Source organism: Chiroxiphia lanceolata, chromosome 1, assembly GCF_009829145.1.
Source record: "Chiroxiphia lanceolata isolate bChiLan1 chromosome 1, bChiLan1.pri, whole genome shotgun sequence".
NCBI lineage: Eukaryota > Metazoa > Chordata > Aves > Passeriformes > Pipridae > Chiroxiphia > Chiroxiphia lanceolata.
Window position 1 is genome coordinate 38,475,104 of NC_045637.1, and position 144,179 is coordinate 38,619,282.

The 144,179-nt window shown below is 36.7% G+C and overlaps 2 long non-coding RNA genes across 3 annotated transcripts; both read left to right on the forward strand.

Annotated features, from left to right (window-relative positions):
- The first annotated feature begins 259 nt into the window (after positions 1 to 259).
- On the forward strand, positions 260 to 72,667 carry LOC116785348. 2 transcript variants are annotated; one of them, XR_004356491.1, is made up of 6 exons: positions 260 to 508; positions 56,687 to 56,910; positions 57,500 to 57,575; positions 60,801 to 60,934; positions 68,948 to 69,082; positions 72,459 to 72,667. It is a non-coding gene; the product is annotated as an uncharacterized LOC116785348 (long non-coding RNA). The 2 variants fall into 2 exon arrangements; XR_004356493.1 differs by lacking the exon at positions 57,500 to 57,575.
- Positions 72,668 to 90,895: 18,228 nt separating this feature from the next.
- On the forward strand, positions 90,896 to 97,773 carry LOC116792772. The gene is made up of 2 exons (XR_004359262.1): positions 90,896 to 91,009; positions 96,500 to 97,773. It is a non-coding gene; the product is annotated as an uncharacterized LOC116792772 (long non-coding RNA).
- The last annotated feature ends 46,406 nt before the right edge of the window (positions 97,774 to 144,179 follow it).

Sequence of the window (144,179 nt, forward strand, 5' to 3'; positions counted from 1 at the left end):
TGAGGCTTGTACTGAACTAAGTGGATTTATGGTGATATTCTCTATAGGGTGGAGGTGGGACTGGAAGAAAGAGCTCATCTCTGGAAGGTTACAAAGAGTTACAGAGGTCGTATGGGCAGGCTCAGCTGTTCTCAGACTATTGAGGAAAATTTTAATCTATTTCCCTCCTTTCCGCTTTGGCAATTGAAAAAGAGTATAAAATTCAAGTTTTGTGTTAGGTTTTAACAGGGTTTTTTCCCCACTTCTTTCCTAGTTTTTAGTATAAAAATAATTGACTTCATGAAGTTGGTCTGTTTAATTTTTTAACTTATCTTGAATGTCTCCACTCCATACAAGATGCTCTGGAGGAAGGTGGAAAACCCTTTGCAACTGCCATCTAAACATCAGGTTTCCCACAGAGGCTTGCCTGCAAGTGTAACAAGTTCTTTCTTTTTGCCTGAATAATTGGGTGACTGCCCAGAAAGAAAAAGAATGAACCCTCCAGCTCCTGTCGGATCTTCCTGAAAATGTAAGTTTCTGTACCAGACTGAAAGTAAAGGTTTCTGCATAAAACATTAATATACCAAAAATGTTACTACCTATAATGGACTGCATATCTGCACATCAAAGTCCTACTTTTTCCCTCCAAAAAGGTCATACCACACTGATCACATTTTGTGCTTTCTCAAGAAATCAGGATTGATCTGTTAGCTTTAGAGAAACTTTGGGAGATACTGGATAAATGATAAATACATAGTCAAAAAGAATCCACTGAAATGTTTGTGAACCATTTTTCAACCACCCCATAACAAATTTAAGATTGAAACTGAAAACCCAAGATGGAACTATTACTGTTTCTCAGGAAGAAAGCAGAAGGAAATACAAGCTACATGCTCCCACAAGGTCAGATTTCTTTAACTAAATTTCCCCAAGGATCCTAGGAGCACCCCCAGTAGAAGAAGGGAGATGACTGGTAGAAAGGATGAGACACCTCTGCCTACAGAGCTACAGAGCAGTCTGGTTCAACAGTGACAAATCTTGGCTTGGTACTAAGTGACAGTGTAAAGGACAGGAACACTGCGGGCCATATGGCAAACATTTTTATTTGGTAATGGGTGTTTATACATTTCATACTGCCTCTCTGGAGACATGACTAAAAAGATGGGATGACAGGTCCCAAAAGAATAGAAGTTCGTATTTCTGACTCATCATTCACCCTACCTCTTTATTAAGAATGTGATCTTACTCAACACAAGTATACAAAATACAGGAGATGCAATAAATAATCGGCTAAATCAATGAATTTACATTAATGGCTACAAGCATGGATACAGATCACTACTTTGAGGACTGAAAAAGTGTATGTATTTTAAAAGGTTCTCTTCCATGAGCATTCAGATGATGTGATATTTGATCCTGTATGTTTTTTTTAAATTTAGAATGGCTTCCCTCATCTTTTTTAATATGTTTATCTCTGCTACGTAACTAATATTAGCGAAGCAGATGATGCATAATTTATACAAAGAATGATCTCCATTCAGCACTTAGAGAAGCAAGAAAGTTACAGGCAATCACCAGCTTCACTTTTTGATAGGCCACGCAACGAGCATCTGTGCATTAACCCAGATTCTGTAGGTGTGTTGCTTCCAAAGCAAAGGAAATGACTAAAAAGGCAACCCCATGGACCTTTGTCTCTGGATTATCTTTTGTAGCCCTTTCTCTCCCATCATTTAGTGTTTCAGTATGATTGTCTGAAACCGGATGGATCTGAGCTGCCGAAACCACCAGTGAGCTTACATGAAGAACAAATAGTTGTACTGTCTTCCTCAGCCTACACACTGACTCATTAATATATTTTTTGAAGTTCTGGCAGCTCTGTCAAGAAGTCTGTGAAGGAATCTTCAAAAAGGAAACTTTGCACTGAGAGAATGTGCAAAGCAAGTATGTGTTTGGCAGAGTGGCAGAAACTATAGAACAGTTTCTTGTCAATTGCTCAGATAGCATAATCCAATTCAGGAAACAATACTGGACTAGAATACTATAAAATAAAAAGCAAAATAATTTCTGGGTGGAAAACAGTAATTTTGGCATCAATAACAGCTTCATAAACATAACATGTTCTGTGTATGTCTTGCGTTAGAGTGAAAGAGCAAAGACTAAGCTATGAAACATGCATGAAGTAGACAAGATTTTTGTATTGTACTTACAGTGTTTTGTTGCATTGATTTTGATGGAATATATAGGCTTCAAAGTTGTTAACAGGACCAATACTAAATAATCAAATAAGGTTCAAATTTTAATTAGAGAGGACTTGACTTCTTTAGTTTCATGACGTAAAATTACGATTACAACAATTTTAGGCAAGTTAAATATTATACAAAAGAAGGAACAAGAGGCAAAGAATTTGTAATATAGCAGAGTAATTAAGCCTTGTAATAACACTCCTTATTCCTATTCCTTTCAAAAGCAGAGAATATTTGAAGAAAAAATCCTTTGACTGACAGGATTTCAGATGGCTTATAGGAAAGAGAAATATATTCAAGTTTATCTACTTTATTCATGTTAGTGTCCTGAAGGTAGAGTGGAAATAATAAATGCAAAATTTGTAGGAAAAAATAACCAATACTGTAAAGAAAATATCATCTTCTGGCTCTCAGTTTAACTTTTCGGTCTGACCTCCTGAAAATATAATCAAAATAGCAGAATAGCATAGGTTCTTGCTCACTGCTCTTATACCTAGCAAATTCCATAACTTTGTGAGGTTATTTAAAGACCTCATTATTACTATGTCTTTGTATTCATAGATTAATGCTTGCTACCAACGTGCAATAGATCACTAAGTCAAACTTAGGCTAAAGAGTAGCCAAAACCCCCTACAACTGAGAACCAGTTATGTGTTGTAGAGGTTCTTCACAACTAAAGTCACCAAAAAAGGTGACTACTCTCTGAATTGTTCTCTGTATTTCAGTATGGACAGACTTACTGCATAAAATGGTATGACAGAGGCCTGAAGATGCCATAGTGGAGTTTAGCATCTATGAGAAGGATGCTAAAATTCACTTCTTACCTTACCTCTTCCATAGTCATTATTGACAAATCAAAAGGCAATGAATAAAGTACCCTACTCTCTATTTTTCCCATTAATTACAATTGATTTCTGATATAAAAATTTTTGTCTATACGTTTGTATTCTTAGTCTTTTTTGTTTGCCACATATAATTTCAGTACAGTCCTTGGACTGTAGAACTGCTTCAGAAACATTTATGTTTGATTTGCTTAACTCCTTGTTTTTATCTTTAACCTCTCATGGTTTTTGTAAACATTTTTATGTACCACAGGGTTTTGTGTTTTCTTTGCTTTAGACAGTATGTGTTAGATTCTATGTTCTAACCATCCATCCTTTTGGATCAGCATGATTTTCCTTGAAGTTGTTCATTATATGTGTCTATACAGCTTGTTTTAAACAAGATGGGATGCATGTAATTTACATAATCAACTCAGTGTACTAATTGGAGGAGCCACTATTTTCAATATCCTAGAAAAACAATACCAGTCTAAAATAAGAATATTGAAAGGACCTACTTCTCTAATTAGTAGACAAGGGGTTTATCTTCCATTTTATTCAAAATGTTACTGGGTCTAAGTGTTTTGCCACACCAAAGATTAGCGACATTTTGATCTAGGAAGGTCAAAAATAAGATGCCTCAACTAGTATTGCACAGAAGTTGCCCTTTATGCTTTACAAAGTAAACAAGACACCACACATAATTCCCCCCTCAAAGAGTAATATCATACACAGTTTATATATGAAGCTGCAGAATATAGTCCTAAAAAACCAATCCATATATGAATATTTTTGGTGAAGTTATTTAGAAGAAATAGTTAAAAAATAGCATTTTCAGAGTTCTGTGATAATGCGTAGAAGACATAAGCAATGGTGAAGTTACCATTTCTCTTGTTCCAGGCACCTATATACAAATACATTTTGGAAAATCTTCCAATATTAATTACTTTGTCAGAAAATTTTGACCATTAATTCTTGCTAATCTTTATCTCTGTACAAAGAAATTCGTGCTCACTGCTTCCTCCTCCAGAAGACACATACCATACTATAATTAGGCCACTGCAACATTATTACTACTTTTTTTTAAATCAGGCTTTTAAAAACATTTCTTACAAGACATTTTATCTAGACATCAAACAATTTTTTTAGTTATTTTCTGCTTCCTCACCAAGATTTTCAGTGTTCTTCAAAACTTATGGACAGCACAACTCTACTCAGAATTCCACTATAAATTTCACTAAAGTCGTGTGTAAGGAAAGCAACACCACAGTTTTAGTCATTAGTCCCCAAATTATGTACTGAGAAACACATAATTTGTTCTTCATATTTCAGATAGAATTCAAATGATGAATAAATCAGCTGAAAAACAGAGACCTTGCATAGTACTGGTTTTGACTGTATTACACTACACCTTTGCAATTTACCAAGCCATGCAATTTACTGTGCCTCCTTGCCTTTACTGGTATTTAGTATTCTGGTCAATCTATGGTCTGAGAAGAAAATTTATTGTTTATTTCTGGATAACTTAGGGAATATGAGTAGAACTGAGTTAGTCTAGAAAAAAAGGGGATATATATTGTTCATAGATGTCCTCAGACTGTGGTCAGCTCTACAGAAAATAATACATTGAGATGTCATAGAATCATAGGATAGTTTGTGTTGGAAGAAATATTAAAGATCATCTAATATCAACCCCCCTGCCATGGGCAGGGATGCCACCCACTACATAAGGTTGCCCAAGGCCCTACCCAACCTGACCTTGAACACTTCCAGGGATGGGGCATCCACAGCTTCTCAGGGCAACCTGTTCCAGTTCTTCACCACTCTCTGACTAATGAAGTTCTTCCTAACATCTATTCTAAACCTTCTCTCTTGCAGTTTAAAGACTTGCATTTTGTCCTATAACTGTCAACCTGTACAAAAAGTCCCTCTCCATCCTTTTTAAAAGCCCCATTAAGGTATTAAAAAGCTGCAATGAGGTCTCCCCAAAAATATCTCTTCTCCATGCTGAATAATTCCAGCTCTCTTAGCCTGTCTTTGTAGGGGAGGTGTTCAAGCCCTGTGATCATCTTTGCAGCCCTCCTCTGGATCTACTTGAACAGGTCCATGTCTTTCTTTTGCTGAGGACCCCAGATCTGGACCCAGCACTCCAGGTGGGGTCTCACGAGGACAGACCAGAGGGGTAGAAACCTCCCTCAACCTGCTGGCCACTCCTTTTTTGACACAGCCCAAGATACAGTTGGCTTTCTGGGCTGTGGGCACACACTGTTGGCTCATGTCCTGCTCTTCATGCACGAGAACACCCAAAACCTTACCTTTGGGTCTGCTCTCAGTGACTTCTCCCAGTCTGTACTCATGTCTGGGATTATCTCAGATGTCACTTTATGGTCATCTGTAAGCAGTAAGAAGAAAGATTGTTGTAGTCATTTGAGTGTCTTACTAAACTTCCTTCCCTTAACAAATAAAAATAGGGGTTTTACCTTATTAGCTCAGATAAAATGCTTGATGTGGGATAGACCTAGAGACTGTTGCTGGGATACAATGCTTTTCACCTTGAAGTCACCAGTTTTAACTTTTGTTCCAATGCATAAGAGCAGTTTTCCTCTGTTGTGAGTTTGCGTTTCACTTCCAGGCCAGCAAAAATGTGGTTTTCTGCACTCAACAAAGTGTTTATGCTTCTCTTCTAAGCAGACTGCATGGGGCCGTGATCAGAACCTCCCTGGGAGACCCCAACCTCATTGCATGGTGGGACAGGACGAATGGGTGTGTGTGTGGGGTGAGCTCCACGTCTACAGTGATACCTGTTACAATTTGCCCTTTCAGGGTAGAGTACAATGCAAAAGTTTTTCTGGTTTTAATTCAACCCCTCCTCTGCCTCCTCCCTGAATCTTATCTGGACTGGAAGGAGGTAGAGGAGGTAAATGCTTCTTGTCTGCTGAAACAGCCTCATACCTCTCCCCTTCTACCATGTTGCACTTTTTTTTTTATGACTATGATACAAAGACATGAGACAGACAATTTTTCTCTGCAAGGCTTTCTGTTTAATTAAAGGCCTATTGTGCCTGAGCTAACTCTGGTTTTGAGGAGGGTTCTGTTTAAAATCAGGGTAATAGGTTATTACAATTCTAGAGAAGAACATTTGCTGAGAAATATTTTGCCCTGGTTAAATTTTTGTGGAATACCACAAAATACAAAATAGATCCCTTAATCTCAGTGGATATCTTGAAAACTTATTACTAAAATATATATATAAATATGTAAGTACTATTCATTTTTTGAATGTTGGCATGTTGTAAAATTCTGTTTTCTTTTCATTTCATGCTGTTGTAAATAAACTGAATCTGTACAGTAGGTTTTTGTCAGACTCTCTGAAAGACAATTTTATTTTATAGCACATCCTAGACTGACAGCCAGAAACTGTTCTGCACCACCTCAGTATAAACAAAATTAGCTTTTCACAATATTTTTGCAGATGTTAAAGGTCATTAATAGAATGAAACCAGATGACTAAAGCAATACATTTGGAATGATTGGGTTTTATTTTTCTCCCTAGCTTAAAGACACAGAGTCCTCTTTTCTTGACTACTTGGCTACATTTCAAATGTTCTTTTTTTTTTTTTTTTTTGCTATTTAATGGTTTCCAAAATCATAAAAGTGAAAGTACTGGGATATGTATTTCTTGGCTTATGTAACCTCACTTGTGTGAAAGATTTGGGATTTTTTACAGAGACCAATATAATATTAACTCTTCAAACTACACATTCCTGGAACAATAGTCCAACCTCTACATCTTGGTCAAGGTCGCACTTTTGCAATGATCAAAAGAAAGATGACTAGCAGATGAAGAAAAATCATCTTCAGAATTCAACTATATTATGGAATAAAAGGAAAACTCCCCTTAGAAATGTAGTTCTGTGGATTTTGGAGTGCATTGTTTAAGTGAGGGACAATGTTAGTAACAACTGAAAACTAAGCTTTGTCTTTCCTATAGAACGGCTATGTCAGAGTGTGATTATTCTTTTGTGGCTTATCTAGATGATAATGAAGAGCCTTATTTGCCTTCTAACTTTAAAATTCTGCTGCTACATATGCAATACTGTACTCATTAGTTTAAACTATATTAAACTATATATATGCTTCTGAAATGAAAGATAAATAACAAATAATTGCTTGTCAAGCAATAAAAGTATCTTAAACACTTCTAAAGACATATAGTTTGTTGATTCCTTCCAAAAACTTTTAATATAAATAAAAATCACAAATCAGGTCCATCCTGAAAGCTGAGATAAGAATTCATGTATGTCTAGTTTGGAGTACCTTTAAAAGAGGTATGAAAAGAGAGAAGTGAGGTTGCTCATTCTATACAGGACTGGATTTTATTAGGACACAGGGAAAATTAAAAGGCGAGAAGGTAATGAGAAGGAGTGATGGAGTGTGTTTTAGTGGGAAAATGAAAAGGAGAAAAGTTGATAAGGTAGAGGGATCATTTCAAGGCCCTATCATCCAGCAGAGGGAAGTGGGAGAAGTTGTTCTGTGGTAAGGATAACTTAGGAAGTCTTTCCTTACCTTAATAAAACAAAGAAAATCCGTTCTTATGCAGAGTGTAGACTACAACTGAGAGAAAGAGAGATCAGTGGTTTCTTATCTTGATTAATTCAGACTCTGAACAAAGACTTCAACTCTATAGTCAGGCAATGAGATAAAATAGAGAGTTTTGGGATATTGGAGGGAAGATGTGAGGCTTGAAACTAATCATGAAAGAAATATCAAGCATAAAACTATTTGTGAAACAGGATGAGCGGCAAGATCATAAATGTATTTGAAATAGAAAAGGGAAAAGGCAGGTTAAGTTTTGGTGAAACAAGGCAAGGAGTTTCATTTTAATATGGACTGTTTAAGGTAGTGTTGGGATATTCAAGTTCAAAGCCTGGGGAGAGAGGCAAAGAGGCTCCAGTGAATGACTAGAGACGTGATTTGACAAAGAGAGATAAAGCAGTAACTTGTCAGCAGAGGACTACAGAAATGGTAGTTGAGTCTTGTTACTCCTTAGGTTAGAAAGGGGCACTACAGAGGAGAAAAGACCAAGAACAAAAAACTTTGGAGAAGCTTTGAAACCTTGTCTTCTCTAAATTAAGGTAGTTGAATGTACAAGAGGTAAAGGCATAAGCTGATAAGAATAGCCTAGTGAAACAGCAAAAGAAACAAAGAAAAGAAAAAGCTGTGAAAATGCTTCATTCAGTTTCTCAAGAATAAATTGAACAATGTGCCATTTGCCTGTCTATAAATAAGTAAATAAATAAACAGATAAAATAAAATCTTTCTCCATGACTTATCACTTGAATGTTGGCAAATAGGGCGTAGAAGGTTCTGGTACCTTGAAATATCATGGCACGGCAATTTTCCTATGCTGTTTATTGCCAAATAGTTGCTCTGAATTTTGTGGCACATACCAGCACCATCCTGATGCTGCATAGTTTTGCTAAGAAATTATTGAAAATTATCTTTTTGTTTCTTTTTGTATTGCTTTATTTTTCTTAGAATCTATTAGGACAATTGTGAAAAACTTTTGTCTGAAGAGATTTGACAAACAGCCGGGCTGCAACAAGGATGAATAACTGAGGTGGGTAGGGGGAAATCTTTAAAGGTTAATGCTAAATACATGCAGGAGTTTTATGAGATAGACCTTTAAATACCATTGCTCTTTAAACAATTATGGGATAGGTGTACTTCCTACAGCAAGCATATAATGAAATAAAGTTAATGGATTAAACCAGTGGGTAACATTCTCCATCACGTTAGAGATAGGTATGGCAGGACCCAACAGCTTGTCTTGCTCTCTTCAAAGAGTATATGGGAATCTGGGTGCACTGTAAATGCAATCATACCACCACTGTTTTATGGGGAAAAAATGATGTGATCAGTTCCTATTCTAGCCAAACAAATTTAGATGGATGAAAACCTCAACCAAGAGCAGATAATTTTCATAAGAGTCTACAAATTTCTGAGGGTAGGATTAGAAGAAAGCCCCCTTTCCCTTTCCCTTCCCTTTCCCTTCCTTTTCCCTTCCCTTCCCTTCCCCGTGGAAAATTATTTTACTTTAGCAAGAATACTATGACATGTCCTTTGGTCTACTGGAGTATTTGCATATGCAGATATCTGTGAGCCACACTTTGCTGGTAACAGTCTTAATCCTTCGAATTATCAGAACACTCATAAACTACAGCTCTTATCGCAAAAATCAACTGATGAATTTGTCAAGCCTCTCAGTTTATATTTTCATGCTGATTCTGCAGATGAGCTCAGTGCTGCATTCTGGTGTCTGGTGCCAAAGGTTATGTACTAGAACACTTTTTGTCCTAACTTATCTGGACCACTAAACAACAGCCTGTCAATGTAAAGTGCCCTGTGAGCAGAAAGTCTACTGCATGTAGAACTAAAGATGAACAACAAGTTTAACTAAATAAACCTGGCTATTATAGCTGTTTTTTCTTTACTTAGAATTACCAAAGTGATTCACACTTTTTTTTTTAAAGAACATAAAACTAATCTATCAGCTCCAAGAGGCATTGGCTAAACCTTTCCATTGTGGTTTCCTTTAGAAAGTCCTATTTCAATTAAATATTCATATATTTACAGTAGATTTTCACTCAGTTCTAAATAGCAGGTATCTGTGATAACTGTGTTAACCTTTGGTAAATGTTGACCTGTTAAGTATCTTCTTCAGCTGCCTAACAATAATTTATGTTATGATATAAAAGTAATTTAATTCTGTTGAAAAGGAAGCAATTTAGATATTATTCTTTATGTGTGTGAATGGGATTCCTATAATCAATTATGTAATCAAGTAAATGTATTTAGAAACCATTAAAGTTAGACAGGTTCCATTTAAAATTCCAATTTTAAACAACCCCAAAAATTACGATTTTCTTGTATATTTATATATATATTTATACAATGTATGTACACATGGAGTTTCTTTTCACATTTAGGGTTATTTAGCTACCAAATTAATTCAACACTATGAGCTCACGCTGCAAAACGCCATGGAAATGGAGTATTTACATATGCTAATGACTTTCAATTAAGAAACATGCAAATAACTGTGAGAAAGCAAAATTAAAACGCTGTGCTAATAACCTGACAATTACAAGGAAAACTATATTATGTGAGACTACAAACATAATTGCACAAGGTCTATCTGACTACAAGGGTAGCTAATACAAATTGTGCACCAAATTGTAACTTACTACAGTCCCTGACAGACTTCTTGCTGTAGGACTAAGGCCTGTTATAGTGCACAGTGAAGTGCTGGGATACCACATGAGGGTCAGGGACAGAGGTAGGATAAGAATCAGGTCAGAAAATTTATCATTATGATGAGCTTTCACAGCTCCCTCTTTGGTATAAGAAAGAAGTGGAACTGCAGTTGGTTTTTGAGCTGTTAAACTAAGATAAGCTAAGCAGCTGCTTGGTGGCTTGTGGTGATTAAGGATTTTCCCTTTCACATAAAAAAAACCCCAAACAGATTTCCTTCAACCAGAAAATCATAATTTCAAAACTTGTTTTTTAGTCAAATTTTGATGGACTATGGAAATTTAAAATATTTCAGTAGAAAGTCATCCTGGAAAATGAAATTCTGTTTTGAAAATTCAGAATGTTTCCTTTAACAAGGTAGAAGTCTGTTTCAAAATTACCACAACATTATAACACTTTGTGGGTCCATAATATATTACTATCACTATAGATGGTTATAATTTGATTACTTAGCTATAAAATTTATGTTATATAGAGTGAGGAATTCATTCTTACCTCTCACAAAAGAAAACTTTCTGTCCTGTTGTAACAAAAAAGCAAACCCTTTAGAAGAGAAAAAACCACAACATAAAACCTAGTGCCTTATCTTACGTGACAAGAACTTGGTTGTTGGCTGCATGTAATTCAGGGAGACAAAGTCTGTTTCAGCACACACATTTCAAAGAATGATTGTAGTGACTTTTCCTGTCTCACAGACCCAATAATCTTTATGAGCTATAACTTTGTCCCACAAACACTGAGTTAAGGACATCTCTGCAGAAATAGTTACAAACTCTTCTAAGATTCTGTGAAGGCTACAGCACACTGATTCAACTACATGTGTACACATATTTGACAGCATACATCATTGGCTGTGTATTTCTTGTACTCCAGAGATTAAAGCAACTTTGCTGCTCACTGTAGTGGTGAAGCAATGCAGGAAGACAAAGAACTGATTTTCTCCTACGTCTTCTGTTATTTTGATCTGGTTTTTACAGTCTTGTTCACAGTGTTGTTAAATCTGTCAATCTTTATAAGCATTTAAGACTCAATTGCTTCAGTGGGTAAAACTCATCTTTGTATTTGTATCACCAAGATCAAACCCTGCATTATATTTTACCAGTTAGAAAATAATTTTTAACCTTAAAGTAAATGCAGGTCATTTAAAAACTCTCCTTAATGGTAATACTAATGATACAGAAACAGAACAGAATTTGATTTTACATATCGCTCTTCAGACTTCAGACACTTCAAATGTATTTTCATTTGGTAATGATTATGACGTTGATGGCAGATGCCTCAGTCTCTGTACCACCTTGCATGTTAACATCTTTCTTCAGAGAGGGGACGTTGGTTCCCACTGGCTTTTAAGCTTGGCAAGTCACATATTACACAGCAGTTTAGGCATTTTTGAACAAGTTTAGGTAGATAACAGAGTCAGAGTTCGTGCCTATCAAATGATCCTTAACACCTCTGTGATTTCTATACAAGATGTAAAAAAGGCCAGAGGAATAGAGGTAACACTGTAAGACTCCACTGCACTATAATCACACTACTACAGAGATGATGTGCCCTTAGTATGAGTACTTACAACCCTACCATCTTCTCTGACAAATGAAAAAAATAAAAGTCAATAACAGTTTATGTCACTACCTCTGTCTGGTCAAAAAGCTTTTGGCATTGCTTGAAGTTGTGGTCATTGAAAACAAATCTGTCCTGAGTTAGTGGTGGTCTTCAAAAGGTTCAGAGTTCTGGTTTGATTCATTTAGGCTTATCCAAAGCTTATCCAATCCTCCACTCCATAAAACTGAGCTAGAAATAATACAAGAGTATGATTTCTGATGAGATTTAAGGTATTTCTTTTTCTGGTCGAACTGACTGCAAACCAGCCCCTTGCACTGGATTGCTATGCTTTTATTCCATTTAGGACAAAGGAAATATTTCACATGAGTGAGTAATGTTAACTATCCAAGCAGCTACTATGAATCCATCAGGAAACACAAGTAATGTCCCGTGAATCAGATCAAAACCTTTCCCATACTACCTGGTAACATTAAACTAGTCTTAATCCACATAAATAAGCTGTTAGCTGTCATATGGCAAGCAGGGTTAGGCATGTATATACCTGACCATTTGATAGAATTTGTATAAGAAAGGCACTTGATCTCTTTGGAAATTTTGGAAGGTCTTCATCCAAAGTCCTCTGAATTCAGTGGAAGCCCTTCTAGAGACAAACAGTATCGCTACCGGATGAGCTCTGTCTAAACATTCTGCTTTTGTCAGCAGCTCATACTGTAATGTAGGATCACTGATTTTTTTCCTTTTTTATTTTAACCCAAGAGTGAATCAGTTTCTAAAAGAAAAATGTTGACTTTTTTTTTTTTTTAAGCTAAAGGGGTGTTTCTATTATATATTAGATATGGGTCACCCACTAAAAGGCTTAGCTGATCTTTGTGCAGTTATCATTATGTTTATTCCCTTTAGGTGTTTTCTTTCATTTTTTTTTCTCTTTTCCTTTCTACACCATATAAATATTTATTGTATCCCATTCCCAATTATTTCTGTAATTTTTCCTTTTCTCTTGTTTTGTCTTTTTGATTTTTTTCAGTCTTAAGCAGAATGTGATGGCTGCAAAGTGTGAGATTGTTTCAAACTCACTGTGTTCCATCCCATTTGGACTTCAGCAACCTTGTTCAGCCCTTCTGTTGATTTGGCAGTCTCCTATTGTTGGTTACCCAGTGGAAGACAGTAAAATTGCACATCTGAACAACCCCTCATCACATACCTTTTGACCGCCTTACAAGTTGGAAGAACAAGCAACACAAGCAACTGAAACTAGAATGCTTAAGCACAGTGTTGTAAAAGTTCTTCTTACACCGCATTTTTAACAAAAAATGAAATGCTATTTCCAAGTCTCCACTACTGACACACAACTGAGTAGAAAATATAGAATCCAAATGAAGGTACTGTAATCCAGTGTTTAACCTTCTCCTTCCATGTAGTGGCTTACTGATGAGGGAAAGTAGATGAGCTTGGTGTTTGACAGGTAGACAGGGAAGAAAATTCATGAACCAAAGGATTTGTGCTCTGTATTACTACATGTGTGATTAGACTCATCTGAGGAAAGGTCTGTAGTCATAGTCTCCTGGTGCCAACTGTACTTCCTAGAGTGCACAGACATTTGATTTCAACACATGAGATATAGAAGACAAACCTCTAAGAGAAGATGTAGCAGATAGTATCACTGAATGTAGCAATTTCACAAGATGATGAGTCCAAGTAAATGTATAACCAGGCATCATACATATGCAAGGTTATTGAAGAACACTGGACACATTTATTCATTCTGATGTTTTAATTTATTTTCTTAATCTGTTTTTTTTGTATTCTCATAATTCTTTTTTTCCCCCCACCCACTTAAAAGGAAGCTGAATGAAAGGATGGTGATGCGTGGGAAGAGAGTCAGGCCTGGCAGATTGTGTTCAGCATCCTCCACATTCCCTTATTAGTTTAGTCAGATACATTAGTTCACATTATGAGAAACGGATGAGAAACTGCTAAAACATACATTATGAGAAACATTAGGAGAAGCTGTTAAGCATACATCTAAATAATGTTAAACCAACAGCAACTCCAGCTGAGGGCCAGCTGACTCACTAAGCTCTGTAAATCTAAGCTTTGCAGCACTTGCACAGTATGTGTATTCCCACTAACCATCAGACAGGTTGAGTTGTAATGCTGAGTAATCATTGCATAAACCCTGTGTGGGAGAGATGAAGAAGGGCAACAAATTGAGGCAGCAGAACTCCAGCAAAAGGAATTGATGACAGCATCCACAGTGCCTACGTTATACCTGTTCCTCATCACAATATACAAATTTCAGCTACTCTAGACACTTTGTTGGGTGAATTCCACATGCTTTTCTTTTCCTTGAATTTTCTTCTCGTGTTGCAGAAAGGCTATTTTAAGTTCTGCGCAAGACAATGAGCTAAAATATGTCAAATCTAATGAAGTACTAGGGAAATAAAAAAGGGTGTTTCACAGGATTATCCACAGAAAATCATCACAGAAAATCAGGCTTGGTAGAACCTGTAAAATAAATGCTTATGGTTGCATGACTCACCTTTGTTTTGAGCTGACCTGTGGAAGGCATTAGTAGGACTGCTATGATACTCAGCTCTGCTAATGTTTTGACTACTTCAGTTAGCCTGGCTTGATGATCAGATCTCAGTAGAATGGAAAATGCAGTGTCTGTGTGAGATGAGGTCAGTCCATGTCATCTAGAATGATTTTTCCATGAAAGTCTTTTCTTACACTTGGATTCAGCACCTCAAGCGTTGTCAACCCTTTGAGCATCTTTAGGTAATAAATTTTGCAAACCTTTCAAGTAGGATGGCTCAGATTTTTGTGCAATACTGCAAAAACAAGACAAGTTGCTCCTCTTCACACAACATATTCATGCCAACGTTTGATTTCTAGGAAAATTCCATATTTTGTAAGACAGACTTATACACATTTTGCTTTTGGTATTGCGCAGAAATTCATCTGTGATACATTTTAACTGTGTTTGGTTTGTTGTTTTGTTTCGGTTTAAATTTTATTTTAATGATAACTTGTCTTTTTTAGATACTTTGGAAATGTAAATAATTGTATGACAAGCACTGCCAATAAGGAACCAAAATGCTGTGTAAGATACTACCTTTCCCTTGTAAAGCACGAATAAATATACATATGACAAATGTATAGCCTCTGGTAGCAAATGTTGGGTTTTTAATAATTACTAAAGAGAGAGAAATCATTCCTAATAAATAATGCATACTATGCACTAAACAAGTCCCCTAGCAGGATGGCAATAATTTTGAGTGTACATGTTGTTTGTGAAATCAGGTTTCTTCCTCTTCCAAAGCAACCAAAATTAGAAAGCAATGGGGGTTCACCATTCTCCTGGTTTTGGCACCCTCTTTGTTCAGGCTTCCATTCTGTAGTTTGGTTCCATTAGTATACTGGTTTCACAGGTTTGAACTACGTACAACACACTGTGCTCCAAAATGGAAGTTTTTTTAAAGTCTGAGTTTTTGTAGCATAAAAGGAGTTTGGTTGTACAATGGTTTTTAGTCAGGGAGTGCTCTCAATAAGGTTTTCCCATCATGCTCAGATTTCTTAACTTCTTAGGCATCCCATCATGAATGGATGAAGTTCATAATTTTTGCTATCTTCACTGAGATTCATGAACATAGTATGAGCTGTGATTTGCTGCTGTGTGTCTAAAACATATTGTGCACCAAATTACGGGTTCCTGCTGACTGTTTTGCTATTACATTTTTTTGAAATTCAGCCAGGCTAATATAGAAGGTGGAAGTAGACTGCTACTTTTGCCCCACAAGTTTTTCCTTCGTATTTTAAATGAGTTTTGCTCTGACCGTGCCTGAACCTCTTCTGCATTGATTTTTCATTAGCCCTCTTGCTAATAAGAAAACACTGACACAAATGCAATTAAAACAATTTTGGAATTTGTACATGCAAATATTTGCACCAAATTTGATTGTGTGTAATAGGGAAGCAGACAATGACACATGATTTATTTAATAAGTGATGACTAGCTAACATTGACAAAATAGAAGTTATTAAACAGAGAATGATTACAAAAGACTTTTTGTGTTTGATCTGCTGTTAAACAAAATGTAGTTAAAAATGTGGTTAATTTTAAGCAACAAATGTAGTTGATTGAGAAAAAACCTTTTACTTGCTTACGGATACCACACAGACAGATGTGGAGGTTAAGCAGGTTAGATAAATAATTCATTGTGAAATATTTGCTCAGCAACAATACAGCTTCACTTTTTTCTGTTGTTGTTACCTTTAACACTGCCTCCTTTTTTCCATTCTCAGTTCTTCTAGAGAGACAAAATTGATAGCTACATAGGAGGAGTATCTGACAGCTTAATGAACAATTATTAGTGTATGTGGCATATTTTCCAACAGTTTTTCATGAAGAGATGGGTGGTATAATCCACTGCAGTGTTTAAGTGGAGCTTCTTTTGTCAGCACCTGCTATTAGAGAGCGTAACACTCAGTGGGACGAGAGTGTTTGCATCTCTTTTTAGGGAATTTGCAGTTGTAGGTGGCTGGAAGCAAGCTGCTGCACAAGGGGGACTTTCTGTCCCAGGATATACAGACAAAACACACACTGTTTGGGGGAACTAAGCATTGGCTATGCTGTGGACAGATTTTTTTAAGTTAAATAGTGTCTCAGCAAATTACATCTCTATTTGTTTAAAACCAAGAGAAAGTAATGATTGTGGAATTGTACAAGACTTACAAAATAACTAATACCACATATGAGAGTCTTAGAGTTCATCATAGTAATGTGAGCCTGTTCTCTGCCTATGAATAGTCAAAGCATCAGAGTAAAGTGGAAATTCTTCTCATTTACCGAGCCACAGTTGGTAAGGGTTTCGTGTTCAGTGCTGGGAAGCATATCTCTATTTTTTCTGTCTGCTCAGCTTGTTAAAAAGATCTTGCTGGATAATTGTGAATGTTATTATCCAAATTGTAAACTAAAAGGGTAGAGACTGCTTATCCTTGTATAGTCCCATCTATTTACCTCTCTACTGAGTAGCCTGATTTGCAATATTGTCCTGGTTTGAGTGGCACTAATGTAAGTTCTATGCTCTCAGGTTTGAGCCTGTTAGCCTTCAAAATTGCTATGGAGTCACATTTATCTTGGTCAAGCTAGTTTTTTGATTGCTACTAAGACCTTCAAAACAACACAAAATCAATATTCTACATAGCTATGTGTAAGGTACATGTGAAACTCCTATAATAAACTCTTCATTTAAGGCAAAGACAACATCTCTGGAATGTTAAAATCTATGGGGTTTTTAGCTTACATTAGAGTCCTCTGTTATTACTCAGAAGGTCCTTAATAGAGCAAAGATCAAAAGACAAAGGCATGCACCTGCCTCCAAAGGTGTACCTAAATTAACTCTAGTATGTTGGAATATCAGAACCATGCTCGATTCTGCGGATAGCGGACGTCCTGAGCGTTGTTCTGCCCTAATCGCCCATGAACTGGCTCGTCTTAACATCGACATTGCTGCTCTCAGTGAAGTTCACCTTCATGAGGAAGGCAGCCTCAGAGAACATGGTGCTGGTTACACACTCTTTTGGTCAGGTAAGTCCAGAAACGAAAAGCGTATCTCTGGAGTCAGCTTCGTGATCAAAAACTCTATTGTTCCAAAACTCGAAAATCTGCCAACAGGTCACTCTGACCGCATTATCTCCCTACGCCTTCCACTACACAACAAGCAGCACGTTGTCCTCTTTAGTATATATGCCCCAACTCTCCAAGCTGACCCTGCCTAAAAAGATAAATTTTACACTGACCTGCACCGCCTTACCCAAAAGGTGCCTGCAGAGGATAAGATCATTATCCTTGGTGATTTCAACACCAGAGTAGGTAAGAATTTTTGAAGCCTGGAAAGGAATATTAGGCAAGCATGGTGTTGGAAACTGCAACGATAATGGTTGACTTCCGGTAGAATTCTGTGTGGAGCAACAGCTCACCATCACTAATACCATCTTTCAGCAGAAAGATAGTCTGAAGACAACCTGGATGCACCCCAGATCTAAGCATTGGCATCTCATTGATTATGTCTTGGTGCGACGGAGGGATGTCCGTGATGTCCACCATACCCACGTGATGCCCAGTGCAGAATGCCAGACAGACCATCGGCTTGTGCGCTGCAAACTCAACTTCAATCTTAAATTCAAACCTAAAAGGGGGAGTATCCCAAGGAGGAGACTCCAAGTTAACAATCTCCAATCAACCACAGTGAGAGACAAATTCCAGGCAAACCTTCAAACTAGGCTCAAAAACCATTCCATAGATTCTAGGGATTCCTCTCTCGAAACAATTTGGCACCATATTAAAAACAGCATCCTGCAATCCTCTGAAGAATCCTTAGGGTTCTCCTTCAAGAAGAACAAGGACTGGTTTGATGAAAACAATCAAGAAATCCAGGAATTGTTGAGGAAGAAGAGAACCGCCCACCAAGCACACCTTGCACTGCCATCCTGTCACACAAGAAAAACAGCCTTTCGTCTTGCATGCAGCAAGCTCCAACAGAAACTCCGTGACATCCAGAACAAGTGGTGGATCAATCTAGCTGAAAAAACTCAATTATGCGCAGATTCGGGAGATCACAAAGGATTCTATGAGGCCCTGAAAACAGTATATGGGCCTACATACCAAGTCAAAGCCCTCTACTCAGCGCTGATGGTCAAACCCTTCTAACAGATAAAACCACCATTCTGAATCGATGGTCTGAATACCTTCAGACTCTTTTCGGTACCAACTGTGTAGTCCAAGATTCAGCAATTCAGTCCATCACACAACAACCGGTGAAGTACGAATTGGATACTTCCCCCACTTTAGGAGAAACCCTCAAGGCCATGCAGCAGGTGAAAATTGGCAAGGCAGCGGGGGTTGATGGAATTCCACCCGAAGTCTGGAAACATGGGGGCCTTCCACTCCATGCTAAATTTCACGAGTTTGTGGTGCACTGTTGGGAACTAGGCGAACTACCATCAGACCTTCATGATGCAGTCATCATCACTTTGTATAAGAAGAAAGGAATTAAATCAGATTACTCAAATTACCATGGTATTACTGCTCTCCATTGTTGGCAAAATCCTGGTAAAGAATACTCTTGAACAGACTAATACCTGCTATTGCAGAAGGAATTCTACGTGAAAGTCAGTGTGGTTTCAGAGCCAACAGGAGCACCAGAGACATGGTATTTGTCCTCAGACAACTGCAAGAGAAGTGTAGTGAACAGAACAAAGGTCTCTATGTAACCTTTGTCGACCTCACGAAGGCTTTCAATACTGTGAGCAGGAAAGTTCTCTGGCAGATTTTGGAACGTTTAGGTTGTCTCCCCAAGTTCCTTAAAATGATCATCTCACTCCACGAGGATCAGCACAGCCAAGTCAGATATGGCAATGCACTTTCTGAGCCCTTTCTAATAAAGAATGCTGTGATACAAGGCTGCGTTCTTGCTCCAACCCTATTCACAGTCTTTTTCAGCATGATGCTCCAAAGGGCCAAAGCAGATCTCGATGATCAGGACGGTATCTACATTCGATACCGTACTGATGGAAGCCTTTTCAACCTAAGGCGACTGAAGGCCCACACCAAGACCTTAAACCATCTTGTCCGGGAGCTGCTTTATGCTGATGACGCCGCCCTCATTGCCCATACAGAAGCAGTTCTGTAGCATTTAACATCCTGCTTTGCAGACGCTGCTGAGCTCTTTGGGCTGGAAGTCAGCTTAAAGAAGACAGAAATTCTCTATCAACCCGCACCTCAGGAAATCTTCCATCATCCCCATATCACCATTGGCCAATCAGAGCTTAAATCACTCCAGCAGTTTAATTACCTAGGTAGCCTCATCTCCTCAGATGGTAAAATTGATGGGGAGATATACAACAGGTTAGCAAAGGCATAGAGTGCTTTTGGAAAACTCCATAAAAGAGTATGGTGTAATAAACAATTGAAGAAAAGTACCAAGATCAGTGTTTACAGAGCCATAGTGTTGTCTACTCTCTTATATGGTTCCGAATCATGAGTCGTCTACCGCCACCACCTGCATCTCCTAGAACGCTTCCATCAAGGCTGCCTCTGCACAATCCTAAACATCCACTGGTCAGATTATGTGACCAATACATCTGTTCTAGAGCAAGCAGCAGTCACAAGTATAGAGGCCATGTTGCTGAGAACACAGCTGCGTTGGGCAGGGCACGTCTCCAGGATGAAGGACCACCGCCTCCCTAAGATCTTGCTTTATGATGAACTTGCCACTGGTTGCTGCAAGAGAGGAGCCCCAAAGAAAACATACAAGGACTCCCTGAAACAACATCTCAGCCTCGGTCATATTGATCAACATCACTGGTCTACTCTGACCTCCAATCGAGAGGCCTGGAGACACACCGTCTATAACTCTGCTGTTTCCTTTGAGAACGCACGCAGGATCACTCTAGAAGAGAATAGACAGCACAGAAAGACTTGCGTCTTGCAGAATATACCACCTAAGGAGTCTTTCTGCTGTGCCTTTTGCAATCGGACATGTCTATCTCGTATTGGCCTCATTAGCCACCAGTGTGCCTGTAACAAACATGGATTGAGCCTTCCTAATTCTTCGTTTGCCAAGCCTAGCAATGACTGACTCAACAGAAGGATTGAAGGAGATGATCTGCACTGATTTTGGCAAGGTACACTGTGATGGACACAGTTACGCTAATGTGTTTTTAATGTATATACCATCAAGGGCAATCATTTTCAGAATTAACAGCACAGGACAATTTGGTACCAGTACCAGCTAAGAAACATATTCAACTGCAACAAAGAAAATAGCATCAATAGTGATCACTTTACCTCTAGTGAGCTTTCATTAAAGGAACCAATGTCTACAATTAAACTTCGCAGCAATTTTTTTTTTTGCATTTAAATGCTATTATATTTATTTTTGTAATAATGTTTTAAAGGAAATTCTAGCTATTTCATAAATTATCTTTCTAAGCCAATGTTTATGCTTTGAGGTAATGAGTAATTTTAGTGTATTATTTCTTAAATAGCATCTCTAGGAAGCATACTTCCAATGAAATATCTTATTTGTTTCTCTGGTAAGAGAACAGCACTGCACTTTTCTTGGATTAGGAATAAAATCAAAATAAATACAATGTATGTATGTCACAAGAAATGTCATCCTGCCAAAATATAAGTTAATATTTCAGCATCACAGTGATCAAGTTGTCAGTTTGTATGAAATAGTGCTTCATATAAAAGGCACTGTTCGGAAATAACAGTGTACCAATTATAAAAGACAGAAAGAGAGTCCTGTCATTTCATGATTTGAAATATTAATGCCTTAACTCAAATACATGAAGAAATGCTAGCTAGTGCAACAATTAAAACTCAATAGCACTTAAGAAATAAAATATTAAGGTGTACCTTGTCAAGATTGATGTATGCACAGTAATTGACAACAGTCAATCAGAAGAGATTAAGTGGGTAGGATTGTCATTTGTACAGCCAAAGAGAATACTTGGACTTTTTTGTGGGCAGGATTGTCATTTGTATTGCCAAAGAGAATATGAGGACATTTTTGTTAGCATGGTGTGCCTTACTTTTTTTGTTCCCCGAAACAAAGACTTCTTTACCTAATTCTGTTCCTTTTAACTCCTTCATCTGAAGTGGAACATGAGCATTTAGAATAATTTATTTTTGAGACAGCAGCAGAGAAATGTGAGGTGTGGTTTAACTGGGAATCATGAGTATTTCGTGGTCACAGGGGAAATGCAAAAAACATAACTGAAAAATTTATAATCCTAATTCATAGTGTAGTCTGTTTCTCAACTTTTCAATGTTATTTACTTTAATTTCAATAATATATTTCATATTCAGCAAAGAAAGTATTAGATAAGTTGAGAAGGGAAGTTTTACATTCATTTTCTCTCCTCAGTGTTTCATTTTAAATGTCTTAACTGATATTAATACTACTTGGCTTTTTTATATGTTGAGAGACTATTCTTGCAAGGTTCTTGAGAGATGGAAAATCATTCTTAATCTCATTTTACATCAAAATCCTGGTTCATAGAGATGGTGAGATACTTGCCTGAGGTTACATACAAAGAACTAAATCTAGCAAAATATTTAAAAACATGCACAAGTACACTAACACTGAGGTCATAATCAGATCCAAATCTTAGGGACTGATCAATAGGAAAATATGACTTCCCTCAGATGCTTCAGGTATGGATGTTTGTGGCTGGTTATCGTACAGGGACAAAAATTTTGACATGGAATTTAAAAAAAAAGAGTATTCTTGACCAAAGGCAGTTGCGTCTGAATGGGCTAGAAATGCAACCTTAAGTATAAAGGTACACTAGATAGAACTCAAATACATCTCACCTTATTTCACTTACTGGGCTGTGAAAGTGTTTTACTGTAATTCTGTCTTTGAACAGGGATGCAGGGCTGCTGATATGATTATGACAGGACAAAGGTTTAACAGGGAGAAAGTGGGCCAGGAAGGCAGCACTGTGAAGGTCTGTGAGAACAGACTCTAACCCTGAGGTCCAGAACACCTTCAATAAGTGTTCTCGTATACTTTTATCTTTGCAGTGGTTGAAGCTTTGGATCTGGATTTCACTGCGTTACCTCCAATCATACAAATTCATCCCCCTGTCAGTGCATTTTTGTTTTTTATTAAATAATTCTTTGTATCTATACTTTCTCTTGGCAACAGTCACATGTATCAAACATGTCTTCAGTAATCCTTTTATTGGATTCTTCAGGATCACAAGGTACAACTTGACATTTATTTCTAAAAGCCAGTGGATTGATCTCCTATATTTATTTACCTAGTGATTCTAATGTTTTAGTGGTAAAAAGGATCTTCAGTGGGGATCTGAAGATGTGTCACAGACTTACGTCAAAAATCTAGAAGTCACAACAAGAAGGACAGGAAACAATACAATATTTTATAAGAATAAATAATTCAAGTGTACGAAACTCATTTGGATTCCCTTTTTCTTAGTTTGATCTGACAATCTATCTGCAGATATTTTTTATTTTAAGCTTTTCATACAAGGGTAAAGAGCGAAATAAATTTAGTAATTTAATTTCTAATCCATACCAGCACTCCATTATGACTAGTCATGCTCTACACATGCAACTTCTATTTTGCTGGTATCAAACAGATAACTTACTTTTAGGAAACTGTTATTATTTTTCTGTAGCTCATGAACAATTGAATAGTAGTAGCAATTAAATGAAAAACTTCTTATAAATGGTAAAAAATAATACAGAAATACTGACATCTTAATTTTTTTCCAAGCTTTACATGGTTCTGGTGTTTCTGTTTTATTTTCTGATGTATTCATGTTATGGTTTGTATGGTTTTTGCTTTATTTAAAAAAACTTTCTTAGTTGTGTCTAAGAATATTTCAGGAGCTGTGTCATTTACCAAAATTATTGGGTTATTTGGGTTTGCAGGTGATCATTCTTAGAGAAGTACTAAAGGTCCTTGTGGATATCAACTATGAATTTTGAGCTCCGTATCTCATGTATACGCTTTTTCATCATATGTCAGCAGTTGCATAGCCTTCAAGTTAGAGATGACAGTCAAGGTGAAACCATGAAATATCTTCAGGAGACACCCCTTATCCTCTTCTCTCTCTCTACTAAGATGTTACCTTCTGTCCTCAAAGTTACCCAGGAATTTGTGTGTGGATTTGACTATTTATCAATGGTGGCAGTGGTGGAAAGAGATGCTCATGTACAACCTAAGTCCATGTGCTTGCCAAAGGTGAATGCCAAAACTACACTATGGAAATCTACCTTGGAAATCTCATCTGAAAATTGTCACTGCATTTCTTGTCTTTGTTCTCCTGTTTGGAATTCAGAAACTATGCCTTAAATGTACTCCATGCAGATGGTAAAATCTTACAAGGTGAGATTCATTAGGGTATTCTTGCTCCTTTTGTATATTGCTGTGGATCTGACTAAACATTGGTGGTTGGCTGCATTACCAGAGAAATTGCTATTTGATCACTGATGGGCACTGCTGAAATCTTATCACAGTTATAAAATGATTCCATGACAATATTATTAGGAAGAAGTAGAAACCATTGATTTATTTAGCACTTCATTGAGTTTTATCCAAGTTAGAATCAGATGTGCAATAACTCACTGTAACACCACTGGAGACTTGCACAAGACCTACTTTTGTCCAATTGTTCTGCCAAGAAATAGAATTCCTGGTTAAAATGGATTGAAATAAAATGTAAAAGTAGGTTAAAAAAAATGACTGATATTTTTCTCTTCTCATAAGATTTCCTGAGGTTTTTCAAAGTCTTTTGAATCCCTCTCACTCTTTCCTGATCTGTTCACCCATTGTTCAGCCCTGGTCCTGCACTAAGCAATAATTTGACTCCATCTTTGCAAAAATGTGTGGGACAAACTGCATGTAACTCAGTGCAAACTTGTCATGGGAGCAGGCACAAAAGTCAGCTGGAAATTCTGCAAGCTAATATGTAAATTGAGCTCACAAGACCTTTTCCTAGACACTGAACTACTACTAAAATGCTTCCTGAAGCTGCGGAGACCATGGAACCATAGAATGTTTTGATTTGGAAGGGACCTTAAGGATCATCTAGTTCCAGTCCCTCTCCCATGGACAGGGTGCTCAAAACCCATCCAGTCTGCCCTTGAACTCTTACAGAGATGGGGCATCCATAACTTCTCTGGGCAACCTGTTGCATTACCTCACCATCCTCACAGAAGACTACAGATTGCCTATTCAGAGGGCAATACTTCCTTTTTTTAAGCAAGTCAGATCTGCTTTTGCTGATCTTCATAAGGGAAATAACATGTCTTCTAAAAGAGGAGACATAGGGTAAGCTGACAAAGGAAGACTGTGGAGGAGGAAGAATCAGAATGGGAGAAATACCAGGCGTGGAGAAAAATATATGAAAACTAAAGGGACATTCCTATGCTGCATTGGACATTCACCGGACGGACAGTATATCTAGATATGTGTGTGATATGTGCACATGTGCCTACTGGGAACACATGCCCTGTTTCACCCCAGTTTATTGTTATATTGTTGTGAAGTTCTGTGTACCCCAGTTTATTGTTAAAAATTTTATGCCCTCCATATTGTCTCCTTCTCCCCTCACAATTTTCCCTCCAAAACTTGTTTACTCCCTTGTTCTCCCCTGCTTTCCCGCTCCTCTGCACCTGATTGGCTGAAGTTTGCTGCAGTGCAGAGAGAGGTCCCATTGGCCCTTTCCCCTAGAGACCCAAGGTTGCCACCCACTTTTCCCTGTTCCCCCAGTCGCTGCTTCCCCTGAGCTGCCCATCTCATGCTCCTCCCTAAGCCTGAGTCCACCCCCTGAACCTACCCTATATAAGTCCCTGTTTGCTCCAATAAATCGGCATTGCTTCCTGAGACCTCAACTGTGTCAAGACCCTGATTGCAGTGCCCGGTCCCATTCCCCTTTACCCCCACAGGCCGTGTGCCCGGTCCCATTCCCCTTTACCCCCACAGGCCGTGGCAGAAGACTACCAAAGAGAGGGACAGAAAGCAAGGTCATGTGTTTTCAAAACAGATTATTGGAGCCTTTCATGCCTGGAATGGTTTAGTCTTGCATTTCCAGTTTGGGTTGATCTTTTACAGGCTTAGAGGTCAATCACTAATGGCTAGAGTTCATGTTTTGAACATGAAGAAGTATGGCGAAACCTTTGCTTGCTCCTAAAAGTACCAGAGCGTGTGAAAGGGTGCTCTTCTGTTCCTCACACTGTGTCTGCAAAGACAAAGAAGAGCGTTGCTGCACAAGCTCAGGTGAAAGTTCAACTCTGTTAGGGGTGCAACGCTTAACAGGGCTATCAAGGAGAGTGGTCACCCCATGGATCATCATAATGAGATAAGGGGAGAGGGTCTCTAGACTTACTGACTCAGGAGGCCACAGCCTAGGAGTGTGGGACTCCTTGGGGTATACAAGAGAAGAGTGCTTCAGGATGGCACAAGATGTGCTATGGGATGTTTAGAGGAGGAACGAAAGGCAGAGAAAGAGGCAGATCTAGTGGAGAGAAACAAGAATAGGAAATTAGAGGCATAAAGGACCTGTGTGAGGGTGGTCCTGGTAACTACGCTTGCCTGGCCCTGCCATGCTTTTGATCGGCATATCCTGTTTTGTATTCCCTACCCTGTGTGTGCCTGTGTGTGTGTGTCTATGAGGGTGTGAGTGCCAGCAAATGGGGTCAAGACCATGGTCTGAGGGGCTTGTGGTCACAGTGACTGGAGGGAGTGAGTGTTCAGAGGTCAGGGAGCATGATTGCTCTGGAAGCACAACTGCTCTTGACACACACACAGAGCTTTGCCATTAATGACCCTCCATTCTGCACAGCCAGAGAGGGGTGCAGGATGAGCCTACTGATGCTGCCTATGTTCATGTTAATGCTCTGTGTGTCTGTGGGTGTTGATCTCTGCAGCTAGTCATGTATATCTGGGTATATCTAGATATGTGTGTGATATGTACACATGTGCCTACTGGGAACACATGCTCAGCCTCATTGTTAGTTGTACCTGCAGGCATGGAGCTGTGGCAGCCTCACCTCTGTTATGTACTAACAAGTAGTACATAAATAATATGTAGGCTTTGTTGTAGCTCTGAGATGGAAAGGGAGTTCTTTCATTACTGGCTTGACATAAGATATCATACTTCAAAGCAAGTGGTCAAGAAATATTTAGTAATAATGGAGAACAAATACAATCATAAAGTGCAATTTGCACATAAATAATAATGAAATTTAAAAAATTTAATCATTAATAATACAAGAAAAAAAAGGCGTTGCATAATTTGAGTAACCAGACTTATGGGAGATCTGTTAATCTTTGTGCAAAATTTCTAATACTTCAGTAGCAAAACAAATTTAATCATACCATTAATGAGGGAAGGCCTAGATGTCATTTAAGTTGTATTTGGTTTCTCCTTAAAGTGTATGAGTAGCTATTACAGTTGCTGCCTTACACTGGGGTGAAATTGCACTTATGCTTGTGAGACAGTGATCAACCAGTCTTTAAAAACTTAATTTCAAAAGTAAAAAGGAACTCCACTTCATTATTTTTTTTATTATATTCTTTATCCTTACATGTATATCATGCTTTCTATAACTGGAAAATAGAAAACACACATTCTGTTCTTAAAAGTGAAAGGAAAAATACCTGGTTTACCATACATTTCTCGGCTCAACATTTACTTTATTCCAGATGTGGAAATAAGTTCTGAAGGAGAGACTCATTTAATACTATGGTAATAAGTAGAGAGGTGTTTATAATGAAATACAAATTTGCTAAAGATATATTGTATGCAGACTAAACTGGCATATTTCCCTTTTTGAGACAGCAGATTTCTCTGACAGAGAGATCTCAGCAGTATCAATGTAATAAAGTATTTGATGTGGTACAATACGGAAAAATATAAGTTACATTGGAGCAGGCAGAGTGGGAAGATCATAAGATGGCTAGAAAGGATGATACTAGTCTGCTGATGAAAAGCAAACATTGGCCAGAGGGAAATTAGCAATGAGAGCCCCACCAGCTCAGTGCTGGGAGCAATGTGATCTAACATTTCACTGATGACTTTGGCACAAAGACTGGGAGGTGACTGATGAAATCTGTTGGCAAAGGTAAGAGGTGTTAGAAAGTATCGGAAGATCCCTAGTATTTGAATAATAGCAACAGAATAAAACTTCTTAATAGGAAGTGGAAGTTTATGGACTTACAAACTTCAAGCATTAAGAACTAGGAGTCATCATGTGGAAACGCCTGAGGGAAGGACTGGATAGATTACTTTACAAGAGGATGCTTCCCAGTTGCCAAAACTGTGTAACATAAACCAACAAATTAAATAAATAGAACAGATGCAATTGTAACATGCAGTGATAGAGGTATTTCCCTTAGAAACGAAAATCTGTGAATGATGCTGTACAAGACACTGGTGGCATCAGGTCTAGCATATAATTTTTACTTTCCATTTCCCAGAAGAAGTGGTAAGAGCTAGCAGAGGTGCAGAGAACAGCTACCAGGCTTGTGAGAAAAACACAAATTTTTTCTCAAAAATGAACTCTATAGCTTTTTCCTAGGAGGCTGTGATGCTTTAAAAATTGTATGAAGAAAATAATCTGGAATTTTAAGCAAGATGAACAAAAAATTAAAGTGTTGAAAAATGGGGCAATTTATCACATGCTTTTCATCTTCTTCAGCTGGAATTCACTCAGATGCAGACTGCAAAGCGTAGAAAAACTGCACAGGGATTAATTTTCTTCAGTTTATGCAGAAGAATCTGAATAAATCCTAACAATTTTCAGAGATTTCTCCTGACTTTAAGAAAATAAACCTGTTAATTCATAGCCACCCCTATATTCCCATCTTTGGCTGTTTGGAAGTGCCCAGTACTCTAATATTTAGGCATGGTATTTTCATTTAAAGATAAAGGGGAAGGAAAGCATTTAGGAGGAAAAAAATCCCCAAAGGACTGAATTTTAAAAGGTTAATTCCAAGTGCTGAGGGTGTAGTGTCCAAAATCATAGAATCTTCTTGAGTCTATCTGATATTATCCTTCTTTATAGCTGACAAATGTTAACATTAAAAAAATGAAAATGCCCTCTAGTTCTCTTCCCTTAATCTTAACACTGGATGACTGCTCGACTACATTAATACTTGCTCTGACTGTTCTTTTGACTCCCTCGGTGATTTGATCCATAAATCGCTCCTCTCTGGAGCCCAACAAAAATTACATATTTATTTTTCTGCCTGGAGTTTATGTTCCTGAATTTTCAATGCTATGGTGATACAATGGTTCTGTTTTGCTTAGAGTCTTACTTCTTGCATGCAAAACTTCTAGAATGGTGGGTCATCATCTCTGATGAGGAAAATAGTGACATTTTCAAAATGTATATTAAAAACAGTTGAATATCCAATGTAAAGGTTTGATATGGTTCTAAGATATTTGTTATATATTTGTTATATATTATATATATATTCTAAGATATTTGCTATATTCACAGAACTTCTATAAACACACACAAATGTCATCTTTTCAAATCACTGTGCTTTTTTTTTTATGTAGTAAACAAAAAAGAAGTACAAGGTTATGGCTCTATAATCTGGTATTAAATCAAACTAGTGCATCAACCCACACAGCGTAAGAGAGCACCACTGGGAGATGTCTACCACTGATCTCTCTGCCTTGGAAGGCTTAAGATTACATAAATGTATTCTCTTTCATTTAACCTACTCAAAGCCTGTCTCTTTGAATCAAAACTCATGTTGGCCACTCCAAATTATCAAGACACAACTTATCTACAATAGACTGCTCCAAAAGATTACTGACAAATTATAAGCAATTTCAACTGCCTGTAAATGTTTCCTGTGGATCATTTTGACTGACCTTGAGATCAACCTTCAGCAATTCGGGTATTTGTCTTTCATATATTTCCCTAGTGGATATGAATATCAGTTGTATAAAAAATGATGGATGGTGGCAATTTCCTATTAATTGCTACTGAAAAAAAAATAAAATCCTAGCACCTCTGATGGGTAGCACTGACCACAGAGAATGGGAAACTGTACTCCAGATGAATATTTTCTCTGACAATTTTTGTGTAAACAAGTCTTGAATGATGCCTTTGAATAGTTGTGAAAATGTGTCATTGGCAATTGTCCTAGAAAAATAAACAGAGTAAAGAAAAGATGAAATTACCTATTCTACAGAAGTAACTGTCAGAAACAAGGAAGAAAATATGCTATTTTTTTTTCCTCTTATAGTTTATCTACTTCAGGGAAGCTGAGTCAGTGACCTAAGACTATCAGGCTCAGTGAGTATTTCGGTTTCTGAATATTGACAGATATATCATCATCTTAAGCATAAGTATTTATGATATTTCTTTGCCCATATTTTTAGCATTTAATTGCATTTTAGAAATTCTAGAAACTTTCGAAGTGGAAATTTAGAAACAAATAAAAGTGCAGTATTTTCACTGAAGAGCGAGTAAACTCCAGTGTTACTGAATTTGAATGGTTTTTATGAAAAACGTTATGTAAATGGGTATCACTTGGTATATACATGTTTCTTGACACACACGAAATATTCTTACTAAAATGAAATTCAATGCTATCATGTGCAAGAGCAAGAAGGTATTCTCATACTAAATTCTCTAACCTTTTCATTACCTTCTATTTTCTGGAGAGGATTCATTGTTTTAGGGATTTATAACAGCTAATTTTCCTAGTCTGTCACAAATCAGAATAAGTATTTGAGGAATATTTGACCATTAGTAGTGGTTGTGAGCTAAAACATAAGGCATTTTTTTAACATTCATTTCAGCCACACTTTGAAAGTCCAGTTTACATTAAGGATTCTTGTGGCGTGAAGGATAGGAAATGAAGACAGTCTGAAGGAATGTGCTTCATAATGATAAGGACAACATTTTAAAGCATTTTGGCACTTAATAGTATATATAAATAAGACTGGGTTCCTGCTAGATGAGATGCTTAAGTGTCTTTTTAAACTCAGCTGGGCAGCTGTTTGCATTATATTTCTAGCTCTTCACTACTTTCAAGGAAATTCTGATCAGCGAAAACTCATTTTCTTCTTCTAAGTCTCCATCTTACCCTTTCAAATTCAGCTGCATATGTGAGAGTCAGTTTGGATTCTTCCTTTCTGTTCATCACAAGCAGTGAAAGCTTTGCAAGCACAGAAATACCCCTAGGCCTAGTTTTGGAACAGACAGAGCACTTTTTACAATGCTGCTCAAGAAATAAGATATTCCTAATCATGTTTTGCCTGTGTTGTTCACTCAGATGAAACTAGAAAAGTACACAGGAACACAATCTATTGAGATGGTGGCATGCTTACTTAGTAACTATTTCTCTGAAACATACTTTAATAGGTAAAAGTAAGGATGCCTACTTACAGCAATGTAATTCCTTTTTATAAGACACATTTACTCTCTGTTAATTACTTGGAGAGAGACCTTTAAGAGCTGTCTGTGCTGGTAGGTTTTTGGGTGCCACATTTCCACATATGACTGAAATGATGCTGAAAATACTTTCCCCATTCACAATAAAGTCAGCACTGAACTTATATTGTCAGTGTTTTTTTTAAGATTTCTCTCCGTCTTTCCTCCAGTCTTCCATTCTTTTGAATAGAGATTCTCAGGGATTGTTCTCTGCCACAGAGCGTGGATATCTCTGGATTTCACATGGATCCCAGAATCCTTTTCAGCACACTTATTTCAGCACTCCCTCTTACAGTCTTTTCACAAACTGTAAATCAGAAACAGGAATGAAAGGTCCAGGTGAGTGAGCAGACATAAATGCTTTACAAGTGGAAAAGACACAGCAGGAATACTGGGTTGATAACTGCAGCAGTTTGGTGTGGGAAAACACTTGGTTATGAGTAGAGAGACATGGGTTGAGCCCAGATTTTGCTCAGGACACTTAGTATGTGTAAGGTTGGCTTTGCTTAGCTGACTTTAATTACATTATTTTTTTTCTGTGCAATCTAAATAAGGCTCTTGATAGTTTAGTTTCAAGTAATAAAGTGCCATTCATGTGTGTAATTTATTACTAAGTACATTAATATTTATAGACAGAGCTGAAATTCTTTAGTCAACATTAGTGAATTTTCTCAGTCAAGAAAATCATCTTTGGTCCAATTCATTTAGCAAGTGAGGAACTGTCTAATAGAAACCCTTTGCATGGTTGCTGTGGGTCAAGCTAAACTGATAGAATAATAAAATGAATTTTTGAGTCTTACTGTATTCTCATCTCTTTTATAAACCTTTTGGCTCTGATGTCTGGCATAATATTTCAAAACAAATCCAAGTCAGAATGCAATTCTTGGAATCATAAAATGCAATGTAACTTAGAATTATCTTAACACAATGATTTGAAAATTCGGTGGGGCAAATTCATCTGTGTTGCCTCTTTGCTCTGGCTGGGATCAGTTTAGAGAAATATTTTTTCATTTGATTTATAAAGCGTAAAGCTGCAATTTTTCTATAAGATTAAGAATATGAGGGTATGGAAATTTTCTTGCTCCTGCTGTATGGGTTATAGGGAGGAGAATGGCTCCTATGTTTATGTCATTCCTTCTGTTGAAGTAGGTCAGCATTGACTAAGCAAAGTCACAGCATGAAATGACATTTGTTTCTATCCTTAATGTACTTGAAAGCGTGGTGGAGCACGTGAAAGATTTATTTATGTAAGGAGTACAAGTGACCATTAAGTGCACAGATGAAAGATTTCTGTACATTAATTAGATATCTGCAATTAAGTTTGAAGAAAAATGTCAACTCCTTGTAAAACATGAGACACATTAGGGAAAGACAACACGTCTCTGAATTAAAATGCCATTAAGATGATTATGACTTCAAAACCATTAAAATATTAATTTTACATATGATTCGTTAAGATGCTGATGTCTGCTGTGTACATAACCAGAATTAATAAAGTTCCAGTGCTTGACATTATCAAAGTAACATCCCATATTTCCGAGTCAATGGCATTCTGCATATATAGTTGCTGCAATGGTTTTTTTCCAGCTTCACTTTGAGTCATTTTTGTGGCTATGAATTTAACAATGCTTATCATCCAAGATATACTCTAAATCCCTGAGTCATAACAGCTGCAGAATGATAAGAGTTTAAATATTATAACTGAATGTCCAAATAGCTCATAGTTAATGTAGATGAACAGATGACTGCTGATTGGCATAGAAAGGAAGTTTCCCTTGTGTGAGAACTCATGGTTTCCAAATAACTGCTGGAAGTATGTGTAACTGTAGCCAATGACAGAAGCTTTGAAATAACAAATGTGAAGCTCTTGCACCAGCAAGCTTCTTATTTTTCTTTATGTGTATATGCCTTTGTAGTCTGTGTCTTTGTCTAAACATCTGGAATAAAGATAGCTGATTCCACCCTACAGACAGACCATGTGGCTGCAGAATAGAGAAGGCAAGAGGGAAAATAAACCACATGGCCAAGAAAAACAAACCAGATCTGGTTAACATTGAAAAAAAGCACTAATGAACACATTATTCCAAATGTTGCAAAATTCATATCTGATTTAAAATAAACACACAACGTTTGTCCAATTTATGAGAAAGCTGAAAGAGTATGAGCTTGTATCCTCTGCAAAGGGGTGTTCAAATTTACACTGTTAAGTCCATTATATCTAAAACTCACCTTCCCCATGCTGTGAGCCTGTATTGGAACGTGAGATCCCCTTCCATCCCAGTGTCCTCTTGTCCTCATTCATTTACCCTCAGAAATCACAAGATTAAGCCCAGCCCTTGGTGCCTTAGTGAATTCAACCCAGAAGCCTGGAGTCTGGTATTCATCTCTCTTTGCTCATTCAAATTATCCAACAAATTAGCTGGGATTCACACAAGCCGTTTAGGAAGGCTACCCTGTTCACTTGGTGGAAGGGGAAGGGTAGTAATTCCTCTGAGCAGCCTCCTGGCATACAGGAAAACCTTTCCTGTAGAGAGCACACTCTGTGGGAGTGCCGGTAATCTGTGAATGAGGGGTTGGCTCTTTGTGGGGAACAACCATGTGATGTAGCGTGCTTGTGAATGGAGATACAATGCAGCAGGGTACTTAGGATTTATGTATATAAAGTATTCCATCAAGTATGGGTTTATGATAAATTCCGTGGTATTTTAGAATATTGTAGAGTATCAACAGAGCTGTGTGAGAATCTGCAGAAATATACCAATGAAATCTTAAAATATTGTGAGATCTCTTTTGTAGAAAAAAATAAGGTCTGTAGAGTTCCCAAACTCAGAAGCAGTTCTTTATTAATTTCGCGAGGAGTTTCATAGGAAGGAGAATGAACAGACATGACTAACAATGGGCTGAAGGGAACAGTAGCTGTTTGCATATTGTTTACAAAATTAAGACAACATGCTTTGGAGCTGGCAGATCTGGAAAATACCCTGTCTGTGCTCACATGCAGGTCTGCAAAAAAGAATATGGAAGGACAGCTGACAATAGGAGAGCCAGGACTCGAGGGACTCTTGTGTGGAGGGCACTGAACAAAGAGAGAGTCAGAAGGTGGAGATAGCTGGTGAAATTCAAGAAGAGGGATGCATTTTATTCTTCACAAGAATAAATCTGAAGGGAAATATCAAGAATCAGGATGGATGATGTATGATCAGATATGCTATTAGCAGAAAGGAGAAAGACTGTAGGAAATATGAAAAAGAAGATTCAACAGAAAGGTCATATACAATAGCAAGCTTTATATAAATATTTCTTGGAAGACATTTGATATCAGTATGTTCAGCTAAATAAGAAATTTGAAAGTGGGAAAAAAGAAAAGGAAAAGAAATGTATGGAAAAAGACCAGTGGGCTTAGAGGAAAGGGGCTCCTTCAGTTCTCTCATGGCAGTGCAGTGCTCAGGGCTGGCCTAAGGTACCACACAGCATTTGCATTAGGTGGTGAGTTGTGAGCAAACCCATCATTATTTTAGCCTTTAGCTCTTGTATCCAAGAACTGTCATGTCTTTGAAATGTGTTTACAGCTTTTGACACATCCTGTCATTGTTGTGGGGCTTACAGTAATAGGGGTAATTCTGATCCAGGTCTTTGCTGCTAACAATAATGAAAGCCAATACCTGGGCATCTTATCCAATAATGTTCTGTACTGGGTAGGGATTTATAATGACTCTGTGTAACATGGGGTTTTTTCATGGCACTATTACGGTTTTTTTTAATTATATTTGAGTGAATTGTACTGATTCAGATGTCAAGAAAACGTTTGATTCTATACTGTTCATTTTGGGTCCAAGTAATTTTCCTTGACTTCTCAACATAATTTCTAATTTCAATAAATGTCACTGATCCAAAAGTCATTGATCAGAACTTTCAGGTAAATTGATTAAAAGGGATTAAAAACCATAGAACAAAACAAATCCCCAGACTTCCTACATACAAACACATCAGTTTGCTTCTTCTTTTCATTTCACAAGATTTTACGTGTAGGAATGACAAAGCCATTTGCCAAGTTATCAAATAGTACTAAAGCAAAGCCTAAAGCTACTTATTTAAGCTAGGTTTATTTTTCCATGGATATCTCAGTCTTGCTTTCTCAAATTCTTGCTATCTTTCTCAGACTGAGTGCTTACTGGTTACAATAATGGACACAAAAATACTATATGCTCTTTCCCTTGGTATAATATATCCTGACAAAGGAGGTTCTTAGGCTTCTGTTCTAGGAAAGTGTCTTCCTGTAATGTTCATACACATGCCTATAACATCGCAGGCCAACAGGCTGTATGATCCTTTAGAACTACAAGCTGAACTGCACCACTTAAACTTTATTTGAAAAGCACTGAAATAGTTTTAAGTGAATACATAAAAGTAGGGGGAGGGTAACTAATCAGTATATTTTTTTTTGACGTATTTGGTTGTCTTTTAGAAAATGCATTCATAATTTTCTCTTTGACGTGATCTCAGCATCCAGTAAAAAGCTGAGAATTTTTCATCCTACTGACAGGACTCCATTAATAAAACAACAATCTTTTGTGTGTAGTAATCTTTAATCTTATTTTGTCACACACTTCTCAGTAGCATTTCCACTCGTTTTACAGTATAATTTATGGCACTGAAACAACTCTCTGCCCTGAAAAAGGTCAGTCTGTCAAGGTTTACTTGTCTTTGAAGAAAAGTAATAGAGCATTATTTATGAAGCAAAGAATCCGCTTCAATACTTTAATCAATCAGAAAGATACTTGCATTATTGTATCTTTTGCCAAAAAATACCACGAGCAAAGGATACATCAACCTTGCATTCCCTTTTATGTCGCAAAAAGCCTTTTACCTTTTATGTCTCCTTCAGCTTTTGTGTTTACTGCAGTATGAAAATAACAAGGCTGATAATGTTTGATATCTGGGAACAATTTGTAAATTATGAGAATAGGGATTGATCTTATCTGAAGAGGAGAGAGACTCCAGACAGACTAACTAGAGTTATCCACTCTGCTTATCACAATAAATTCATCTGATAAAATTTTGGGGGTGTGGGTTGTATTCTGTAAACTAACATCTCTAGAATGAGAACTGCAAAAATTTAAGGGACGTTTATAATATCTCAAAGTTGACGGGCATGAGGCATAACAACTTTTTGTACCCATATGTTTTTAGACATCATTATAAGCATAAATTAGAACATTAAGGGGGAAACAAATTGGTAGTTCATTAGAGGAATCAGTCACACTTTAAATTAAGTCTCTCAAATAAGAATTTAATTTAGGTTTAGTAAGACAGTTTTATTTGAATGAAATACCAACACATTACTTAAACTGCTCTGTTGATGTTTAACAAGTGTGTAATAAGAAACACATTATATACCAGTTTTTAGATACTAGCAGGTATTTTTTACTAATTAGTCCCTATCTGTCATGAAGCCTCTTTTACAACCAGGATGAGTTGCTTCTTGCTTAAATCTACCCAAAGTTATCTGCTTCCTTCCCAGAAACCCCTAGCACACTTGTCACCTATCTCCATAAGGTACATGGTTACTAATCGAAGTCCTTTGCATTTTGCTCATTATACCATCAGCTTTACTTGCTGAGTTCCTGTTCTGAAAAGATGGACATTATCACTTTCCTAAATCTCTGTTGCAGCCTAGACAAGGTTGACAGAAACCTGAACTCTGCCTGAATCTTCATGATAAGGCAAAGCAAATTACATGTCTGTACTACATGTAAATTTAGCTGGCGATCACGGAGTCTTTTTAATGTTTGTATCTTGAACACTTGTAACTAAAGCAAATGTGCTAAACATAAAAAGCAGATCCAAGGGAGATAAAAAATACTTGCGACATCATCCTCAAGATTTCTCGGTATTTTTATATCTTACAAAGACGATTAGAAGGTAAAAAGCCCATGTAGATATGTGGGATAATATCTCTACTTACATTCTTTCTATTGGATTGGTATCCAGAAAAGAAACACTGACAAAGTATGCAGACAACCACAGAATCACAGAATGACAGAACATGCCAAGCTGGAAGGGACCTACAAGGATCATCGAGTCCAACTCTTAGCCCTGCACAGGACTATGCCCAAGAGTGCCATCATGTGCCTGGGAGCCTCATCCAAATGCTTCTTGAACTCTTGGTGCTCTGACCACTGCCCTGGTGGTCACCCTTTGGGTGAAAAACCTCTTTCTAATATTCAACCTAAACTTCCCTGACACAATTTTAGGTTATCCCATCAGGTCCTGTCGCTGGTCACCACAGAGAAGAGATCAGTGTCTGACCCTCCTCTTACTCTCGTGAGGAAGTTGTAACTGCAATGAGGTCTCCCCTCAGTCTCCTCTCCTCCAGGCTGAACACTCCTCATACGCCTTCCCCTCAAGGCCCATCATCATCTTCGTTACCCTCCTTTGGAAGCTCTCTAATAGCTTAATATCAGCTAATATTTCTTATTGATTTTTTTATAGTTTGTGGATATAAGGATTCTCAAGGTGAGCAGATGGTCCTTTCACAGTTAGTGGAGACTGTCATCTATGTTAAGTCTAACAAGCTAAATTTTGAGTGGCATATTGCCTAACCATATGAGATGTTTAAATATGGTGGATCTAGCTATCTTAAAAAAAAAAATTGCCTGTTTTACTTCTGATAACATAGTTTTTATAGTTTAGTATACATGATAAGGCATATTATGACTTTGTAGGACATCTAATTGCAGACTTATTTGCAGTAAGGAAGTCTATTAATCTCAAAAATGAATGTACACCATGAACTTTGTTTTCTGCTAATGATGGTATTTTAAATTAACAAATGTTGTGTAATACAAGAAAGAGTGGAATGGTAATACTGATTGCCAAATAAACATGGGACTGTATAGAGTGCATTAAATAAATATGCACAATTTATTGTGCACATTTGTGCAATAGGCACAAATGCTTGCTTGACTGTGAGCAGGTAATAATTATGAAATATGAAATAATGATCATATTAATGCACTTTAAGTACCCCAAATACCTGTGTATCTGAACTGAATCTGTACTAACAATTACAGAGTCCAAAGCAAGGGAATTTGATTTTGAAGTATAGCTTCTAAAGTCAGAGCTGACACAAAGGATGTTGAGTTTTAGTAGTCAAATAAAAATGAGTCAAGAGTGAGACATAACTGAGTACTCTCAGGGACAGATAGACCACAACAATAGTGACCAGATCTCACCATGGAATTTCATATAAGCAAGTATATGAATGATCTTAAAACACCAGTCATGACTAAACAGAACCTTGTAGTTGAAGGTAAGCATGTGTTAAACTGATTTGGTATAATGAGGACCAAATTGATCAGTGCTTTACAAGAGCAATCTCTAAAGCACAGTGTTAATGCACAGTGTTGCACTTCGAGTGCTAGTGGCATAGAGTTGAAATGTCATAGTCAGCTAATGATCCAGTCATATGCTGCTCTTTTGCCACAGTTCTGCATAATTCTTCTGCAAAGCAGAATCCCCTGTAATGAACAAAAATCTTCCAGGAACTCAAATGACACTTGTTTTTCACATTTGAATTAAAATTAAAAAAAAAAAAAGAGCGATAGAGAGAGACAAGTACTTTAAAAAAATCTATTATGAAAGAATTTTGTAAATACTTTCTTTGGTTTGCCTTCATATTTGGTACACATCTTCGAATTTGGCATTTAGATATTGTGGAAAAATCTTTGTGAACTGTTACCAGACTTGAATTTTCATTGACTATTTCCACTTATTTCCAATTGCAGACCTCTTTTGCATTGTAAGATCTGGTCTGTAGACGCAGCTCAGATCTGGACTGTGTGTTAAATCATTTTCATTACAATTTTTTTCCTTCCTGTCCACCTCTTTTCTATTAGGCACCGCGCAGAATTTTTCTAAGTAAAATCAGACATTTCAAGACGGGAAATTATTAGCCTCTGCAAAGGTGTGTAAGACTTTTTGTTCAACTGTGCTTTCTGTTTAAGAAAAATATACCAGGAGAATATGAAAAAGAAATAAAAATGTGAACAACCCAAGTGAGAGCTGAATTCTGTGTGATAAAGATAGTAACAAGAAAGGGTCTGTTGGTTTATACTGTTTCCCATTCTTGATACAATCATTGTCTCAAGAACAGATTCATATTCTGCATCATTTTCTGTTTCCTTTATAGTCTTACGAGAATGAGGAATGAAAATTTTAATGCCTCATATATTCTGTGAATTACTGTAGGCGAGTATGCTGTACTACTTTGATCTTTCCTATATTCTGTGGTTTGATTGGATCGTGATGTGAATGGAAAGCAGCACAAAACAAATCACTTTCTGAGAGAACAATTGCAATGCGAATAGGTGCAGAAAGAAAAAAGTACCAGTTCAACCCGTTCCATTATGCAGTAGATTGAGTAGAAGTAGAGTTCAAATATCTGCTTTTAGAGGTTCTAAAGATTATCTCAATTTTTAGGTTAACCAACCTATCAGTTTCTAGCAAAAATTTTGACTGAGTGTTCATAATCCGAATATAACTGTCTAGACTTGGATCCAGGGCTGTTTTATTTAAGTTCAGCAAGGTTACAGCACAAAAGGAAGGGGAGATGAAGTGAGGCATAAAAGAAATTAAAAGATTAAGAAGAAAATAAAACAGTTGAAAAATTAAATATGTCTTAACTGCCTTAAAAATTCTTGCATCATGTGTCTAGTCGTAACTGGAAAATAACCAGCCAGGATGACATGCAGGGGGAGAGAAAAGGGGAAGCCCAAGTTGCCCCTGGCAGAACTAGTCCTATGCTTTCCCGTTGCCTGTAGCACAGAAGGTTTTCCCACACCAAGTAGCAATGTCATCCCTGCCAGTCCCATGCCATGTACTCCCTCGGCTGGCAGGGCACTGGAGTCAGAAGTTGTGAAGGCGAATAGCTTGTACCTGTGATGGGTAACATTTCCAGTGAACATCATGGTCATCTGACTTCTTTCAATGAACTCTTTCTCCAATCAGCCCTGATTTTTATGCAAGTGATAGGTGATTTTGTTAAAAACAAATGTGCCAGGGTGCACTATAGTTGGGAAATTATATGGACAGTTTGTAATACTGTGGAAGACCTACCATGAAACATGGTGAGGAAAAGGAAAGAGGGGGAAGAAAGCAAAAATTTGTGAATGGCTTGCTACCATATTCATGATTACAATCATAAGCTTTAGAATAGAGCAGAGATAATACATTACATTGTGTTAGAGATATGAAGCAGGCTTTTCCCTGGGTCTAAAACCAACAGATGGCTGTGCCAGGTTTTCAGATGTGGCACTTACAACATTTTTGTGTCCATCCGCTGCCACACCCCTGTGCTTATAGTTCATATCAATATTCAGTGGGATTTGCCAAGTATATTTTAAAGAGATAAGTTTGGCATCTATATTTTAGTATCTAAACCTATGACATGAAAAAGCTAGGGCTCAGAAAAGATTTTAAAGAGTTCTTTAAATGTTCTCTTCACTACTTAGATTTCAAATCAAAACTGTGCCATAATTCAGAATATATACCTCTCTTAGACTTGATATACAGTTATATACATGATTATCTTCTAAGAATTCTCACAAAATCCATTTGCTAATCTATGTGGAAAGGGTACAGTAAAATTGGTCTACCTCTCCTTGAGGAAACATAAAGCTACCACACCTCCTGTGAAACCAGTGTCTTGTTTGACTTCTCTTTTCACATGCACGTGTACTTTAATGGTAAAGAGAATGAATGCTGTATCAGACACAAAAGAGATTATTTCTTCAGGATGCTGAACTCATATAACAAATACTAGTGGTTCTCTACTTGCAGACTGAAAAGCAAATGTTTTTATTAAAGTGGTGGATTGCCGACACCATAATATACTACAACAAAGCCATGGTTTTGTATAACATTTCTAATACCTTTACTTTCTTTAGCATGACTTGCTGATGTCTTTGAATACTACACACTTTGCCATTCTGTTTTGCCTATGATATAGTTAGCTGTATTTCAGCTTTATAGTCACATCTATATTTCTAGTCATGCAGACAAATCTATTCATAATTACTCTTGACTCAGTCATCATGGCCAAGCAGCACACTACATCAGCACTCTACACTGTGCCCAGGGTGTTATGTCCAAAAACAAAAGTAGGGTCTTTTACTGTAGTATTAGGGCTGCTTCCATGATGAATCTGGTCCCTGGAACAACTCTTTCAATACAAACCAAATGATATGTGCCTAGCACTGTGTTTTGAACTTACCTTGAAATGTCCCCATTTCTTCCAGTTTCCTTTCAAAGATTTCTCTCTTGTTCCTTCATCCCACCTTATACTTTTTTCTTTCTCATGTCTTCTTATGCAGTCTGCCTCCTAATTACTATTAGAGCAGCCTTTTCAATTTGTGTTTGCAAAATCCTGGAGAAATTCATCTGAAAAAAAGGATAAACTTGGCAAACCTGTGACTAAAAGGTTTTTGGCATGTTTTAAAATAGACACACTTTTACTTCTCTATTTTGTTATGGCTCTATGACCCCAGAGAGATTTTGACTTTTTATTTCGTTTTTCCCATCTTGTTTCAGTGTTTCCATTTCAATTTCTGACCTCAGTGTTTTATTTTAAGGTGATTTTTTTCCTCTCTGTTTCATTTCACAATTGTACCTTCAGTTTTATTTTGACTTAGTGCTGGGATATTTTCACTACTCTCTCATGCTGCCCTATTTTTATTTATTTTTATTCAGATGATTATGCAGCATTTAAAATTGCTTCAGTGTAGCCACTTGAAGTCATACTTGAAGTCAGTCTGTTCTCATGAGGAAGAGCTTATTAATTTGTTTGTTTGAAGATGTACCTGACTGCAGTCCCAAATCAGAGCAAAGAACATGCTTGGTGAAAGCAATATAGGAAGTGAAAGCACTTACAGAGATTCTCTCGACATAGCAGACAGGTATTCTTTTTCTGTTACCCCCACTACAGTACTGGGATGATATTTTATATAGTTTACAAGTCAGAAATTATTCATTTAATTCACTGTCCCATCCCAAAACTTGGCTTTCCCTTCTACACTAGAAACGTTGCAGTAAAGCAGTACAATAGCAGCACACCCCAAAGGCTTTTTTTTTTATTGTGGTGCCAGTTTCATCAGCAATGTCAATACCTTTTTTTTTCCAGCCACAGCCTGGTTTAAAACAGTGATCCTGAGAACTGGCAGCATGAGGCTGAGCAGAAGCACCCTTGTTTTTTGGACTGGCCCACAGGTTACATCTATTGGAAGCTGATTAGGTAGAAATAATCTGTTAAAAGTTTTCAGGGCAAAATTTGAGAAATGAAGGCACAGTAGACCCAGCAAATTAAGAAGGGTATGTGTGGTACAGCTGGTTGGGTACAGCAGATAATTTTAAAGAGGGAGAAAACAAATAAGGAGTTGAGTGACCCTCAAACAGACAACAGAAATTTGCCTCTTTAAACCATCACAACAGCAAGCTATAGTCTGGGCTGTCCCACCATTGAAATGTACCTGGATATGCTTATTTGGAAGTGGAAAGGACACTTCTGGTAGCCTGAGGCCTCATACTGGAAAAAATGTCACTATCTTTATCTCCAAGAAACATGTTTTTTTTTAAAGGTAAATCTTCTGAGAAGTCAGGAAGTGTTCCTGTGGTGCGTTTAACTTTGACACCATCACTGCAGCTTTTCATTGCTGGAGATGCTGTGAAAAAATATGTGTCATATATGAGTTGTCTAAATACAGTTAGTGAAGGTTTGTGATCTGTTATCTGGAGATAACAAATGTGTTAGAACACATGAAAGGCAATTCCAGGGTAAGTATTGTAAAAAATTAGCTCAGGAGAAAAAACAAAGAAGCACAGAGTGTTTTCAAGGGCCAAAACGGACTATACCAATTATCTCCAGAATTCAAGCTAAGTCCAAATATCTTAGAGGAACCTTTTCAAAACAAGCAAAAATATTGTTGCAAACATACTACAGCCAGCTGGGAGCAAAGGCCACTGAAGACAAAATGATTCTGACTGCAAGCCTGCTTCCTATGTGACACTCCTGCTTCAGATGCTCTGTCACTGTAGTCTGAGGTGGTGAAGTCTGGACTCCCTCATTTTGCTAGAAAGAGGGATAAGATCTCTGTGATACCATGGGAAGCACAGTATAATATGGCCTGAGTAGCTGGGGAAGTAAAAGGATACTCTGAATCACAGTATGTGTGTAAGGTACTGCAGCATCACAGCAAGGTGCTTAGTCCCTCCTATTAATGATGCTATTTAGCCCAACCTTTCTGCTGTGGAGTTGCCACTGTATTTTTTTCCAGTACTGGAGATACCTCATTCAGTACAAGATTTTGGATCCCAGTGCTTGCTAGATTGCAGTGTAAATACAACTTCTGTATATTAGAAAGAGCATTAGATGATGAAAAACTGATGAGAGGTGGCATAGGAAGCAGTGGCAAACCACAAACACTAGCAGCTTTCTCCAACATGACTGTGCTTTGTTACACAAGACCAAGGGCCACTGTCCTTTCCACTGAGATACACAGCAGTTACTGAAACAATGGAATGTTGCTGAGTCCCTTTGAAATGCTGCAAAAGGCTTGCACATAGAAGAATCACAGAATCACAGAAGATGGGATCTATAGGAATCATTGAGTCCAACTCCTGGCCCTGCACAGGACCGTCCCCAAGAGTCGCACCATGTGCCTGAGAGTATCATCCAAATGTTTCTTGAACTCTGTCAGTCTTGGTGCTGTGACTACTTCCCTGGGGAGCCTGTTCCATACTGCCTGATGGGCAAGAGCGGGGCTCCTTCTGTCTCCACATTCAGCCACCTTGTTCTCTACTTTTCTATGCCTTTTCATCTCTCTTTTAAGGGATATTACTCTGTATCATTGAGTGAAAGAGACAAATTCTTACACCTTCCTTGCTCACCCTGTACTTCACTGAAACCGTAAGACAAAATGGCTGCTTGTCAGTTTCCAGATTCTAAACTCAAAATAAAGCCAAAGAAATTTAATTTTAAATTTTCCAGTAGAAGTGTCTTAACTACATTTTAATGTTGATAATTGAAGACAATTGAATTAATCAATCATTTCGATATTAGGAGGGAGACATTTTGGTTTCATTAAAAAATCCCAAATTCTGATTCTTCACCTTTTTTGATCACCTTTTTTGGATAAATATTTAATTTCCATTCTTTGTAGCATATTTTTACCAAGCATTCTGGAATCACTCATTTATCAAATATAATACAGTTATTGCATGTCGCATCTAAAAATCAGCACTTGAAGAACTTAATTTGCAAGCACTTTTGCACTTTACAATTTAGTCATATAAGTAGTACATTTGAAATCAATAATACTAAGCTGTATTTGAGATCAATCACAGCACCAGGCCTGCTGATTTTATCTTAAACATGTATACTGTTCATGGTATAAGAGTGTTTGAATTAGTCTACAAGCTCCTCAGGGCAGGACACATGTCTTTGTCTACATCTGCAGAGTGTGAACAGACAGTTGCCTCCTGATAAATAATACAACACAATTATCTAACTATAGGATGCAGAAATTTCAAGGAAGTGAAATTTCAGGTTGCCTGTAGATAAATGCACAGAGAACACATTTCAAGAAATGAAAGGTGGAGGACAAGGGAAACAATTGTTTTACTTTACAAAATCCCAAGGTTGGAGGTTCAAGCATAGGCACTGTCAAATTAATTCCATTTAGTTAGCATGACATTAAAACGAGCTGTGCAGTTTTCTAGGGATTAATAGTAAAGAAATGGAAATCTTTGGGTTTTTATTTTTTTTAATTTTTTAAATTTTTAAATGAGATAAAAACTTTTCAGATCTGTACAATTCCCTTTTGCTAGAGATAAGAAGTCTGCTTTACTAGTTGTCTGTAATCAAGATTGTGTGACATCTATTGGATTAGTAGCTCCCTCTTTTTCCTGACTAATCGTCCCTAATAGCAAAGGAAGATATTTTAAGGTATAAAAAAACACTCTGGGGGTTTGGAACTGGTCATAAGAAAGAGTAAAATCATTATTGCAGAATATATAGAGGTGTTAACATCTTAAACACAAATTCATAATCATGGCATATGAAAAGATTTTTTTTCCCAGTGATATGGTTTTAACTTTATTACTTCTTTGCTAAACAAACTGTGATACATTGCTGTAAAATTTACACAGAAACCTGCCGAAAAAAACCCATGCACCAAAGCCAGCTCATAGGAATATAAGCAATATCTCTCCAAATCAGCTCCCTGCCCCTCATATCCCAGGAAAGCATTCATCCTGAGAGAATAGAGCAAATTTCAGATGCTACTGACTTTCACCGTTTTCTCTGAGAAAAACAACCACATTCCTGTTGGAAATTAAAAGATGCCCTTCCGGTAAAAATACAGAGCATCATATTTATCCCAGAAGTGTCTTTTTCTCACCCAGCTTTGCTCACTTTTTGGCTTTATAAGCTCTCTGATTAAAACTTGTCAGCATTTTTATCTTTTTGACCATATTCCCTGGAAATCTTCCATTCAGGGAGCTCTATTTTTTTGCTATAAACACCTATGTAGGATGTCGTGTCTGGAATTAAGTTAGATTTCTCTTTCATTTTATCTGGCCCATTATTCTACTTATAAAGGTTTGCTATTTTTCCTATCTCAGAACCCTGAGAGACATTAAGAGTTTGGCTTGGATTGATTTCATCCATCTGGCTATCATCCACATTTCTCTTCAGACAGTAAAATCAGCACTGATTCTGACCTCTGATTAGGTCAGAGTTAGACAGCTCCAACACAACTGCTGTGGTACCAACTTTCAAAGTGATAGAGACTGAAAAATGGTCTATGGAACAGGGTCAAGAAGAAGATATGCAATCCCAATCATGTAAGAAGCAGAAATGGTTGCCAGAATTAGTGTTATAACCAAATGTTGCCAGAACCATGGCAGCTACCAGCACAGATATTTGATACAACTAGTCAGTGTGATATCAGTGCAAGATGACAGGCTAACTTGTACTGAGTCATCCTTCCAATTGAGCATCTTCTACGATCCTATGATGATGACTTCTGAGGCAGCTTTGACCAGGGCAGATATTTACCTTCAAAGCACTGGAGAACCTGGCTTTTCTTAGAGACAAGGAGAAAATGGATTTCTCCAAGGAAGTGTGTGAGTCACCTCAACATTTCATAGATTTATTCATAGATTCATGGCATGTGAGGTCAGAAGGGACTATTAGATAGTCTAGTCTGACCTCTTGTAAATCATAGGTCATTAAGTTTCATTCAGCTTCCCCCAATATCAAGCCCAACACTTTTGTGATTTGCTAAAATAACTTTCTTGCTCAAATATGGAATATTTATTTGAAGATATGCAGAGACAGAAAAGCTCCCATTCCTCTTAAGATTTGGTTCCAACAATTTATGACATTCTTTCAGAAGCATTTATACTTTGTTTTTAAGTGGAATTTTACTTGACTTATGCTTTGAGCTCTTTTGTTCCTGTTATCCCTTTCTCTGTTATATTTAATTACTTCTTAGTATCTACTATTTTCTCCCCAATACTAGGGTCTGTGACCAAGAACTTAGAATTCTCTTTGTTAAAGTGAATAAACCAGACTTTAAATGTCTCGCTATGAGGTATCTTCTCAGGACCAATAATCTTTTTGTAATTTTCCTCTCCAATGTCTGTAATTTTATCAACTGTGGAATTAAGGATAGGTTTCCTATTAAATTCACCGAAATTCTACATCAGACTGTTACCTGAATACTTTTAATTACTTTTCCCATCACTTATCCCTTCTTCCAATGACACCTACAAACTCATATGCAACACATATCCACTATACTTTAATAGCTTTACAGTATGCATATATATGCCCTCTGGTTCTCCCTCTAATCATCTTTTTTTTTTCCTCTGAATTTCTAATTTTGCACTTACCTGTATTAAAACCACAGTATTTGGGTAAAGGTCTCTCTCATCTGGTATGTCTATGAGCCTAAGTTCAACCTGAACAACAGGTTGTAAGAGAAAAAGCACTACCAAGCCAAAAATGGTCATTAATAAATAAAGCTACAGAAGATCACACGTCAGCTCCTGCATGTAATAAATATTATCAGTATGGTGAAAAAACAAAATGTATGGAATTTATAAATTGGAATCACAGAATCATAGAATGGTTTGGATTGGAAGGGAACTTAAAGATCAACCCCTGCCGTGGGCAGGGACACCTTCCACTAGACCAGGTTGCTCAAAGTCCCATGTTGGAGTAGTCTATTCCTGAAGGACTGCACTCATGGAGGGGACTGATGCTGCAGTTCCCTTTGGAAGACCAGGAGAGGTTCATGAAGGACCATCTGCTGTGGAAGGGACTGCATGCTGGGTCAGGGACAGAGTGATGAGAAATGAGCAACAGAGACAATGTGTGATAAGCTGACCACAGCCTCATGCCCCATTCTCCTGTGCTGTTGTGGGGAAGAGGTAGAGAAATCTTGAGTCAAGCTGAGCTCTGGAAAAAGGGAGGGGTTGGGGAGAAGGTGTTTTAAAAATTAGTTTTATTTCTCATTACTGTATGTTTATTTGATTAGTAATAAATTTAATTAATTTACCCAAATTGAGTCCCATGATGGTAATTGGTGAGTGATCTCTCCCTGTCCTTATCTCAACCTTTGATTATATTTTCTCTCCCTTGTCCAGCCGAGGAAGAGAGTGATAGAGAAACTTTGATGGGCACCTGGCATCTAGCCAGAGTCAACCTACCACAACAACCTCAAATTAGAAAAAATAGAAAAGCAGCATCTGAATGGACTTGCAAATATATGCAGATTACTGGGGCCTTGGTTGAAGCTGATCCAGTTGATGTGGTGGTGGTTTCCTCTTTCTGAAAGCTCCAGCCTCAAAAGGCAGCAGCCATGTGTCATACCATGATATGTTGCTGTCATGTGCCTGGGATGCACAGTGAACCTGAGAGCTTGAAAATGTGATCAGATTCTCATTTTTGGACATAGAATCATAGAAACATAGAACCATAGAGTAGCTTGGGTTGGAAGGGACCTTAAACTTCATCTAGTTCAATCTCCCTGCTGAACATTTATAATACTGTCCAAAGACCCAGAACTGGTATGCTAGCCATGCCTTCCCATGTCTATGGTTGCTCCTTTTGTAAGTACTGTTTTAATTAGATTTTCACAGTTACTCACCATGATTAAGTTCATATGATATAGAAAGACTGGTTTCTTAGCCAACTTTATTTCTGTCTCTGCTTGTTCATCTGAGAAATCTCCAGCTAAGATCAAATGTATAGTGTCTTTGAATCATCATTCTCCCTGATATAGACAAGGCAGCTAATTTTACACACTGAGCCATTTCAAGATTATTGTGCTGCACTTAGATAATTCTAAGAACTGGTAGAAGTAACAGAAAAGAAAGTCAGTCCAGAGACACCTAGGCAGTCAGCATGGTTAAAAAAGGAGACTTTCAGGAACACAAAGAATAGCTTTTCAATTTAGGGAAATTTTAGACCCAGTATTTTCCTATTCACATGCCCCACATGAGGGACAGCATTCTTCACCTTCCACTCAATATATCACTAACGTGTCACTTTCTGGATTTTCTTATTCTTTTTACTCATTTCTTGGCATTTGTCTTGTACTTTCTTCCCCATGAGAGTCTCTCTTGTCATCTGCTCTGTCTTTTCTTCTAAAGACATCCTGTTCCTTCAGTGTCTCCTATTTTCCTGTTGCAATTAAATATCTTACTCTCTTACCTCTAAAATATTACACTTGCTTTTTTGCTTGTTTGTATGATCATATTTACAAAGGCCTAAAAATAAAGAATGATAAACTATCTCTATTTCAGGGAAATGATAACTATTTCAAGAATATAAGCTGATTCTACAACATATCTGATTTTCACCTCCTTTTCACTTTAAAAAAATCCTTATTTTTAGTTTTACATATTTAGCATTATTTAGCATTATTAGTATATTTAGCATTATTTCATTCCTTTTTATATCAATTCAGAAATTGAGAAATCTGAGTGGTTTACACATATTAGAAGTTTCTCTGTGTCCTGAGCAGTCAAATCAAATCATCTGGCTGAACTCTCAAAATCTGAAACCAAGGAAGATATGAATACTGCCTTACAAGTGTGCCTTGAAGCATGGGTCAACAGCTGATTTTGAGGTGCTAGAAAGACAGTTATATTCCAAAGACAGTGATAGTTTAGGAAAGCAGCATGTCTGTAAAACTAATGTCAACTAAGAGGACTGTCAAAAGGTAACAGAGACGAAGAGCGAACACAACGTCCCCACCTTTCACTGTTCAAGATTTCCTCTGATCTGGATTGCCTTCCCTTCCAGCCCATTCATAGCTTGGCCTTTGGAGTTAGCACTGATTTTGGCACTGACCCCAACCAGAATGACTGCTGAGCAGAGATCCCCTTTCCTAAACCTGGCATTTGTGCTCCTGCTCTCATTTCACACGGGATTGAGCAAAGTGCAGTGGCTGTGCTGCACTCTCCTCAGTGGTGGGTTTTACAAAGAGCTCAGCCTTTGGAGGTGATGACAGGCGCTTCTCAGAGATAAGCCAGGTAGTTTGCCAGGTACAGCAGGGCGTTAGTTGTTTGTGTGGATTTTCAGGTGTATCAATTCCATAGTAATGACATTGTTCTCTGTGTGTTTGGAGCTCAAGGTAAGGCCTTGAGAGGAAAGTGAAGTCAGCTGCCTCACGCGCATCAAGGGTATCTAAATATCCAACAAGATACAGGCACAAAGTAGGCAAAAGCCACTAGAATTCAGTGCTGTGTTGAGTGAAAAGGAAAAAAGGTGTTAAATCTTGTCTTGGTACCTTTATTCCCAGTTTGTCTGCTGCTAAAGTTTAACCACTGAGATTACTTTCTTTGAGCCCTTTGTATATTGTAATAAACTGTTTCTGCCTTTATCTGACTGCTAGAGCTCGGATAGGAAAGAGACTGCCCAATAAGTGCATTAGACTTTGAATGTGCTGTCAACCTTCACTCCATTCTGCAGAGAAATGTCAGGAATTTTTTTTGTTTGTTTCATTATAGATATTGCATGTGGGATCAACCAGGTTTTGTATTTTCCCCAGCAATCACTCTAGGGCTATTGGATTGTTTTGCCTTCCTGTTATAAACAGTAGACATAATGTCTGTCTTTGTGTTACTATTTTGGTATATTCATTTTTTTCTTTATCTTTAAATGTACCACCCATCTAACCCAATCACCTTTTAATTCAGAAAATTCTACTGCAGCTTAAAAAAGAGAAAAATTATCCTCACACAATCAGAAAAGCATGCCTTTTTATTAAGAAAAAACAAACAAACAATGGCCTATGTCAAATGTAATCAGCTGTACTACTAAAAATCAAAAAAACTACTTTGGAATTCTAAAGGAGCTTATAATTCTGCATAAAAATTGTTTAAAGTAATTTTAATAAAAAATTGGCCAGTGTGGGTAGGTATAACTCTGCTTGTCAGCACATCTGTATTTTTCTCTCATCTAATAAACTAGCTAGGACATTGCAGCAAAGGAACATTATAATATTAACAATGTTGCTGGAAAGCTCTGTGCTTTAGAATGAATTAACTTTCACTGCACTGCAGAACATACAAAGTGAAATTGACTCAGCTCAGAATAGGAATTTTAACCCCTTAGGAGCTGCTGAGCTCTACTTATGTCTCGATGATGGTTTTTGAGCAGCCTTGGCATGGAAATCATGGAGGTAGCTGATATATTTGGCAAATTTGGAAAACAACTGCCTAGAAAAAATCTGAGAAAACATTTTTATTTTATTCAACAAAAGAAAAGGTTGCAACTTTGTACTTCAAGGAATTTGCCAAGAGAGAGTAGAAAGGTTTGAGAAATGCCAGGGAGTTAATATTGTGGGAGTAGGACTGAAACATGTGTCTTATTATCCGAATATTCATTCACAGCTCCAGAATGAATAATCCTTTTCTGTGTTTGCACCCAGGCTTTGATTTTCCTCCTCTTAAAAATTTATTAGCTAAATGACTGAAGAATGATTAAGTGAAAATCTGAGAGCTGATCAGCACTGTGCCCCTTCTTCACTGATCCTTGCAGGAATGATCATTGGAAAGCTTTCATCATCGCACTGACTTCCATGGGAAGCAACTTTTTTTCAGGATGAGAATAATGTACAGGGCAGCTGCTTTTGTGATATGGCCAGGCAAACATGCATTTGGACCACTTAGTGCCTTTTGCAAAGGTCATAAACCAGATGATAATCTTTTATTACCATCATACCAGACTTACAGTCAGTTAGAGATCTAAAAGAGAAACATTCTGCATACCAGGTTTTTTTTCCTCTTAATTTAAATAAAATTAAAAAACTCCAACCCCCAGACAAGATTATCTTTTCATTGAAACAAATAAAATTTATTGGAAGTATTATTTTTCTGCCTGTATCATGGCAAGAATTTAATGTGAGTTTGGGGGTTGGGCAGGCTGAGGGGTTATCATTTTACATTATAACTATTTTATGCATTTTGCAGTTAAAAATTGTCATATCTTCACAGATATATCAGGCAGATTATTTTTTCCTCTTTTTACTTTACACTACTAATTTAGTCCACTTTTAAACAATTCCTATTAGTTTCAAACACCACAAGAAATCTGGAGAGGGTGATATGCCTAATACTGCTGAGTTGCTGCTCCTCCTTAAGGTATGCTTTAATATTTTTGTCATTTTCTAATCTGTGGCTATTGTATTTTCAAATATAGCAGGGTAAGTATCTTCTAATGTGATGCTTTTCACTTGGTCTATTCACAAAAGAAAATTAAAGCAGCCAATTGTATATATGAGGAGGAAAAACAGAAACTCACTTGGTAAAGTGAGTTGCAAAGGAACTCTAGTGCAATAAGTACTGAGGAGTGAAAAGAGAAAGATCAAGTTCAATCTTAATCCTTTTGTGCTAAAACTTCTAGTTGGACATTCCCTACTCTATTTTTCTTTAGCCAGCTCACAGCCTTACTATACTTACCAAAATTCAAACTTTTAACATTCCATTGATCTTACATCTCCAGAATTTCTCACTCATCCAAACAAAACAACCTCGCTGCTCTGCTTTCCTACCATGGGCCCAATTAAGGGACTACTAACTCTGCTATGCCTTTCATTAAAGCTCTCAATGCCTCTTTGCTATTTCTATTTCTCACCTTTTCATGCTATACACCTGCTTTGCTGAAGTGATTCCTTGGAGAATTTACCTGATTAATTTGATTACTAGTTTTGAGATCTATTATCCGTTACTTACACAGATCTAATTGCAATTCTGCTTTATTCCTTGCCATACGAAAGTGGCACACTACAAAGCTAGAAAAGCTGCTGGCTGGATCAGGTACACTTCCTGCTAAATAGGTTCAGCTTTCATCAGCTTGTGAGAAGTGTCTATCATATGTACATATGTATATCACATGTACAAATCTATGTTCATGTACATATACATACACACACACTCAAGAAACAGAATGTGTAAGACAGTCTAATATAAAAAAATAGAAACATGTAAGAATAATTTAACATTTCTAAATTCTGTATCTTACCCCAAAATCTCATTGGGTCCATAAAAATCTATTCTACTCAACTTTATTTCCAAAATAGAAACAATTGTTTCCTTCCTCATATTTTATTCCCTTCTCTACTTTTCCCGCCTTTCATGTCATGTGAAAGAAATGGATTTTCTGTGAAAGTAGTACAAATTCTCCTTCATGCCTATATCAATGTGCCCTCAAGAAAAGTTCCTTACTTATTTCAGTCATGTAAAACAAAATATTGGCAATTAATCCTACACACAGATTGTGTTAGGTTATGTAGATCTCTTCCCAGAAGAGTTCATGCACAAGTGAAGTTCTGAAGAAAATACTGGGAAACTATTTTCTAAGGGAAATGCTGAGATGAAAGAATGATCTGTCTTCATAACTTCTGAAAAGTCTTAAACAGAACAGTTGTTAATGTCATAACTGAAAACTGATGTAAGAATTATATCAGTGCTGTATCTTTATTGCACCATTACCACAGACAGACCCTAATATAGTCAAATTTCAAAAAGAGTAGTTGAAAATACTTTGAGTGTACTGTGTCCAGTAACTATCTGTTATCACTATGGTTGCAAAAACAAATATTCACTATTGGAATGAACTTCATAAGAATAAAAGAATTTAGAGGAATGAAAAAGCTTACTGCTTGTATTAGGATGGGACCTAAACAATTTAAGGAATGATGAAATAGATAGGATCAGCTCTGATCTTCCTGAGGGGTGGCTGTGTGATCTGGGTTCTGATTGTATGAGGGTGTGTACACAGTCTTCAATGTACCGTCTTATGATACAGCAGTACATTTTACAAGTTTAAGCTTGGTTTTGAGGCATAATCTCTGTAACTCAGAATTTAGCCCATTACTACGATTTGCTAATGACCCTGGAGACCATGTTGTCCTCTAGTCACGTACAAATAACATGATTATACATGATGGTATAATGGTTAATAATTGAATTTTTTTTAATCTCATCACTTCAACTTTGTAGTATTTGCTTATCTGTTTTTCTTCTGAAACCCTCTCATTACCTTACAGTGCAAAACTGTGACATCAGAAAAGAAAGCCTGCTCTTAATAATGAATTAATTGCTAAAGTTATTGTAGATTTTCACCTCTCTCTGGTATCTTCATCTTTCTTCTCATCTCCTTTTCTTATCCCATGCTGTGCTTCTCAGTTTATCCTTATTTAATTTCACTCCTAGGAAACTCAAAGTTGCCAGTGAACAACAGACTTGAATCTGTCATAGAGTCAGTAATGCATTTGTCAAAGATTACAACAGCTGTTCTAAACGCAAAATACCCTAAAAAACCAACCCTCATCAATGAAGATTTAATTAATACACCAGAATATATTCAGTTGAAAGACAGAGGAGAAGATTATCTGTTTTTTTAATAGATACCTGTCTGTAACTTCTACCCCTGATCCTCAGTGAATTTCTGTTTTTCATGTTCTGTCTCAGAAATGTTTCTTATCCTGATATCCTAATGAATCTTATGCTTTTGGTGTTTACACATTGCTGATGATTGACTGGGCATGGAATTATTGGTCACTAGCAATTTTTTGCCTTCAAGATACAAAAATCAACTGTTGTTCCTCTTTTAAGACTGACTTTTGGGGGGAATAGAGGGTATTTCCCTTGTGGAAGTGGAAAAATACTAAAGGAAGTGGATCTTTCTTTATTCTGGCTGATTTATTTCATCCTCAGACAAAGAGCTTTGGGGAAATTCATGTGGGTTGAGATGCTGAAGTTCCTGTATATATTATAGATTTCATATTCTTATCTTCTTTGGCATCATTCATGTCTGGACAGGGTAGACCTTGTCAGACAACTATTTTTCTTAGTGTTTAGATAGGCACTGTGGATCATTCTGTTCTTTAACAGCACCTAACAATTGTATAATGTGCACAGATGATTCTTATATCCTGCCACTGAATTTAAGTTTTCCTTTTTTTTCAACTCCTGACACTACCCACTTTAGTTTTGCTTTATTTGTGTTTTCTTCCTCCACCATCTATTTAAACAAAATGTTTCATTTTAACTTATTTAACAATTGGTAATTTTGAATTCCTCAAAAAATAGAGTCAGGATACAAAAACAAATACAAATACAGTTTCAGCCTCAAGAAAATATGTAATTTGAAAGAAAAGGTATGGAAATTAACAGTATAATTTGTCATCCATCTAGAGCATATCTAAATCCAGAATATAGGCTTCTAAAAAAAAAATATCTACATACTAATGTTAATTTTGCTGTATGACATCTTTATTTTCTTTACTATGTGCTACTGTTCAGGGAGGAGAAAGACTGGGAAAAATGCCAAAGGGATATGACCACTTGAAAAGCAATAAACTTGGTAGTTTGACTCCTTGCCCTAAGGATGCATTGGCATCTGAGGGCTCCTTCCTTGTAGGTTTGACGGCAATCTGCATTTTCGTGAACTGTCAGACATGATTGCCAAAGGTGATGATATTATGGCAATGAGATTATGACAAAAAGATTTGATTTTGTGCTAGAAACCTTCATATGCATTGTCATAAAATGTGACGAATTTGAAACTATAGGCAATGAGAACCGACACAAAATTTCTAACCCAAAAATTGCAACTGTGTAATATTTGTTTTGTATCATCATATAAAGTCTTAGTAAAATAAACTGGAATAAGTGGACAGGATGTTATCAGATAGGAGTTTTGAATTTTAAGTCTTTTCTCTAGCTCAGAGAGGCACTCTGTAAATATTGCCTTTTAAAATGGCTACCTGGGATACTTGGATCTTAGAACATTTCCTTCCAGCTATGTCTATCAAAGCAAATAATAAGCAGAGCTCTTGCTATGCCACTTTTTTCATTATGCTTGTCAATGAAGAAGCAGAATAAAATTCTCAAGATGTGAGGAAAATGGAACATATTTAGTTAGAGCGATCTTGGATTCACTTAGAAAGTATATATTTTCTTTGAAAATGTTAAATTGTTTGAGAGATGGGAACTGAGAATAACAGCTTTTATTTTCTAAACACCAATTACATATGAGTGAAAAATATGTATCTGTGTAACTCTAAGAATAGGCTTAATTTTTTGAAGGATCACACAGATAAGCACTTAAAGGAAAGGTACAGATGGTTGCATGTACATCCTGCAAACTCATGGCTGTTATAACAAAGGCCAAATCCTTTGACAGATATTCTGTACATATACAGCTATCTTTATGTTACTTTAAAATTCTGCAGGCATAAAGAACTCAATTGCACATAAGGACAAAAATAGAGGCATCCATTGAAAGGCATTGCAGCATTTTGTACAGTAAAATGCAAAATGTGTTATCTTAAACTCAATAAAATCTTTTCAAAGACACCTAAATGCTCCTGTTATATTGAGAAAATATTTTTAATATGGGTCTGATCTGCAGCAATATATACTGGCTGATGTGGTTGTGTTTTGTTACGGTTTCTTAGTTCCCAATTCTTTTGGCAGAAAACCTGTGCCTGATTTCTGAAGTTAGCTACACTGGCAGATATTCCTGCCTAGCTTATTAAATCATCTTCTGAATAACAGCTGATTTCACATTTTAAGCATCAATATGTAACCACGTAGCTGAAATCAGAATCAAATGCCTTCAATCAAAAATGTGAAAAATAAGAAAAAGCAGTCATTCTCCCACCCTCCAGCTTTCTGGCTGCCTGCCATCTTGTAAAGATATTTCAGTCTCTGCAGCTCAAGCCTTTTTATTCTAATGCCTCCTTGTACAAATGCATGTTCTCATGTGTCTTTCTCTTTCCTGCAGGCATAGTGCACCTGTTTGAAAGGACATAACTATTTTTTTTCTTTTGCCATTTCCCAACTGCCGGCTCTTTTGGCAGGAATCTGTCTCCAACAGCTGAGAAGGCAGAAAAGCTAAAGCCCTTTTGCTACTTAGAAGGTCTACCTACCTTCAACTCTGTGAAGAGCCACGTGACACTACTGGAACTTGCTTCCCTTAGATTCTCGTGCTAAGTCTGAAATTTACACAGTAGTGGAGCTTCCCAATTGTTTAATGCTAGGGACATGTTTCTGAGGGACAGTCAAGGGCATGGGTAATCTTTTTCTGGCCTGCTGCTTAGCTTTTCAATGTTGTCAACACTCCTTATAAAAATATCGTTCTATTCCATGTTGCAAAATTTGATATACCCATTTCTCTTTTACAGAGCTCAAACCCATATGTCATTTGCCTCCTGCTGATACTTCCACACCAGGAATCCCTTCAGCAAAGCAACCAAGACTCAAAGAGAAATACATAATATGTTCTTTGCTCCTTATGCTCATATACCTAAGCCCTGTTCTCTAAATCAGAGGCCCAGAGAAACCTCTGGTGAAGATCAGGAAATCCTACCTACAGTTCAACCTGGAAGCTGAAGAATTTCCTATTCTGGTAGTCACAGAAATTAGTCACTCTTCCACACTAGATGTCTATTAGCAGTACTTCTCTCTAAACTTATACAGATCCACTTGGAGTATAAATATCAAGCCACAGTGCTTCTGTCTCCTGTGCCACCAGCAATAAAGCGGCTGAAGTTTGGGCGTAGTTACCAACTCTGCAAATGATGCACAAGGCGGAGTCCCCCTCACTGTCCTACAGCTCTTTTGGCTCTAAAAGGCTGTCAAGTGGCAAAAAGTAGTAAAAACTTATTCCAGTCAATAAAGAAGCTGTGGTTTTGAGTACACACAGGAAATCGCTCTTTTGAGTAAGAAGATATAATTTAATTTGGTCACTCAGCATACACTTGCAAGCTGAACAAAGACAGTCTAGATAACAATCATACTGTTCTACCAAATGAGTTTGTGAGCAGAAGGAAAAACAAAACGTACACTCATGTTTTCTTCTGAAGTGACACAACTTACTTTCCCTTCCTGTTTGATGTCTGTCTGTCCTTTTGTTTTGTCAATGTCTGTATGAAGCCATATGGTGTTCCTACATTAGCTATAATTTTGTCAGCGTATCTTATTGGATTTTATCTCAGGCAAAATGAATTTTAGGATGGTGCCCCCAGAAAAGATTTACAAAGCTACCTCTATGAGAGATGGCTGCTTCCAGATGTGAGTATAATGCTAGTGCAGCCACCTCTGTGTTTTAAATTTTTAGAAACATGTGGTTTCCATTTCGGTAAATTCTACATATCAGTCAGTTCAAGAGACGTGATACATTTTATATTTCTGTTCTTCAATAAAAGGCATTGTCCTGGCCTATCTCCAGCCCAAGGGCAAGAGAAAGTGTTCTGACTAAGTAGGGATTTGTTCAGCTCTTCTTCTTTGTCTTAAATCTACAGCAGACCAATGAGCTACATACACACATGGTAGAGTCAAGGTTAGTCACAGCAGGATCTTCAGGTGGTGAAGATCTAAAACCAAAACAAAACAATACAAAACACATACCAAAAAAAAAAAAAAAAAGAGAGAAGGAAAGAGAAGAAAAAGAGGAGCCAAGACAAAAAAAATCTACTCATGGAAAAAAAGAAAGAATATGCTTTTCTAGCTGTGGTTAAACCACAAGACCATGCTAAAAAGAGCATTACATCAAAAAGTATTCGAATTAGGCATTGCCAAAGGTAATGATGCATTGGAATTAATTAAAATTAGTGAGCATTCATCATGGGAAGCTTTTTAGGACAAAGATAAAAGAATCACATAGAGTTGACGCTGTTTGGAAGAGAAGGGCAGAGTGGATATTATCTCAACTTCTCTTTGGTCATAGATGGCAAAGGGATTATCCTTTGGATGTTGCCTCAAGACCTAGTTGGAAACCTGTCGTTTACCAAGTACCCTTGCAATGGATAGAAATTTCAGAGAAGCAGAAATATCATAAACATTCCTTACAAATTCTTGTGTGTATTCTTAAAGTACTATGCTTGGTCTCTATAGAAACAGATCATATTACTGCACACTTACATGTTTATGATGTGTCAGGTGAAAAGAGATAATGCTTGAAAACACATTTTACATGTGTACAAATACCATCTCAAACAGAAAAACCACTCACTTGGTGATGTATTTACTTCTCCTAAAATTAGATGAGAGATGGACACAGAAACACCAGGAATGCTCTCAGTTTCAGAGGTGACCATTCCTCACTACATCTAAAATATTTCCATGAAAAAAAAATGAAGAAAGGTGTAGTTATGATGAGCACATGACCAAGAAACACAGTTATGAGAAGAGGCAGCAGCCAAGGCAGTACTTTTTATATATGGCACCAACTCCCTCTAGTAAATGCTGGGCATATATTCCTTCTGGCATGCCCAGTACAGGGCCCTTTTTGCAAGCAAAAGGTAGCAGAGAGAGAGGCACTGCCTTAGGCAAACATATGAACCTTCCCAACCATGCTGTGCAATCAGTAGCTCTATAAACTTCATGTTACCTCCTATTATTCACAGCTCTCTTGTCCATTCATTCTTCTGACATTCACAGAATTAAAAAATGCAGGCTAATAGGAAAATAAAGACATAAGATATAAAGAAACCTATTAATGGTTGGGTGAGCATCTTTAGATTTAAAGGTAAAAGACTAACTTTAACTCCTGAGTCCTAAATTTGGGATGCATGCATGATATTCAGCTGGCCAAATGTAAAATTAAGTCAGCAGCTGGATTCTTATGAGGACACTTGTTATGGAAACTGAGGAGAGCAGAGAAGTGAATGCAAAAAGTGGATTTTGACACAGCTAGAACAAACCAATAAGGTAATGTTTTATGATTTGTATTTAGCCATGGTATTGCTGACATTGTTCTATTTCCATCACTTAAGACAGTAAGTTAATTTTTTTTAGCTTTACTTGTTATTTTTTAAAATTTTATTATAAATAGCAATCTTTTCCTGTTTTTTTTCTTTCTTTTGTTTTCTTGTTTGTACTATTATGTCTTATTGTGCCATTTGTTCGTATTATTAAAAAAATCACGTGGGATATGTTGTTAAGGGTTAACAGTGTAAGACTACTTACCTCAAATGACAACCACAGATAAAACTAGGATGGTAACTGAAGAAGCTTGGCTTAGTGTTTGGACTCTTCATCAAACAAAACAAAACAAAATTAGAGTCTTTACTTCCTTTTTATGCTATAAAAGTTATGAATTTCTGTTTTCAGACAAAAGGAAGCTACATTTTAAATTAAGGCAGACACTTTCCAAGAAAAAAAATTCTGTTTAATCAAAAATGCATCTTTCTGTCAAAGAAATGTGGAGTAGAAAATTCTCAGCCAGCTCACTTCTGTTTCCTATACATTCTCATGGGATTAAGCTTCTTATTTCAAATAGAAGAAAGAGATCTAAAATCCCCAAATCATGCATTTCAACTTCCTATCATATGTCAGTCAATTTTTCCTTCAGTTTTCTTTCTCTGCAGTCAGCTTGTATGTTTCTACTTAGGCATTCAAGACTAAGAAATAGTTAGAAATTCATCATCAATCTTTATTCCAGGACAAAATAATTTTGAATGATCTGTAATTAATCACAGAGATCTCTGTTTTTATCAGCACTACAGGATCTCCCAAAAAACAACCCCTCAATATGATACCTTCTGTTTTCAGTGTTTATTTTTTCCATAAAAAGCCCAAACTTCCCCCAAAATAAAATGCAATATCTTTCCAACAGGGGGAAAATATTTTAATATTCTTTCTCACAGTAATCTTTTATATAACTTTTTCTTAAACTCAATAGAAACAACGAAAAGACAATCATATTGATTACATATTCTTCAAACAACTGTCACCATAGAACATCATAGTATTTGACTATAGCTTTTGAATTACTGTCTTTGTTTTTGTGTGTAGCTCTGCTGTGGTTTAATAACTGATGGGAATAGTGGTCATGTACAAAGAGATCTTTATTTTTCCAATTCACTTTATATTTCTTCTGATCCTCTTCCTGTCTTTACTCTGCTTTTAATATGTGCAACTTCATTTTGTCAAATAGGAATGTTTATACTTAAAAAAATTGCCTATTTCTTTTCTCATAGCTGTAGGTACTGATTTTTGTCTCATAGACCAGAATACTGTGGATTAAAAATTCTTTTCTTTTGTGGTTGCAGCACAGTGATATTCTGTATTGTATTAATTCAGAAGTTCAGTACTTAATGAGCTTTCATTATGCCACAACACCACGAAAAGTTTGTTCACGAAATGGATGCAATTGAGCATTTAACTCTTTGCTACCATTGATAAAGATGTAGCCTGTAGCAGCATGCACTCACAATCCCTCTTTAAAGATATCATCTATTTTAGAAAACAATTTTGTCTAACCAGGTGTCTCCTTTACTGGCCATTATTTTGCAGCCCAAAGCCTCTGACTGAATCAGTAACAGCAATTGCTGAATGTGAGACCTCTCAATTTAATTCCGGAGTCTGTATCACCCAAGGAAAGACCCAGCACTAGAGTCAACATAACCCCAGGATCATGAAGCCCTGTGGTAAGTTCTCTAGCAGCTGACAGATGTACGACAGAAAAAACACCCCAAAGTAGTTACTTGACATGAGACTATAAGTACGGGAGTAACCTTACAGCTTTTCAATTTTAAAACAAATATTTCTACGAAGCTGCATTTCCTTTGGAGTCATGCTGTGCTGGGTTGCTAGCATCTAAGAAGCATCAAGTTCACATCATAACCTTCCTCTCCATGGGGATGTCCTCCCTCCTCTAGCTGACTGTTTTCACAAAATGAGTCAGAAATTACTGAGTGTCAGCTGAGCTCTGCCAACTGAAGCCTGGTCAGCTGAGACTGACCAACAGGTTCAGAAGTTAGTATGGTGAGCTCACTGAAAATTCATCAGGGACAGGTGCAAAATGCTACATTTAGTGAAGAATAATCAGCTGTCCAAAGGCAAGCAGAAGAAAGGCTAGCTAGGTAGCAAAAGAAGATCTATAGATTATAATTGATCACATTTATAAATAGTGCTTTGTTATTAAGAAAACCAAACAACACATTAGATTGAATAAATAGGAATACTTCCTGTAAGACAGTCTGAAATACTTTCTCCACCTGAAGATGATTATGGAATGTTTGAAGAAAATGCAAGGAGGAAAACAAAGGATCAGTCTTTTACAACGCAAACTCCAAGGAAAGACTCAGCAGGCGATGATATCTGAATAAAGGAGGCCCTGAGGGTGGATATGATGTCTGATGTCAAAAGGGTAAATAGAAAAGAGAAGCAGAAAAATTTTTTTATGCCAGATTTTAGTCGGGTAGGACAGAAAGCTGTCCTACCTTTCAGAAGGCTGAAATTGCATCACGGAAGGCTCAGAAAAGGTAGTATGAAATATTTTTAATACTACAAAAATGGAGCACTAGAGTGGTTGGGAAAATTGCCTTCAGAGAAAGTCTTTAAGACAGAGCTAGGCTCAGGTGGATGGGAATTGTTCAAGATCTGATCGTGCCTTGGAAAAAAGAATTGTCTACGTGAGCTCTGGGACTCTCTTGCCACCCACATTTTCTATTGGCTTGTTAATCTGTTGCTGATGCACAGACTTGCAAACAGTACAGCTGTTGAGCCTCATCTTGTTAGGGAACTGAAATAGAAATAAAAGCTGAAGATTTGAAGAGTGTGTCATCTTTCCTCTATATTGCTCAGATCTGCTTCTTTACAGTCTGATCTTAGGCAAATTATTAAGATCAGATTAGTATTTAAAATCAGTTTGGTATTTGAACTACGGATGGTCTTTATCCAGAAACATGAATGAAAAAATAAATACAGCTGGTAAACAATACAAAGAATGATTCTGAATATCTTTGTACTTTAATCTAAGGAATTCCTTTTCACAGTTATTAAGGGAATTGTTATTTGCTGCTAAAGGTTAAAAATTCTCAGACATGTTGTTCCCAGAGTATATACTAGTTTGACTACAAAGCATTTATAATCTGAATTGGGTTTTTTGGGGAGGGTGAAATTGCTTTGTCTGTTAGTGTTCAATTCTTATTCGTTGTCTTGCTAGACATCCAGTTAGGAAACAGGAATCATACGACGTAGTTCATATGACTTTGCCACATGCCATGAACAATAGCTAGTGAACAGCAAACAGCTGAGGCAATTGTTTGCATGAATCCTCTAGACTCAAATGTGTGCATATGTTTGAAAATAATTAAGGCAACTATAAACATGGGAATAAATCACCAAATCACAGAATCAGAGCATATGACAAACTGGAAGGGACACACAAGGATTGCAGAGTCCAACTCCTGGCCCTGCACAGGACCATCCCCAAGAGCTACACCATGTGCTTGAGAGTATCATCCAAATGCTTCTTGAACTCTGTCAGGCTTGGTGCTGTGACCACTTCCCTGGAGAGCCTGTAGTTCACAAACACAGAAACTATATGCTTTTAAAGCTAATTTAAGTCCAGCTAATCAGTGAACCAGTCCTCATCATGACCAAATTAGTAAAAAAATAGTTTGCTGAAGCAACATGTGAAACCTTAAGTCTGCGTTTTGCATGTTCTATCAGCTCAGTAGAACAAGAGAGAGCACAGGCAACACTAAGGGCATGTAGAGGGAAGGAAGATAATGTCTTCACCTATCACGTTTTGAGTGTGACTGCTGCTTTGGTTTTCATTCTCTAATTATCAGAAGTGATCACACAGAAACTAAGAGCTGATGGAACATCTTTAAGCCAGGTGCTGCCACTTATCTGCTCTGGTATCTACTTTTTGCTCCCACACTAATGAAAAATGATTTCAAAAGAAATGAAGATCCTGTTTCAATAAGACTGGGGAAAAGATGTAACCTAAAAAGCTGTCTACAGACTCAGGAATAAGTGAAATGTTTTGACAGGGAAAAATATGTGTTGGCAACATTGCTCGACTCAGATTTCAAAAGTAAAATTGAAACCATGCTTCTACAGGCTGCAGACACTGACAACTGGAAGCCTGTTCTGCAATATATAGTAGTTAAAAATATGCCAGCCAGCTCCTCCTCTCCCCACTTTCTCGCATGTACAGGACAAATACATTTCTAGGAAAAGAACAGTCTGACTTGGTAATTTTTTGAAAACAAACAAACAGAATCCAAATCTTACTCTCATCTGACTGCGAAAGGTTCGGAGAATACATAGAACATCTGTATCTATATATAAAACTGCAAGGAAGGTGATATTCTTCAGACTTCTCTGGCCCTTTCAGGCTAAATCTGGGCTGAGCCCATGTCTGTGTGGTGTCAGCCTACAGGAGGTGCAAAACTGGACCCATGAAAGACTCCCATCTCAAGAATCTAGACTTCAATATCAAGAAAAATGGCCTCAAGTAAGATTGGGAAGATAGGTTTTGTAAATTCATTTGATCAGTTTGAGCAACAACTATGAAAAGTGAAGTTACCAAATCCTTATGACCAGGGAAGTACCAACACTTAAGACTAATAAAAAAGCTCAGAAGATAAATATTTCGAATTGTATGTGTTGTGTTCTTAGTTTTCTGGTCATGGTCACTGCAAGATAGCCATGCAGGACTTCTCTTTGTGCAATAACTAAAAGAGTTTTGGACCAGAAACTGTGAATGACAGACAGTCCGCTATTTCACTGGATCATTCAAAAATAAAATCCAAAAGAAAGGCAAATCATTCTCTCTGTCTCCTTCTGTTGTGTTCATGTGAGGACATCTTGAGATAAAGCAAAGACTCCCTTCCTTGAAACCTATTGCAAACAAAACCATTAAGTAAATCTAGAATATTGATTTTTCTCTTTCCTTTTGGACAGAAATTAGTTGTTTCACTGTCTTTCCCTTGATTTTTTTTTTCATTTTCCTCCTGCAACATTATACAAGCTCATATGAGGCAAAATCCTTAAGGAATTTGTTCTACAACCTTCCTTTAAGGTTTCCCAACTCTATATATTAACTTTCTGATGACATCTGAAGCTTTGTTTCTCAGGGCACTTAGCAGAGGAGAAAGCATATGTCTGAATCTTTTTTCAAAGACTCCATTCTGCAGATTCTGTTCCCGAAGAAGTGTATTTATAAGAGATGCTTCAGCACTTCTTGGTTTGGTTTGCAACACAGATGCTGGTATATTAGTGCTCCAGTGCACAGGGAGTTTATATGTATATATAGTTCTTTCCTAAGTATGAACTTGACATGAGAGTTGAAATGGTGTGGTTCCATATGCTGGTCTGCTTAGAGAGAGACTCTCTCAGGAACCCTTGGGTGATGCTCCCCTCTATCTCACATGCAGACAGGGCATAGCAGAGCACCCTTCTGTCTGCTCCAGTCATGTTCAAACTAGCTTTGTCCTAGAGGAGCAGGCATGCAGTGGTTCTGGTTTTGCCTCCAGCAAAGTGGACAAAAAGGGCTTTCTGGAAGGCAGCAATAATCCACAGCACCTTCCTCTTCATGTGAGCAGTTGCATCAAGAAAAACCTTCAGTGTGACCCCAAAGTGATGTCATACAGCAGCACCCTGAAATGCTGAGAGTGGATGCCATGATGGCTGTGTTTAGGAACATGTGAAACTGCAGCCTAGAGGGTAACTGTGGAGATACATTCCCTGCACTCTGTCTTTTGAGTTAATTTCTCTCCTGGCTTTGTGGAGTTGAGATAGGTACAGACTATCTCACCTTTGTCCTTATGCTCTGCATTCTAATTATTTTAATAAAGTGGATTTTAAGTGAATTATAAGCCTTATATTCATTAACCACCAAAAAAAAATGAAAATGAAAAGTGTGAGGGAACTGGCAGAAGAGAAGAATGTAAAAGTAAGAAGAAAATGAGAAAATGCAGAGCAAACAGAAAGCAGAGGCAAGAAAGAAGAGGCAAGAAGGAATGAGAATTTTGTTCCCATTTTAAAGGTCATTTCCTCCCTCTGGCTGGCTTCTCTAACAATAGTAATATATACTACCAACACCAACACTTCAGGGGTTATTTTTTAACCTATTGAAAGGATGGGAACATTTTTGACTGAAAATATTAGAACATTTCAGTAAAAAAAACCCTACTGAAAATCATCTATCATCACGCTCATTGCAACAGTGTCTTTCACTTTCTCACACTTAACATTCAATTCTTCTGTGGCTGAATAGGTCCCTGGATAATAAGTAGGGATGTGTGAGGGATGGTTAAAAAACCTAAAAGTAAGGATAGAGGGGGGGGGGGAAAGTATAAAGAAAGGCAAGGAAGAGGGATGGAAAGGACTGAAATAGAGAAAGTGAATAGAGATAAAGGAGAGTAAGAGATAAATGGTAAAGAACTTGGCTTTCACTTGCACTGACTACTTTGTGTAAATCTGACAGTGAAAAGTTGCTCTTATTCTTTTTACCTCTATTCCAATAAATCTAAATTGCAGATAGACCTTTCTGATTCAGACCTATAAGGAAAGAGAAGGAATCAAGAACAGTTTTAGAAAAAGGAAGCAGGAGAAAAAGATAACTAGGGCTAAAATAAGGAAAAAAAAAATCTGGAAAATTTTTATGAACTTCAGGCTTTTCCTTTTCAGTTGTTACCTACAGTTTTTAATAGCTTTCCAAATTTTGAAGTGTTTCAATTACCATTTTGGAAATTTTCCCCCAAACCAAGCTAGTGAAAAATTTTGTTGCTTTGCTAGCTTTCAGTAATTTCTACCTTAAATATAAAAGAAAAAATGTAATTGGAGGAAGTAAATTTAAAGATTTAAAGAAATATCAAGTTTTAGAAAATAGAAGATGAAGGAGAATAGTAAGGAGCAAATGAGATTTCTGCATTGGAAAGACCTTAAGTAATAGCAATATTAACAATACTGATGACAATCAATCACTGAATGCAACATTTTAATAAGAGGATAGCAAAAACAAATGCTTACATTCCACTAGAGGAAAAATCATGTGAGTACTCTTTATAGAAGATATGAGAAATAGGGCAGAAATAAAATTTAGAAATGATGTTACAGTGAAAGCTTTAAAAATAGCTGCATATTTTTTCAGTTCTCTGGCAATAAAGGAAGGCAATATTTTGGATCCAAATAAACATTTTGTTTGAACCCAAACGAAATGTTTTATTTCACTTTGATGTCCTTCGTTTACTTGCAAAATAGGTCTCAATGTAAATTTAGATAAATTTTTAAGCAGAATAACATTTTTTTAAAGTTTTTAAAATGTCAAAATAAACCACTTAGAATGTTTTGCAACTCTTTTCCAGGGATATTTTTTCCTCATGTCAAACCAGTTCCATAAATTTGACAATATTTACAAATAGTTACAGAAGCTCTTGTTTTGCATTTCCTGTCTTGTAAAACAGACAACCTTTTCTGACAGGCACTGTATACAAAGTTAGAGGCTGCTTTTAGATTTCATTTTGTAGCCTTTTTATTTCCTTTATTTCTCATCATCTTTACTCATCAATATACTGGAAGATTTTGGAAGCCCAAAAGATTTTCAGGTTTTGGTTTTGGTTCAAGAGACCTCCCAAACCAACTGCAGTGCTTTCTTCTCTGAGCAGGCCAACATAGGCTGGGTGTAGTGGCATGTCCTGGTCTTGAAGGAGATCAGCACTAACTGCTCTGAGGATCTCCACATGATCTTCTGCCCTGACTCGATGTTAGCTAGATCTGAAATGCCTCTGACAAAGGTTTCTTTAATCCGGCTGAGGGAAGCACTAATCTTTGTTTCTCAGATTGGCCTTTAGAAATGCCCAGGTCACATCTGCTCCATGCAGAACCAAAGACAGAGGATCAGGTGAATGTACTTTCTTAACCCCTCCTCTGCTTAATGAGGTTGAGGGAACAGGTACCACTAGCAAATCAGATTTTATTCCACTTCTTAAACAGCGAAAAAAAATTTTTTTGAACCAACATAAACAACAGATGTGGTGATTATGAGTGCCTTGTGATCCAGAGAGATATTTGGTCTTACTAGAAGACTGTTCTTCTCTGGGAGCTGTCTTGGCTCCACTGCTTACATCCCTGTCCAACTGATAGAACTAATAAACTGTATTGAGACAATTAACTCTGCTCTCTGTCGGTAGATCTCAAAGCTGTTAATGCTGTCAGTGTCCTCATTTTAAGTTCACAGAAACAGAGCCTCCGAGAGGGAAAGCACCTTGCCAATACTGTTTTGGCAGAACTAGAAACTGAGCTAGTGAGCCCCATTATGGTGCCCCAAGCACCAGTTAGCCTTCTTAGCTCTGCCACAGTCTATCTTGGTGCTATTATTGCCACACTCAGTTATGGTCTTATAAAGAGTATTTTGTTACCTAATGAGTGGTTTAAATGTGTCCATCAGTTTTCAGGTTTCAGGGCAATGACTGCTTAAAAATGAAGAACGTATCTCAGGTTTTTAATCAGGACAGGCTCAGGTTTGATTTCCTACCAGCTTTATGCTGACTTGCATTGACTTTTGCAAAGTTACTCATGATTTGCTATGGAAAGAATGGGAACAGGATCAAATGTACTGGGTGAATGGTTTTTAAATTGCTTGTTTTTCCCTTCCTTGTCTTGCAGTTCCTATTTTGTTAACCTCGTATTTTAAAGTAACTGTATGTTATATTTTCTGAAATCCACTATGAGATATTTTCTACTCTGAATGTATACACATAGCTTTTCCTAATAGTAGTGGAAGTCATGAACGTATACTGAATAATACAATACAGTGTGCATAAATCCTATGGGGAATCCAAGTCCTAGATAGAAAAAAAAAAATCACAGTATTTTAAAATGCCAGTTGTAACATTGCAGTGAGTTCCAGGCACATGTTTGCCAATAATGAATGGAAGAGTGCAGATACAATATTGGAACTGTCTCCTGCAGAGTGGTATCATATATAATCATACATACTGTCAGCTTGCTTGATTATGTTTGGGATTGCAAGCAGCACACGCAGAAACAAAGGAGAATTTCTTATGTACCTCAAATTTAATTTTTATGAGAAATATATGGAGGCATTAATCGGTGATTACAGCACAGGAACAAAAGTTCCTGTATCTTTTTATATTTGCATAATAAACACACCTTTGTGAATTCCTTTTAGAAAGATAATCACACATCCAGAAAATTTCACTTCCTTAAGAAAAAACATTTACAGTGTTAAATCATTATAGCAATTTAATTAATTGCCACAGTGTTTCATTTAATGTACATAAGCAGCCCACGTTACTAATTATCTTAATTTTGTAAAATCCATGATCACAATTCAATCATTAATCAGCATATCAGAACTTCACTCCATTAGCTGTTGTTTGTAACAGGGCATCTCAATTGATTATGCTGTAGATTTTTTATGGGTCTTGTTTTATAAATTGAACCTAGTCAAGTAAACATAACATTTGGTAATAGTCTTCATAGCAACTGTCAAAATGACTTATTGTTTTTCCAGTCCTGCATTCCTTCAGAATTAATATTACCTTTGTGCTCTTTATAACACTTATTATTAAAGCTATAAAATTCTCTATGTTTAATGAGTGGATGTTTCATTGTATGTATGGTTTGCTTGACAGATTGAAAATTTTTCTAATCTGTTTCTCTTTTCCTCTTGATTGAAGGATTGTAAATATGCAATTAGCAGCTGGAGTAGAAGTAAAAGCAGAAAATGTCAACTGTCAAGTAGCTCCATTGAAAGACACATGATGCTTCAAGCTAAGACAGAAAGACAAAAGTACCTAACAACAAGGATGAAGGTTGCAAAATCTCTGTTTAAACATTCCATTAATCTCTTCCATGAAACAAATATGGTTAATACATCCAGGAATGAGGAATCCACTATCAAAAATGCAGTTTACTTTTGTAATAAAGCTCTGTGTGGTAATGCTATAATCTATTGCCAGTAGAAATTCTGGATTCCACCTCTGTTATAATTCATAACATATATCCCTTTAGGTAACATATGGCTGGCCATATCACAGTAATGAGATTGATTTCCCAAGAATATACATGGGAAAACTGTGCAATACGTCACTGTCGTCTAGAGTACCTTTCTCTCCTAGACTAAAACATCTAGTTCTGCTTCCAAACAGTTGGTTACTTCTGTGTCCTCTGTATGAAAACCTGGGTTTGCCTTGGCTCTCTTAAGCAATGGTTGACTATGCTTTCGTTCAGCGCCGTGGAAGAGGAATGCTGAAAGGAGGCAAGAGGGACATATAGAGATATTTGTTTCCATTGACAAGCCAAGAATAACTGTTTGCAGCGACATGTTATATTTAAAGCCCTATAAAAGCTCTAAATAATTAAAGAGATTGAATTCTCTAGATATTCCTGGTTATCCATACCAGTAGGAGATGTTCAGTGTGAGGCACAATGAACAGAATGAGGCTGTTTTTAACCTACGCAATAAAAGAGTTTACCAAGCCAAGCTATGCAGAGGTATGAACTCTTGCCTGGACAACTGCACTGTTAGACTGTCCTTTTAGACCAGAATTAACCTTTCTGTTTCCTTCTGAGAGGCAGTTACCATAGAGGTCCTCAGGGTTTAATGCTGTGAAACATGATTGTTCAATGTGTGGCTAAATAACACAGGGTTGTGGGAATAATCTACCTACCAACAATTCCAAAAGCTTTTGATGGCTTTCTGGTCAATAGACTAGTGATTCTGTCCCTTTCCCTATCTTCTTCATTTATTTTCATATAACTTTTAAAAAGGTAATTAAGTGCCTCTATTATCTCACAGAGCAGATTTCCACATTCTGTTGGTCATACATATTCAGGTTTATTCCAAATTTTCACAGTACGTAACATTTTAGTTTTGTCTGTCGTATGTTAGCTAACATGCATTAGGTATATAATCTAAAAATGTCATGTATATCCTGTCATCTGATAGGATGACACTTAGAGAAATATCTCAAAAAGCATCTGTAGAATGGTAGACAGCTCTGGTATTGATCAAAACAGAAACAGGTCCACTGATGATGTCCCCATTACGTTAAAGAATAAAATTTATTCTTGCAAATCCCACTTATGATTCTTTGGTGATTCAGCTGTTTCACATAGGTAGGACAGATGGAAATTCTAAGAAATCTCATGTGTCACAGTCTCCCATGGGATGAGGCTCCAGGCTCCCCGAGGCACATCTGCGTGAAGCATAAGCATGCTGCTGCAGGTCTGTACACCAGCTCTGCTCTGCTCCCAGGGTGCTTCACTGACTTGCTCACAGCTTCTGAGAGTTCTATGGTAATAGATGTGTTGGCTTATAGTTTGCTGCTTTTGGAGCATGTGATAGTTGACACAACAGAGAATGGACTTCACAAAAGGATTAAAAACAAAAAAGCAGAACCCAGAGCAGTTAAAAGTTTCTTGACTTATGTAAAATTTTAAATACCTGTCAGAAAATGTCTTACTTTTCTCAATACTTATATCCCTCATATTACTCAAAGTCTTGAGTATCAGGAATCTGGTTTCATGTACTGATTAAAACACAGATGAATGGTTAATAATATGACACACTGTTAAGAGATAAAGTGTGACAGAATTGTAATCTAGTTGGGTCCAAATTATCCAGGGAAAACCATAAGAAAAGAACGAAGCAGGAACAGGTTGTCAGGAGCTGTCAAGGGCTGGCCAGGAATAGGAGCCAGGCAACAACGTCCAAGTGCAATGACAAGTCTATTTGAGGCAGTGGCCTCACTGACCCCATCCCACCACCTGCAATGGGGCAGGGCCAGGGATGGCAGCCAGGGTCCCCTCAATAGAAACTGTACAGTAATCCTGTTTTCCTTCACCAGGTGGCCATTGAACCAGAAAGAATAGAGACTGCTGGCTCTACACCTTGCATGAGCTAACCAGAAATTAACTTAGTTTATGTTAAACACAAGAATTAACCTAGGCAGGTCTATAAAAGTGGTTTCAGCAGAGAAAACTTTTGCAAATTAGTTAACGAAGACTGCTGGACTGAGGACTCTGGGAATGTGCATTTAGAGAGAGCCTGACATTTCTTTAGGACAAGGTGCTGACTTGTTAGGGTTTCTATCCAAGCAGTGGGGAAATAGGAGGAATTACCAAGCTGATTTGGTGCATGATCACCTGACAAGTTAATTAGTAATAAGGAGAAATCATACAAGAAAATAAAAAGACCTGAAGTAAGAGTCAAACCAGAGGTCAAACTCTATAGGCCTTTAGTGAGAAATCATACAAGTTAGGTTGATTTGCTTTCCAAACAAACAGCAAAAAGTTTTGTATATATACTGTTAACCCTTCCCACCCCCAAAGAAAATCTTCAAGGATCACTATTTTGCAAAACTGGGCTAGAGATTAAACAAGATCTAACTATACCCAAAACCTAACTCAATAGCTCCAACTGGTCCTCTGTAAGAATTTGCTATAAGAATTTACTTACTGTTAATAAATATCTCCTGAGCTGTCACAATTTCGAGTCTGAAACTGACACTAATTTATGTGCTTCAAAGTGTAAGTCTATTGTTACTGATTAAAGATTAGGGAGAAATCCAGTGTTGAGAGGTATATTACTCCTCATTTGTGGTTTCTTTTTGCTGTTTGTTGAGAAGTGTCAAATGCTGGCCCTTCTCAAACCAAAACCAGGTATACTTTAAATTAGTGTAGCAAATCCCACAAATCACTTAATTACTTTGTTTAGCATTAGTTAAACAGATCTGTTAAGCATGCAAGTAAAGCTTTACCCTGTCTGAGAAGCAATAGCAAATTTAGAATACCTGTAGACAGAGAGTGGGCTATCTGTGTGCAGAATTATCCTCTTTGTGGTCCAGGACATTTATTTTTAAAGAAAGATTTCTATTCATGAATAGAAGACTGGACTGGAAAGGTACTCCACTTTTCACAGTTCATATTGTCTGTTTCACTAAAGAAAAGAGAAAAATCTGCAGAGGAATCCAAATTCCACGTAACTCTCTGAAGACGGTGTTCTCATCAGTCAGTCTTTTGCATGTGACATGTGACTTAGAGGAGCTATTTTGGGACTATTTCTAGGATCTGGTTTTAAAACATCAAGTGAAAAAATAAGGAAGCAGGCCAAAAAGAATGAGAAATAGTCTGAAATTATACTAGAGAGGATAATATTTTGTCTTTCAATGCGGCTCTTCTTCTCAGGATCCCAGGGAGGGGTCATTGCCAACTGAGCATCTGAGTGATGTCAAGGTCCCAGTTCTACTTCTTGTCCACTGTGCCAGGGATCAGCAGGCTGGGCAGTGGATCCCTCCCTTCTTCAGAACACCATCTCCTCCAATCCTGCTTCCTCTGTGCTACTCAGACATTTGCACCATGCCTTTCCTTCTGCCAGGATACAGAAAAGCAGGGAAGAACAGATAAGGAAAGGGTTAAAGAAGAAAAGACATCTTTTCCATGTCACAAAGAATTTGTTCAAGAATTTAAAGATTTCAAGGACAATTTCAAAATTATGGAGTCATTCTCCAGAATAAGAGATATTTGATTTGACAAAAAGAATCCCCCTTTTTTTTTCCCCTAAAGAAATTCCCTTATTTTCAATCTACTGAATTTTTGGCTTGTACCGCTTCATCAGTACAGTGTAAAGATAAGAGGTAATACTTATCTCCATCTCAGATAAAACGTCTGTACAAACTTCCTTCTAGACAGCTTTCTGCTCCATCTTTTTTTGTTTTGTATCCATTCCTTTCCTCTTTCCCACCCCATCCCCCAAAAGATGAGGCCAGTTTTGCTAACCTAATCAATCACATTTGAATGAATAATTTTAAAGACATTTAGTTCAAAACTCTGTTAGATAATCTTTCTTAAACTAGGGGAAACAAGTGTACAAGACTGAAAGGACCTAATTGAAACTAGAAAAGGAAAACATTGTCATAATAGAATTCCAAAATGCCTGACTACCAAAGATATGAACGTGAAACAAAATGCCCTTTGTTTGACTTTCCATTGAGTGCTACTGCCAACATTTCCAGAACCCCCATTATTATTCATAAACAGAATTCTCCATAACACCATATAACTGTCATGTAAGCAATACAGATTGTATTGTTCCGCAAGAAATTTTTTTCCTAGAAAAGCTTGGCTCAACCTTTCTTTCTCTCTGGCACTGATGCCCATTTTCCTACAAATATATGCAGAGAAAAAAAGAAGCCAATACCTGTAACCACTCATACACTAAGCTTTCACAGCTGCAACACCCACATGCCAACCTCCAGAAAAGGTCTTTCCCAGGAGTGGCTTTGCGTTTGGGGCTGACTGGTTCCCCACTGCCTCCTTTGTTGTCAGTTAGTCCAGTGCTCATGAAACATCACCATCAAATGCAATCACTACTTACATATTGATAACCTTAGTACTAGACTATCCAAGTTCATCAAGCTGCATACTTTGCAAGAAGGAGAGAGGAAAGTCGTTATTTAACTACTTAAAAATTACTTAAATTAATTCCTGCCCACCTTTCTGAAAAGAAATCAAAAGCTTTAGGAAATGGATGGCAATCAGTGACAAGACTGAAAACCATATGACTGAAGTGTTAGCAGACCAAGCCAGATGAAATTGTATTATATTTAATGCAGATGTGTCTTTCACTTTAAAAGAAACAGCTGCTTTTAGTTTAAATTTCATTTACGATGGAGTCAGAGATTATCAAATGCCATTCCCCATTCACATCCAGCCGCCATAGGAAGCAGTATTAGATAAAACCCATGCAAGGAGTTATTGCTAATGCTGGCTACATATGAGGGAATTTAAGGAAAAGTGAGAATGATAGGCAAAGAATCAGGACACAGTGAGAACAGGCTCTATTTGAAGCTAAACTTTCAGAGAATGATAGTCAAAGATCAAATGTCTATCCAGGCTGTCTCTAGCAGAGGGCCAGATACTATCAAATGACTGTGAAAATCGGAGGTTCGGGGAGGGATCGTTCCCCTTCCTAGTTTGAAAGACTTATGATTTATGGTCTCCTTGAGACAAAGAACGATCCAGGACATCATGTTTAATCCTGTCATTAACTGATGATAGAAATACTATAGGATTTGCTATATGAGTTGTTCTATGATAAGGTACTCAGATCTACAATTTTAAGCTTACTTTAAATCATGAGTTTTTTCCCTGTGACCTGCAATTCTAGGCTTTTCGACAAAGAACTGTTAAAAATAAGGCAATAAGAACACTAGCTACAGGTCATTATCCTATATATTACCCTACAAAATATCTGGTTTCTACTCTGTCATGTCATTGTCTTCTTTTTCACTGAGTGTTGTTTATTTAGCTAACAGATGTTTAGCACCAAATACATTTTATTTTCAATTGTATCCCTAACCCACTTCTGTGAATATAAATAAAATAATAACAAAAAACCTCCAAGAAGTACAAATTTTATTCCAATTTTTTGTTCAAAGATTAAAAAGAGATCAGTTAAAAAGCATGACTGATCTCTCTGATATACTAAAGCAGAGACACCTGCCTCCAGGCTTTTAACTTAAAATAATTTAATCTGCTTTCTTTTTTCGTAGAATCATAGAATTGTAGAATCATAGACTGGCTTGAGTTGGAAAGGATCTTAAAGATAATCTAGTTCCAACACTCCTACCATGGGCAGGAACACCTTTTACTAGATCAGGTTGTTCAGAGCCACATCCAACCTGGCCTTGAACGCTTCCAGGGATGCAGGCATCCACAGCCTCTCTGGGCAACCTGTTCCAGTGCTTCACCACCCATTTTTCTATGCTTCAGGATGCAGTCTCGTTGAGATTTCTATTTCCACATTGGAAAATAACATAATTGAATTCCTGTGGAAGTAACGCTTGATATTTATAGAGCATGTTTTATCAAGGCATTCTTGAAAATATGTCACAAACTTTTTTGATTGATGATATATGATAAATAAATGAAACTTTGCTCATCTGAGTAAATAAAGGAGAAATGTAATTTTTTTTAAATAGTGGGTGTTGTGTGTGAAAATACATATACTGTGAGTGAAAATACATATGTGGAAAGAAAACTCTTTGGGTTTGCCCTTAGTAGACTGCAGACATAGTAGTAAACTGAGTGAAACTGAATACATTTATTCACTGCTTCTTACTAATGAACATTGAACAAAAATGAACACAAAGTTCGTCCAAATTTGATCATAAACACCTTGCTTTATAGCAAAAGTCCATGAATCTAGGAAAAAATATTTTTGTTTTAATCTGTGCTGTACTTCTCTTCCCCTTATGGGTTAAAACTGGTGATAAAAGAAGCAGTAATAATGAGAGTATGGATGAATATTATCAGTTAACTGTTAGCAAGAGTGATGGAAGTAAAATTGTCATTAAAGACTCATAACTTTAAGCTTGAAGATTTCAGAGGAACCTAATAGTCTTTAGTCCATGCCACTAATTGATGTTAAATTGGAAGCTGTGCAGTGGAAGCTGTGTGGTCATTCACTGTTTTGCACTGGCAAAATATTTTATTTTTTGCTGATAGAAGCTTGTTCTACTGTTAAAATGATGGTACTTCTGAATGCAAATCTTTGAGTAGAGAAGATAACTTTTATATTTGTCTCGAAATCTGTGTTTTCTCAGTGAAATTATTACATTTTACCTTGGAACAAACCTAGAAAATATGTGCCAAAAACATTAGAAAATGTGTATAAACATTTGCAGAGTAAAAAGAAATTATTGCCATAGTAACTGGGCCCCAAATTTGCAGACTTACTTATACTGATATAACCCAGAGACACTCCGTTGTTTGCCAGGTGAAGCTTGACATTGGTGAAATGTGAGATCAGAATTTAGCCCGGGGACCTTGAATTAATTTTTAATCCTAAATCAACCTTTAAAATCTCGTGTAGGGGAGGATATGTATAGCTCAACAGAAGTTATATTTTACATTTTGCAATTCATGCAACCTTTCTTCAAAAAAATCAGAAGGAGTAATGTATCTATTGAATAAGTTATTCTGAATTTTGGTACATCTTAAGACTGACTAATATGCAGGGGAGAGGTTTTGGCACTTTGGGGAAAGCTTATTCGTTATATAAGATGAGCATCATTCAAGTGCAGAATACTCTATTCATTTATTGTACTCCCAAACCCAGGAAGTAGTTGCTGATAATGATTTCAGATGAGGCTTTATCAGCCTCCTTTTATAACCATTCTCCATTCATAAACAACGGCCACAAAATGAACAACAGTGAAAACTGAAAGAAAAGAAAATGTTGCTGAATCCTCAAATTCTCTAATAGTTGAAAAGGTAAAAAAACTAAAAATGTGGTTCTACCTTGATAGTACTGGAATAATTTCTTTTGAAAAGAGCAAAATCCTTCAGAAATAATAAAAACAAACCCACAAACAAAGCACAGGTACTTTGTGACCTGATTATGAAACAGCCCTGTACTTACCTGCACTCCAGCTTTCACAAAGATAAGAGTTTCAGCCTTCATAGACTGACAGAGACTGATGGTCCAAAAAGGAGCCTGAACGAGTTGTACACAGAATGCAGAATGCAGTGAGTTTAACATTAACAAAATGAAATCCTTTTCATGGAATATTGAATTGAATTGGCCCTTTGAACTTATTGTTGCATATTTTTTAGCAAATCTTGCTAACACCCACATAAGGCTGAATGTGTAACAACCGTACTCAGTTACCAAAGCTAAGATTAGAAAAGATAGTTATCCAAACCCTCAATCATTCACTGAGGATTAATTAAGAAACTCTCCTTGCTCAGGGCTTCATGTGTTTAGCTATGAGTCAGCTGAAGGATCTGATATGGTTACTTCCGGAAATAGGAAATTGGATAGATGGGCCAGTGATGCATTTTGGTCCCTATATTCCTGGGTCCCTGTTTCATATCCAAGCAGCATTCACAGTGCAGTCAATACAGATTCTTCACCTGGGTGCCACTAATGACCATCTGGATCCTCTGTAGACTCAAATCAGATGTCTAGATTTGGACATTGTACTACATTGTTATGTCAAACTTTCTGCATTTCACGCTGAAAAATGGGAAATGAGTATCCTTTTTTTTTTTTCCTGAAGCATTAGATTTCTGAAATTAAAATAAATAAGGCAAAGCTGACTAGTTTTCTGACTTGCTTTCTGGTCAGAAAATTTTGTATCAAGCAGAAAGTGAGACATGAAGTTTAAATTAGGCACAGAGACACCAGAGCTAGAAAAATCCAGTAACTACAGTCAGGATTCTACTTGATATAATGTGTTTTCAAGTTTACAGCTGTGGGATTTCCACTACAAAATAATGTGAAAGGAAGTGGATGCAAAGAAATTTGACTGAAGAAAGCTGCCAGAAGAGCTAGAGTGTGATGGTGTTTTTCCCAGAGTGCTTGTATCAGTAAAAGTATAGAGCAGCAGTCCTGTAAATGTCAGCAAGGCCAGCTACCATTAGAGATTTATACAGAGAGACAAAGCCGTTTTCCATTTAATTCAGAATTGAATTCAAAAGCAGCCAATTTAGATCTTTGATGTGAAGTGTTCTTTCAACGTCAAATCCCATTAGAAAATTAGGACCTGATTCTTATTCATATGAGAATATAAATGAGAATGTAGGACATTTGCAAAGGAGAAACTGTCTATGACAACACTAAGGTTTGGGATTTATATTTTTTTTACTGTTCTGGAGTAACCTGGACTGTACTTCAAGGAGATAAGAATCATACCCCTGAAAGGTTTGAAACCCGCAGAAGCATAGATATACACTATGGAGCCAAAGCAAACTGAGAGATAGAGTCATATTCATACCTCGACCTGTGCTAGAAACAGGTACGAGGTGGTGTAGCCTCACCTTGAATCTTGTGACAGTTTTGGTCACTGTAGTATAAGACAGATATTAAGCTATTAAAGTGTCCAAAGGAGGGCAATGAAGATGGTGAAGGGCCTTGAGGGGAAGCTGCATGAGGAGAGGCTGAGGTCACTTGGTCTGTTCAACTGGGACAAGAGGAGACTGAGGGGAGACCTCATTGTAGTCTACAACTTCCTCGGGAGGGGAAGAGGAGAGACAGGCATTGATCTCTTCTCTGTGGTGACCAGTGATAGAACCCAAGGGAATGGTCTGAAGTTGTGTCAGGGGAGGGTTAGGTTGGATATTAGAAAAAGGTTTTTCACTCAGAGAGTGGTTGGGTACTAGAACAGGCTCCCCAGAAAAGTGGTCACAGCAGCAAGCCTGGTAGAGTTCAAGAGGCATTTGGATGATGCTCTCAGGCACACGGTGTGACTCTTGGGGATGGTCTCGTGCAGGGCCAGGAGCTGGACTCAATAATCCTTGTAGGTCCCATCCAGCTTGGCATATTCTGTCATTCTGTGATTCTGTATGAACATGCATACATGTCTCACGTTTTCTCTTAAGAAAAATCTCAGATGAGGATATAATCTCCAATAGCAACCATAAGGGAGATCATTTTGTGAAGAACCTCAGCTATATTTCTGCAAAATATATAGATATGAACCTGGATTGGAGATGGGGCCCAACCTATAGAGGAAAAAAAATAGTAGCCTTTTTTAGTTCAGTGACAAAATGTGTAAAGCTGTGGTTTGACCTAACATTATGGCATCCAGGCTTGAAGAAACCTTTTGAAGCTAGTACACACAACAATATACTTTCTCTATAAGAAATACAATTTAGCAGATGAATAAAGTTTCTCAGTGGTATGAACAACAGGAATCCTCAGCTTGAACAGGTCATGTGCAAACTGGAACTGACTAAGGCACTGACCTCGGTTTGAAGGGGATTTTCTAATTTTACTAAGAAGAAGTTGGGGATAGGGGTGGGTGTAGATGTGATGATTTGGATGGAAAAGAGCAGAGCAGAAACACTGCAGAAGAATTCAGAGCAAGTAACATGACCCCTTGTAGACACTTGAAGCAGAAACTTGAGGAACAGCTAGGAGTGAAAGAGTTTCTGGACAGAAACGCTAAAAAGAAGTTTGGAAGAAGGAAGGAGTAAATGGGCTCCCCTCGCTTCTTCCCTGCCATCTTCAGAGAATTGAACCTGAATAAACAGATGCCACTATGCATAGAAATGTGAGTCCTAATCTGAAGAGGAAGCAAATTGCAAAACTCTTACCTTTCTCCCCAGGCCCAGTGGCTACCCTTGGGTCAAAAGGGATCCAATGATGAAAACAGATGAAGAGGAATCTAACGATATTAAAAAAAAAAAAAAATCTGGTCTGCTGGTGCTGTATTAGTTGTTTTGGGTAGCATTCGTCCCTTTTTGAAATTTTCTGTATATTTTGGCAGTTAGATAGCATATCAGCGGAAGTTTCATCTCCTACTCAAATTATGTTGTACATATGCACGAAGTACAGCAATGGGGAAATGCAGAAAGTATATTGTCTCTGGTAGCTGGTACTGTGTGTATAATTATTTACAATGAGTAAGCAATTTCCTTCAGGTCAGACATGGAGAAATATTCTTACATTTGTGAAGATAAAAGACAGTGATCTTTGTTACTTGTATGGGTAATAGCTTCTTTTACCTAAAGTAAAAAGTAAAACCAGCAATGGAGAATTAAACAGAATTAAATAAAGGAATATGTTCTGTATTAATATTTTTCTAGGGATTTTAGAGATGAGAAGTGCAACCTTTTTTATGTGTTGTTTCTTTTGTCTCTGCTTATGCATTTGTTGAATACAAAGCTTCAGAAGTCATCTTTTTATAGGAAGTATAATTTAGTGATTAGGCTAAAACTAGCATGTCAGGACGAGGAGATCCATGATGCGGTATATCTGCAGAAGTGGGCTTTGTGATCTGTTTTTTGTTTTGTAGCAGGCTAAACTGTAATCATGAATCTGAGACCTTCCAAATGCCTAGAAAACTGTTCTGAGGGTTGAAATCATTGTCAGAGAAAGCTCTCTGTAACTAACAACCCAATTCATCCCTGTTGCAACTTGGTTTGAGACACTCAGTCACAGTTAATTGTTTTTATGAAGCAGATAATGTAGCTGAATGAGATTTAGGGGTATAGAGAACAGTTGGGGAAGTTGAATATGAGAAGCAATTTTTTTTCTGGATGCTAGTTTCTACTACTCAAAAGTACTATTATTACAGTACACAGTCAAGTCAATACTGTCTAGTATTTTACTTCATTTCAACACAAAATTAAATTTATTAGCTAAAAGGAAAGCATTACAAAGCAAACTGATATTCTGTGTCTGATGCTGCCCCTAGCCTTCTGGCTTGTCATCCCCCCATCTATCTTTTTAGAGCTGTTTGTGTTCACAGTCATCAAAAGAACATGATGAAAGGTGATTGATGAACTGTTTTGCAGGGTTATATCAAAACTAGACTATTAGGAGTTATTATTTTCTATACTGCAAACAAATCCCTGTGTTTTTTAGTCCTCAGAGGATCTAATTGATGCCTTCATAAATTGTATGCAACCACAGCAGGTTGCAGGGGGAAATTCTGACCTCACTGAAACCTAGGGTAAACTCAAAGAATTTGATGGGGTCATGATTTCATGTGTGATGGCTATCTTAAGGCGCTCTGCACTATACAAAGGTATTAGTGTAAGGCTGCCTAAATATGTAACTTCTTGTTATAAACAGATTCATACAAAACCAATCATGCTACTGTAAAGATTATCTTGTGTGTTTGCCGTAGAAGGACACTCTTTGCTTATTCACTGATGTCTGCAAGGGCGAACAAGACCTAAATTCAGACAATGCATGTGTGAAGTCAGCCAGAATAAAAAGAAGTTTATATATATCTGCTATCAGAGTGGTGGTAAATGCTCAATGCTTATAACTTTTTAAAGTGTACCAAGGAAACTCCTCTATAGCAATGCAGTACTACGTAGCTTCTATTCCTCAAAAATGTTCTGCTCTGAAGGATCTGTCCTTTAAATAAGGGCAGAACTCAAGAAGTGAAATTGCAGGCAGTGGAAAAATAATTTACATTGGTATGAAACAGTATTTCATTTTGCCATGGCAAGTACTGTACACTTCATGCTAACAGGAAGTATGTTAAGAGAAAGATGAACAATAAAAATGCTTCTAATGCATTTATTATTGTAAACATAACATGCATTATATTCAAACACTCAGTATAACTTACTTAATGCCACAGGCCAATTAGATCATCTCCAATCACATGTGGAAAGAGCTCAAGCTAATCTAATTTGCCCAAGAATGCTCCATTTATTTCTGTGTTTCTAATGTTTTTATACCATTATAAAATGATCACTAAACATGCCCTCCAGTATGGAGCCTCTGTGCACTCAGAAATGTAAGTTCAGAGGACCATTCTTCTAGCAAAACAGTGTTAACTGACTGTTCTTCTAAATTATGTTGCTTAATGGTCAGTGAACATCTGATGCTAAGTGGGCAACACTTGGATCTACACCTGAAAATACTGCTGCTAATATTCAATTGCAAGTAAAGTCAATTATTTAGATTATCAGAGGAAGAGAAAAACAGAAAACCACCAAAAACCCACTATAGCCTCTAATTTTCTTCGTTCTATGTGTTTTCCTCTGTGGCAGTGCTGATCTTTACAGTGGGTTGAATGACTCAGGAATTTTAGTTCTCAGATCTTCTGGTCCTAAATAGTTTTTTATGCATTCGAAGTCCTAACTGTACAACAAATAATCTGAGGCTATAGTATTGTAAAACAATATATGGAAAAAAAAAAAGACAAAAAAACCAAACCAGAAAATAATGCATGAAGTCTGCAGTGATATTTGGTGCTTTTGTTTATTTTGTTACAAGAAGGGTTACCTCCACAGTAAAAAGAGCAATGGAGAAGACAGTGGCACCATTTTACTATACTGTCTTTAAATGAATGGACATTTCATGGCTGAAAATTTTGTTATGTTTTATGAAAAATCTGGAGAGTGCTCACAATTTGACAGACACTTCTAATTCATAGACAAGGGGTACACATCACTGCGTAACAAGTTGAAGACTCGGGTCTTATGACAGGAAACATTTTGTTTCTTCGTATTTCAGATAGGTTACACTATCTCATTATTTCTATCTAGTGGCATCAGAGTTTATCATATGGATCAAGTTAGCCCCAATAGTCTGTTTTTCCCTCCTTGTCATCTTCACTAGAAGCATTTGATCAGTACGCTCACACAGTTCGAACCACTAACTCAAAGTTGGGTTCTTTTTTCCTTTCTGTTGCATTTCTCTTAACTTTAATGCATGTAATACATTGTATTTCACTGCCACTGGGGAGCATCATAAACATCCAGGAGATTCCTATGAAAGTTTCTCTAAATATTTTCTCGGTAAAACCAAGACTGGGACTGTATCCATCAAAACCCAGAAATATTCACTGCCATGTGAGACTCATTCAAGCAGTGTTCTGCAGCTGTAGTTGTAACTGCATTGAATGTCTTTAATAAAACTGTACTTTTCCCTGGAGTGATTGAAGTAAAACATAATATTTTAGCTATATACTCTATCTCATAGGAAATATAATGATCTGAACTTACAGTATGTTAAAATCCTTCGTCACAGCGCAAACTGAACAGTAGGCAAGGTCTAGTGTATGTTACAGGACATTAAAATGAGCATTCAACCAAAAGAAAATCATAAGCTGACTCTGCCATAAATCTTGTGAATCCCTGGTGGCTATTAAAATTCCACCAAAATTCACATGCTAATGAGGTGATTCCAGTCAATCCAACTTATCAACCTTGTGGACTGATTAAAGCAATCACACTATTATGAATTAACTGCTGGAAGTAGGATTTTGTAAAATGCAACACAAAGTGGAAGCTTTGGCTTGCTTAATACTGAAAAGTTAATAGGAAACTGTAAATTTTAAGAAAAATATTAGGCCAGTTCATAAAAATCTCCGTATGTAAGGACCAATCCGTTTTCCTCTACATTTTCCAGCATTCATCTGCTCAAGCAGCCAAATCATTTATACTGTAACCATTTTCAAATGCCATTCACATATACTCTTTAAAGCCAGGAGTTTCTTGTCCATCCCGCTCCCACTTCTGCTCTGGACTTCAACCTCCTCCTTAATAAAGCAGGGAGATGTCCATTTACAGACAGCAGGAAATAACTCCATTAATCACAGAAAAGGATTCTATATGTAGAAAAAAAGCATATACCACACTTTTTCCACATAAAGACGTGACATTCATATGGAAAGGGCCTGAATTAATTTTTATGAATAGGGCCCTTGGTGACTAATTCTTTTCTGAGGAGGGTAACAGGCAAATGTTATCCAGATGCATTCCTCTGGAATTATTCCCAGTTTCTGGAAGTGAAAACTACTGTACCTGTAGTACAATACAGGGTAGTCAGTGAAACTCGATATCAGCATAAATAGTGCAACTGTGTTCCCTTCACTTCTCGCCATTGCTATAAAAATCTGATCTGTTGTAAACATCTACCAAATCACCTCCCAGTAATTCAGTAATACCTGTGCCTATTCATACACAGACCTGTGTATGGGAGGTAAAAGTAACTCAACAACTGAGTCAAACAAAGATCTTCCAGCTTTGAAAATTTTCTGACTCCAGCCAACAAAGGGAAATATTTATTCTATTTAGAATGATTTTTAGGATGGAAATGCTATACCCATCCTGCTTACACAATGTTAGCACAGTGATTTAGAGTCCACTGTTACAGTCATAATGATACTAAAGAAAATATTCCTGCAACACCCTTTTTGGAGTTTATTCATGGTATACTACTACCTTTCACACATAAATGTCAAAGTACTCGAAAGAAACAGTAACCTCTGTTGTGGTGAAGGTATGGACATGGGGCAAGAGGATGTGAAGGGACTTGCACAAGCCATTCAACAAACATCTCCAGTGGAAGCCTCAAGGATTTTCAAAGTTAAGCATTAGAAAATCCTTAACAAAGAGTTCTAAGTACAGACCAGCCTTTCAGTTTGTCTCCGGTGTGGTTATAAGTGGCTTCTTGTAAGTGTTGGAGCAGTTTGAAAATACCCCTTCAGAACTGCGAACAAACAGTGTTGTTGTAACACACTGTCCAGCTATTTGCCAAACTAAATAAGAAAAATCTCACTTTTCGGATATAAAAAAAAGCCCATTTTTAACCCTGCAAAGTTTATTTGTTCATATGTGTTTTTATATTTCTTTGCAACTACAAAGCAAGAGGAGACACTGTGTATATATTCTATATCCTGTCACTACCTCTACTTTTTTAACAGCTTGTAATTGCTTACAGTAATTTATGAGACGTTAGATTGTAATTTTTACATATGAGTAGGTATTTGGGTTAAGAAATTCTTTTAGGCACTTGTTAGAAGTTTTTAAAATATATCAGTTTCTCTCCTAGTTGTAGCCATTGAAAATTCTTGTCTACCTGTATAACTGGTAGAGCGATATAGGGATTTCCAGGGGTTATTTCACTGAACTTAAGACAGGTATCTAAGATAAATCTTCTTTTTGAGATATGGTCCTTTCTCCGCTGCCCATAGAAAGAATTTAGACAACTGTCTTAAAATGGAGGCTTATATTTTAGGCTGCTGTAGTTAAGAGAAACTCCCAATTAGGATCCATGTTGCCCTCTCTCAGACTTCTTTGTGAGTCATGGAAAAGAGAAGACATGTTTAACTGACACACAGTCAGAAAATAAGGCATTGATACACATTTTAAAACTCCTAGTTACAAGTCAATAGTTCCAGAAGAAGTTCTGACATGACTTTTTCATTAGGAAATATGTGAGAAGTGCCATATTTGTGGTAGCATGATTGGACACAGAGTTTATTGTCACTTGTCTGAGAAAAGCTATGTCACCCTGACTCCCGCTTACATCAGCACATAACCATCAGAACTTTGTAGCAGATAGCCATTCTCTGAGCATTGAATATTCCAAAATATACCAGCAAACCTCATCTGATATGAGGTTTTGATCCTAATTTGCAAAGATACTCTCTCTACCCTTTCCACAGATAGGTATCTAGACTATGTAATTTAGATAAATACGTAAATATTTGTTATTTGAAAAACAAACCACAACAAATTACCACTTCTCCTTCTCTTCCAGGTACTCCTTGACTAGAAATTACTTTCAGGTGTTCATAATTTTGATGTTCTTCTCTAATACAAAAACAGATGTTTCTTGAACAAAGGGCGATCCAAGACAGTAGTCAGAGCTCCTGTGATATAATCTGAAAGGATGATTAAAACCTTCAGATTATAGTAGCTTCTCTGGAAGCTAATTTATCTAATGAATTTAAGCACAAAGCAACTTATGCAGGTTTCAAAAGCTTCTTTTTTAATAAGGCAAAGCGTTGATCTTCTGTTAGTACTCAAACTGAAAATGTTTCACAGCCTTGTAAGAAACAAGTCTTGTATTCAGGCACTATTAAATAGACACTTTTTTAGTGCACTATGAAAAGTGGGGATTGATCTGCATATCATATTTTGTTTCACCATAACAAATAGATATTTGGTAGGGAGAGAATGTATAAAACGTTATGGCGAAAATAATATATGGTGAAAATAATATATGGTGAAATATACGTGAAAATACTGTATGTACAAAGATGGCTAATCCTCTAAAACACTTAAACACTGGTGTGTTTTTACTCATGAAATTACTGTTTGTCATGTACTTAAGTATTTGCAAAAGCTAGATCTTTAGATAGCAAATGTTGGATTTTTGGTACTTAACAAACGTGAGAAATCACACTTGTGTAAGTTTCTTCAAATCTGTAGCCCAATTCCCACAAATATTGTTTCCTACTACTGGAACAGAGCTCTAAGGTAGGACATTTTTCCAAGTGTTCTTACTTGCTGGAATACTGAACAAAGTCGCAATGCTAAATGCCACACTAGACATCATGAAAGAATGTCACGGCTTTTGTAATACCAACAGAAATAAAAACATAATACCTTATGCTGACTGGAGGAAAATCTTTCTGCTGATGTTTTCTTCAGTTCTCTTTGGCTTTTACCTTGTTCATTTGTTTTATTTATTCTGTTTCTGAGAATCAGAAACCAATAGACTGGTTTCCTTGACAAGATAATATCCCAGCAGCCATAGTCATCTGGGCTGGAGAAAATCAGCTGTCATATATGCTGTGAAATGAAGCAAGAGTTTAAAAAGGCCTTATAAATAGATCCACTCCTCACTAACATCGAAATGGATTCTTCCCCTTCTCTGACTTAATATAACCTGAATTTGACCTGCAGGGTATATTGCAAGGCTCATCTTTTTTAACTCTATTGAAAATGGGTGTGTACAATAGCTATTGTAAAAGCAGAGCATTGATCAAGCAGGGAGGGAGGATCAGTATGTGAAGAGATGTTTCTTAAATTGCTCTATCAGGTGGTATTTTCAGATTACATCAGTGGCTTTTAGGCCATATGGAGAACTTCTTTTTTCACATTTACAGGAATCTAAATAAATAAATAATCCTGTTGCATGAGCTATGAGCTATGAGCTGTGAGCATTAATTTTTCACACTGCCTATTACTAGCCTCAACTGCTCCAGTTGAGATTTCTGGGGTCAGGCAGTCATCCTGACAAGGTGGGTAAAATGCTCAGTTTGCCAAGGAATATAAATAGTACTAATTTAATGGCATACCATCCTTGCTTACAACTAAATCTATTTCTCTTTTTTTCTTTCTGAGTTGTCAGAGGGCATATCCATCTACAACAGCAAGTTTCTTTTCGGTATGTGATGTAGAGCTCTTATGACTGTTATTTTCAGGGCTGTGCCTGTTGAGCAGGTCAGGCAAAGCTGTCGTTGACCACCCTAGTACCGCTGGCAGTGGCATCCCAGTAGCGTCCTAGTGATTCTAACTTGTAACATCACCCCTGTTATTTTAATATTGCAAAACAATCACAATAAACTGCTAATTAATTAGGGGTTGACATTGATTCCAGAGTCAGTGTGAATCAGAGTGCCATGCACTAAGTTTAGTAACACCTGGACCGTAAGTCACTATGGCATATCCCACGAGCAAATCCAGCAGCTCTTTCCCCTCAAAAATCAAGATGCTCCATCAGCTACATTGAACAGAAATATGAATGCTCAGGTGCTGCGTGTGCCAGTAACAGCACTAATCACTCCCATTTCAGAGTTGGTATTAAAGACTCTATTCATGCCACAAGGAGAGTTATGCAGCTGTTCAGTACTTTCTTTTAGAACACGCATGTGGGAGGTAGGTTGCATAATGAGACATAGCCCTATATTATGTCCTCATCTGTATGTAGGAGGATTTGAGCAAGCAGCAGCATATCTCAGTTTAAAAAAGGCCTTGAAGAAACACCTCTTTTGGTTTGTAGAACAGATCATGTGATCATTTCAAGATGTTTCTGCAGCACCTCAAGAACAGCAAAACCCTTGATTTTCTTTCTAATGAAATGGAAGGAAGTTGCTTCCTGGAGATCTGTGCCACCAAAGCAGAGGTCTTACTGGCCACACACACTGATGCTGCTTAACAATAGCCACTTGTCATATGGACTTGTGCTGATAATTTAGCAATGGTGTTGTTGAGATCATGATTTTGGGTGATAATTTCTCTAACTTTCTTCTCATTAGTTTCTCCAAGACCACCATCCTGTCCCCAGAAATCCTTTCCCTATGGACTGAATATCTTTCTCCATGTTTCCTCACACAAAATATTCTACTACATGCCCATCAAATTGGCAGTGGGCACAGAGATACACTGTTCTTCAGGGTACTGTAATGAAAAATATGATTCATATCTACAAAATACAGCTCCCAGGGCCAGGGCAGAGTCATGGGGGTAGCACCACATATCTTTGTGCAACTTCAGAACCCATGTCTGGGACTAAGGCATCTGCTAGGCATATAGAAAACACTCAGTGGATATATAGCTCTATTATCGGTTTTTATAACCTATTGTATCAATTTCTGAATTAGTAAAAATAACGTCAGTATTTATGTATTTTTCATGTTGATACTTTTACGTATAGTTGTCATAGACTGACCAGAAAATTTTAATTACTGCTATTTAATTTCTAACCAATATGCATATGCCATTAGTATAACTTTATTTGGATAACACTGTCTGGTTTCACAGAGATTCATAAAATTATCTGCATTGAAGAGCACAACCTCTCAGCTGTCACATTATCAATACATTGAGTTCTTTATGAATAATTTTCTATTTATCTCTTCTAGAAGTAATCAGAAAGGAGTCACTTTAAATAAACTTCTATTCACAGATGATTGATCGATTATAGAAAATGTAATTTCCTATCCTTTCCAAAGATCTAGTTTTGTATATAACTAAGCATTTAACTATATTGGAAACAAGTTGATTTTACTTTTCTCATGACAGAAAGGTTATATCAATGACTTACAGCTGACTGTTGAATCCTCTCTTGCTTCAAGTATAGTTCCCTTTGCAAGGACTGAGCAGAACAGAAACCATCTGAATACATGACAATTTCAGTTAAAAATATTTGAATGGAGAATGTGACCAAGTATGTGCAAGCATGTGTCTCTAACTACAAGGATTCATCATGCCATTTCTAGCCCAAAGCACTGAAACGTTGCATAACAATAAAATACGCTTATACTGGACACGATGTGCTTTCAACTACCCTGGTACAACTCAGGGAAAACAGTGAGGCAGCACCTAAACAAATAAACAGAAGATGGCCCATTACTGCTTGCTCCTCAGGAAGAAAACATATGGATATTCAGCAGTTTCAATGTGTAAAATAAGGGGAAGGCACAGAGGTCCCCCTGAGCTGAATGGGCTGACCAGAGGTGAGGCTCCAGGGGAGAAGCCGGCAGCTCCTCCTTGTCTCTGCTCCCTGAACCATCCCCAAAGTAGGATATGCTGGCCCTAGGAAGTCAGAATGGACACCGTGCAGATGGTGGGCTGGACAGCCACTGCAGCCATGGGGACAGCGTGTCTTATCTAGACTCGTCTGGCCTTGTTGTGGTTTTCCTGCTGGGCAGCACAGAGCTTATACTACACCCCTTTCACTGACCCATATATACAGTGTTCCCTTTTGGCTTGTTGAATACTTCTTGGGCTGCTGAACACTCAAACAATTTAAAAATACTATTTAGCAATATTATGATCATATCTTGATCATTGTCAAGTGTGCTGAGGCATAATTTAATCTCAATGTCTAAAAAGTTTATGACTGTATGTTTCTAACCACAGAAATTTTCCTGCCAAAACTGAGTAGATTGTAGCTCAGGCCTTTAGAGAAGGGGAGGGATAAGCCGTGCCATGTGATAAAATAGCCTTTCTTTGTCAAATATAGTTGGTTTCAGTTATGACTCAATATGAAAAGACAGGTTCCTAAAGAAAGTTTCCACATTTCAGTGCCATTCATAAATATTTTAACTTGCTTTTACTTAATGCACGAATGAAAAAACCATAAAGAGGATTTGACCTTAAACCCTTAATTGACAAAGACTAGTTTAAATCCTCTGCAATAGCCGACTAATGCAGTACCATTATGAATCATAAGGAATCTTAGCATGATGCATTCCCATTGTCACTGAACTAGTTAAAGCCAGTGAAGCATGACTAAATTGTTGTGACATTTTCCCAGCCCTACTATTACCTGTCAGATGGGAAAAAATCAAGGCGTCAGGACAAGCTTCCATATTGATGTGCTTGCTGTTGATATTAATTGATGTAAATGGATAAGCTTGTCCATCAACAGTAACAAGCACATCTGCTCATTGTAAAAAGAAATCTTCTTAACCTTCTGTTCTTTTCAGACTCCTTTGATATGAAAAAATAGTCACTTCTATACTCAGCAAATATGATGTTTATTGTGCTTGTTTTTATATTTTTTTCTAATTTGCTGACAAAATGAAATATGAACTCTTCTGGTATTTCATGTTTTTACTCACAATGGATTGAGTTATATAAAGTAGGACATGGACAAATTACAAAAGCCAGAACAAACAGAGTACCTAATAGTCTTACATAACTGCAAACAGTCCATATCAGCTTTAATCCATCATCTTCCTTACTGCTCTTCAGGAAAAAAAAATAATATTTTTTTTCTTTCTTTCTCTTTATTCATTTTAAGTACACAGAAGTTTTCCATGGACTAAAATAGCAGGACTTTTCCTGAGAAGTACTATGGAGATCTATAACAAAGACTCCTTCGAGTTCTTTCCTGGATGAATTTGCTAATTCTTGATGAATGCTACATGTTGTGATACAAACAGACTTCCCCTAAAGATCTTATTGGCAGTATGGTGCCCGTGACAACAAAGCCTGCTCGTAGAAGGCGTACATTTATTTCAAACGTCATCCTTCAGTCTAGTTAGAAATGTGATGTCTCCTAGCAGAAATAAAGTATGCACTGAGCATCATGTTTGTTGTTTTGAAATCATATTAATGAAGGCAACCACTGCTGCAGACTATATTTAGCATTTCTGTTGATAGAAAGAGAGAATAATTCAGAAATATCTTCATGTTGGCGAGATATTTACTGGAAAATAAAACCAAACATTGAGAGAAAGATAAATGGAAATGTAATCAAGTTAAACAGAAATATTTTCAATACAGTACATAAGAAAATTGATACATCCCGAAGAGAAGCAAACTGTAATGTTTTTGAAAACCTCGATATTGTCATCATTTAATACAAACCTTTAACTTATTTTTTTATGTTTTATCTAACAGCTGTACTATGAAGTTCAACTAATCTGAAAGTAATGCTGAGATCTGAAGCAAGCATGAATACTGATGAAGGCTAAAAGGATGCCAAATTAAACCTCAACTCATATCCTCTTTGTTGTAAAGTATGTTGGCATATATCTTTTTGCAGAAAGGTCTTACAGTCCTTCTGAGGCTGTGGCTACAGATCCACACTCTATGTACCTCCTAGGAATATTTTAAACAAAGAGTACCAGTTAGGCTATTGTTAAATTATCCTGGGGTTTTTTTGCACCTCTCACACCATTCCCTAGCAAATGAAATCTTGCTCTGAAGTCTGGAAGTTCCAGTTAGTCACTATTTATAACATTGACACTCAAGGGAAAGTGTAGAGATTTCAGTACTATCCAGATTACAGCCTGGGAAGCTATTGTCTCCCCAGCACAGCTGATGCAAGCAAGTTACTGGAAGGCTCTTTTCAGTTGTTTAAGATCATTTGAAATAGCCAAGAAAATGTCAGCTAACACAAACACATCACGATGCCTGATGTGATACTTCTCTTCTTTTGAATCATTCTTCCATTTCAGAACAGAAAAACAAAACAACATGTTGAAATTTCATTTCAGCTTGATATGTCTTTTGATCATTCATTTCACCTGGGTCCTATGGGTGCATTTATTTGTGAGCCAAAATTTTTCTGCCAATGTAAACAAGTGAAAGAGCATTGAGGAGCTTCACTGAGCTGTAGGCATCTACCAGAGCAGAGACCACGTCCCAAAGCCTTTATAAAGCAGAAAGTTTTTTTTTTGAAAACAATTATGATTGAAATAAAAAGTAGCTTTATATCAGACCCAAAGAGGCATAACATTCACTGCAGAGGTATAATTCACTTTGAATCTAAATAAATAATGTCATATCGCCTCTATTTTCTCTTCCTAATGGTTTTAAAGACTGAAAAGTTTTGCTTATAATTTAAAACTATATTAATTGATAACTCTTCACAATATTTGACCTAAAGCAATTTTGGAAATATTTAAAATAAATATCATTGATCAGAAAGAATGAGAAAAAAAGAATGAAGTGGATCAAAAAAGTAAATACTTTTTGTAACCAAGACAATATAACATTTTATAATCTCTGTATTTATGTTTTGTACAGAGACAAAAAAGGTATTTTGTTACGACTCATCCGTAGGATATTAAACTACCACTTAACTACCACTTGGCCAAAATTCATGAATTAGCAGCAATTGCATTAAATCCCCCCACAGATACTAAATAACAGCTATGATATAATCATAAATTATTCCTCTTAGGATTTGATTTTACCCAAATATAAATCAGATAAATTAAGAAATATAGGAGGAAATAACAGGTTTAATCTGATTAATGATTTTTAATAATCACGGATCTCAATTGTATTTTAACTCAAAACCTAAAATTGAATGCTGCCTCATCTCCCTAGCAGTCCAAACGACTCTTTGAAAACAGAAATAACATTATGACAGTATTTAATTTCTATTACGGAAGCTATAGCTTGCAATACAGTACAGAGAGCACTGCAACAATCATTGCAGTAATTATTCAGATGTTCTTGAGCATCCAGTAGGTCATGCTATGATTTATCACAGTTTTCTTAATAAATACCAGGACAATGATCTAAACCTTTATAATTTTGATTATGAAATAACTCAATTGAACTTGAAATAATTATTCAGTTCTAAATTATTGTAACTCAGAGTAGAAATTACCCCTGTCTTTGGGTGTGTTTTTGTGTGTGAAAGTGTCTATCAATACAACTACTACTTTTCAGTGAAGTTATATCTACTCTAAGCACAACCGTATGGTTCAAGTCTTTGAGACTTATAATCACTATATATGTTAAATGTCAAACAAATTTAAAGACAAAAACTGGGGAAGAAACACTTGCTTATTTAGACCAGAGACATGAGGTAAAAAAAATTCTATGAAGGGAGCTGTAACTTTCTTTTAACTAAAATGCATATTTGAGATGATGAAACAATTCACAAATTCATGTATAATTTATATTTTTTCAGCAAAAACATTTTAAAAAGTCAAAACACTTCACTCTGACATTTTCAAGTGAAATGTTTTGATTTTTTTCATTTCAAAACAACTTTTCATTTAGAAAAATTTACTAGCATTTTCAATGTTCCCCTGAATATTTAATATTTTGGTCAATCTGAAAATAAAGTCTCAGATCTCTTTTTTTTTAGAATATTAAAAATGTTCAAATTATTTTTTCAATTGGTTATTCTTTATCTGCTTGATCAAAAAATTCAGTTAGTCACACAGTTCTTCTCTAACAGTCCTGTAAGACTATTTTGATAGGCTCGATACCCATTTTAGCTTCACTAAATAAACATGAGAGACATGCATAAGCTTCCAGCACTGGTGTTACTGCTCTGTAAATGTTAATAGAACTTTGGGCAAGAATATGTGTCCTGTCTGAGGAGGAATGATATATCAGCAAGAGCAGTAGCTGGAAGCCCCTAGAGATCTCATGCTTCCAACATTCCCTCCTTTCACCACAAGTTTAACAGGAGGTAAAAAGCACTTGTATGGATATGGTCTATATGGATATGCTGAGTATGATTACCTCACTAAGGGACTGTGGGATGACACTACTATCATAATATGACTAGTACCCATTAGTTTGTATTCAAGAGGTCACCACCTTCTCTCTCTGTTATCATGTAAATTTCTTGGCAAAAAATTCACAGATAAAGTGAAAGAGTCGATTGAAACATGAAGTTTAAAAATAGAGAAGCTGGATTTTGTCTCACTCATTTCTAGATAACAAATATCTAGACATTGATCTTGTTTATTTGGTTCCACAACCCCCAAAAGAGGTCAGTTTTGTATTCTAAGAAAGATATGGAAGTGAAGCTGAATTTGCTCAGGGAGCAAGTATGCTGACACTTTCAGGAGGATTCAGATGGGCTTTGGATTTAATGGTGAATTTAATATCTCGTGGGTGGATAGGTAGTGGCACTGAAAGTGTGGAAGTTGGCACTGAAAAATTGAATTCTTTGGTATTACTTTTACATGCTTAAAGAAATTGGCAAAGCAAATCCCACAAATTTCACCTATCTGTAATTGCAGGTCACTGATTTAGGTAAATCTGTTGTCATTCCCCAAGACATTGAAAGAGTCAACACCAAAGAAACCAAGAGCCTTGGTTTTGTTACAGTTGAGCCTGAAGCACCCTGTGTGTATGAATTAGATGATTCTCTACTCTGAGAGTCCTGTGGAGAAGAGCATTCTTGCTGGGCTTGCACCTGGGGTCAAAAGCATCAAAAGCTAAGCGGCAGCTTTGTGAATTAGCAATATCCCAGTTCCTAAACACTCTCCAGATTCTCACCCACTTGTTTTTTTGGTAGAATAGCTATAAAATATAAAAAGCAGAAGGCAGACACTTTTGCAGAGGGGAGGGTTGCAAGAGACAATGGGTTAAATCTTGGCCAAGTGAATCAAATGTACAGGGAATCATCCACCTGCACAGGCTAGAAATAAGATCATTTCAAAGCTTATAAGTGAACTTGATGCTGTCCTTTAATGTGCAACTAAACAATTCATAAAGTTCATGGTTGGAGTTGACCCCTGTTACTGTGCTCCTTCTTGGCAGTGTTTCTAGGAAAAAGCTATTGCACAGCTGCAGGAAACTCACTACAGGAGAAGAGAGGTTTATTTGAAACAAACCAAGGATTATCATGATCAGATCCCTACAGACATGCTGACTGTGAACCAAACAATATATTAGATATCAAACTGTACTGACCTAAGACATTTTAGACCGGGAGATCTCCAAAATTCTATATTAGACTTCTATAATTAGATTCTTCACATGATTACTTTTTTAGTTGGTTATATAAAAGTTTTATAAATCACATGAAATTACACTCACAGCAATTGAAACAATGTACTTGTCTGTAATTTATCTTACTGTTTTGAAACCAGGTTGATTTTATGTCAGAGAATACATTTCTGTAATACATATGCTATAGCAGTTAGGAGTCACCAGATTTAGTGATCAATCTACCTTTTTGTGTTTTCTATGCAGATCCCACTTGCTTATCAATTATACTTTATTTGATAACTGGGGGCCTTTCAGTTGTTATGGAAAACATACAAGACACACATTCATGATGCACAGAATACTCCAGGCTACAATGGATAGCAGAGTTTCTGAAGTACCAGTAGATACATAAACACACCGAAACCCACAAAATCAGTCTGGAGAATACTCTTACACTCATTGATGTAGTCATGCAACACAAATGAATGAACATGAGTAATTTCGATGCAATTCCTGATCTTAATGGTTCAGATGATGCAGATATTTGCCTTATGCACTCAGCCAGTATAGTATCTGCCAATATAAGAACTGAAATCAGATTTAAAAAAAAAAAAGAATTTGCATACATACATGAGGAAAAAACTTTGCTTCTCACCTAGAATGGGCTATTTGAAAGGGACAAACAGTGTCAACAATCAATGACCCTTTGTCAAGGTTTGCTTTTAAGACTGTCTATCTTTAGGCATTGAACTAATATAAGTCTTTAAAACAAGAAGTTCAACCTCTCGGTCTCTCTCTAGAGCAGCTGGAAGAGATGGTTTTCTGTGAGGAGTAATTCATCTAAGAATCTTGGGACAGAGAGTCAGGATGTTAGTCAGTGTGGGTATGCTCCTAAGGAACTGGACTGATAAGAGGGGTAATTAGATCTTTAAAAAATATTTTCTTAAAGTGGTAAATATCCTGTTCTCATCTGCACTTCGAAACATGTACACATATTCATATCTTTTCTTTTTAAGAGTTTTCTTACTTTATAAAGTAGAATAAATTATAAGAATCAAATAGTAAACAAGAACAAACATCACTGAGGTCAGCATCGTAACCAAGGAAAATAGCAAAATGCAAACTGGCAATTTCTGAATGTGAAGAGCACACAGTATCTGGAACTTTTCTTATCACTTCTGTGTAAGGCAGGATTACCCATTTTAAATTAACTTGTTTCCATAACTGTGAAAGTGCATTTCTGTTTTGTCATATAGGCACAACCATCTCTTCAGGAGAGAAATAACTGAAGATACCAGAGGCCATTAGCTACACATAAAGTTTCTTTTTGCAATATAATCACATATAATAGTGGACTGTAGCCACGGTGCCTGATAATATTTTGGGATTCAGTTCAGAGTGGAATGATCTGTTGGAGAAAAAAAAAATCAATCTAGAAGCTTTCCTAAGATACATTTCAACTTGTCTATTTATTTGATTAAGAACCATAATATTAATAAGGACAGGTAAAACTGAATTCGTTGTGCCAGCAGCTCTCTTTCCCACTTGCCCTGTAGTGACTGGTTGTCACTGAATAGATGAATGGCACGTGCCTGCTAGAATTTATGTATCACACATCTGGGTCTTGACTGTGGATGCTACTGCAGACTCAGTCATACCAGTTTCTCCTGGCACAGTCAGCATTATTTCAGAGACAATTTGGGAGACAAAAATGTCTATAGTACAGCTAAAAGGAACACTACTCTTTCTCTTCTTTCTACTAGATGACCTGATTTTTTCTTCTCATTTTCTTCTTTCTCTTGCCTTTGTTCCAACAGAAAGAGTGGTGTACAAGCAATACCAGTGATGCTGCTGCTGCTGTGACAAAATGTACTGTAAGACTGCGCATTTTCAGACTTCAAATATTTGATCTGTTCTTTTCTCGATACAAGGCAACTTCAGCTTCTGCAGAAAGCTCCTCCACTCAGTTTTAGGCACTACCTGAACTCAGCTGTCAGCTCCCTATATGGACAATGATAAAAATAACACGCCCAAGATACGATTTAGATTTTAGGTGGGCAAATCATTCTCTACGTGAGCTTCTCTCATTTCATTGAATACTGAAGAAACCTGGGAGAAATATTCTCTCGGTTTAGTTGCCTTGAGTAGATTGGATCAATTCAGGACTATGGGAAAAATATAAATGCTCATTTGAGTGCTAAGAAGCAAATTATCCACTATATAAGCTCCACTGAATGCATCCAACAATACAGGATAGCAAGGTACTTGAGCAACAGAATGTTGCTGTCACATTTAGTTTAAGCATCATAATATTTGTATATATTTCTTTATTTTTATACAGTTAGAAGTATAATTCACCATCTTGTAGAGAAATAACAAGTCGCGGGCAACCAGTAAAGGTCTGTGCCCTAAACTACAAAGATACTGTATTAGTTGATGGTAAAGGTGATTGAATTTGAAATGTAAAGCAAATAGTGAGAATGTGGCTGTATACATCATCTGTTTTATGTCCTCTCACATCAAGTGTATCTTGGTGTTAGATATTTCAGCTACTAACTGATCTTTTTTGTTCTTCTAAAGATGGAGTTTCAGACTAAGTTAGTATTATTCAGCTAAAGCTTTTTCTGATGTCAGGACTAAATAGAATTGCAACTCCAGCTGTCAGCTTCCAGCAGCCAATAACAACCCTATTTACTTGGAATTTTTGCCAATTTTAATTAGTTATTTTATACACTAGTATGTGCAAGCACTGCACTTAACTAGTGCCATGTCTATATATGTGTTCTTTACCTTAAAGACTGGTGCAGTCCTATGTTTTTATAGTAGAAGATGGAAAAGAATTCCAGTGTATTCCCCCATCCACTTTTCTAATACATCAAAACTTATTTATTTGGTTGCTTTTTACCAGACATGCATCTACTCAGGAAGATAGCTAATTAAGTCTGAAAAAGCTTTTGGCAAATTTACCTGCAATGTTAATAAACTATTTTTACTTTATGTGTGCATCTATATGAATATACATATGTACTCACACATATGGCTGAACATATGCTTAGGACAATTAAAAGACAATACCAAGCAAAACCAAAAACCGAGACACCTCTCTGTTTCTGTGTTTATTTTAACATGTACCTTTGATTTGAGAGGGAATATTTTAGTGGCATTTTACAGATAAGATAGACAAGTAACATTCCAGTGAGGCAGTCGTCATTGTCACAGCATTTTAATTACCCAAGTCAGTTCATTTCTGACATGATTAACTCTTGCAAAGCCATAAAGGTCATGGACTGTAAGTTTAAAAAAGCTTGAACACTTTGGCTTTAGAGAAAAAAATAACTCAGGTTAGTTTTTCTACTCCGTCCTTGCCTGTTCTTAAGTTTTTCACAGCTACAACCAGTAGGCTGTAAGTAGGCAACTTCTATAAGTATGGCTTGACCCTGACCTCCATGAAACATATCAGAACAACGGTGGGTATTTCTAATCACACTATAGGAAAGCCCACCCTGAAAGTGTCTGTCACAGCATGTCACTTTGTCATATTTATAGGCACACAGGTATTTGAAGCACCCCAAGGTATCTGTAAGTAATTGGCGTGATGATTCCAATCCACTGCCAGCTATGAATTAAATATCTAAACAGTTTTGGTTAGCAAACTATTTATCCTAGTGGAAAATTATATCTTTAGTTTATTCAGTGAGCTGGAAATAGAAGAGAAGCTAGACATTGATGTTCCCAGTGTAACCGTGATTTCTGATGTAAAAGGAGAAGGTAAACAAGTTAAGATATATCTTACTGATGTACATCACAGATGGTTTAAGACCCCTCACCTAATCTGAATCTGTCAAAAGAATCTCTGTATTCAATAAGCAGTTTGTAGCAAGAGGGGCATATTACTGAATAAAGAGGATAGTAAGAGGAGTCTGACACTTGAAAGGTCTTTGACAGCCTGTGGCCGACTGCTGATAGTGTTTAGAATACACTTATTATCAGCCCTGATGTATCTTATCAGTATGAACATGGTTGTTTGAAAATTAAACAGCGTGAAAAAAATGGTCTCACGCAGTATTTTTAATACCTTTGCATTTAAATATGGATTTTCAAAAATTTAAAAAACCTCAACCATTCTTCTAGTATAATTTATTTTATTATTTTATACATAGAACAGGTACAGTCAAACCACAGGCTCATTTAAGTGCATTGTTACAGTACTATTTAAGCTTATACTTACAAGACCAGAATGAAGCATTTTTATTTAAAATGAGGAGTTTTGTAGATGGAAAGAAAAATACAAACATCTTTTTTTAACCTCCTTTTGTTTGTTCCTTTGTTAATATCTTGCTCTGCTAGGTTTACAAATCCTAAATAAATAGAAATTAGTGCTCCTTACTTTGCAGTCCATTTGCTTTAGATGTTTGCCTTGAGGGACATTTGTGTATTCTACTAATGGCTGCAGCAGAGTGCTGTCTCATTTTCATTCTGGCAAAAAAAGGCCGTTTCCATGGTTACAGTTTCATTTGCTAGAGAGAAACTGATGGCTGTTAGTGATCCCATCATAAGCAACTTCTGTCAGATTTCTTATCAAGTAGACATATTTTGACAAAGTGAAAGATAACACCATAATAAGAGAACTAAGTTGCTACTCTATGTAATGAACCATTTAGCATTAAATGAAATGTGAAACCACATTCTTAAGACTGAAGGTGGAGAGAAAAAAGTAATATTTATAATTTATGAAAATAAAAATATTCAGTGCTGGAATAATGATAGCCTACTTGCTTTCTGTTGTCAAGGTAAATCTAGTAGCATAACACCGATTTATATTTTAGGGTCAGATACAAACCTTCACTGTCACTGGTTTCACAGAAAGGCTGCATGGAACTGTAATAACTTTCAGGTTTCCCTGTGGTAGTCCATCCGGCTAGGTAAGGCCCAAGACTGAGTTAAGGGCTAAATGTATGGCTGGTAGGTCACACCCCCTCCCCCCAGACCCAGCTCAGCATATAAGACTTTGTCTAGCATTTTGCCCCACAGAATAAATGCCATCTCTATTCAGAAGAAATACCGTAGACTTCGAAAACTGAAAGAAACTGACCCTGCCCTTTGTTGCTGTGAGCTGGGCAGGATGCCAGACCAAACACCAGATTTGTCCCAAAATATTCTGTTATGCAGAAAGTGTTTATTGGAGCCCTACATAACCTGATGACTGAAGTTAAATATGGTTATTGAAGGGAAAATAAGACAGTATACTATTTAATATTAGATGGTTGCTTTGTATTTCAACTCTTGAAGGTATCATACACAGATGACATCACCACATCTTCAGGTTTTCTTGGATCACTATCACAAAAAAGTCTAAATAAATACTACAAAATCTAACCACAGAAGAGTAATAGAATACAGGAAATAAATAAAACACATCACTGACATATTAGGATAAAAATAAAATATCATGAAAAATATATTCCAAGAGGTTGGAAGAGGATTGAAATAACAAAGAAAGAAATACTTAGGTAAAATTAAATACCTATACCCTGTACATGAGGTGTATACCCTGGGGTTAAGTTAAAGTATATTTGTATAAATGCATAGCAAGCTTTTTCTCCTTAGACTCCTCCATAAATCTCCATCTATATACAGATATTTGTTTAAAATTTAATCTCACTTGAAGCAGAGTATCAGTTCATTATTGCCCTTCACTTCTGTAGTCATTCAGCTTTACAAGTGATGTGAAATGCTATCAGACTAAAATGATAGTTCCTGATTCTTATCTAAATTGAAATTTTTTTATATTTCTCCAGCACATTTAAAAATAGGATGTAACTCTTTAATCAGTTTTAAGTAATTTGTTATTACCCAACTTTGGAAAGACACTTTAGAATAGATGAGAGGCCAGTTATTGTGTAGACCTACTTTGCACTCAAAATGCACTCTGAGATCAGAGTTATATGTGAATTCGTGAATTTGAATCACCTCCAAAAAGCCTACTATGACCTAAGGTTTTTCTGAGATACAAAAGTGGTTGATGTCCTGAAGATTTCTATTTAATTATTTGGTATTATAAATGCTGTATAGTACATGGAGGTTTGAAAGAGTTCACTTGCCTACCCTAGCTTGTGTTAGTCTTGAGCAGAATACTAGTATAAAAGTATCCATTAAGCACTTCTAATTGTTTTTACCATTTTAAATATTATTTACAAGCACAGTGTGAGATATCATCTTGAAATGTGGGCATCAAATTTAAAATTAGTGGCGCTGAGGTCATTATTATAACATAGAATCATAGAATGGTTTTGATTGGAAGGGACCTTAAAGAACATCTACCATGGTCAGGGACAACTTTTACTAGATCAGGTTGCTCACAGCCCATCCCATCCTCCAGAACAGAATCCTGCAGCAGGATCGTTAATGTGACAATGCATATGCTTCTGGAAACTGAATTGAGAAGCCTATGTCAACAAGCATGGAAGCATGGCTGAAGCCAAAGTACTTCTCTGAAGTCCAGATGATGAGGTCATGCTCTTTACACAAGAGCCAGCCATGAGTTTCTTTTATACCCAAGGATCCCATTGACTTGAATCCAGGATGAATTTCTCTGTCATCTTTCAGTAAGCTTAAAGGATTGGATCTTCTACAGCAACTGGTGATGACCTACTTCAGGTTCCACTGAAGTTAATGATAAAACTTTGATATTGAGCAGAGTTAGGTCCATGGTACAGTCTTTTGAATATTCCCACTCTGTATGATTCCTAAAGAGTTAGTGATGAACAAAAGGCACTGAAGTAATCTGTACTTTTCAGATGGGATTTCTAACATCCGTATAATAACATCAGTGACACAGGAATTGAATGCATGGCACTCTATTAAATTCCATGAGCTGTAATACCATACTTCTAAAGCTATAGGAATGTTAATATCTGTGTTTGCACAGCAGCTGTGCTCTGCCACAACCTGGGGAATCCATCTGTTTAGAGGAAGGCTGAATGTATACATAACATGAATATGGGGTGAGTTAGAATAGATGTGGGACCTGAATAACCCAGGAGCTGTAACTTCAACAGACAGTGCTCCCCAAAAGAAATACAGCTTCCTCAGTGCCTCTGATAAATCTGAAATGGACAGACAGAGAGACAACAGATAGGTTTGCATAGGTACTCCAGAAAGGCCTCCCTAGAGCACAAAGTTTTGGATCTTCTTTGTTTACCTTTTCCTTAAACACAAGCTTCAGGTGATTGTGCTTCAGCATTTGCTGAAGCTGGTGTTGTGAGGAGCACGAATGGATCTTTCCGTTTTCTTTTCATCACATATGTGATGTTTGCCACAATACCCACAAGGATTGAAATAGTTCTTTTTTCAGGAAGAGTGGCAAAGATGACTTAACTGCATTGCCAAGATTACCAGAAATGTCAATTTAAGTTAAGCCTTTCTGTTAGTATGATCAAAATATCTAAGTATTTTAAAGTCAAAGTTAACACTGTAGTACAGTCCTTCTCTGAATTCTTAAATACGTGGACTAATTTTCAGCAATGCTTCACTTTTACACACTTTGTAATTTGAACAACAGTTGTTGTGTTGTCAAGTCCTAAGAACAGTCAGTCCTAACATTCAAGTACCTGAGAGTTTTATGTGTTTGACTTTCAGTGGGATTTGAGCATTTCGTTCTGATAGCTCCTTCTAAAAAATCACAGATGAGGAATTCTAACCATTGATCATTCTTCTAAAGAAGAAAAATTCTTGTGTAGATGTATTTATTTGTTAAAGCCTCAGTGAAAAACTCCATGTCACCTTCTGGTGCCAGTGATCTGCTTGGGCAAACCGACAACTGTGAGCAACAATGAAAGCTGACAACTTCATAACCTTGGCAAGCACTATGAGAAAATGACTGTTCCTTCTGCCCATGGTGCATGAAGGGCTTTTTATGGCCCAATATCCAGGATGGCGCTCTGTGGGAAGAGGAAAGGTCCTGACTCAAGTAATTTCCTGTTCAAATAAGAAGTAGTAAAACAAATCTAGTAGCATTAGCAGTATCCTAAGGAACCCTGAGTCTGACACATGTGAGTCACAAAAACAGAAGCAAGGAGGCTCCTCCAAGCTAATATGGTAAATACCAAGGTACAGTTTGGTGGCAGGGTATATCGCAGACAGGTATGTCTTAAGAGACAGGTCTCATCCTACATAAAAGAAAGACACAAATTTTCTGAAATTCATGTTTAAGTCACTCTTAGTGTACTGATGTAACACATTTCCAAAGCAATTTGCCATTCAGCAAGGGCAGTGACATCAGTTTGCACAGGATGTATCTCAGCATTCATGTGACAAATGGAAGGGAGAGTAAAATTTACCATTTCCAATAAAGCTGAGCTCAGATAGGTAATATGTAAGGTAGTGTACTGATAAGATATTCTTGATTTCATGATATCATATGAATTTACAAGATAGAAATTTCATTTTTCCCCTTCAAACTGATCTGAGAACTGATACCTTCAGAAATGTTAAGGGATAACATAAAAAAATAGAAAGACAAATAGGCAGATTCTATGTTTTAATAATGCTAAGAGCCAAGGCAACACATATTTTATCTAGGAGAATGCACAGAACATCTGTTCAGGCTGCGTATACCACAAGTTAGTAAATGTTTCCAGCAGTAGGGAGCAGACTGAGCCATGAAAGAATTCAAAAGGTTCCACAAAAGGTAAGGTGTGTTTGCTTTTTATTTACTATATAGAAATCAAACTTTTGGAGTGAAAAGATTTTCCAAAGCCTTTCTTATTGAAACACCATATGTAACATTTTCGTATAGTACAAAGGAGTCACCTTCTTTTTCTTTTTCTATTCAGAAGCTTCAGGAAAACAGACTCTTTCCTTCAAGTGAAAAACAAGCTTAGAATTTTCCAAAGAGAAAATGAAATTTCCCAGGCAGCTTTCATGTTTTTTTTGGTACTTTTTTTTCCTTCTACTTCAATCATTCCTGGAGTGGAAAGAAACCATTCAGCAATATAAAGCAATACTACAAAATAGTTCAGCAACAGGAAGTGAAAAACAATGTATCTTGTGGGGAAATTACATAGTCATCTAATTAGACAGGATATTGTGACATATAATTAGTTTATGTTTGCTGAATACTTAAAAAAATACAAAGCTCTTTATAAACGCTAACAATTAATATTTAACCTAGGCATATATGTAATTAACAAATGCCTGTTATAGGTGAAGCATTAGACCTAATTAACAACTGTCCTTTCATATCATATTCTACATCTCCCTAAGATGCTAGAACCTTGCTTTTAAGAATGAAATACAGAATCTGTATAGGGCTCTTGAATATCAAAATAGGATTTCAAGATTTGGGTTTAGGTTTTAGGGTTTGCTTTTTCTTTTGATAAAAATGTATCACACTTAATATCATTTAGTTATTCTTTTCCTAAGCACTTGTGGAGTTGTTTTTGGAAGGATTCCACCTCACCGAGTCTTACTTGACTTTTGGAAATTGATGAGATTGCATTACAGAAGAGTTTGCCAGCAGGCTGAGCAGCCATCATTCCTATTTCACTGTCATAGACAAAAGTTGGAAGTAATTCCACAATGTCCATGTACTCACAGCAGCATGCACCATGGCAAATGAGAAATGGACCAGGGCTATAATATCCAAGGGAAAGATCAAATTTGGGATGCAAATTAGATAACGTGATGGAAACTAGCGGTACTTTTTGCTGACTGTGAGGAAAGCGTCTTTTTTTGCATTCAAACAACTAGAGTTCAATTCAAAATGCAGGGAAAAGAATCCAGAATTGCAAAAATTAAGTTGCACGGGTCTGATACATAGCAACCCTATATTTAGGCCAAAGCAACGTTTTGTGATATATGCTGTTTATACAAAGAATAATGATTTATCCTCTTTCCATCTAGCTTCTCTATGTAGCTTTGTACCACTGCAGGTTTTTCTTATTACATGCGTGAACTTTAGCACTACATTTTAGAAATAAAAATGTTGTGCACTGACATTTTTGTTTTGCTTTAGTTCTTCAAGCAAAGTTTAAAACTCTTGTTTTCTGTCAAGGAAATATAATTATATGAACATGGATGTTCAGACAAGCAAACAAAACAAAACCCAAAAAAACCCCCAAACTAGTCATAACCAGACTTTGATTTGGTGGACTGTATGGTATGAATTTTCCTCAAATAGAAAAGTATGATTCTGCTGGTCAAAATATCTCTTAATCCACATAAGATGAGCAGTACCTGTATATTTATTAAATACTTAACTGACGAAAAAGCAAGTTAGAAAATCTTCCTAATCAGTAGGATTAAAATAGAGACAGTCTCCAAGGATTTCCTTGCATTTTGTTTTACTGAGAGATTGCACAAAACACACTTAAAGTGGGTTAGAAACAGAAGGAAAAACATAGAGTGAGTAGCAAAAAAAAAAAAAAAAAAATCCAGCCATGACACATATTAGTCCAATGTGAGAAAATAAAAAAGTAATAAAGAAAAATAGATATTAAATTAAATCAGTGCCTGGAAAGCTGAGGGAATACAATGTGCCTAATGACTGTCCTGCAAATCTTTACTTAGGCAAATGTTCTGTGCTCATGCAAACAGCTCTATTATTTTTCGCTGGACTGCCCATGTAAGGATAAAATTTTGCAGCTGAGTTCCTAAAAGACTTAAGTATACTTATTTGCTTGTTCATGTCTTATTAATATAACAAAATCTGCTATCTCCTGTTACTTATCCGGGCAGACTCAAGTAAACCTTGACATTAATTTCTAAGATCCAAAATCAGCAAAATATATTTACTATATATTTACATTGAGAAAGAATCTTCAGCTTATTTTGAATGAGTACTTATCCAGTGGTCTTTTTTTCTTCCCCCAAAGCTAGTAATTGAGGACATGACCCTTTAAATTTCTATCCATTGGGTCTAAGAATCAGAGCAATATTTTAAATTATTTCACAAAAGTAATTCAGTTAATATCAAAGAAACCCCCAATATATTCAAACTTCCAGCTTGATCTCTAGAAGTTTTCCACTCCAAGCCCTGAGAATTACACACCAGTGTTATTTTTCAAATTACTGTTTCAGTTTTCTGGACTCATGGTAACTTTAGATAAATGCATACTTTCATTCCAGCTGATACATGATCTTCTTTTAATCTGTAGCTGAATTAATTTTGAAATACAGAAATACACAGAAAATGGAGGCACAAATCAAGTGGTCTTAACAGATGTGATCTCATCAGGGTTCCATTTGTTAAAGGAAATCATTGAATATTAACTAAAAGTTAATTAGACCTAATTGCCAATTAGAAAGGAAAAGTAATTTGCAACTATCTTCTGCCAGTGTCTTATTATTACCTTTGAGATGTTTAAATCTTATAAAGGGTATGCTACCTGCCCATATATCAGTTCTAGTATGCTAAGTCCATTGCTAAATTCTGGTTAATTAAAGCAAGCCTCTCAGACCTCAAAAAATCCAAAGGAAAAGACAAACAACTTGTCTTGAAATACTGGAAATACTGAAGGACTCACTAATTAGCTCTCTTTAGAAAAACATACATTTTTCTTTCAGTTTTCTTTTCCAAAGCTCTTCGTTTTCAAAAACAGGTAAAGTGAGACCAGTCTATATTGGGATGCAGAGATTATACTAAAAGTGAAGGGACTTGCTTCTATTTCATAAGAGGATGGTGAACTTTGATGTGTAAGCTTAACCACCAGCCTTTGCATCTCAGACCATTAGCTTACAGTCAAGATGACTTATACCCTTATTGCTTATAGACTTATTGCTACAAAAGCTATTCTGTGTACTTTGTCTAGTAGGTACCCTCGTAAAATACGGCCCTGGAGAGACAGGAGCTCAAATTTTCCATGGATCATACACTTTTTATACATATTTAGGAAAATAGAAGAGTACTAAGACATGCATCATAGCTGAGAAAGAATGGCTGTCAAGAATACAAGTGAAGGCCATGCGGGATGGTGAGGTCAGTCAGTGACTATCATCTGCATTGGACTGTTTTGGTCCCTCTTTGAAAACCAACATGGGCAGTGGTGTGAGCAAAACTGCAGAAATACTTTCTTTTATCTCCTCAACTTCTGTCACATCTTAAGGAAACTCAAAGTATGGTGTAGTTGACACAGTCATTTGCAGGGAAAATAATGCAAAATATCAGATTAAGAATCTTAGTTCAGGGCCTAGTTTTTTATTATTATCTTGGCCCTTAATTTTTCAAATAAAATATTATTTTTATGAGAAGTAATGCTTTGGATAGAACAAGAAACTATGAGTTATCTTTGAACCCATCTCATAAAAAACCAGCACCTGTGCCTACCTAATCATTCGAATTCTTTAAGGGCCACCGTTATTGTTGATTAACCAAGTTACTTCAGCTGACTTCTGAAACTCCAGAAAGAAGAGACAGCGAGCATATCCAAGGAATTCAAGCACTTAAGAAGAAAATGCTGCTGTAGCCTGAAATCTTTGTCCAGCCTGTTTCAAGGAAGATTCCCTGCAGGACAAAAAAAAAAATCCTATAATAATTTCAGTCTTGCTGCTTAGCACCAAAAAACCTCCAACACATTCAAAATTTGAGACTTCCCACTTGGAATTTTCTATCGCCTTTCAGGTATTGTAAAGTAGGATTAGTAAAAATTGCCTTGGATTTTCTTCATTTGAAGGAATCTGCTGTTGATATGAACTGCACATTATTTCGCAATTAAAATATGCGTATCAATGTCTATCTGTGAGTTGCTATATGTAGTCACTCAGCAGAGTCTACTGACAACTTTTACTTCAAAATCTGCATGATGAACTGAGTCATCTCTTCCAGAACCAGTTCCAATGCAGCAAATTTGTCACCACCTCAGTGAAACACTGGTTGCTGTCCCAACCCTCCAGACTGATTTTAAAAAATCTTTAAATAAGATAAAATTACATTGTCTGAAGTAAGAATTGATGGGTGTCTCTAGGCACCTTTCACTAAGTTTGTGTTCTGGATTCACATTACAGAACACACTTTTATTAAAAGAATTATTAGACACAGCCTTAAGGCTACCATGGGAAAGTTTCGAAAGAAGGAATAGAAATTCACCTCTCATGTCTCATTATGAAATGAAAGATCTACTGAGATAAAAGTGACATGTAAATTCTTTCCCATACTTCTACACATTAGTAGTATTTCTGCCTTAAGGATCTGGGGAAATATTTAATATTGCTTTCTAGGATGACAAAGAAATATTTTTTTTTTAGATCTCTTTTTGAACAAACTGTCTATAATCTGGACATCATAATAATAATAATAATAATAGTAATAATAATACAGTTCCAAAATGAGCTCTTTGTAGCATAATGTTTATTCTTAACAAACAATTATTGTCAGTGGCCTGTGCAGCTCCTTAGTAACAACAAAGACATTCTGTGGTAAAGAATCTAGCCACTTCTATATTTGTTTTATAGCTTCTGTGTATAAATACAAATAAAACAGCAAAGAATCAGTGAGAATGAAAGCAACAGCAGAAATAATATTTACCAAAATTGCAGGAGAAAAGTAAGGGCAGCAAAAATTCATCTATCAATACATTGCAGGAAATTGCCTTACTGAATCTGTCTGGTTCCATAAATACCAGAAATACAGAGATATATTTAGTTTCTTTTCTGCTTTTGTTTCATGCTCTATGTCCTCATTCAGTACATATTTACCTATCTTATGCTGAGCAGTTACATTGCTCTGTTGATCAAAAATTCCTTAAGATATCACAAAGCATATTCTGATAAAACCTTTTCATATTATCAAAGTATCTTCCAATTTATTTATTTTTAATTTTTTTTCAAATGACATATACATTCACTAAAATGTGAAACCAAGGTACATCTACTTTATAACAGTAATTTTCACTGTGGAAGAAAAACTTAACTCCTTGCCTCTTGTCTTCAGGAAAGCAAGTGAATGCTATTTAGAGCACAGAATGTATTCCCAAGTACTTATAAAAGAGTATTCCTAACAGAGAGCTACCAAAGTCACCTACTAATTGACCTTATGTGGAACTCTGTAGCTTATCTATACTATCAGTATTACATTCTTGTTTGTGTTGTGCACAGTAAACTTCACAGGTATTTTCCAATCTCAAAAACCACATGGAAATTCTTTACCCCCTGAAATTTCACAAACACTGTTTTGTTGCCCTCAGTGGGAAAAGCTGACCTTTTTGTTGTCACAGCACAAACCTCTCCCTTGTCAGCAAACAAAAATTCATTATCTGTTAGTAATATAGGGCCTATGGCACAGAGAGAGGACTGGTATTAACCCTTCTGTCTTGATCCTGAGTCCAGCCCAGGTCAAGCTTAAAATGTGACTATCAAGTTCTGCATAGAGACCACATCTTCTTTTGTGTAAACAGTCATGACAAGTTGTTTAGGATAAATTATACATAACAGTAGAGGAGGCAAGAGAGGGCAGATATGAAGTATTAATTAATCAATTAGCTGATTTTATTAATTCTGGCTAAATTTCTGCTAGAAGTGATTGAATGTTCACCTGGGACTTCCTGTGTTATTTAGCAGTGGAATTTAGGCTTCCCACTCCATCAGTGGCTCAAACAAAGCAGAACATAGGCTTAAGAAATGCCCCCCTTGTCAGCTATTTTGTTTTTCAGGCTAATGTTAATTCATAATTTAAACCATAAGGTCTACATTCCTTATGCTAAGGTTTCCAGTCCACGGGGCCAAAACTGATCTCAAGTCACAGGTAAGTGTATGAACAGTTTTTGGGTTTGGAGAGCCCCACAAGCAGTGTGCCGAGCAGGAGACCACAGAGAGGCTGTGGTGTGGGTGGGGAAGCTGCAGCTTAGTGTCACTGATGAAAGATGTGGCAGATTCACAGTGGTATTGTTAATGGTACAGCTAGTGAGCTAAGAAGTTGAAAGGCAGTACAGGACATCAGGCAGACCTGATGGTGTCTAAGGCACCGGCAGCAGCACCCTGAATAAACATCTAGTTAAAGAAAATTTAGAACAAAGTCAGGGTTTTACAGCCTGATGCAAAATCCATTAAAGTCAATGGAAAGATGCCTATCTGGAAACATTTGAAAACCCCAGATGACATCAAGACTCTAGGCTTCCTAAAAATAAAAGAACAACATCCGCAACTTAATAGACCTTACCACTGGCAATAGATGTGAGGAGGTTCCACTGAGAAAATTGATGTAGAAATTAATACAAAACAAATGACAGAACCTTAGTCAAGTCTGGGATGAAAACCTTAGGACAGTCAAGAGAAAAAAAAAAGATATTTCACTTGATGATCATTATGCATTTTTCCCTCTTACTTTGTCCTTATGACTCCTAAGACAGTAAGTTCAATAGGGACAGAAACTTGGTGCAGGGTGAATGGTGAGCCATATTTTAGCTCTTTGGGATCTGACCTCTTTTTACTGCTTCACTGACTGAGTAGCCTGTGGCTATTGTGCTTTAAAGCCTGATATTCACATTTGGTGGACAATTTCAAATTGCTACAGTTATTTGTATAGTGGGCAAATTTCTCTACTTTTCTAGTGACTAGTTTTCAATTATTGGTTTTGGTTTTTTTAAATTGGGTTTCTTTTCCCTATGGTGATGGGGCTTGACAGTATGATTCCCTCTTGGGGAAATTGGACATATGTAGCTTTTGATTTCTTCTGGAGAAAGGAACAGCTAAACAGTAGAATGTTTTTGACAAAAGGAGAAATTTTCTACCCAGCTTGAGTTGTGGCACAACTTGAGTGACTTTGTGGGAGAAATCATGCTCCCTACTGGGGAACAATTGCCAGTGGCTCAGCACATTCCCAGCTGGCATGTCATTTTATCATGGTTTGCCTAAAATTCCCTTAATTCCACGCATAACAGAGGTATCATGGAGTTGCAAGAGGATTCACGTAAGAGAGCAGGTAGGTCCCAGTTATTCTAGTGAAAATGTTGTTTGGATGAAGAGTTCATGATTTGGCCCACAAACAAAAATGATCTTTTAGGTAAGATGTCAATGAAACTCTGGGTGTGACTGCAGGGTATCTCATAATCTCTTTCATGGCCATGAATAAAGCTCTTTATTTCCCTGTGTCTTGGTTACCTATCAGCAGTTTCCTTCTCTAGCAGAAGTGTTCTGAAGAGTTCATTAATATTTGTGAAGTATTTAAATTAAGAACTTACTGAAGAAGAAATAATTCAGGTCTGGGCGCCTGGGTGCACACTATTATTCCCAGCACAAAAGAAAACCAAACAAATCCCTAATTGATTCGGAGTGTTGAGGAAGTGTTCTTCCATGTTTCCCAGATGGCAAAAAATCTCAATGTATACAAAATATCAGTAGGACAAGCAATTGTGCTTGAAGCAGAAACTTCGACGCTGTGCCTGAACTTAACTAGAACCATCTGCTTGTGCATGAACAGTAGTAAAAGACTTGGAAAAAAAACCAACAACAAAGCAGAGCACATGGTCAAAACCAGGTGATAAGTAAGTATCAGTAGAATTCTGTTCATTGCAAAGTGGAGAGAACAAGTTTGTCAAATGTACTCAAGAAGAGGTCCAATTGAAAAAAAAGTCCTCAGCAAGTCTGACCCTGCAATTAATCATAATAGTTTAATGCAGTAGGAATTACCTGCAGCTTAAATGATAGTCAGAAGACCAAAAAGCTTTCTGGGAGACAAAGGCATGATCTGGGAAATGAAACTTATGAATTTCATCATTCGTACCTGCAATTGGTACTTTGTAAGATAATGTTCCCAGTGCGTTACCGTACCAACATGGTTAGCCCAATTATCAGGTTGGACAGAGATCTCTTTGAAAATTTGGTTTATAGTCAGTCTGAAAAGATGCACAGTACATGACCAGAGGGGAAAGCAAAAGATTTGAATTTTAGTGTAATGATCAAAATTTTGATGTGTTTATTACTATTTTCCCTTAGATTGTCTACAGTGTTTTAAATCTTCAGCCTTGAATTTATTTTTGGAGGTGAGGGAGCAGTCAACATGTATTACAAAATAAAAGTATTTTAAATTTTAGGTGGATCCTCATGAGATGGAAGTGGCAACCAAGTTCAAACGGAATGAATACAGAATCCAAATCACATACAATTTACTTCAAGATTCTAGCAATATTGTCAATGTTCTCAGTTCAAGTAATATGGTTTTTATTTCATTATTCTATTACATTAGAACAGTTACTCTACAATTAATAGGAACTGATTACTTTCTCTAATGAGTCATTGTTTACCATTGTAGACTATTAGTTTAGCTTAGGGTCTTGAGCCTAAAAGCACAATTTTTGCAAAACACTTAAGGAAATCATAAGTCCATAGAAGCCTTCTGTATAACCTATTTTACTGACAAACAATTACATTTTAGATTGAAGAGGTGAAATGATTAAGAATATTTGACTTAGTTGCCATGACAGCATGCATTTTTCATCAGGCAGAGTGTAATTACTACAATTTCAATGATGTAAAATCAAGAAAGATGATAACAAACAGCAGAACCATGGAGATATTGCCATTGCAACCAGGTTGCCATGGCAACAGTGATAATAATCTCAGTGATAGATGTTTTCTCTTGCTCTTTCCATTTTGTACGGTTATAACATTCAGAGCCAGTTTTTACCACAGCTTTTTATAGTTTATTAGACTGTCAAAATAGTTTATGAGATGTTGTTGCAAAGGAAATGACTGAGTTCCGCAGCCTAATAAAAATGCCAGATACTCTGTTTACATACTGTTCCAGCATTTAACAAACATTAAAAAATTGTATGAAAAATGATTTGATATTGTATCTGTATTAATCAATTTGCAAGGCATAAGCTCTGTCACTGAAGGTCAAATGAATACCTTCCAAGCATTACTTTTAGAGAGTCCTTTTAAAGTTTATTCTTGACACCATGCTGCCAACTCCTTTTACCTGAGCTGAGCAAAACAACCAGCTCACAGGAAATACATCATAAGACCAGTAGAAAGTTAGCTAGAAAAATCATATTAATGTGGGAACATTTATTTGCTTGACATCAAAGAAGTGGTCAATCCAGATTAAAGAATACTTTTTTTACTGAACCTCTACCATAGACATGAGATAGCACAGAAAAAGTAAGATAATGTGTGCATGTTTTTTATAGAAATGTATAAGTATACATATAAAAAAACCTGTGTGCATACACTATTTTATGCAGTATGTTTGAAGTGTATACATAAAGAGAGAATAAATAATATCTTCACAATCTTACCTCCTATGCTACAGAGATATCAGAAAGCACTGATTAGTAAAGGAAGCATTGAGATTTGCCTCTGAAACAGAAGCAACCTCCCTTTTTTATGGCTTTAAAGACTGACTTTCTAAATCTGAAACAGTAACTCTTTTGGGAGCAGCGTAATTTTAATGGGATTTTTTAGAACTGTTTGCAAAGGAAATAGTTAAATATCCTTTTTTATTTTTCCCAATCTTCTTCTCCCTAAGCTTTACAAAAGCCAATATACATCTTAAAAAACAACCATGGACATATTGTGAGAAACAAACACATTTAAAAGCTGAATAATGACTACAACAAAATATTGTTCTTCATTGAAATTACCCCAAATGGACATATACAACTGAAAGAATTGCTAGAACTGCAGCTTTTCCTACCATCCACTTTGGCCAGCTGCCTTATATATTTGCTCAGCATTGAGACCTTCAGTAGAGAACAAAACTCAGAGAGGAAGGGAGGGACTTCTAAAATGTTATGGTTAAACAGATGGTAATGGGGCAGAAGATGCAGAAAAAACATGGATGATTATGCTTTGAGGTGTTATTGTGGATTTGAGGACCAACATGGGACACTGTTGCCGTAATACCAAGACCCTGTTGACTGGTAGCATCGGTTTCAGTTATGCTGCTCCCAAAATTCTTGACGTGTCAAGGAGCACAGTTCCTCCATTATTTGGACCTGGCTCTGCTCACCCCATAATACATAGAGGCAAATGTACATATTGTATTTCCTCAATGAAAATGGATAGATTTCCCTTTTATAGAACTTTTAACAGGTCCTAAAGTTTTTCTTTAGTGTTTGAGACAACTGTAACCTACAGTGACTGTAACCAGTCACTCTTTGACCTTGGTTATCTTTTTTGAAAATGGAGGAAAATAAAGCAAAATCACTAGAAAAAAACCAAACATGGGGTTTGTTAGTAGAACTACTAAGTGCTAATGACAGTTTATTCCTTTGGTGCTTATACTTTTGATAAACCAGATATTTTCAAATTGTAACCCAAGCTTGGGAAAAAAATATCTATCTATCTATCTATCTATCTATCTATCTATCTATCTATCTATCTATTTATTTATCCCAAAGCAAATTAGATTTAAATGTAGACACCTTATTACAGTTAATGGATAACATATGCTTACGTTTGTTATGTTGCTTGGAAAACTTTTCTTTGCTGTATATATTAAATGTGAATAGAGCATGTATATGTGTGGGTGAGACAGGAGGTGAAGGAAGTCTGGTCTCCAAGAAGATCCACCGTAAAAGTTGACAAATGATATGCAGCATCTAAGGTTACATAAGCACTCAGACAAACTCAGAGATGTTTTAAGACCTACTAACTTTGTTGAGACTGCAAGACTGATCCTAACAGTACCTTTGGTATAATTTCTTTAGTTCAATTTTATCAGATTCTGAGGGTGGAGCACTCTTTTTTTAATATCAAAAAATTGTGCAATGAGAATAGAGTCTTGGCATTTAAATATCATTTTCTTCTCTCAGTTTCACATCATTACTCTTAATTGTGCTTCTTTGTAATTAAATAATTTGGCTTTAAGTCTTACTATTGAAGAACAAATATATGTAGTTCCAATTTCATTTTTATTTATGGTTTAATTAAACTATATGTACTAAATGACACTATGAGCTTAACAGAAACTTTTTCCTGAATGTCCTTTTGCTTTGTATTCTTATTCATACTAAATACAAATTCTACAAAAAAGACCCCATAACTGAATGAAATTCCAGGCAAAAAGAAAGAATCTGATTGGCAGCAGGAGCCAAGGGAAAGAATAAGAAGGCTTTAAGCTACTTTAATTCTTTATTTGAAACTAAGCAGTTTTCAGGATGGTGGCATCTCCTTAAATACGCTTTTCTTCCCAAGGATACTGATCCCTCCAGCCAATTCACCATTTCTGCTGCTGTTCTTTAAAGCTTTTTCCAAATTCATGGTATCTTTTTTTGATAATGTGCAGCCAAAAAAAAAATAAAATCCACCACCATTCAGTAGTCTAACTGGGATGACATAGGAGCTGTAGAGATACTGTTACTTGCCTCCTCCACCGTATGATGTTTTTGTGCATGCAGCCTAAAATTGCACTGCCCTTTTCTGGCAGCTGTTACAGTTTGCAAATTGATGAATACTTTGCTGTCCACAGTTAATCCCATGTGTTTCTTGAGCCATTATTACTTACCAGGTTTATCTCCTTCATCAAATGAACATCCTTGCATTATATCTGCCAAATATTATTATACATTATGCCAAATTTAATTTTTGTTTTTGTTTTTGTTTTTGTTTATACAGTTACAGAACACAGTGCTTTTCATCTATTTCTCCTTGGTCTCTGAGGTGTTTAAACTTCTTCCACTCTTTGAATTTCACTAATAGATCTGACTACTAATGACTTAACAAAAATTATAAATAACTTCCAGTGTCCATCAATCCTGCTCGTGCCTTGCTAGACTTTCTCCAACTCAGTGCGTTCCATTTATCATTACTTTGTGTTTAGTGTTTTTTGGGTCACTTTTCAGATCTCAGAACAGTCTACATCCTCAATTCTTATTTGTATCAAATGCTAGGTACAAATGCTAGCTATCACCCATCAGCCAATTTTGCAGTTTGAAGGAAATAAAGAAAGATTGAAAGAAAAAACAAATTAAAAAAAAAGTCATCTGGAAAGCCATATGCTTGAGACTTGCCTAGTCTTAAAGTTAAATTTCATATGCATTGGTATTATGTTGGAGATTCTCAGAACTTCTCTTTGGAATATACATAAAATTTCCACTAACTGTAATGAACATTAATTATGACCTTTAAGGATCTGTCTCTGCTTTCTAACATGGCATTCATCACATACTGCCTATCATTCTATAGACAGCCCCTTGTAAGGGATGTCCTTGAAGATCTTAAACAGGTGAGGGGGCTTTTTGCTGGTTTTCCAGACAACACATGAATTACATTAACATGAATAAAGAGAAGGAAATTTAAACGTTGAAACAGAAAGTACAGCTTTGTGCACTTATTTTGTGCACTTATTTGGAAATTCAGAGGCATTCTGTTAGCTTTACGAGTTTCTGAGTGCACAGATAGTAAATGGGATTGATCACCTACAAAAGAACCTGACAGAGGTTTCCCAAGAATGACCTGCCTACCAGGGAATGGGCTAACCCTCTCCCCTTGCCCCTCAGGCTTTGGTGCTGATTATCAGTTTTGGAGTAGAGATGAAAAAATTCCTTTTGCTGGGTGTCTAAGCCATTGCTACTTTCAAATGGAGTTGTACTGTAGAGTATGAAATTATCGCTCCCAGCTTCCAGTGAAAAGGGAAGGAACGGGAAGCACTGAGCCTCAAGAAGCAGTTCCCTTCTTCAAATAGAGAAAATACGGGTGCTTGAAAAAGCAACATAAAGCACTGAAAAAGAGGTGTATCCACACCAAAATTGTGATGCAAATTACAAAGTCTGCAGGCTTCCCTGAGACGCTGATACTGTGGGAGACTCCATCCTTGCCTGTGAGAGCCCGTCGGAAATGCTGATGTTGTTTTGCAGAATATCTCCCACCTACATAACGCTGTGAAGGAGAGATGCTGTTTTGTTCAGGGCAGTCAGTGATCCCTTGAACTTGGTCCCCATGCTGACAACTGATACACCTTGAGGCATTTTAATCCTCTGGCTATGTGCCAACACCTTCCTCTATCTAAATGCAGGACACATCTGCTTATGGGTGGGTATGTGACAAAACCTGAGTGGCAGTAATCGAGTAAGATAGTGTTGCTAAAGAGCTTATAATGGAATTTCTTTTTAGAGAAAATTTCATCGGTAATTAAAGTTCGCACCTGTCCACTGTCCCTTCTTTTAATTATACCTGATGTCGCTTGCCCCACAAAATGCTGATATATGGAACCACTTATTGCCCCTTAATTTAAAGATTAATTAATTGTTGCCATTGTGTGCAATCTCATTAGGAACATGGTAGGAAAAAAAACCACAACTAAGTATGAATAGGAATCCTAGAATGTTATAGGTGAAGTTCTCACTTGATATTGAGTACAGCATTATTGAGCATCACTGATGTCACCTATCATAATTACTTTGGAAAAATATGCAAACCAAGTACATTCAGAAACAAGGAACTAATATGTTGCAATGTGTTTCAAAGCATTAGTAGATGCTTTGCTATCATTTTCCTCAATTAAATTTTTCTTCCTACCCGTCTTTTCCTGCACCACTTAAAACATGAAGGGTAGATGTTGGCATGAATGATAGACAGACCTTGTGATGACCCTCTGCACCTGAGAGAATTTTTCTCCAAACTATATTTGGATGATTTTTAAAACAGATGTGCAAGCTTTAAAACCCTCATTCCAATTACCCAAGATATAGAAGAAAAACAAATTAAAATATAGATTGAAAATGTCTTTTGATATTAAAAATCATTTTCTGAGGAACATTTTAGAGCAATTTTCTGTCTTATGCATTTTATCTTGCCACTTTTCCAATTGACTATTATTTCCCTTGCTCTCATGTGGATACATCCTGCATAACATTCTGGAGGATATTAAGCCATGCAACAGTAAGAGCTCAAGGAAACTATTGCAGCTTAGTCTGCCTCTCACTCTACTTTAGATTTAAATGGCCATGGTATTTAATTTTCAGGGATCCTAGCTTAAATTTCTTCTTCCAACTTATAGAAACTTTCTGTGCTTTCTATCTGGTAGTCTCTATAAAATCATGCATACCTCTGCTAGTTGGCAGCACATTTTCCGGGCATTTTGGCTTTACTTGTTAAGGTTTCTGGATTTTTTCCCCTTTGTCTTCCTATCAGAGATAAGGGAATGCATTTAATGTACATCCCACAGAAAGTCCTCTGTGTTAGGATTAAATTCAGTCTGTTTCTTTCTGTGCTCCTAAAATCCCTGAATGCTTGATCAGATCTATCAGTTATTCAATATGCACATTTTTTCTAATGTTAAAAATCCAAATCCTGAATTCAAGCAGATTTAGCTGAACTGTTTTTTTTAAGAGACCCCAAATTATTAAAACAGCTTGCTGTGCAATTTTATAAGGAGGTTTTAAATTTTTCATTACTGGTTTTGCAAACGATATATCTCTTAAAACTCTTTTATATAGCATGAAAGCTTTGTTATGATTTGATGTGTTTTTCACTATCAAAGGCTACCTTGGAGAACATACATATTGCACAGTCTAAATTACTTTCTTTTCAAATTATATAAAACAACAAAGAAAGAACAAATGATATCATACAGGACAGGGCAATCAGCCTTTTAGTAGCGCTGCATGAGTCACATTTGAATTTATTTCAGTGACTGTTTTTCCTGTTGCTGCTATACATATATTTGGAGATTACTTGTGCTGTGTGAGAGTAGACCATGGACATAAGTATGCCAAGGGCATCTAGGGAGCAATTTTCAGCGATCATATATACCCTTTGCTCTATCTCAGCAATCTGAGATGTCTATGACATCTTGTATTCTCATCCTGGATGCTTCTGTGGGAAACTGAGCACTTTAATACTTCCTAACTAGGATCCACAGCTGACTGGGCAGTCATCTCTGCCCAGTTTCCACAACAAGCTTATGAGCAGTTACTCTGAGAAAAAGGACAAAAAGAATAGCAGACGAGAAGAAAGAGAGATAAGAAAGAGAAGAAAAAAGTGGGTATGTGCCTTTCTGACAGAGTAATTTGCAAAATAGCACACACTACAGAAATACTGTAGTACTAATCAGTTGGCCATGCAATCTCTGAATTACAGGCATGCAAATAGCTGTGACTGTTGCTGGTTCCTGGCTATTTCTGGAAGACAAAACATTTATGAAATTATTCTGAACATTTCTACTGCCTCTAAGACACTCAAAAGTCTATTCTCATCCAACTGAATTGTACACACTGAAGCACTCAAAGCAGTACCTCCCTACGTTTAGGCCGCCCCTAGAAAAAAATGGAGTGGGATGGATACATCTAGGAAGCAATTTAGCTCACCTCAGACTTAAACTGTCATTTTAAAGGTCTTGATCTTTGTTTAGACAGGATATTGGGTTTTGGGATTATTGTTTCTTTTGTTGTTGGTTGTTGTTGTTGTTGTCATCTGCATAAGTCTGGATAAGCACTGTAACTGAGGAAGCCCTTCAGTACTCATTTTCTTTCAGATTTTTTCATAACTTAAAGTCCTAGACACTCTAGACATAGAGACATTAAAATACCAGCACTGCCTAAGGAGCAAACAATTGCAAAATAATGGAGTAAGGCTAAGTGGTGATTGTTCACCAAAGAGCTTCAATTAGCAACAAATGTTGCAAAAAAATACCACATGCAAATATTTTGCAAGCAAGTCGCATCTCCTTACCTAAGCCTCTCCTTGTCATGGTCATGGCATCTTTCTCTTCTCACAACCTATTCCTTTGTCATGCATACTTTTTAGTGTAAGCTGTTTCTTAAACTGTGCTTAAGACTTTGCCCACAATGATCCTAAATTATTTGACTTGGAGAAAGATCAGCTGTCTTCAAAACTGCTAATGATTTTTTAAACACTTCTATGCTATTTGATTGAAGGTAGAATTATATGACTTCAGCTTTAAAGCACTGAAAGCGCCTCTTCATTAAGGTACTAGAGAGTAAAAGTTCCATTTAAGTGACATGTTTAACTTCCACTCTTTTCATATTTGTTGCTCATCTCTTCCCAACACTGTTTATTCTACTAAACATGGGATAGAGACAAAACCCTATTCCACTCCATAGGCCTTTTTTAAAATTTCTACATGCAGCAGGAGGTAAGCAGAAGAGTCAGATAAAAAGACCTTCAGTAGGTTGTTATTTATGTATTAAAATATGTGGAAGAAGAGAGTAACAAGAAGAGTACACTTAAAAGATGTGAAAATTGAGCTTGACAAGAAATACATTTCTTTAAATGCTTTTACCAATCTAAATGTTGGAGATAAGCTCTCCTTTCAAAGAAAAATGACACTTAGAAACATTGTTCTTTCACAATAAAATAAAATAACCTGTGGGAGGTGAAAAGTTATTGTGGAAAAGCATAACTCAGAGTTAGTGAAACATTATCCCACTCAGGCAAGGAAGAGGAAATAGTGGGGCAAAGCATGGAGAGGCCTCATCTCGAAAATAACATAGAATCATAGAATGGTTTGGAATGGAAGAGACATTTAAAGGTCATCTAGTCCAAACATTGCACCTTCCATTACAATGTTCCACAGCATCCAGGATTTCACATAGAATGCTACTATCATCTTCCCAGGGCACTATATCTCTACATTATACCCTTACAATCTAGTTTGCCAGCCTAAGACCTAGAAGCTATAAACCAGCATATACAAAAGTGAACAGCATGAAAGAGGATCTTTATTTTATGTGCTCTTACTTTTATTTTACTTTATTCAATTCTCAACCCTTAGACTTTCCCAGTTAGCCAAATCCTCTCCATGGGTTCAAGAAGGACCTTTTGCTGCCTCCCCAAGTCACTTATTACTGTTTTCATCTTTTCTAAGTCAATCAGTACCAAGATGAAAACCACTCAGTCTTGTCTATTCTGCTTTGCAGAATTTTTGTGAGTATTATCACTTGTTCCATTTACAGCAAGAATGTGCTCAGACCCTGGTATTACTGACATCAGTAATACCCAGGCTGACAAAACCAGAAGTGTTTTCCCAACAGAACTAAATAATATCCCACAATTCAGGTAAGGGTATACACAGCCAGAAAATCTTTAAGCAAAAAATTCACCTATTTGCATCTCTAAATGAGTTTGAAAACATAATTGTATATTATAGGAGAAGGGAGGCTTGATCTTAGATGGCTTGACTCCTTTTCTACTATCCCAGTCACTGGAATACAAATTTTCTGAGCCCAGTAACATCTCTTAGGAGACCTTAAATCTTCAGTTCTTACATCTTCTGGTTAGGCATTGTTACATGTTATTTTGTGCAGTTATTATTCCTGCAAAATGGCTTTGGCACTGTGTTGGCCTGACTTCAAGGATTCCTGCTGTTCACTGGGGTGAGGAAGCCAGTGGTTGTATATCTTCGTCTTGCCTGATCCACAAGAATATGCATCATAATAACACATTAAAAGAAAAAGAGAGCTCAGAATATTTTGATAAAGAAGGTAACTGAGTTTCTTAAATAAGTATTACTTGCGTTGTTTCCCCTTATTACTACACATACTATGAGTTTGTTCTGTCAAAAAATGTGTCTAAAAATTAGATATGGACATAACTAACTATAAATAACTAGTGTTATTTATCTGCCTGGAACTGCAGTTATGAAGCAGCATATAGGACTAATACAGTTACACGAAGAATGTGGAGCAATTGATATTAAAGTCTCCTGAAATTAATTGTAAAAAAAAAAATAAAAATAATTTTTATGTATTTATCCATTTTATGCATGATTTTAAATTCAAGAATAAAGATGAGCTTTACAATTAAAATTCAACCACATTAAGAATCAAAGTTTCTTGTTTTATGATAGTTCTAGGGAATTGGTTTTTAAACCATAAGACTGTTCTGCTCTTTCCTCTGTATTTGGTGGTTTGTGTGGGGTTTTTATTTTTTTTTTTATTTAGCAGAGGTGAGATTTTTCAAAGTCAGACATATATGTAATTTTGATACCTTCAGGTCTTTCTTGAATCTCAAACCCTGTTATGGGAAGTCTGGTGCCTGTTGTGAGGCCAACGGGGAAAAACGTCTTAATTTCACTTGAGGTTCAGATTTCATATGAAGTCTTCTACTATGATGCAGCTTTTTAATATAAACGAGTAAATGCCTTGTTAAGTAAATGAAGGAGAAGTTAACCAATTATAAAGACTGTATTGCCAGCATTAACTTTTTTTTTAATTTTATTTCAGTATTAGATTACATTTGAGAGGCTTATTAAAAGAACATTACATTTGCAAAGTCAATTTCTGGAAAGTTGCTCAGTGCCAGGATGAGGGCTTCATAAACAGACTCAGTCATAAGCAATACTATGTTTTAATGCTGCATTAACTGAGAAATATTTATAACTCTCAGAATCCAAAGTCCAGTATGATCTTGTTTTATGTAGGTCTATTTCCCTACAGAGACAAATTTAAGATCTCAAGAATTATTGGAGTACTTACTGTTTCAAGCCTGAATTTAAATACTTTCCAAGAGTGATGGCTATACCTGTCCTTGACCAAAAAAAAAAAAAAAGGACAATGCTATTTTTTGCTGTAATTTTCCTTTCTTTTGTATATGATTTACTGAAATTGCAAACTTTGTGGCAAGGACTGCATTTCATTGGGTGGGTCTATTAAAGCGGTACCCGTAATTTAGATACTGCTGTAATATAGATGACTGAATAAAGAGCAACTTGTTACAGCAACACAATTTTTCAAGATAAGAAAAATCTATCTTAGACCTCAAGAACTATGCTCCAATTCATACAATCCGTGGTACATGCTTAAGGATATTACAACTTTTTAATGACTTTCCTAGAAGTCACTAAGTACACAACAAACCTGAAGGTCTACTTACTGCATTAATGGACGAGAGTGCCATCAACATTTGCTGTTAACAGTGTTATTAAGTCTGCTTCTGTGTGAAACCTCATAAGCCAGACACTTAATAAAAGCAAGCATATTAAACAACAATTCATTATTTTAATTTAGCTGGAAATATCTCAAAAGCCAGTAATGATAGCATACATGCCTATTTATGCTAAAATAAATCACTGGATATTTCATTGTGTTTGCCTGCATTTGTTTTTCTTAAAAATAGGATTTCAATGCAAACTTCAAAAACAAATTAAAATCCAGGACAGATTCAATGAGCAATTTAATTATCAATGTTCTATTCAACTAATTGTCTCATGGAGACACTGTGCTTAGTAAGAGAAGACTGTAAACAGACGAGTAAACAGATAGCAGAGTAAATACTCTCTACCAGCTCAGCACCTTGCCTGGAGTTTTGGCAGTTGACTCAGACTTTACTCAGACTAGATCCCTTTGGAAGACCTGAGAACCACAATTATGCCTGAAACATGTCTGAAAGAACAGAAATTCTGAAAAAATTCTGAAAATTAATCTTTTTTTAATGGACATTTTTGAAATGTTTATAACCGTACCTTTTCTAGAACAGTCTTTCAAGATCATTTCTCCTTGCACAGTGTCTGAATGAGGAAGTGAAGCACCTGAATGGGTCAGATGCCTGGTCCTTTCTGGGTGCTTCCCTGTGGACTTAGCTCCTGAATGTTTTGAGCAAATAAACAAACACAAGGAGAGTGGTCAAGAGTTAAAGTATCTTTCCTGAGCCACTCTGTGTCTGAAAAAACACAGAATCTGACAAAACCTCTTTGAGGACAATAACAGATGGAGCCTACAAGCCATCACTGAAACTGTTTGACTGAATTCTGACACCAGATGAAAGAACCAAAGAACAAACCTTTCCCCCAGCCTATAGCACTGCACTGAGTTGTTGTGATCCAAGTGCAGGACCTGGCACTTGGTCTTGTTGAACTTCATACAAATTGGCCTCTTCCCATTGATCCAGCCTGTCCAGGTCCCTCTGCAGAGCCTTTCTACCCTCCAGCAGATCAGCACTCCCACCCAACTTGGTGGTGTCTGCGAAATGACTGAGGGTGCCCTTGATCCCCTCATCCAGATCAACAATAGAGATATTAAACAGAAGTGGTCCCAACAGTGAATCCTGGGGAACACTAGCCAGCAGCTGGATTTTAATCCTTTCACCACCATTTTCTGGGCCCAGCCATCCAGCCATTTTTTTATCTAACAAACAGTGCACCCATCCAGCACACGAGCAGCTAGTTTCTCCAGGAAGATGTTGTGGGACACAGCGTCAAAGCTTTACCAAAGTCTATGTATACATCCAGTCTTTCCCTCATCCACAAAGCAGGTCACCTTCCTCTGAGATTGCTCTGTGGAAAGCCCCAGCAAGATATGGTGGATATGCTTCTCGGGGAGAATGGGAGGCCTGATAAGGCTAGAAGGATCTGAGTGACAGAGAAGGAACCCTTCAGCATTTTTACAACATGAGAAATGTTCTTTTCTTAAAAGTAGCATATCCTGAGAAAGAGTTGTCAGTAGCCAATTTTCTGCTTGGTAAAAAGAACAGGAAATGTTTGAAATTGCCAAAATATCCCATCTGAATTATTTATAAAGATTTTTTTTTTTTCCTGTTAAATAGCAAGATTTAGTTCTCACTTTAGAAAACTCATAGGAGAAAGAAAAATATTATATAAGTCCAAATGATTTTTTTTTTAAGTATACGGGAAAACACTTTCATTCATATGAACCAATAGGGTGGAGTTTCTTTTCTTTTCATTCCCCAGAAATATTGAGTACTCTCCATTCTTTTATTCCTAATGAGCTTGGAAAAAACATTTGCTCTCATGAATTTTTGAGGGATCAGAAAATTTCTTGTCTTAGAAACTCGCAGATTAGAAGACAGGCTGAGGGTGCTCTGTGAGAGGAGATAGTGATATTTTTCAGTGTCAGAGTTTATTTGTAACAAGGAGGTAGGTATGATAACAGTTACATTAATTGGGCTTTCAGGTAGAGAGATAGATGTAGACAGATACAGGTAGTTATCACATTATTTTCCAACTTTTACAAAAAGGGGATATATTTTATACAGCTTACTTTAGAAATAGCACAGAGAAAATATAGTTCATACCCTGAAGAACTGGAACATTCATTTCCAAGCACATTGAACAGAAAATTTTACATAAAGTAGCTCTAAGAGCTCAATCTCAAAGAAGCCTTGAGTGGTTTTGTTTGCTTGTTTGCACGTATTATTGGAAAGCAGATTTCCATCATCATCTTCTCTCTTAGGCCGGCAGTCACATACAAAGCTTCGCATAAGGGTTTGTAAGGGAGGTATGCTGGCAGGAAATCAAGGGAATGAGTAAATAGAGGGTTGCACAGCCCTAATCTCTCAATCCTAAAATTGAAAAAAAAAGAAAAACAAAAAAATAAGAAAGGACTAAACCAAGTTATTTTTCTAGGAAAGGGAGAGGAGAGAAGAAAGCAGGACATGGAGCATACTGCATAGGTGATAATGGAGGATGATATTTAGGAGGCAGAAAGCTATTTTTATTCTTCTGATCCTCCCCCACTCTTTACTGGAGTGGCTTTTCATATGACTGTTTTCTTGAACTATAAAATGCCATACTCTTCTTATCCCCAAGAACATTATTTAATCAACTCTTTACAGCAACAAACACATACATTCCTTCACTATAATTCAAAAAGACATTTTGTAATCCCAAACACACCAGAAATAACGTTGCCCGTTCCCTTGCATTCAGGAGTCAATTTTTGTGTAATTATGAAGAAAAACCACTGGAAATAAATTGAAAAATGTAATAACCAGTTTGCTGCTCATGACTTACATGAAGGGTACCCTGACAGCACAACAGCATTACTAATTATGATGATCCAAATCAAATTCCCTTTGAGGCTGGTCTCCATCTCACTGCACCCAACTCTAAGAGAGATATCTAAGAAAATCTCCTTTTAGTTGTCACTTCAGTGCAACCACAGCCAGCATCCTACATTGGGCTGGTGGTGTCTCTCTGACAGCTTCCCAGACTACAAAAATTGCTGGTGAGCACCACGTTAATTCAGCCTGTCATCGGCTCTCCATTCTACCATTATAATTCAAAAAGATGGAGTACCTGTGATCTCTTACAGGAAAATACTGCTCTGGGAAAACACCTGTCCAGGTAGATGTTACAAACTACCATCCAGTCTCCCTTCTAGGTGTACTGTAATTGGCAGGTTATATGACTTCCAGAAAATTGAGCCTCCGTACCCACGTGCACACCCAAAACACGGCAGTAAAGCTTGAGGTGGCACAGGGATGCAAATCAAAACCACATCAGGCCTGTTGTCAAGGCAAGGAGAGCAGACACTACACACCACAGCTCCCAGATCTGACATTGTCTCTCAGCAACATTTGTTCCTTGGTTTTGTTACTCCAGTTCATCCTGTCTGTAATGCTGCAGAACATATCCTTTATCCACTGTCCCTCAACATACACACTTTAGGCTCAGTTCTTAAGCTTTTGTTTAGGAAATCAATTCACAGAAGACTTTATTTTTAAAGAATAAAGATTACAAGGTTGGGCTCAGGACGTTTGCTCCTGATCTAGGGGATCGCTAAGCACACACAGCACTGCAAACATTTGCCAGCATCACGGACTCACAGAGTATGCTCATGCCAAAGTGGCACACAATTACCATTATTCTAGAAGATTTTTCCAGGTTATTTCTTATCCATACATGTTTTCATATCTATGCAGTGTAAAGTAACAGCATTTGAGGAAAATACACTATTTTCAGATCTGATACCAGCTGTCAAGTTAGATAGAGAATGCTGCATCAGAAATTTTACAGCCCAGTTCTCAAAAATTTTATATGTTGGTAATTCATGTTTTTGTGTGAAATAGATGTTCGAATATGCCATGCGTGGTGTGCCCTATCAGTACATGCATAAAGACCAGTCAAGGATTGTCTTGGGTCAGAAAATATTCAAATGCATCCTAAAAAGAAGAAATACGTGAAGTTAAAATACCCCTTATTGCACTGGTGAAAAATCTCTATGTAAATTCTTAAGTTGAATTTAACTGGGTTTCTCTTATTTTTAAAAGAAACAAGGTGCACAGACACAAACACACTTTTTTATTTAATTGAGTGTCCCAGAGAGAACTGAAATGGAAACCAACAGAGAAATTTAGTTTTAAGAATCTCAGATTTTAGGATTAGATCTTTTGTTTCTCCCATGTTGTATCTGGGGCTCTTTGTGTCAAAGACCCCCACTGTACAAGTTTCTTTATGATGCCCGAAATAAAATCCAGACTCTGGTAAATCTTAGAAAAATGTTGTTTAAGGTAATCCATAGTTATTCCTTGGTCAAACTGATAAGGAAGTGGCTGGCACAGAAACAAAGATATCAATCTGAGAAAATCTCTGTAATTTTCAAATTTTTTTGGTGAAATACTTTCATATTAGACATAAAAGTATGCAACAGGCTCTGATCCAGCAAATTATATATTACTTATGCTGACCTCAAAGGTGAGATCAGTCCTTGAATTCACATCACAAATAGGTTGAACTTAATATCACAAAGACATTTTGAATGCAGTGGACAAGAAATAAATTAATAAAAGGGGTTTTATGCTGAATGTGATTTTTTTACTATAACCATAGCATACACTCAGAGCTACAATAAAAATGCTGTACCAAACAATTTTTTTTTTCATTTGCAACTGAATAATATTAATCTCATCTGAAAAGTAATGGTTCTAACAAAACTAACCGTAGTGCAGGCAGTCAGCATTTTCAAGTCTAGCAGTTGAAGTGCTGTATTTTGGAGGCAGTCTTTGTAGAATAATATCAAAAATGCAAACACCTTCCAAGTTCTGATAGAAATAGGGGTAGCAGATTTTGTGGGTGTTGATCACCTACCAGCTCAGCTTTAATGAAAATAGTGAAGAAAAACCTGTAAACTGGCATTCAAGCAAACTTGAAACTGGCAAGTCTCAAAAAGCCAATGAACTTATTCGGCATCAATATGCCTATGTCCATTTTAATTCAGCCCTCCATCATGCAAATACTGGTTAACTAAAACAACTCAAGTCTCTTTGTCACTGCCATGGATCAGGCTTTGTCCCCAGGTCCTTGCTTTTGGCCCGATACTCTTGAATTTTCAGCCATCTTCTCAGAAAAATCAACCTGCCATTTAACCCTCAGTTATGCAATTAAGAAACATCGGAATGATTGGAGAATACTGTATAAAAGATTAAAGGAAAGATATTTCTAGAAAAAATAAAATATATGTTATTTATTTTAATGTTAAGGTTGTATGCCCATAATGACATTTTTTTCTTTTTTAAGGTAGCTGAACAAGTGAGAAAAATAGCAATTTGTTAATTTATTCTTAGTAGAGATAACTCAGCTCACACAGCCACAATGTGTAAATGGAGGTAGCCACGTGCTCAAACCTGCTGAGCAGTAAGAACTGTGGGTGCAATCCAGTAACACACACTGGTTCACACTGGAACAGGAGACCTACTGACAAATGTGAGAGCATGCCTGAGTTTGAAGTTCTTTCCTGGACAGCAGACACCAGTGCAGCTTACAGGAGTAACATGTTCTTCTCTTCAGGAAGAGAATGACAGACAAAAGTTTCTAAATACAAATCTTAATGCTAGATGGTGTCAAATCAGAGCAGCCCCATTCATATGAACAGAGTTCTCCTGACTTTCATTTTACCAAGTGAGGGCTAGCTCATTGCATCCATTCACTCCACAGTAAAAACTTACCCGTCCCTAAGCTGATTTAATTGAATGCAGAACACTCTGCATTTCATTTTCTCTCTCCTTTTTCCTTTCTGTAAATAATTTTTTTCCTTCTCTTTTTGGCAATGTGGCCTTATTATTTTGTATCCTAAAGAAGTAGAGGTTAATAAAGAGAGCAAATGGAGGAGATGGAAAAGGAATTTTCTTGTACTTCACTCTCCACTGGGCCATTATGTTTAAATCCATTATGCAGTTTACCTGATGCTATGTACAGAGCAACTGAATGCTGTAGTTCTTTTTAACACTGACATTTTCTTAACACAATTTAAATTAAACCCTTTATTAGTCCAGAGAAGGCTGAACACGAAACAATAGTAGCTCTGGGAGAGTAATTATTTCTGTTCCATTGTCTGAGATCTTAGGGCTTTTGATTAGTTACACTATACAGTACTTAACAGCTAACCAGCCTCACCATGGCTAACAATACATAAGATTTTCCCTGTCCCAGCAGCAGTCCAAGTACTTCTGAAATGTTAGCTCTGTCTTTAATCTTGTTATTCACAAATACCTCTAATTTTCTGGAGTGTGTGTGAAAACTACTGTACTGCCAGCAGCATAGAACATCATGTGGCAGGCTCTGTTGGGAAGGGATCTCTGTAAAATGGATGCATGAAGCTGTGGGTTGTAAGCCATTAAGCTTTCTCAGTACGCTTCTAATGAGCTTATGATAGCCTCACAAAATGACTGTTTTTACTGCAGCCTAGTAAATTACAGTATGTACAAATTAAATCAGTGGGACCCAATGCAAGCTGTTCCTCATCAGGTTCAACACTTCTTTTAAGAAGTGAAAAATTATGACATGCTAGAACAGCTATATGTTTCAGTCATGTCATATGCTGAAAGCATGTAGTGTACTCAGTTAATTTATACAGTTATCTGTATAACACTTCTTATTGTGTCTCTCAGGAACCAAGTACTTCCTCTCTTGTGGTGTTCCTTCGTGTTTCGAAATTGGTGTTGTAATGCATGTGAATAATAAATTTGTCTCAGCTGAAAAAAGTTAAATGAGAAAAAAATACCTCTCTGAGGCCTTGATCCCTCTCCGATGGAGGCCAGCAGCAAAATCCCAACCTTCTGCATTACATTAAAATCACTTTTGTATATTACCTCCTTGGCAGTCACAGGGAACCATTAAAAATGCTAATAGAAGTTATTTCTACTTCTTCACATGTTGCCTCAATTCTTTCTTCCGTCAGTTTTATTTTGGTGTGACCTGAGTGGATTAGCTCCTGCTGTTCATCACTCCAAGTGACACTCCTATGAAAGAAACCGTTTGTGGAACTAGTGTATATATTAATGAAAACACATCTCTCTCTCTCTTTCTTTCTCCAACTTTCTCTCTACTTCTCTTTTAATACCATGGCATCTGAACAATATTAATTACAGTTTGCTAAACAGTCTGAACTGTTTTAAAATTACTACTTAAGTACTGTTGAAACTGGAACTGACTTGGCCCCACTGAACCAATTTACCCCACCTGAAGACAGCTTTGTGTGTACTTTTTAACTGAGCAGTCCATGGCTTCAAGGTGTAAATTCCTCAGAAAGTGTCTTAAGGTCAATGGTGACATTAATACTCTATAAACATGATGTAGGATTGTTAAGACTATGCAGAAAGCATAGTGAAAGATGACTTTTACTACAGGGCCTTGAGTCTGGACAATATCCACCAGACCTCCTGCAGGAGGAGATGCAGTGCAAACAAGCTGGTGATTCAGAAAGGTTTTCCAAGGGTGGCCCTCAGAAGCATTTCCCAAATCCTGGGACTGAGTATGTGCTTCAGCTCTGTCCAGGCGTACTCAGGAAGGCACGCTGGTTGTTCCTCCCTTCAATACTGTTCTCTGGTTTCAGAGAGGTCTCCCATTGGTCACTCCTTGGCAGTCCCAGCTCTGCTGCAGTTTAGCTGAATGTCTGTGCATGGACAGGGCAAAGGAAAGCTAGAAAGTCCAACATATGTTTCTGGAATCCTACTGATGATTATAAAAATCAGCATATATCAAGTATTACAGTATTGATGGCCTTTTTTAATAGCGGCATGAACTGATGAAGTTGTGGAATAAGGGCAGCATTAGCATCTTCAAGCATCTGACAGACAATAACAGATCCCTTTTCCTACATAAAGTCATGAAATTTCAACACTCATAAAGAGAATAATGCTTTTTGCCTTCCAGTTTGCAAGTCCACTGGTCTCCACTTTCAAGTTTTCCCTAAAATCTCCAGTTAGAACTCACCTTTAAAAAGCTGACACATTGTCTTCCTACTTAAGCATCAAGAAAAATGGATATCACAAGTAACACAAAGTATCCTTAAAATTTTCTGAAATAAAAATGAAAATAAATTGGAAGAGAGAGAAACTGTGAACGTGAATGCTTTGTTAAAGCAATGCTAACTGCAAATGAAAGGGAAAGATAACATGAAAATATTTGTTACATTGCCATATCCCCACCACACTCAAAATTAATACACACATGCCAAACAGGAAACTTGTTAAGAAAACCATTTAAGACTGTAAACAAAAAAAAAAAAAAAACCACAAACAAACAAACAAAAAAACCAAACAAAAAAACCCCTGTCAAAAGTAGTGTTAATAATATCTATAAGGTAAATTAATTAGAGAAATGAAAATTAATATCAGGTGATTTTTTGAGCTGCAAGGAAAACTTGGCATGATATCACTTCTTCCTCTTATTGAAATGACAGCACTTTTCAGCAACTGCATTGCAGATGGCAGCAGTATTTGTAGCAGCTTTCTAGCATCCACAGTATTAAGCCAGTAGCATATATTAGGTTTCTTCATTCTTCATTTACATATTGATCTGAATACAAATAACAACATTGGAATATCGACTACTGTGTGATTATTTTATGTATTTATGAAAATACACGCACATATACACTTATATGCAGAAAATTAGGTGATTTTTCCCTCATTTTTTTGTTTATATGTCTGTCTCTCCACTACTGGGCTGTGTCTGGCATTAATAGACCTCTGAGAGATCCTGTTCACCACCATATATAATAGAATGTTATATAGTTATAAACAGATAATTCAGCCTGCCTGTCTTTTCTTCTTTTCTTTCTTCTTACCTTCTTTCCTTTCCTTCTTTCTTATTTCCTTCCTTCCTTCATTCCTTCTTGAGCTATGTTTTAAAACCCAGCATAGCATACCATGCATATGTGAAACATCAGAGATGATTAGTACAGACAGGAGATCGGAAAACCATGAAGCACTTCTGAAACCCTGATAGGAAATGACTCTTCCTGGTTGTTGATTTATTGATGCTGACAACATTAGTTTTTTCCTCATTTTTAAAAAACTGAAAGTACCGTTGTACTTGGAAAAATACTGAAGTCAAGTAAATAACAGAAAAAAACCCACAAACCTCTGTAGGATTGAATATCCTGACTGAAAGAACCTGCATGTGCAACTTAAAAAAAGAAACAAGCAAATAAACAAACAAAAACCCAGGAAAAAAGAAAAGGTTAAAAATGAAAGGCTTTCAGAGATGTTTCTTTACAAGCATCCAATATAATTTTAGATGCTTACAAAGATCCAGCCCAGAAGCTATTTTGTTTCTTTAGAGCCAGAGCCAGTATTTTTCAACCTCTGTCAAGTCAAGGTCTGGGAATAACACTATCTTTTCAAAAGCTGTCTTCCAATAGCCATACACCAATAACCTGACTAATGAGGGCATTTGACTTTGAAGTGTCCAGAGACAGCAGAATACATGAAGTAGTAATTTTAACGGTGAAAATTTCTTAGATATTTTATTTTAAAGGGCATAATTGTCCTTTTTTTACTAGTCCTTTAAAAGTCACTTGCAGACCTGCTTAAAGTCCTGTTAACAAACAGAAAGATGTAACTAATGCGTTGGGGGATTGTGAAAGCTACCAAGAAACGAGGTTTTCACACCCCCTTTACTCTGGGAATTAAGTGCATTCATAATAACAACAAAGAAATAAAAATTATGTGATTTGGCCTATAAAAAAGGCTAAGAATGTTGTGGACTAAAGGACAAATGAAAAAAATCAAATAAAATGGACAACCCAAGTTTTCATACTATTTAAGTGAAACATGACTTTTGAGCACTTAAATTTGTCCATGGACAGAAAAGCTCAGAAGCATGCATGTTTGCGAAGGGTCTTGCTCTGGCTCCAGTGGTGACATACACACATGCCTTCCCCATATTTCACCTCTGGTGAGCTTAGAGCCTTAGGCTCTGACTATACCAGAAATTCAAGGAGCCCCTGACCATTGGAGTGCAGTGAATATTGGTGCATTTTTTAAAGTTTTGACACTGTTTTTGCCCTGGTCAACTGGGCAGTCCCCCAAACTCTTCTCAGGCACATCCCGAGAGTCAGCATGTTTAGAGCAGTTTGCTTGAACCCTGCCCTGGAGAGCAAGACATTTGCAATTTGGAGGTAAACCACTGAATAGGTAGGCCTTTGAACATTACAAAAGTAGCCAGCTGGCCTCCTTAAGAAAAAATATGTGATTTAGTAGCACAGACAGACACTGTGAATAGCTGCCATACACTCAGGCTTGAATGCAGCACTGGTTCATTAGCAATTTGGACCTCATCTGTCTTACAGGTAGAAGAACTGCAAGAGACACCATAGCAAAATATACTGTCTGTCTAGTTTTCCATGACATTCTCCATAAGATATTTCTAACGATAATAATAATTTCACTTTTTTGTATTCAGGTGTCTGGAGAACATATCCAGATATTTATCATAGCCAAAGGACCCAGCTAAGGCCATGTTTACTCCAGCACATATATATTCTTTTACTTAGTTATGGTACTTCAGCCTGATTCTACAGACAGATACAGCTCTCCTGAGTCTTCCAAAATATTCTCACTAAAGGTGAAAGCCAAGAGAAATTTCTGGTGTGTTTTCTGCCTTGCTGATAAAGAACTGAGAAAAAAAATTCTGCTAAAATCAGAGGCTGAATTTCAGTTATCTCCACTGGGTCGATGAGTTTGCATATGCAGCCACAGTCGCTAAGAGAGCCAAATTCTCAGCTGGTATCCATTGACTTTCATGGAGACAGGCCAGGTTGCATTGGCTGGGGATTTTGCCACAGCTGTTGGCAAAAAGGTGCAGATGAAGAGTCAGCTATGCGAGGCTTATAGTTAACTTGGCACATCCGACAGTAGACAAAGGACCACTATGAGGGATACATTTACTGCAAAGTATGACAGGGAAAAAAAGTATATTCAGAAGATGAATGTTTCTAGTCCTCTTAGAAACCATAATGGTATGTCAGACTGAGATTTCCCCATGTGGAAACCACAGTAGTGATGCCTTAGTTCTGTCGCAAATGACTGTCTTTAAATTGTCCCATTTCTTCTACACTGAGATTAGTAGCCATAGCAGCCAACCCAAGCAAATCACATTTTTTTGGCACAAACCACACTCTCAACATTGGCCAATCAGACCTCAAATCAGTCCAGCAGTTTAATTTCCTAGGTAGCCTCATGTCCTCGGATGGTAAGATTGATGGAGAGATAGACACCAGGTTAGCAAGGGCATATAGTGCTTTTGGAAAACTCCATAAAAGAGTATGGTGTAATAAACACTTGAAGCAAAGTACCAAGATCAGTGTTTACAAAGCCGTAGTGCTGTCTACTCTCTTATATGGATCCAAATCATGGGTCATCTACCGCCACCACCTGCGACTCCTAGAACGCTTCCATCAACGCTGCCTCCGTACAATCCTTAACATCCACTGGTCAGATTATGGGACTAATACACCTGTTCTAGAACAAGCAGCAGTCACAAGCTGAGAACCCAACTGCGCTGGGCAGGGTACGTCTCCAGGATGAAGGACCACTGTCTCCCTAAGATCTTGCTTTATGGTGAACTTGCCACCGGCTGCCGCAAGAGAGGAGCCCCAAAGAGAAGATACAAGGACTCCCTGAAACAACATCTCAGCCTTGGCCATATTGATCAACATCACTGGTCTACTCTGGCCTCCAATCGAGAGGCCTGGAGACACACCATCTGTAACACTGCTGTTTCCTTTGAGAAAACACACAGGATCACTCTCGAGGAGAAAAGACAACGCAGAAAGAACTGTGTCTTGCTGAATATACCACCTAAAGAGTCTTTCTGCTGTGCCTTTCGCAATCGGGCATGTCTATCTCGTATTGGCCTCATTAGCCACCAGCGTGCTTGTAACAAATATGGATAGAGCCTTCCTAAATCTTCGTTTGCGAAGCCTAGCCATGACACTCTCAATAGCACAGTAGACCACTTCAATCACATGAACTTCATGCTTCAGACTATGGCATGTGAGTTCTTGTTGGCTGCTGGGGAGCAGGGCAGGGCCCTGGGGCTCTCTGCCTACATCTTTGCTGAGAGCTTCACATGCAGAAACTCCCACTTAAGCCATTTCTCCATGTTCAACCTAACAAAGAAAGCCTTGAAATAAGTAAGACAAAACCCATGGATGTAATAGGTAATAGATGGTCAGGTGAACATGCAGGTGAACAGCTCATACACGCTTGAATCGAATGCCTTCATCCCAGCTTTGAACCCTCACTGGTCTTTCTGGTAACACGGGTAATGATGCTATCATGAGACCTAATCCTTCAGCTCTTTTGTATCAGCTGCTTGATCTTTTACCTCTAGAATGACTGATATAAAATACATATCAAGGAATATCAGAAAAGATGTGATAGTCTATAATGAGTTATGTCCATGGGAAAAAAATGTTATTTTTTTGAGGAAAAAAAGATTACATTAGGTTACAAATTCGTCAAAAATGCACTAAGATTTCATATTGAACTACATATGAATTTGACTATGGTATCAAATTTCTCAAACCCTAAGAGTACATGTATCTTCCAATTTTGTATTGATCCTTCTCAAATGAAGACAAACTGAAAATTGCAGAGGATAAAACCAGTCATACTATAGAGCATATGCAGCCTACATGTAGCCCCCATGAGAGGGGGAAGTGAACTTCTCTGAAAGTAAAGACTGACCGTGGCATAATTTCTGGAAGTTTCTAAGGAGACAGCTGATACTGACATCTACTGGAAACATAATATTGAAGGGAATGGATATTGGTCTCATCCCATGTGATATGCACCTTGGTCTTGAAAAGCTTAATGTAAAGAAAAAAATATATGCTTGCACTGATTCGTCTTTTACCAGTGAAATAGAGGTTTTTAATAATCTAACCATTTAATATACTGTTGTATTTATTAATGAAGTTTTAATGAAGCATACATCATTAAAATTATTCTTCAGTGCAAACAGAGAGGAGGGACTTGAAAGTGTCATGCCATGTGATCAATGGTAATGGGCTGAGGCATTTATTCTCCTCTCCTTTTCCACTCATTAGGTGTCTGATGGTGCTTATGTGGAGTTCCTGCTATAAACAAAAAATAGCTATATATAAAGGTTATTGTGTGTCTGCTACAAATTACAGTTGGAGATAGGTTAGTCCCATCAAAAGCACAAGTAATGATTTATTGTGTCGAACCTTCAGGAACCTCAAAGAGTTAATAAATAGAAAATTATTACTACATTTCTTTAAAGCCCTCCTTCTCTCTCCATCCTTTATGTGTATGCTACTTAGGCTTTAATGCACACCTTTCACAGACATTTTCCCCTTTGTATCTGGTCTTCCCAAACCTGCATTAAAGCTGCATCATTATGTCCAGAGAGTCAAAGAAGGAATCGGGAGCCACAAGTATGTATTTGAAGTGTACCCTTGGCTATTGGTTTGGGATCGTTCTTGAACTGAGCATCCTGTAAATATTCAACACTTTCAAAAACCTATATTCATCATTTTTGGCAGCAAAAATATAGATTCTTGTTCTCGGTTTAAGGATGTGCTTTGTTCAAGGTCACGTCATCAATTGGTTGCAGAATGAATCAGAAGTCAAAACAGCAGTGAACTTTGGAGATTTTAATATGGGCTGTATAGATATTTTTTGTGTGTATTTGCTCTCCAAAGATACTTGTATAAATCCTCACAGAGGTTTGTACAGATGAGATATTCTCTGTGTATAATATTTTTGATGGATCCACTCCGCTTTGTTCAACCCGACTTTACTTAGAACCTACCTCCATCGTGTTGGTGACTTAATTTGAGAACTAAATAATTTTTAAAAAAGTGAATATCAAAGCTCACTAGAAGATGATGTCACTCCCCAAAAGACATTGATCTTCAATACCATCAACAATCTTTGGAAAATATGCTGTTTTGAGTCTTTAGTTTAACAATAATCGTATAGCAGCTCCCTTCAATCAAAGCCGAAAGAATAAACAAAAATGTCAATCCTTCCAAAACTCTCCCTTTGATTTTTTTTTAATTATTATAGAGATAGGATAAGGGATAATGATTTTAAACTAAACACGGGTAGATGCAGACTAGATTCAGGCTGGGACAGGTTGCTCAGAGAGGTGGTGGATGCCCCATCCCTGGAAACATTCAAGGTCAGGTTGGACAGGGCTCTGAGAAACCTGATCTAGCTGAATATGTCCCTGCTCCCCGCAGGAGGGTTGGACTAGATGGCCTTTAAAAGTCCCTTCCAACCCAGACTATTCTATGATTCTATGAATATTACTCATGAAGAGTTTAACTTGTAGTTTAAATATACTCTGAAATAACCAAGCCTTCCAGAGTCCTTGATACAGATATTACTCATGAAGATTCTTAGTAATGTTACTTTCTCAGAAACATGTAAGTAAAAATATCTGCTGATGTGGACTACTGAAATTATAAAATTATTGCAGAGCAACTGTCACTCTTAGTTACAATTAAATTCATGTTACTAATCTCAAAACCCTCAATTTTTTTCCTTTGTATATGGTCAAGGTATCAGACTAAAAAGCAGGAATCACTAACTTTTCTGGATAGCTCTGAATCTGAGTCTTTCTTTTAGCAAAGTATTTAGCCTTTTTATAACATATTCCCCTATATTTGATACCGATTTCCTATTGATTTCCCAGCAGTGCAATTCTATTCACTTTAGTAGAAGGCTTCATGATTTATGCTGGCATAAATGAAAATACAATCAGGTTCCTCATTTTAAAGATAGGAGTCATAGTTATCATTCTCCCTTTGGGCAATGTAAGGATTAATTAGTATTACTCTGTGCTCATGATGTATTTTAAAAATATATAGTGGTAACTATGATAAATATTATTCCTTTTGTGCTGAAAGTTCATGCTGACTTGCAAAAATGTTTCTAAGTTAGGTCAATGTAGCAGTAATTTGAGAAGGTGAAGGTCTAACTTCTTGATAATGGAGATTTACAGCCTTGTGAGGTTTTTCAACCTTGAAATAATATTAATTATAATAATTCATTCTTTAAATCGTACTCATTCCTTCTTCCTATTTCACAAGTTAATAATAAATCTATTTAAACATTTTAAATACATCTGTATAAGAAATAACCATATAACTTAAGGTAACCTTCTCTTCCTGAATTCAAAGGCAGTTTTTATTCCATTCCTGCACAGAGGCCTAAAACTGTGAATTATTGATGCCTGCATCCATTTTAAAGTCTCTTTAGAAAAGAGATAAAAGAGGCCTTGTTGTAAATGACAATTAAATCTACCATCTATGCAAGACCATAATCTTATCAAGTAGTAGTAATCTTCTAGAGGAAAAAGAAAATGAACAATTTTGAAAATAAATTGTTAAAATAGACACAGATGTTATCAATTAATTATCTAATTATTTTAAAGAACAAAATGTCTCTGGACATTAATTTAGAGCTGGGGTGAGGTGAGAACATAAAGACCTATCAGGATGGCACACAAAATATAGAAAATAAAAGTTTTTTACTCTGAGGGGTCCTTATAGAGGTTTTTACCCTGACCATCCCAAGTTAACATAACTCTTCCATACTGCAAGTGAATATTAAAAGTCATGAAGAACAAGACACAACAAGCTTGGTGGCCTTTAAAAAAGATTGTAAACAACCCATAAACACCTGCAGATTACCTGTTTAAAATGAAACTCAGCTTATTCATCTGCCCACTTTAATTAACTTTAAGTTAAACCAATCAAAGAAGCAATATGCAACTGTGTATGGGGAATATGCTAGAAAAAATATTTTTATGTAAAGCCTTGTAATAGTCATATAAACAGAAACATAGTCATATAAACAGTTTTGTGTAAAGACACCTGAAAGAAATAAACTGAACTTTGATATTGTTTGCATCAATACAGAAGATTTGTATTCAATTGTCTGGCTTTTGCCCATCAATGTGTCAACTGATGATCAGATAGGTGCTACTTTTTCAAGTCTGCCCTTATGAAATGAGAACCACACATACCAACAAAGCTTTATATGAGGGTTTTGCATATGTCTCCTGAAGATCTGCATACACAAATGGATCTCAAGTCAGGAGTCATGCTCCAGGCTACAACCTGCACAGTTCCCAAGTTACGAGCCATCCACTGCATGTCACATAGAACTATAAAAGCACACACCAAATCCTTTCCTGGTTTTTATGCTACTGAAAGTACCTAGAGAACATCTGCATAATTTTCCTTATTTCTCAGCTGCATGAAGCTAAGAAGCTGGACCTGGACTTTATAGCATATGAACTGCTTTACATATCAATCATCTCATTCATGTTAAAACATATTTTTGTAACATTTTTTTTTTATTTTAAAAGGTCCCACAGATTTTTATATGCTTCATTAACTAAGGTGCATTTAGACAAACTTTTTCAGTTTTGCAGACATGCCTACAACAATTTTATATTGATGCATAAACACACCAGATATAAATGAAATTCATTCTCTCAAGCAACATGTATATGTCTATCATGGCTGAGATTAAAGTTGGATTGGGATAGACTTCTTTCAGGTACACTGACAAGCTTGGGCACTAATGCAGCCTGAACATTTAATAGAGTGCACAGACAAGGAAAAGATGTGCAAATTCAGTTATTATGTGACGTCTGAACCTTGATCCAGTTCATACAAGAAACTCCTCCTCTGTTTGCATCCTGCCAATAAAAAACAACCCAAATCTCCATTAACACAGTACAGCATCATGAGAAAATCAAGCACCATCCTCTGTGCTGTGGAAACAGATCTATAGAAGACAGATTCATGAAAGAAAGAACAAAAATTCTACCAACACTCAGAAAAGTGTGTGGTTTATGACTCCACTGAGGATAGGCACAGACTTTGCATTTTTTATTCCAATTTTGTGGAGTATTTCTGTTACATAGCTGATTTCCCCCCTCCAAATTACGTATATACATATATATATATGTATATGTATATATGACAAAAATAAAACACTGATATGTCTGCATTTTATTATCTACACTTTTTTCCTAGTAAATGTTTAGCTGAAAAACCCCCATTTTAATTATAAAATATGATCATAGGGACTCATGGGGAAGGTAATTCACATGTTGAATGCTTTTGTTTTCTTCCACAGCCAAGTTCATCAGCTGGACTATAGCTGCCACGAGCCACTTTTTAAGGTTGGGAATGGAATAGAGACATCAGGACTAGTAACTACAAGTTACCCACAGCCACTAGAATCAAGCACCTGAGGGAGTTTTTGCTGTTAGAATCTAGGTCTGCATACCTATAACAACAAACTACACAGATATTTTGGAAGCTATTGGCAGACCCTGTGCTGTTCTGTACTGCACTGTTGCCAGGGCTCTGCTTGTTGCTGGGAAGGCACTTAGATGATTAGGTAACGTACATTTTTTCTTTCAGTGTTGTCAAATACGGATTTCATTGTATAAGAGAGAAAATTGACTGCCACCTATGGCTGATAGGACAGGTAAGACAGAAAACAAGCAAGGGAGAATGGCAGATGTATGGAATAAGAAAACTTCAACAGAACATTGTGATAATTAATAAAAAATATACATGCATCTTTAAGAATGGGCCATAAACCTCTTCTGAGTTGCTGAATGCAATTATTAATTATTGTTGTTATTATTATCACTTACCTTGTTCTTAAAATTTTATTAAATGGCAGTTCAATCTTTATTAGTAGGTATTTAAGTGAATAGATTTATTGCATACATTTTTATTAAATGATGTGTGTCAGATAGCTATAAGGAAAAGGCAGATCTAACATACAGCTTTTTAGCTTTTAAATGTCAACAATAGAATGATATATCATTATAACACTTAGCAATTTTCTTATTAACTTCTATACTCTACTCTAACCCACAAATAAAACAGGAGTTACCCCTAATACATAAGATAATTAAGTCAAACAGTATTAGCAAACAAGTAAGGATACAAACCAAAAATGAGGAAAGAAAAAGAAGAAAAGGTGGACAAATTAAAAGAACATGATACACTGATTTATAGGACATGTTAATCATCTATTATTTATCCTAAGTGCTTTTTGAGTTCTCATCTAATTTCAGTATAGCATCACAAATAGACTTTAGTCACCTTTTCCTGAATGTTAATAATTGATAAGCAATATTTAGCTTGCAAAGCTGGTGCATACTCTTTGGAAAGCCATGCACTGCACTGGCTTCTCCCCTTGGGTTAAATCTGCTCCATCTGCATAAAATCATTGTATAAAGCTTTGAGGGTTTTGGGAAACAGAATCCTTCCAACCTAGTCCTCACAGATGATCCTTACATTTTGTTTCTGGGTTACCTTCTTTGCAGCTTTCAACATCCAGTTACAGAAGAGTCTTTTTTCTGTGCATGTTGTTGTTTTGGCTCGTCCTTTTAGTTTCCAAGGGCCTAGAAAGACACTGAACTCTGCAAAGAGTGTGTTGAATATTTACACTAATACAAATTTCACTAGAAGTGCCTGTAAAACGCATGCCCATAGCACTGCCTATTATTCTGGGAGTAACACTGGAAATTACTGATGAGGATTATAGAGTCTCTAATGAGGAGAACTTGGAGTCAACAAAGAGCTATACAGATTCACATCAGCTGAGGATGCACTTGAGGAAATTAGGGACTGCAGGGTGAATATTCACACAATGTAGATGTGAGCAGTACCTTTTATGCTTACGTGTGCCTTTACAAACCCACAGTATCTTGTTTGAACCACACGGATGCGGTACATTATAACTTCTGTGTTTCTCATGAGGCAAATTTTCACTCTTTGACAAAGTGGACTTCATTAATTTTCACCTTTCCACTGAGAGGTGGTTTTGTTTTCTTTACTATCAAATTCTGGGTATCAAGGAGAGTATAATTGCAAAAATCTTTATAATATTTTATTGTGGTTACCTGCTGCTAAACTTCTAAATAATTATATGGCTAGTTCTGTCCTGGCAATATTTCAATAACTATATGGAGAAAAATCATCTCCAGGAATAAAGTTTAGAATGCACCAAAAGGTTCTGACTTTCTTGCTGAGCTATAACAATTTGTGCTACAGAATCCCATTTGTGGTATATGTATACTAGTAAAATTTTTTGCTTGAATTCCATTTACCATTTATGACAGCATCTACTCCTTTTGCTCTTATCTAAGTCTTTTAATTCAGCTGACTTGTTGTCAAAAATGTATACAGATCTTGTTTATAACTCTCTCAGTAAAGAATAAACTCCTCATTATAAATATTTTTTTCTCTCTCTCTCTGTGGATTTGCCGTTAGAGCTTTCCATGTTGCCCAAGTTTTACATGAGTCACACATTTACTGACATTTACCAGCATACTGGTAATACATTGATTAGCTGGCAAATACATTAATATTACATACTTTTTGCTAGAAGTAGGAATGGTTCACTAATTATGAAGTAGTTACCTCAATTTATGAAGCTTATTTTGATATTTTACTGACACCATTAGAATGCCTATCAATCTTTCATCACAGTTGCTCCTACTAAATAGTCAACATATTTAGTAATCATATGTCCGAACCATTTGATTCAAAATGTTCATTGTTGACTCAAAGTATGAAAATAACATAATTTCCCAACATGAACTGTTATCATAACAGATCAAACCCAGCTTAATTTAGTTGTATAAGTATTCCCATTCAAATCATTTTATCAGTAATGGCTGCAAATGAACCATGAAATTTAGCTGTTTTCTAGTCAAGTATAATCTAGTGGAATATCTTATGTAGTTTTAAATCTTGATAAAGACTTCTCTGATCCAGTTTATTGAGTTGATTCAGAATGTATCTGCCAACCTGACAGAAGAATTTGGCATTAATTCCTATTAATACAGATTAAAATTAAGACAGGAAATGTCATCCAGGTCTGCTGAGACTGAGAATGGTTTCCAGAGAACTTAAATGTTTTCCATTTTCCATACAAACTCTTAAAAAGTTATTTGAGTTTTATAAAATAATTAATTTAGAAAGTTGAAAGGTAATGGTGAGAAATAATATAGCACTCTAGGCCACATAAATATTCTAATGAATATTTCTAAGCAAATAGTCAATCAAAGTGGTTTGTTCTTCCTTTAAATTTTACAGAGCTTAGTAAGGATGCAATTCATGGATCATGTATTTTTGGTCTCATCAAAATACAGTATCTGCTATTTACAAGTTTATATATTCCAGCAATTACTGCACACAATAATAACCAAAATACCATAATATGTACGAATTTGATTAGTTCTCATAAATAGATGGAAGGTAGAACAGGGATGCCAAAACCAGTCACTGTCAAAATGACAACACAGCTTTAAAAGATTTCTTTAGGAGGTATTAACTTCAGTTGCAATATTAGAAGAACTTACTTTAACATTACTTTTATAGTCTACCACAGGATGCATTTTTATTAGTGTTATCATGGATTATTAACAGACCAACTCTGAATGAGGAAACTAGTCCTCTTCATGGCATTTATATATTCCTGATATTTTACACAAAACCTGCATTAAAACAACTTCCCCAAAGCTTTGTCACACCTCTTTACACTAGGCAATGCCACAGTTACAGCGGCCTGGACAGCCTCAGTTCAGTTTCTGGTGTTATTAGTTGTCTTCATTAACATCTTCGTCTCTATTAACATGTTGACATGTTAACATAGTAACATGCCATCAATAACATATTTGTTTCCATGATCAAAACCTATTTGAGCTTTCCACATGACCCCTGCCCCCTTCTTTGCGTAGGTTGGGCAGTGCTCATTTAATCAGTATTCAATACTTGTTTGTTTGTCTTTCAATTTTCACCTATGGTCCAGGGCTATGTATATACCGAATAAACCAAGCACTAAGAAATAATTATTTTTTCCTTTGGGAGCATTATTAGAGCAAACCTTCCTGTACCATTGAAATACCTCTCAAATATGGATCCACTTATCTGCACAAAACCAGAAGAGTTCAGAAGAGAGACATTATGCAACAAGCAGTTTACAGACAGGAATTTGAGGCACACAAGGTTAAAGTCAAAAGTTTGACTTAAATTTACACTAATTTTGAAATTAACTGTTTTTTGTAATACATAACAATGCCTAGAACTGTTCATAGCCAGTCTCAGCTTCTGCCAACTTCTTTCATGGGTGTGAGTGTAACATAGATCTTCAAGCAAATATTTGCATTGCAGAGGTCAGATTTCTGGCGTCAACATGCAGCTCCTGAGATTTCAAAAAGACAGGTTGAAAGGGAGGTTCATACAGATGGCACATGATTCTTGGGTTTGGGAGGGCAAAAGAACAAGGCAAAACTCAGGTGGAAAATCCCCAAATGGCAGGGAGAGCTCAGCTCACCGAGACAGTGAAGATCGCCATGACAGAGTGAAGAATAAGGTAATATCAACGAGAGCCAGAAATGGAATGGAGGGAAGTTGACAAAAAATGACTCAGCACACATACCCCTAAAAGACAGAAGAAAAACGTGAGATGCATGAGAAACAGAACCACATGGACTCAAGACAGAAAAAGAATAAACATGCATGTGTATTTAGAAGAACTTTCCAGCAATGAGGAGAGAGGCTG